Source organism: Lissotriton vulgaris, chromosome 11 (genome assembly GCF_964263255.1).
Source record: "Lissotriton vulgaris chromosome 11, aLisVul1.2, whole genome shotgun sequence".
In the NCBI taxonomy this organism is placed as follows: domain Eukaryota; kingdom Metazoa; phylum Chordata; class Amphibia; order Caudata; family Salamandridae; genus Lissotriton; species Lissotriton vulgaris.
The window spans coordinates 423,357,984-423,502,162 of record NC_141699.1 but is presented as its reverse complement, the minus strand read 5'-3'; the positions used below and the strand labels follow the sequence as shown (position 1 = coordinate 423,502,162).

The 144,179-nt window shown below is 44.9% G+C and overlaps 1 protein-coding gene across 1 annotated transcript; it reads left to right on the top strand.

The window, feature by feature from the left end:
* The first annotated feature begins 41,405 nt into the window (after positions 1 to 41,405).
* On the top strand, positions 41,406 to 105,213 carry BMP10 (bone morphogenetic protein 10). The gene is made up of 2 exons (XM_086944769.1): positions 41,406 to 41,850; positions 103,081 to 105,213. The coding sequence occupies exons 1-2, from the start codon at positions 41,520 to 41,522 to the stop codon at positions 104,028 to 104,030; spliced, it is 1,281 nt and encodes a 426-aa protein (XP_086800895.1). The 5' UTR covers positions 41,406 to 41,519; the 3' UTR covers positions 104,031 to 105,213.
* The last annotated feature ends 38,966 nt before the right edge of the window (positions 105,214 to 144,179 follow it).

Below are 144,179 nucleotides of genomic sequence, written 5' to 3'. Positions count from 1 at the left end.
TGCTCGGCGCCAGCACACGATTGTTAATGTCCGCACTTTTTTTTTGTTTAAATCTTTTTATTAGGGTTTTACATTTTTTCAAATTCCCATATGGGATGTCAGACTGATCACATTTCCATCATCACATATGCAGTTGTTTCACATCAGTGACAGTTATAGAACATCATTCTCATTTAGGTTCTATTCCTCCAAGTAAGGCTATACATCATCTCTCATACATCTATTACTGGGTTGTCTCGCTATACGATGATGTATTCTGTTGTGACTAGTCCCTTGGGTTATGTGGTGGTGAGGATTGTTGTAGCTTACTCTCCCCTGTCTGTTTGTGCTACCCCTTGTTATGTGTCCTATCCTTATTACTCTGTAGGTAAGTCGGCTTCCGAACCGCCAATAGGAACATAACTGAAAACTGTGGGAAGAAACTTCTCCCAGAAAGGGAGGGGAGGAGAGGTATGAGGGGCGGGCGAGGACGAGTGGCTGTGGAGGGCAGTTTGTGAGTCAGATACTGGCCTGGGGTGTTTTGTTGAGTGTGACCCGTGGAGAAATGATTCGTCATGGGGGCAGACGACCGTCTCAGTGGCACGACCGTCCTGCCTATTCTATCCTCTCATCGGGGGCGTCACTCAGCCGGTGTTGAAGCTTGTGACCCGGGGATTTGGGAAGGGTCGCGGGGCGGGGGCTGTGTCGCCTCAGGTGTCTCTTCTGCTGTTGTATCTTGTTTGAATTGTATTAATAATTGCGCCCATTCCATAGAAATTGGGTGTTTGCGTGTACATCTCAATTCTTCCTCTCTCAAAGCCTCCTCCTCCGCTGTCCCCCATTTGTTTACTGCTCCTACCCAGGATGCCTCTGGGGGTCCTGTAGGGGCCCTCCAGTGCATGGCTATGTTTCTTTTCGCCAGGAGGATGGCTAGGGACGCGAATCGCCACTGTAGTTTTTCAGATTTCTTTTTCCAGTAAACCCCTAAGGCGCATGCCTCCTATGTGGCAATGTGTAGCAGGTTCACTGTTGCTTGAAGTGTGTGGTGTACCTTGTCCCAATATCGCGTATGGAGGGGCAGTCCCAGAACATGTGTGTAAAGTTTGCCTCTGGTGTCTGGCATCGGGGGCAGTTAAGGATACAACGGGGGACAAACTGAAACTCTGGGGAACACTCCCAACTTAGAGGACCTACTGCTCGGGGCAATACGTCCAAACTGGTTTTCATATGTTGGCCTTATTTCGTTGCTGTGGGGTGGTGGCTTTTCATCTCCCCGACCTCCGCCGGCGCGGCCGCACATTTATGAGAGACTTCGGAAATGTGCTCACTCGCGCCACATCTGTTCTTAGCTGCTCTCGCTGGGGCAGAGCAAAACTCTTTTGTGTAGTTGCTGCAATAGGTCTTGACGATCGCAGCCCTACATCTCTTTGACTGTATGGCATTTCCGTCGTGTGTGGTTCAGTTCCGGGTTGCGTTAATCTTGCTCTGCGCTCTTAGCGAATATTGGTCCATTATATCAGTGTTTTCAGCCGTTTGAGGAGTCACTATTGGAGGTTTCATTGAACCTTCTCGGGATGCGGGCACATTACTGCCCTCGTCTTCAGAGCTGAACAGATATGGGCCTCCCTCCACATCCGACCACCCCTCCGTGGGGGCCAAAGTGGCCACTGCCTGCAACGCCTTCCTGCGTTCAGCAATGATTTGCATGAGGTCCGGGGAGCCGGTACCAGTCGGGCTGGAACGCCCACTGTGCTGCGTGAGGGTGACTCTCCGGAACCGCCGCCCAACCGCCCCGTTGATCGTTCATTTTGTGTGCTTGTGGCATTCGTAGGGCGCAACGTGTGCTGTTCTACCCAGGTGTCCACATCTTTCAGATCTGTGAAGAAGTGCGTGGCACCGTCGTTGATGATTTTAGGCTTGGCAGGGAAAAGGAGGGTGTATTGTATGTTCTTTTGACTCAGGGTGTGTTTTACTGCCTGGAAGGTGGCCCTTGCTGCTGCACCGCTCTGGAATAGTCCGGGAACAGCATCGCCTGTTTATCCTCTACTTGTAGTCGCCCATGTTGATTAGCTGCTTGGAGGATGGTATCCCTGTCTTGATAGTGCAGTAGTTTCAACAAGAATGGTCGAGGTGGGAGGCCCGGCCTAGGTCTGCGTGCTGTGATCCGATGTGCCCTTTTGATAAAAAAGTAGGGGGTCAAGTCATTGGCGGGCGTAAAGGTTGCAATACAGTCTGTGATGTATCGGCCCCTTCTGCTCCCTCTGGTAAGTTCATAACTCTAATGTTGCTCCTCTGGGAACGTCCTTTCAAATCGTCCGTTTTGTGTTCCAGTCCAGAGCCTTGATACGGGATTGCAAGTCTTTTATAGCGTGGTGGTGTTGCTGCACTTGCGGTTCTATTGCCTGCATCGTCTTTTCACCCTGATTTACTTTATCCATTAGTTTCCTGTGGTTCGTCTTGAAGAATATTGAGATCAGTGGCCAGGACGTCGAATTTGTTTTCCATCGCCACTCTGGAGTGTTTTATGGCAGCATGGACTTGGTCTAGTTTTCTGGACATGGAGTCTTCCCTAGTGGGTTCCTCTCGTGATCTGGTCATCACTGGTGTCGATGGCGCTGTTTTCTGTTGTTCTGAGGTGTGGGTCGTCCCCACTGCGCGTTGGCGACCCATGATGAGGGGCTTCGCGCCTGTCCCGCATCCCCTGGTGACTGATGGCGTTGGAGTCTGTCCTTGTGCCCACAAGGGTCTACTGTGTTTCTGCGTCCACTCCGGAGCGCCCAGCCCCCTCAGAATCAGCGCAGTCTTTCTCCTCAGTGAGCTAGGGACGGGGCAGACACGCAGCGGCGATCCCAAAGGCCACCCACACCTCGGCACCCACCGCCCGCTCTCAGATGGTGGTCCGAAGACTCGTGGGACTGCGGTGTCAAGGCGGCAGAGCGGTTCTATGAGGGTGGTCCGCAGTCAGTACTGTTGGGCCTCCCCATATACTTCGGTCGCAGTGGTGGTGGAGTGCTTCCTGTAGTGGTATCGAACGGTTGCCTGCTTTGGGGGTCTACCTCTGCACTGCGAAGATGCTAGTTATACAGTCTCTTTAGTCCCCGGGTTGGGGGCACCAGGATTTCTCGTTGTCTCCTGTCTGTCTGTCAGTCGCAGCTTCCACTTCCACCCCCTCTTTCGTATCTCAAGATTCACCATGAAATAGGGGGTGGAATGAGGGCCACCATGTGTCAGGGACCGTCCACTGTGGTTTAAATGAGGCTTGGGGGCTTTGCTGTTCATCCTATCAGGGCCAGTATGGGAAGAGATCACCATATTGTGTGTGCTGGAAAGGCACAGCGACGCGTTGTCATCCCCTCATTTTCCCCTCTCTGGTATTCTCCTGGGTCACGTAGATCTTGGTACATGTACGGGGCCTAGGGGCCTCAGGAGTGGCCCCGTGCAATCAGCGTCATCGTTAGACACCGGGGTGGGATTTCCCCTCTTCTCTCGCTGATTGGGGCGCTCAGTACTGTTCTTCTCGCTGGGGCAGATGGGCGCTTCTCCCGCACAGAGGGCGCGCTCGGCCGCCACCGAGCCAGGCCCTCACTTCTCGCGCTGCGGGCAGGGCCCAGGGACTCCCGCTGCGGGTCTTAATCGCCGCGGACACCTCTCCTGCGGTGTGGATTTAAGCGTGTCTTCCGCGCTGCTCCTCCCACCATCACACATGCTTCTCAGGCAGGGAAAGGGACCCGGAGGGGGGGGGCCCCACGGCCACCGGCACGCCCCGGAACAACACAGTGGGCCCCATCTACACGGCCCACCGGGTGTCGGCCGCCCCCGGCAGTCATACAGTGGTCGCCGCCCCCTCACCTGGTGTCCTCGGCCTCTGAGTTGTCACCGCCGCTCTCCACCCACTGGGATCCGCATGTGTGTGCCGAAGTTCAGTGGGTCACATCGGCCCGCCGCTGGCCCGCCATTCTGTGTGTCTGCCTCGGGGACCTCACAGGATTGCTCCGGGCACACCACCGCCTCATGCGCCTGGGTCAGGGGCACATCGGAGCGGTCCCTACACCTTCAGGGTTTAAATTCTGCCCATTTCGTAGATTAGGGCTCGAGTGGGCCGTGATTACTGAGGTTTGTGCAGGCCGAAGGCCGGAGCCTCAGCGAGATGTGTCCGCCATCTTGGCTGGCTCGGCCACGCCCACCTTGTTAATGTCCGCTCTTATGCCAGTTTGCCACATGGTGGCGCTATCTATCTAATTTAGAGCGAGGACAACAACAGTTGTTTATTCATTCAATATATATTAACAAGCATTGGCATAGCCAATAGGTCTCTCCTTTGGGACCTTATAAGTGTTTAGTTATCCAGCAAAATATCCTTGGTGCAACAACAACAACTGTTGCATGGCTAAACACTTATAAGGTCCCAAAGGCGAGACCTATTGGCTATGCCAATGCTTGTTTTTATATTGCCCCTGTTTCTCTGGCCAAAAACATTTGTGCCTCAGAGTGGTATTTAGATCTCTGCATGGAAATCAGAAATAATGCATTTGAATGTTACATAAATTACAGAACACCATTGGTTGTTCGCAGTAAAGTTCTGGAAAATGCTGAGAGCTCTCCATCTATCTCTTCTATCTAACCTTATTTCTTGATAACCAATGTAATAGGAAAAATTTACTTTAAAGTGCACAATTTCGTTAATTATGCAACAAATACTTGGGTGAATGTAAGGATAAAACCCACCTCCATCCTATATTTAATTGGTAGCTGGCTCAGTTGCATGATGGCGCACCTTATTATTCAGTTGTGCACAGAGCCAAGGAAAGGGTGCACACACACACATTCTATTCCTGCACATGGAGAAAAATAATTAGAGGAAATATTTTTCACAAGTTGCTCTATGCTCTTTGAGTTGACTCCTTAAATAGACTTTTCTAATAAATGCAATATGATGCCATAGGAGTGCCAATGAGTTTTTGCTGACCTGGAGTGCTGCTGACGGCCGGGCTTGGCTCCGCTGTGTTTCTCTGGCCGGCCTTGGCTCCGCCGACCCCCTGTTCTCTAGTGTGGTGCTTGTGGGACGGGCTTTGCTCCGCTCGTGGTCTGGCCGGGCTTGGCTCCACCGGGCCTCTCTGCACTACATTCCCCAGCAGCCTCATTGCGGCAAGGACACCGCTGACGCGACCTGGAAGCGCCTGGAGGCGCATAAAGGCTCCCTTGGTATCGAGTCCGGGGGGAGCCGTTTTTGCTGACCTGGAGTGCTGCGGACAGCCGGGCTTGGCTCTGCTGTGTTTCCCTGGCCGGGCTTGGCTCCGCCGACCCCCTGTTTTCTGGTGTGGTGCTTGTGGGCCGGGCTTTGCTCCGCTCGTGGTCTGGCCGTGCTTGGCTCCGCTGGGCATCTCTGCACTACATTCCCCAGCAGCCTCATCGCGGCAAGGACGCCGCTGACGCGACCTGGAAGCGCCTGGAGGCACATAAATGCTCCCTTAGTTCCTCGTCCCGCTGGACACGCGCGGGCGCGCCCGGGAGAAGCCCGGGACAAGGGCGGGGCTGTCTGCGGCCGTAAGAGGCTGGGCTGGGCCAGGGACTTAGGCTCCTTTCTCCCGGATCCAACATAAACTGTGAGATAATATACCTCGTAATTTATTTTAATGTTTTTTGGTCTTTATCAATGAAATTGAATTAGAAGAACTTCCTGGGTGAGACATTATCTTTTAACAGTACTTGTGTCTGTTTGTTGAAGAGCCCTTAACATGTCGAAACTTAGATCAGCAAATCCATCGACAATGAATGAGACCAGGACAATGGATAATTATCTAGTGAAGGTGGTTAGTAAGATTAACAAAGAAAGGCGACTCTCATTAAAAAGGGTAAGCCCAATAGCCTCACCTACAAGGCCGAGTTCGCCCTTAGCTTACACAGTTCAGGCGGATAGCTGTATGAAGATCCTATTGTTATTGACACTAATGACGTATCCCCAGCAGTGTCACAGGAAGAGCGGGAAGTACTAACCGATCCTACCCTGTGTTTGACCCCGACACCCTCTCCTAGGCCCTCACCAGCACAATCGCCTGTTCAAAGAGTTGTGAGGGCATGTAGGAAGGCTCCTGTAAAGCGGGTGGGGGGCCGGAAGTCAAAAAAGACAGGGACTACATTAAATAGTTCAGGAAGCGCATCAGAATCCACAAATAACGCTGAGTTGAATAATTTGCTTCCTGCCCATATTGAGCTCTTGGCAAGTATCATCGAGTCAAAATTAGAACTCATGATTAGACCTCTTGTCGTAAAATTAGACCAGGTTACTCAAGAGGTTTCTAGATTAGGGGGCCTTCTAGAATCACACATAACCTGGACTAACACACATAAGTGTCCCACTGCTGGCAATAACGTAATAGGGGTTGCAGGTACTGCTAGCATAGGGGGAATTGGGGCCATGGTTGCCGCACAAAATCCACCAGCTACTCTACCACAGAAGGCACCATCCCACAATTCACCATCACTTCAAGCACCAGTAACACATACATCTCCAGCAAATACTGGTAGCCAGAATATTACAGCTGGGGGAAACAAGGGTGGGAGAAGTATGCCTAAGAGAAGAAATACAGTTAACCTCCCACTGGAGTGTGTCCCATACACAGTTGTATTAACAAATGTCCCTGAGGTTGATTTTTGCCTTACTGACTCTAGACTAGAAACCCATGCTGCCTTAAAAAACAAAACACTAGCGTAGTTAAATAGGAACTGCGGTTTTCCATTTGCTTTTTCAAATGACATAATTTCTACTCGAAGAGTCAGCTGGATTGGTAATGCTAGAAAGAACACTAGAGGGGACTGTATCATTGTAAATTTCAAGCAACCGCAACATGTTGCCACAGTCCTCCTTAGAGCAGCCTCCTTACCCATAGCGGATAAAATTGTATGTGCTAGGCTTCTTGGGTTTTTCTACAACCACCTTGATAATACCCAACGTCCACAACCTCATCAGCATAAGCATCCAGTTAACGGATACAGAAGGGGAGTTGCCTGTTCTGTGCCAAACGTTTATCAACATCAAAACACTGAGGATCCTTATTGTTACCAGCTGGCTAGCACTTATAACCAATTTGATCAAGCCCTACCACTATTTAATCGCTATACCCCTTTATCCTCATTGGAGGAAAATGACTGACTCCCAATTGAACCTAGGATTACAGCTCAGCCCCCCATACCCACCTTCAGAATTGTAACCTGGAATATTGCCGGTATTAAGGCCAAAGTTGGAAATGTTGTGTGGCTTAATACACTAAAAACTTTTGACATTATTGCTTTACAAGAGACATGGGACCAAGATAACAGCTTCTCTTTGGATGGTTACAGTCACTTTTGCATTCCTGCAACTAGTAGTGCTGCAGGCAGAGCCAAGGGCGGCTTACTAACTTTATTTAAAGTTGATGTAAAAGGCAAAATAACACAGTGTAATTCAGGATGTGATAATTGTCTAATTGTTGAACTTTCTACTCAGGATAAGGCCAAGATTTTATTCATACATTTTCACAATTCAAATGCTAATGAGTGTACCGGTCACAATTTGGATTTACTGGACAAATTTTCGTCAGCTTACAGTGTAAATGTAAATACTTTCGAAATAATATTTCTTGGGGATTTTAAAATTCACCCCTGCACCCTACCATGTATTAGCCGTGAGGAAGAAGGTCCGCCCCTTTCCTCGTTTATCCATCTGGAACACACTAGACGGGGGGAGTACTTAGAAAACTTCCTTGCCAGATGGAACCTATATGAGTCAGGTTGCGGGGATGTTAAAAGTAGGTCCCCTACATTTAAGGGTAAAGATGATGGCACTATTATTGATTATATTTTCATGTCTTCTTTTTTGTTGTGTAAGGTTTTAAACTACAACACAGAGGTCTCGGTTTTTAGTGATCATAATCCGGTTTTAATGGAATTAAAGCATACAGACCTACTCTCACTGAAAATGGTGACCCACAGAGGGGGACTAAATGTGTCCGTTAAAGATCAAGGACGCAGGTTAAAATGGACAAATATAGTCCCTGAAACATTCTTGCAAGAGGTACTGAATAAGGTAGAAGATGAAGTGGCAATATGCCTAGCAAATCGGACACAAAATAAAGATGTTATTCTTGCTTTCGATAACATTTGTATTGAAATAATCATAGTTTACATGCTGGTCCAAGTCAGAAGCCGCTTCAAGGTAAAAGGTGGTTTGACAGAAAAATCTCCAAAGCACATGGAGACTTACGTAAAGCTCTGAAGGCCACGCCAAAAAAACATGCGCATATAGCTAGTTTAAGGAGCTTATATAAAAAAGCCATCCTAGATAGAAAAAAGGAGTTGAAAGACGAAGCTTTGGCCCAACTACTCGACCCAGATACCCTAAAAAATAGTGGTTTATTTTGGAAAATTATAAATCAACCTTTATTTTCGGGTGAGGAGACTTCCCTTTTGAGGCAAATATTCCAGACGAGGGCTGGATACAACATTTTAGTAAAATGTATTCGGAAACTAGCAATGACTCGCAAATGGAGGTCACCACCTATATCGTTGAGGGCTCTGCTGTAACCTTTGAGGCTGCAGAAGTGGAAAGGGCAATGGATCTGACCCTGAAAAACAAGGCTCCAGGCCCTGATGGGGTCCCGGCGGATGTTTTTAAATGTGCCCCAAAATTCTGGTCAAAAATCTTGTGTAAAGTTTTCAATGTTCTAACCCATGGCAATATTCCGGCCTCGTGGAAAAAATCTATTATCATTCCGGTCTATAAAAAGGGTATCAGGCAAGACTCCTCCTGTTATAGACCCATTTCTCTAATTGACTCTTCGGTGAAAATACTGGGTCGGTTATTTTATTTAAACTGAATGAATGGGTGAGTGGAAAATTCTCCTTGATATGGGTCTGGACAGGGCTTTAGTCAATCTCCTGGCGGATTTACATTCTGGGCTATTAGCCTCCGTCAGGGTCAACTCGGATGGCCGTTGTACGAGTCATTTTAACTCCGAAATGGGTGTCAGGCAGGGGTGCATCCTGGCACCCCTCTTATTTACCATTTATATAAATGCCCTGGAACCCGCGCTAAAAGAGGCATCCCTCGACATTCCGCGTGTAGGAGAACTTGGAATTCCAGTTCTCCTATATGCGGATGATGCCGTCTTGCTTTCGCGGACCGGAGTTGGTCTACAGCGCCTTCTGGATGTATTTGAGAACTTTATGGGTTCCCTGGACCTTAAGATAAACGTCAAGAAGTCACAAATTATGATAATGGGTATGAGCATAAAGAATAAGAACTTAAAAACCTTTACCTGTGGCAAAGAAGAACTTTGTAGAGTAGCCACTTTCCCATATTTGGGGATTACTTTTGACGAGAGAGGGAACTGGGGACCACAGTTAAAAAACAGAAACATTTCCCTTGCAAGAACCTCTTCTGCTCTTCAGGGTTTCTCGAAAAAATTGGGGGCAAGGCCAATAGCAACAATAATGAAAATTTATAAAGCAAAATGCCTTGCTGTGACCACATATGGTAGTTCAATTTGGGGATATTGTTCCCCGGATAGTATACAGATTACAGAGAATACATTTTTAAGAGCTGTTCTCTCTGTGCCACAGTCTACACCAGCGGTCTTCAATCTGTGGGGCGCGACCCCCAGGGGGGTCGTGGAGTCCTGGGAAGGGGGTCGCAGATTCTGCAGAGTGCAGTTCCTGGCATTGGGCTGATCGAGGGTGCTCACAGCGGAGGCCTAATTCACACTGAGGTGTGAAAAACCTCAACGCCTCATTAACAAGTAAAAGGTCTTTTAAAGACCTGTCAGGTACTTGGGTGTGACTGTGTGTGTGTCCCTGAAGCTGTTACAGCCGGGCTCACATACACAAGCTGGGGGGAGCTGGGGGTGGGGGGGCTGGGGGAGTGGCTGTAGTGTAGCCCTTTGAGTTCAATGGATGTTGCGCACCTGGAGCTGTGGGCCCCGTGACACATCCCCCGCCCCCAGCAGGGAGGCACAGAGATGCCCTCCCATGAGTGGGAAAGAAGAAGGAAGACGATGCAGAGAGATACTGATCCCCCACCCCCATGAGAGAGGCACAGAAAAGGTGGGTGGATGAATGATGGGTGGATGGATGGATGAAAGGCTGAAGGATGGATGTATGTGTGAAAAGGTGGGTGGATGAATGATGACTGGATGGATGAATTAAAGGGTGGATGGATGAATGATGGATGTATGGATGGGAGGATGAAAGGGTGGATGGATGAAGGATGGATGTATGAATGGGAGGATGAAAGGGTGGATGGATGAAGGATGGATGTATGGATGAGAGGATGAAAGGGTGGATGGATGTATGAATGGATAAAAGGTTGCATGGATGAATGATGGATGGATGTGTGAAAAGGTGAGTGGATGAATGATGGGTGGATGGGTAAAGGATGTGTGAATGGATGGATGATGGATGTATGGATGGATGTGTAAAAAGGTGGATGGATGAATGATGAGTGGATGGATGAATGAAAGGGTGGATGGATGAATGATAGATGTATGGATGGAAGGATGAATGTATGGATGGAAGGATGAAAGGGTGGATGGATGAAGGATAGATTGGTGAAGGATAGATGTATGGATGGAAGAATGAAAGGATGGATGTATGGATGGAAGGATGAAAGGGTGGATGGATGGATGAAGGATGGATGTATGGATGGAAGGATGAAAGGGTGGATGGATGAAGGATGGATGAAGGATGGAAGGATGAAAGGGTGGATGGATGGATGTGTGAAAGTGTGGGTGGATGAATGATGGAGGGATGTGATGAGGTCTAACAGGCGCATTTATGGTTGTCAAAAGTTGATGATGAGGAGTACCATTTTCTAGAAACTTTTGTCGGAAGGGGGTCCTTACGCCTAAAAAGGTTTTACAAAGGGGTCTCGGCATCAAAAAGTTTGAAGACCTCTGGTCTACACCGTCATATACAACTCACACTGAACTTGGATTAGGTTTTATTTCAGACATGATAAAAATGGCCCCTCTACTAGCATGGCTGAAGATCTGGTTGAATCAGGAAATTCCCCTTAATCATATCATTCTGAAAGACTGCTTACAGCTAGATAGATCTAACAAAATTTTGTGGCTAGCATGCATTAAAGAGAGTTTTGACAAGTTAGGGAGACCAGAGCGTTTCTCCTCCCCAGATTCTATAACAACAAAGGACATTGCTCTGATTAATGGTGCAATGGGAGAAATGCTAAGCTTGGAGAGGGAACAAATGGAATTAAAAAAAACCTACTGTGAGGGCTAACATCATTATGAGTACCCAAGAAGACCCTGAAATGTATTTAACCATTGTGAATCAACCATATCACCAGTTCCTTTTAACTCGATTCCATTTTAACTTGATCCACTTGAACCTTGGACATTTTCCAACTTGGAGTACCCCTGAAAATGCAATGCCGTGTTCTTGTGACAACTTCTCCACCCAGAATACAATGCACTTTTTGATGTTTTGTGGTCACTAAACGGCTATAAGGGCAAAATTTCTGATCCCTATTCTAAAGTAGGCTGGGTTTATTCAAGAAAAGCCAGCACTTTTGTTTCTATAATTACTGCAGACCCCTAGGATCATGTACCATGTTGCCAGTTTCTTAGTGGGTGCTGCTAGGATTAAGAATAGGAAGATGATCAATAACTCCTATAATGTTGCTTCATAGTTGGATGAAATCGAGTACGATGTTTACATAACGGGAATGTTTACAGATTGATAATGAAATGTGGGAATCTATAATGTATGTTACTCTGTATCTTCTTTAATATGACCTCTTTTTACTGTATTTTTAATGTACTTCTAAAGGGCAGCGGCGGTTTTCCTTCAAGGGCGGCGGGGCTCAGCCCTCCCTATTGACTCGGCCGGCATAGAGCAAGCCAGGGATTTAAAATGCTAAGTAAGAATGTTACTTACCAGGCATTTTAAATCCCGAGCCGCACTGCAGTGCTGATCAAAGCCCCGGCCCGGGCCGTGACATCCTGTTGCCTGCCTGCCTGCCTGCCATCAGTTTAGGACGCACTCGAGCGAGCGTCACTGCAGCAGCAGGCAGGCCAGGCAGGAAATGGAGGCAGCGTGTGGGGTGATTTGTGACACATGCGCTTTTGCGCATGTGTCACAATTTAATGCTACAGCCTTACTGCCGGAGTGTAAACACCGGGCGCATTAGGTGCCAGCCCGGGAATATAAAGAATGGCCCTTTTGGGGCCCGCCCAGAAATGACGCAGGGCAGCATCATAAATTTAAAGCAGCCTCGGGCGGGTACAGTGTAAGCCCGAGGCTGCATTGAAGGCTGGGGATTGGGAATGATGACGAGTACACCCTCACCCGACCCTTTCATTAGTCGTCACTGGAGGGGGTGGGGATGTTTTATTTTATGCATTTTAGACACCTTTCCAGGTAGGGCAAAAAAGTCGATGCTAAGGAGTGTAATGAGGAAGAGTAGGACAACGTGTTACAAAGATTGCCAATGATTAATCCATGCGTTAATGGAGGAAGCCGATTTGCTCCTGAGACAGCCTCACAGTAAGAAATTGGTAAAATGGTTAGGGTAAAGGCGGGTGAAGTCTGCGTGTTTTTCGTCATCTTCTGTCTTTTAACTGGTCAAACAGCACATGGCTTTTGGTAGGGTTAAACTTAGTGTCTCGACCAAGGTTAAACAATCTTTCATCTTGCTCATTCGATAAAATGTGTCCCATTTAAGAGGCTAAAAGGGATAATGTTATTTGCGTGCCAATTACTTATTTTTATCGTGCACCAGCTAAATTGTCAATACTTGGTTAACGCTTTTCCTCCTTCGTCTTTTGAAGCTAAAAGTTATGAAATAACATCAAGTACTCTCTTCCCCTTATCTCGTTACCCTTCATTTCTGTCTTTTTTTCTTCCCTCCCTCACTCTTTCTCTCACTTCCCAAGTTCGCATAGATGCTGTTGAGTAGCAAAATTGCTTCCTCTCCTTGTGCTAGTCTCCTCACATCCATTGCAATTTTCCTACATGTAGGTGCCTTTTTAGTCTCATCTTGAACCACTGCACTCCCATACTGTGTCACTGCAACAAAGAAATACTCTTTTTGTACTGGAGTTGGTGGCAGGTCCTTTGCAAGGATATTTGTTGCTAAATGCAAAATAGCATTTTGCTGCTCGAGTGTTACCCATCTACAAAGAAACGGTACGTTTTCTGACAATCTCATAAATTTTGGAACCACTGAAAGGAAGCACTTTAAAGCTTGTGTGCTACCTCGCCATACATGGCAGGGTATCCACAAGGTGAAAGCCAGGCATCCCGCCGCGAGGGGCCGTTGTGGAGATTAAGCAAGCTATTGCCCAGAGTCGCAGAGTGTGAACCCGTGAGTCGAGTAGGCACCGGAGTGAGAATTATCGAGTCCGTGGAATTATTGAGCCCAACCCCCGTCGGGGCGCGGAATTGAACCCTGGTCCAGGGCCGATCTCAGCTTCCGGGTCTGCCGCCTCTAACCCCTGCGCCACACTTCTCCGGAAGCTGCCTGATAACTGGGGTAAGTGTGAAGTATTAATTATTGTTCTTTTAAATTATTTTTGCAATATTTCCATTATTTAAATATACTACTTTGTAATTATTTTAACATATAGCACACTCTAGTCTAGTATCATGACTCATGAGTGCATTTAAATAAACTTGCAAGGGTTAATGTGTCTCATGCAGTGCACTTCATGCTAAATGCTATGTAATATGCAGATGACAGATTTTTATTTTATGAAACTAGATAAGTGGGTTACTGCTTTGAATACAGAGCTCATTTGGTTATGTACAGTCCATACATTTTAATCCTTCCCATATAGCACAGTGAGCTATAAACAGCATGCAACTCTTCAACCTTGTAACGGTTACTTACTTTTGTTACACAACCTGTACATTGATTTACACTCTTCATTTAGTGTCAATATATGTGTACATGTGATCTAAAGCGCTTTGACACCATACATGTGGATGAGTAGCACTATAAAATGAAATAGAAACAAAATAGTGGTATTTAAATTTAAAATGTTTGCAAATACAAATTTAAAAGCAAGCGTCTTATGATGTGATAAGCTTTAAGCCTTTCTTTCTGCTCCATTGCTTCAAATCAATTACTATTTAAAGCAAGACTACTCACCCGTAGGGTCTCAAGGCGCTGTGTGTGGGGGGTTGAGGGGAGGGGATCTGCGATTGATTTGACGAGCCAAGTCTTGAGGTCCTTCCTTAATTGCGGACGTGATGGTGATTGCCTGAGGTGCAGAGGCAGGACATTCCAGAAGTTTAGACAAGGATCTTTCTCCAGCACTGGTCTACAGATGTGTGATGGTGGCCTGCGCCAGTTGGGCGGAGTGGAGATGTCAGGGGAGAGTGTAGAAGCAGAAGTGGTGGTTGAGCTATGTATGTCTGGCGTTGTGGAGGGATTTGTAGGCATGCTAGAGGCGCTTGAGCTAAGGTAATTCTTTTGTTGAAAGATAGCAAGTGAAGGTCTCTCAGGGAATATATGACGTTATATCGCATGGCAACACAAAGAATGCCATTATAATATGGTTGTAACAACACAAGTGCTGTTACAACACATTACCATTGCAAAGCACACTTTTACCATGCATATGCCTTTACCACGCATGCCATTATGTGTGTATATATATATATATATATATATATATATATATATATATATATATATATATATATATATATTAATACCCCCAGGCAACCCCAAAATTACCCTTTGTACCAGTGCCAATAGCCCTACCCCCTTAAAATTCTAAAATTACCCTTACCACCCTAATACCCATACCCCCTAAACCCTAAAATTACCCTTACCACCCCAAAACCAAAACCAACCCTAAACCCTAAAATTACCCTTACAACCCCAAACCCTAAAACTTTAAATTACCCTTGGCACCACAAAATCCAAATTTGTCCGAGTCCTAAAATTACCCTGTGCACCCTAAAATCCAAACCCACCCTGAATCCTAAAATGAACCTTGGCACCCCAAAACATATACCCATCCTGAACCCTGGAATTAACCTTGGTAACCCAAACCTATACCCCTAGACCTCAAAACCCAAACCCACCCTAAACCCTATACTTACCTTATACTTACATGTAAAACACATATGCTTTTACCATGCTTGCCTATACAAAGAAATTCATGTAAAGGCATGTGTGGTAAAAGTATATGCATTATAATGCTTTACATTGTAATGCTATGCATTGTAATAGCATTGCGATATAATGGTACTTGCGTTGTGTTGGCATGCGTTGTATTGGATATTTCCCTTCTCAGGTGGCCGGTGATGTGGCTGCAGCGTGGGATGTTCAGGATGAGTTTGGCGGAGGTGTTCTTGATGTTCAGCAGTTTCTTATGGAGTTTCTGGGTGGTGCTGGATAGAGTGCTGACAAGCTCATGGGTGACAGAGTTGTTGTACTCACTGGGGGCAAACTGGAAGATTTCATGAAGTAGATAGAGCATGTGGAAATAGGAGGAATAAACAACATTGATTTGGTGGTTTATTGAGAGAGAGAAGTCCAGGAGGTTGCCAAGGTTTCGCACGTAGTCAGTGGGCGTGTGGGGGAGGGGGGGTTCCAAGTGCCGCAGACCCCCTCTTCCTGGGCCACCAAGAGTCAACCAAGGCAGAGGGAGTGGCAACACTTGGGGGTGGATACCAGGTTGAGGCCTTAGGTCTTGTTTGAGTTAGTTAAGCTTGAGGCAGCTGTCCTTCATCCTGGTGGAGACTGCATTTATCCTGTTGTGGAAGTTGCTCTTGGCAGCTGTGGGTTCTTCTGTGAGGTAGAGAATCAGCTGGGTGTTATCGGCGTAGGAGACAATGTTGAGTCTGTGGTTCTTGACGATGGCTGCAAATGGGGCCTGAAGAGCTTGGGGCTCAGGGAGGAGCCTTGAGACCCTTTGCAGCTGATCTCTGTGGGTTTTCAGTTGAATGGTGGAAGTCGTACTCTCTGTGTTCGGCCGGTGAGGAAGGAGCAGATCCATCCAGGGCTTTGTTCCGGATGCTGGCATCGTGGAATCTTGTGCAGAGGGTGTGGTGGGAAACGGTGTTGAAGGCGGCTGAGAGGTCCAGCATGAAGAGGGAAGCTGTTTCCCATTGGTCGAGGCATTTGCTTTTAGGTTTGAGGCTCCAGATATCTCCTTGGCCCTTTAACTTCGGCTTTGTTATGGGCCCAGGTGAAATCTGATAAGCTGCTGCCTCCTCCACTTGCACATTGCAGCTCGGAATGATAGCAGGCAACGTGCAGCAGCAGGCGCTGCTGAATGTGTCAGTTACAAATGTGGTTTTTGTTTGGCTAAGGTATACACCTAAGCCAAGCAGTACCCACCACCACTCAGGTTAATTCAGATGCAAGATTACCTGTGCTCCTCGTCTGGTAGCTTGGCGCAGAGGAGGCTTATAAAAGAGGCAATGTGTAAAGTATTTCTGCAACGCATAGTAAAGTAACAGTGAAAGACAAAGCAAAACACTCCACACTAGTTCTAGAAAAATAGACCATCTTTATGTAATTAAAACCAGGCCTAAAGGACAGCAATTCAATAGTCTATCAAGAGTTATGCCAGTACTAGTAACGTTAATAGCTCATCACAGTGCTCAGGAACCTTTAAGGGAGTTACAGTAATCCTCAAATGAGCCCACCGGCCTCCTCCGCCTCGAAAAGGTTTTCAATGCAATAGGGGTTGAAGTTAGCCTGCACAGGCCTTCGGGACAGTACCTGGGGCTTGGAGTCACTGCTCTCGTTGTCGTCGGTCTCGCACACGGGGTCCACGTGGTAGGAAGAGGAGTTGGGCTCTGGCTTGGCCGCTGGAGCACAGGCAGGTCTGTGGCCCCATACTGCTGTGTTGGTGGGCCTCACACATGGAGCTCGTGTTGGTAAGAGGTACAGAGGCAGGCAGGACTGGTGTTCAGCCGCAGTAGATGCAGTCTTGTGAATCTTCGGCCCAAAGAGCCTGGAGAGAGCGAGCTCAGATCGTTGTGTTGCTGGGCAACCAGAATGCGCTCACGCCACTCGGTGCTCCCGGCACTGACTGAGGGTAAAGGTCTACACCGCTACGGTATCTTCAGAAACAGCAGTGTCGAGTACGACTACTAGCAAAAGGTGACTGAGTGCCAACACAGCAGGCGCTAGACAATGTGAGTGTGTCTGGTGGCTGTAACGACCGGATTCTCGAACCAGATGGGATCAGCTCCTTAGAGCACCTCCAACCCAGTCGGAACGTAATCACCTCCCTCCTTAGAACGTATTTACAATAGGTATGTACATATATATATTTATATCTCGTACCTAAGGATGGGGAAATAGCTATACACACACATAGGTTTTCTACAATATCCCACTCATACCAGCTAGTCTCACGGCAACTTAGGCCCAGACTAATCTACCCTGGGGCAGTTCTGATTATTTACCATTACACACTGATCACCATCAGTGCTCACTCGACACGCAATCCGCCGTGCCTTACGCACTAGGCTGCAGCCCTAGTGCTCTCTTCCTTCCAATCCGGTCCACAATCCGGAGGCCCTAGACACTGGTATCCACCCCAGTGTTCTCTCACTCGCAGCCCGATCCGCAATCCGGCGGATCTACACACCAGTGTCCCCCCTGGTGCTCTCATTAACGCTGCTTACCAACGACGATCACTCTCCTATGAATACCTTTGGAAGGAATCTCTCATTGGCTACTCGGGGTGATACTACAATAACAGGAATTAGCACAACTTGCCAAATTGAATCCTGTACCTTCTGCTCTCAGCATCGAATGGTCCCTCTCTCCCTCATTATTCAGTCAGCTCTTACCTGACCGGGATTTACATCCGTTCATGAAAATGATGTCTGACTAGAAGACCAGGTTACCCTGATTGAACAAGAATACAAGGCACATGTTGGTTCACTAAGAACTGGGGTATTTTATTACAATGATTATAAACACAGCACTATACTATAACATATATCCTGCAAAGAAAAGTGAAAGGTTAGAATGTACACACTATGCAAAGTGGGGCAGAGGTCACCTTATGAGCACAAAGTCGGGGTTCGACAGTCATTTAGGTTCCCTTCTCGTCTGTGCCTTGGCTCGTCTCAGAATCACACCTCAGCAGTCACGAGTACACGTCTGCACCGCTATGCTCGGTCTCCTCCGCTTCTCTCCAAGTCACTGGAACCTTCCTCTTTATTAGCTGCTGTCTCTCTCTGTCTCCGATCGCTCCGCACTACTCCTCTCTCCTCTTCAATCTTTCTCAGAGAGTATTAGCCTCATGATCTTTCTCGGACTTCAAAATGGCGACTGTCTGCCTGGAAATAATTAATGGCATTGATGCTAACGGCTAGCTGCCGCCTACAGACTGACTGACTCATCACAGCCTAACGCTTTCGCTAATATGGAAGCTTGTCCTTTCATGGAAAGTTAAGGCCAGTAACCTGCCGCCCACCAAATTTTTGTACCTCCCCGTACCAAGGACACGTTCCCAGCCGGCCGGCCTGATGTTGTGTCTTCAGAGTGGAGAAAAATACAGTCTTTCGATAAGGGCCAGCCTGAGCCAGTTCTCTCCAAGCGAACAACACTTCGAAACTAAAACATTACACTTGACCTAGAAGCATCTCAAGCTGCCGGGGCAGAAAGCAAGATGGAGTCTCTCCCGTTTGAGGCCTACAAGGCCCGAAATAAGCATAACTCCATAGAAGGTATACTAACACTCTTGCAAAAGGACGGATTATAACTAATACTAATGAATCTATCCCCTAGCTTAAGTTTATAAGCCCTGATCTAAGCAAAAGGGTACGAAAGTGCATTACTGTGCCTTATGAATAGGCCCTGTTTATAGTTCTAATCCCTGCACTAGAAGGATAATGGGCTGGAGTCACCTCCAATCATTCTCCCTCAAAGGAGGGCCGAAAAAGTCGGTCAGAAAAGTGGCCCAATAACATACAAATAGCCCTGATTCTTCCATAACAGGAGGAAAGCTAACAAGTTCTTGGGAACTTGTAGGATATAGAGGCCCAGTTGTCCCTCATTGCAGAGGTAGCAGGGAGCAGGCCAACATAGCTGAGCAGAGTGCATAGGCAGTACAGCAAAGCAAGTGACAAAGGGGCAGTCCTTCCTAGCAGCGTTGTACATCATAGTTGCAGAGTCTCCTCCAGACCCCAAAGTGAACCAATTTGGGGATGTCACAGCGAGGTCCAGTACTAATACCAAAATGTGTCTTTGAAGTGTGGGAGACAACAAAAGACAGCTGTCTTTGATCCTCAAAAGGACCCTGCCCTTTCTTCTCTGGCTCCAGGCACACTACAGGCGGTTATATAGCTATTTGTGTTGGAATAGGCATAGCCCTATTCAGGTGGAGGTGTCAGCCGCTCCCTCCTTCTATGTTTAATAAAGTCTTAGTGCAGGGCTATATTTTGACTTGATAATGTCAAAGCTTTCAAATGTTAAAAAGATACATTTTTTAAAAATTTGAAGAGCGTTCACTTTCACATTTGTAGTCCTGTCAAGTACCACTCATTAGTGGTCATACTAGTGCTGGTGTCCGCATCACCACACTAGAATGTACATTTATTTATTTCCATAATTTCTTTTTGTTTAACTTTTTCTGCTGTGCTGGCTGAAGGGCACAAGGACCTGAGAGTGGCATTCAAACAATTTGCATAGTATTATTTAAAATAATTTTGTTTGTGTTTACAAATATCATATTGGTTTTGAAGGGATATTTCTTAAAATATACATTTATTTATTTTCATATTTTATTTTTATGTAGCCATTTTCTACTATACTGACTGCCACAAGGGCTTGAGGGTGGCATGCAAAGTATTTAAAAATAAAGTAAAACATTCTTACCTAGCCTGCTTCTGCAAATAACGTTTTTGTTCTTTCTTAAATAAATGAAAGATTTTTAATTGATATTTCTTATATTATAATCAATGCATATTACACTCATTTCCTAACTTATTTGTATTTAGTGGTTTTCTTAAATACTGATAGACCCAAGGGCTTCAGAGAGCTATATGAACTATTTTAAATACAATATTTACTTAATTATTTTGCAAAATTGCCTTGCTCAAAATCAAAGCTTTTGCTGACTTCCTAAAAATTAAATGTTTGTTTCAAATTGATATTTCTTATACATTTAGCTATTTAATATGTCATAATGATTACTGGGCAATCAACGACGTTGAATAGCTGATGCAGAAAAGGAAATGGCCAGCCGTCATTTTTGGTAGGAACAAAATTACAAGTGTGTTTCTTTGTGGATGTGCAACCTGGCTTAGTACCCTGGCCCTCTTCAGAAGTCAGTCTTGCTTGGCAACACAGAAATTCTCTGAAATAATGTATGAGTTTTCTTTTATGAATGCCTAGAAGAACTGATTTTTCAGTCCATTTATCACAGAAATAGTGCGGAAAATTGCACCAAAAAATGGCAATTTTTAAAAATTTTCTTCGCGGGGGGAGAACCCCCCCACACCCCCCTTATTGCCGTCGGGCTCGCTCGCTTCGCTCCCTCGCTCCCGTTCGTTGATGCCTACTTCAATAGCCCCACCAGGTTCAAATTCCACCAGCCGCCACTGCTAAAGGGTAATTTTTTTAAAACTTGTGTACATATTTCTTACTGTGTATATTAATTGTGATTTTACCTTGTATAACTTATGCATTTCAGTATATGTAAATTTTGTATAGTGCTATTGTCTTTTTATGATATTGATTGAAATAAAGTATTTTGACTGACTGACTGAGTATATCTCCTAGTAAATCACCAACAACTTGTCTAGAGAACCTGCCCTGTTCACTTAAAAGCTGATGTATTGACCTGCACGTATTCATTTGTGGTGTAGACTCGGTGTCTACAGTGTTACAGTGGTAGTAAAAACAGAAGGTTCTGTTGGACCTGTTAACATTGGTTTGATGCCTTGCGTAAGGACTTCACCGCTTGTGGTTAGAATACATTCACATGCTTCTGTTGCTAGTATTAGTATGGTAAAGTCTTCCTGCTCTGAAGTTAGTTCCTCGTTCTACGCTTGGGATATCTGGGTAGGAAGCACCTGTTAGAGAAGACATTATATGGAAATTTGAGATCACAGTCATCGATTGGAAGGTAACTTTTTATATGTTAAAATAATGCATATATAAATTAAAACATATTGTTATAATATGTGACATTTAAAAAAATAAATGTACCCTTTTCAGCATAACAAAATTGTTTTTTTGAATTGTACTTTGTAGTTTTTTATTTAACTAATTTGGCAAAAAAATGTGGGAGCTTCCCAAAACACTATTACTTGGCTGATTCAGTATATTTTCTCAGATCACTAGTCCGCATTATTGTGCACACGCCCAAAGGCATCAGTGGCCATCTACAATTTTTTATATTTTTATAAAAACAAAAAATCAAAGATGGTTGTTAATGCGTGTACACGTGCATGCTTCGGCGTATTCTTTGAATATTGTTTACTCTTATAAAATGCCTACAGAGACGTGGCCCATGCAAGCACATGCGTGCTCACTCAAGGGCAGCCATTTTTTATTTGTTTTTGTACTAACATGTTCCAAAAGCCATTTTGAAATACGTTAAACATTGTAAAATGCTGGCAGGCAGAGCACGAGGTATTGGGCTTTGTTAATGCTGGTGTTTTTCTTTATTTACAGTTGGTACACAATCTTGCTGTCACTAACACCGTTTGCTAATGGAAAATAGTATAACAGCGAACAGAACCCCACCTGATGGACAGGAAAACTGCCTAAAAAAACATTAAAATACGTACACACAGGCGCTTATTTTGAAATCAGATCTAGTACCGGGTGATGTATATACAATTTTTCTATAAACATTAAACCCTTATTTTTGAACTATGATGTTCATCATGGATTATTGTTGAACCAACCCTACTTTTTAACAAGGCCATTCTTTGTGGCAGGGCGCAATGACCCAGCCTGCGCCAAGTGCACCAGGTGAAGGTGCACCTATTACATACCAGGGAAGTGCACCACTGCGGTAATATGGGCCCAAATATCTAGAGCACAATATATTCCACCACAGCTGTGCCTGAAATCCAGAATCAAAGACCTACAGTGCTTCTGATTTCAGTGTTGATGCGCATATCGATTCAGGTGCCGCTAGTTTCAAGCTCAGTGCATAAAGAGCCTATCTGCAATGCTATGCATAATCCTTCCAATGGGATGCAGGCAACTGCCCTGCATTTGTTGTATTGTGTTATGTTTATAACACCAAAACCCCCTTAGTGGACCCTCCCTAACTATAACACTTTGGGTGCAAGTGAATGTGACAAAGAGACATAGAAGGGCATTAGGAGTGTGATGGATATGGGACAGCCTCTTGAAATCAGTGGATGCCCCATTCGCCAAACCTGGGTTCCTCAGCCTCGTTTACAAGTAGCAGAACTACTTGGTTTCGACAGCAGAGCCCAGCTTCTTCCTCGTTCAGACACTTTTAGCTGGTGGCCCCATCATCTCAGAGCTATTGGCTTAAAAATACTGAACGGACTGCCTTCCTTAGGATCGGCCTCCAGATACTGAATAGTAGGCCCCTATTCCAAACATAAATACCAAAACAGGGCCGGTTCTAGGATTTTTGGTGCCCAAGTTGAAGGGGAATGTGCGAGGCTCCTCTAATTTACAAATGTGACAACTTCAGGGCTCCAGAACTTGGTGCCCATACTGCCAATGATTACGCTGGCCCTGCATCAAAACATCTCCTGGGCACACATTGAGAAATCTTCCTTGACGCCTGGGACATTTGTATCTAGTTTTTCAGAAACGGTCCCCTGCCTGGTCATTTGTTTCTGAAAAACAAAAAAAACACATGCTGAGTAGGCATCAATCACATGGTGGCCTGCCCGACATTTATTTTTCCAAAAACACTCCCGTTTTATAGCGGAAATACTCTGGGTGAAAATGAGCACAGTCAATAACAAGTGGGATCCCCAAATCCTAGACCAGACTAGCTAAACTAGTGCAGCCAGTGTTTGCTTTGAGCCGTTGGTTTTCGGTAGTCAGCACCAGCACTTAATCATCAACACAGCTCTTTTCATGAGCACCAGTTAAGGACACGTTAATTTAGGGGAGGTTAAGTGATGTGCCCAGAATCACAGGATGCTGAGCAGATGCCGAGACTCGAATCCGGATCCCCAGCTCGAAGTTGGCAGCTCTGGCCATTATGGCACATCCTCTCCCCACTTTCACGGTATGTAGTTAGTTCTGTTTTAGGCAGTGCTAACAGGAGAAATGGGTTGGTGCAAGCTGCCCCGGAGGAGAGCCCCAGCAACTGTTGTTTTACAACTTAACCACTGGTGGAGCTTCTGCCGCCTCAGGAGGCTGTCAGGACACCCACCAAATTGAAAATATGCCTGGGAGTGTTTACCAAATCACTGGTGAAACTTCAGATTTCTGGATCAGCACTTCCATAAATCAAGGTGAAGCAGTAGCCTTAAGGCCCCAACTGGTGTAAAATTACGACAACCGGTTTGACAACTGCCTTTTGGGGTGTTGTTGCGATGAGAAATGCTTCTTACAGTGAAGCATTACATTCAATAAATGCAATATGTAGCAGGTGTGTGGAGAGCTCCATGAGACAACACTTTATTTAGCCTTTGGCTTTGCAAAGCTTTGTTTGTGTTGGTTCACACTCTATCTAGTAGAACATCACAGTCTGAAAGAGTTCAGTTCTCCACTTTTGCTTAGAAGAAGGAGTATGGGGTGGGACCAGCCAGCAACGACCTAGCTTTTCGCCACACTATAAATACCCTTGTGCTACCCCTATGCACCCACCCAGGTCCCATACAAGGTTTTTCAAAGTACCAAGCAAAATCATTTTTTTCCGTTATAGAGTTCCTTATTCCCTTGGCACTAGGCCTGTTTGAGCCTTTATTTATAATCTGGTAGCCCCTTGTTGTTCCGTCCCTGGTATCGGCTTAAAGTGGCATCGGAATTGCATAACCAATAAATATTTTTATGTGGGTTGGGTAGGGCTGGGCGTGCTCTTGGGTGTGCATGCTGTGGGAATCTGTGAAGTTAATAGGGCAATTGAAGTCATAAATGAGCATCAATTTACCCCCAGTCACCGGGACCCCAGTGCAAGCGGTCCCTTTTGAGTGAAATATGCACCGTTTCAATGCATGCCTGAGAGAAGCAGATCTGTCACTAAAGCTAACAGAGAAAAAATTATTTCAAAACGTTACATTTAAGAAAAACCTTTAAAATGTAACAGCAGTTAGACAGATGAAAGGTGTGTGGGGGCCTGCAGAAACCTAATAGTAAACAAGGGCTCAGGACACTCTGAGCCACCTGATAGGCTCAGGCAGTCTTGGCACTTGGTGGAGGATGGGAATGACAAACAGATAAATGCAAATATCTCTCAGTTCTAATGAACTGGGCTGTTTGTCTAACCACGGGCCTCACAGATTTTCAGTAATTGTGAAACAGTGCCTACAAATACGCGCACACATGTGTATAGGATATATACTTCACTGGTACACGCAGCAATCCCGAAAACGTATTATCATCTAACGCCCAAATGAAATACACCACACTTCCTTTATTCTAATCTAGGGGAGAGTGGGGGTTTAGAGGCTGTAAGCATTTCCCAGTGACCCAGCACCAATGGGTAGCAAAACATGGTCACTTACTGGTGAAACGTAGTCGACAAAGGAGAGAAACACACACTGTTTGATGCACGAGTCCAGGTGCTACAGATAGCGGAAGCGATTCCTCTGCAGCACCTAACTCTGAGTATGGCTGCCCCAAGGTCAAAATGTGAGGGAGGGACTGTGAAAAAATATCACAAGCTAAAACTCTGGAAACGACGACAGTGCCCTTCCCCCGTCCCCCAACAACCAAATGGTGGTTACGTTTAATGAGGCACAGTCAGGAGGGTGAAAAAGAGCGGAGCCGCTGCTTGCTTCCGAGTCGCCGGGTTGTGAGAGTCCACGGGGCTGCTGAGATTGAGTCCCGCTCCAGGGCAGTGGGCACTATTGCTTGCCTGGATGCTTCTAGTCGAGCACCGGCAGTCTCTCAGCCGGAAGCACTCACAAAAGAAGTACCGTATTTTCCGGCTTATAAGACGACCCGGCGTATAAGACGACCCCCGACTTTGGCAGAAAAATTTTAGGTTTAGTGCTATACTCGCCGTATAAGATGACCCCCCACTTCCAGCGCAGCATAGCCATTCCGAGTATGTACCGGTATTTTGAACTTACCGTATTAGTCTAGTCCTCCTCCCTGTGGGTGAGCAGTAAGGCTTTATCAGTGGGCAGTGGGTACCTATAAGCGTTTATTTTACAAACTGAAAGACTGAACGCAAAGAAATTGGTTGTAGAAACAATCTTGCTTTACTCGGAAACATTTTATTTAAAACCATATCAAAAACTGTCACTTCTGAATAACGGCAAACATAAATAACGTAGTGCATGAAACAGTGCAAGTGCATTAAACGTTCCATAACTTCCCATAAATCCAAGCGATTTCTACAGGATTTATAACGTTCCCTTTAAAAACCTTCAAAATCCTCCTCTTCGTCATCTGATCTCATAAGTAAGTCTATGAGATCTTGTGGTACATCTGTAAGGCAGTCATCGTATGGATCTTGTACCAATTCCGTATCAGATGATGTGGTCTCTTCTTCGGCATCCTCTTCACCTTCCCACAGATAGTCGTCCTCCATACCATCTAATGAGTTCGATATGCCACACTTCTTGAAAGACTTTATGACTGTTTCTGCATCGATGTCGTTCCAGGCCTTTATGACAAAGTTGCACAAAACATCCAACTGTGGCGCACGCATGTTTCCTCCTTTTGTGAATGTTTTTTCACCGCTAACCATCCACTCATTCCACTGTTCTCGGATGCGATCTTTAAATGGCTTGTTTAGGCACACATCCAGTGGCTGCACCAACGATGTCAGTCCTCCAGGTATAACAGCAGCATCCGTTTTCAGTCTTGCCAGCCTTTGCTTGGTGCTGGGAGTTAAATGAGCCCTGAACATATCCCACACCAGTAGACTACGCCTTTGTAGAAGTCCACCTGGTTGCCTGCTCCATACGTTATCAAGCCATAGCTTTACCCCTTCTTCATCCATCCATCCTTTCTCATTAACATGCACAAAACAACCAGCAGGAAACTTGAGTTTCGGCATTGTTTTCCTTTTAAAAATAACCATTGGCCTCAGTTTGCCACCATCAGCTGTGCATGCAAGTACCACAGTGAAACTGGACTTCTCATGTCCTGTTGTTTTTATTAAAATTGTCTTTTCGCCTTTTTGATGGACAGTTTTGTTGGCGATCATATCAAAATTCATCGGAGTTTCATCCATGTTTCCGATGCTACTTAGCGCATACACATGTTCATTGCGCAGCCTAATGACGTAGCGATGGAAGCTATGCATTTTGGCATCAAGATCCGCTGGTAATTTCTGGGCAATTTTTGTCTTTTGCCGCAATACCAGATTATGCCTTCCCAAGAATCTGGTACACCAGGACACAGTGGCCTTAAATCTGTGGCTGAGATCGGGATTAGATTTGGCCCACTGAAGTGCAACCAAGCGGATTTTATTTCGGGTCACGACATACCCGCTTTGCCGATGCTCGGCCACCATGTCTGCTACATGCTTTTCCAGTTCTGGCCAATGTGGGGTGCCTCTTCTTAGTGCACACTTGCCCCTTGGCATACTCCGCAATGCTTGCTCATTTGCTCTCCAGGCCCGAACCATCTTCTCTGTCACTCCATATTGCCTAGCAGCAGCACAGTTATTATGTTCCGTGGCAAAAGCCACAACTTTGAGTTTGTAGCTGGCTTCATATTTTCTTCTCCTTGCCACTGCTGGAGCCTTGCTGAGTTCTAGACTGCCAGCCATTTGCTCTGGATGCGCTGCTGGAGCCTTGCCGGGTTCTTCGCTGTCTGCCATTTGCACGGAATGTGCTGCTGGAGCCTTGCCGGGTTCTTGACTGTCAGCCATTTGCACTCGATGTACGGTACTGGTGCTGTACAGAATGGACAGGTGCAGAGACTGTCTTCAACACCACACGTACGGTACGGCAAATACGCTATCTGGTCACGAGACTGTTTTTCCTCTTAGCAACAACCAGCCAATCACGGCAAGTGCTCTACTGCCTTCGGGAACATTTGGGAACATTGTACAGTCCCCTTTCTATGCCACGCCCATGCCAAGGGGAGAGGTGAGCGTGCCAAAACGTGCCAAACGTGCCAAACGTGTCAACACACCGGGCGCTGCCATCTTCGGCGTTGGCTGCCCATTACCATGTACCGTGTTTCGGACGTCCTGCTGCCTCGTCCTGCTGCCTCGTCTGCCTGGGGATGTGCAAGCGGTTGGAGGCGCGTGTACAGCGGCAGCGGCAGTCGAGGTAAGACTCATGGCGCCATTTGCTCGCTTGTGAAGCGGTTTGACACCTTCGAGTGAAGTCCTTGCCATGACAAAAACGCTCGCTTTCGATACTTCATGGCGCGGGGCCTGGGTGTGGACGTTGCCAGGGTCGGTGGCTGTATTTTTTGACATAAGGTGTGTTGTTTCTGGTTATTTCCTATTGTGAAGCGGTCTGACACCTTCGAGTGAAGTCCTCGCTATGACAAAAACACGCTCGCTTTCGATACTTGCACAATTCATGGCGCGGGGCCTGGGTGTGGACGTTGCCAGGGTCGGTGGCTGTATTTTTGGACGTTGCCAGGGTCGGTGGCTGTATTTTTTAACATAAGGTGTGTTGTTTCTTGTTATTTCGTATTGTGAAGCGGTCTGACACCTTCGAGTGAAGTCCTCGCTATGAAAAAGCGCATGAAAAAATACCATAAAATTTTGTACCCGGCGTATAAGACGACCCCCGACTTTCCAGAAAATTTTAAGGGGTTAAAAGGTCGTCTTATACGCCGGAAAATACGGTAATAAATATTTTTCCCTCTGCGAAACGCTTGTTCTGTTCATATGATGTGTCGAGAAGCAATGTTGTAATGAGTCAGGTAGTCTAACAGGATGAGAACTATTGTGAGCAGGGTTTTTACCAGGCAGCGTCCTTCAGTGGCTCAGAATCAGAATCAGCAGTAATAAACAAACGCGGCGCTGCGTGGGAAAAAAGCGCAGCCACGGTAATTAACAAGCATTGGCCATGAAAGTCATCGCGATGACGATCGCTGTGAAAGCGAAAGTGATCACGATGACGCGCTAAAAAATGGAAGGGATACACGCGCAAGTGCGCATGATTGTTGCGCGTTCTAGCAAGCTGGTCGCCGCTTTGGGAGCCCTTCCCAAAGCAGCTACTAAATGTCTCTCCGAGCAGCGCATGCGCGCTGATTCAGCAAGACCTAAAATGCTGCCTAAAACATTCTTATAGCTTTGGGTGCCTGGAATAGTGAGTTGTCGCACTTGTAGGAGGGTGGTGGTTAGTACTTTTGTAGATCTGTCATTGGCAACGCTGACAGGGGCAGTGGGTGGTGCAAGATGCAGTAGCCTCCTGACGAGGGCCCTGGTACTTATTTTTTTGGGGGGGGACAAATTAAGCACTTCTGAAAAACAGACATGAAAAAATTATAATCATGACTACAACCCCAAATCAACAATTTTTTAATACTTTTGTTTAGAAGGGTGCCAATTAGATGCAAAACACTCACTTTATGTATTCAAAAGGATCTCTACTTTTATGATTTAAAATTTTTTGGGCACATTGTTCGGATACAAATCTAGAGGAAAATGATACTGCTTCATCAACTTCTTATTCAGTGGTATCCAAAGTAAATACACGAGTGGAAAGGGGCGACCACTCGGTCCCCCCGAACGTATGGTTGGGGACCCAGATCCTCCCGGGAAACCATTTTTGGGCGGGGGGCGTGTCCCGGCTGGTATGCCCAAAGCGGCGTAGCCGGGGCGCGCCTTTTCCCGCCCAAGAGGGGTTGTCCTAGACACCTACACCGATGGCCACGCCCAGTAGGCGTACCGGCGGAGGGTTCACGCCCTCCCGACGAGGAATAAAGAGAGCGGGAATCCAAGGAAGCATCCTCTTGTTCCTGTGCTTGGAAGCTGCACCCACTCGTTGCTTGTGAGCCCTCGACGGAACAAGGAGCAATTTTGAGAATTTGTAATTCTTGTGTTTCTCTTTCAGCGACTTCAAGGCTAAGAGACCTAGGACCGTTTCAGATCAGCTTAGAGTGAATACTCGAAGAGAATGTCTGGCAAGAAGGCAGGAAAGAAGTCCGAGACTGACCAGATGCTTCGAATGTTGGTTAACAGAATGACGAAGATGGAACGAAACGTAGGACGAGATATGGCGAATATGAAGAAGCAGATGGCTGCGATGAACAATAGGGGTAAACCAAAGAAGGTAATAGGCCCGGCATTGCCGGGTGTTGTCCCGGAGGGTAGGGGGAAGCGGGTCAGGAATAGGGCCCCAGGGGGGGAGGTCCCCGTCCCCGAGGTACCCCCGGTGAGCCCTGCCATTCCGGTCGAGGCCCCGGTACTCCCAGACGCGGGTCAGCCGATACCGGTTGTGATTACACCCGCTAGCGAGGAGGACATGCCGCCTGAATTGGCCGCCCAGTTGGCCGCATGGCTCGGCAAGAAAACAGGGGGTGCTACGGCACCTGGAGACACGGCCGCAGAGGCCAGGTTACTAATGCAGCAGTTGCGGCAGTCGCGAGATGCCGCGAAGGCGAATCTCCCTCTTGTCCTCCCACAGGTAGCCTCGGAAGGATCGGCAGCTGGCGTGGAAAAAACACCAGGAACGTCAACCGAACCGGGTAAGCAGGCATTGCCACTTGCGGGGGGGGGGCTCACTGCCCTCAAGACGGGAGAAAGGGGTTCAACATATCCCGTTGGCCACGAAAGAGTTAATTTGGGCAGACAAGTATGTTAATATGTTTTCTCTGTTAACCGACCATCGCGAGATGGAGTATGCTAAAACGCAGAAAGATTTGTGGCACCCGAGTGTCTGGCGAGCCAAGATGGCGGGATTCAGGGTGGATGAAACAATAACAAATTGGGCCAAGGCCTTTGCGATGTTTACTGCAATAATTGGGGAACGTAAGCCCGAGGTTTTGCCTGAATTGTCTTGCTACCAGGCACGAATAATGGATTTTTATGAAACATATGAAGGTAATGAATGGATGGGTTACGACATGAAGTTCCGTAAAGCCAAGGAGTTCGATTCATCTCTGACGTGGGATTGTCTCGACTCGATTTCTTGGCAGAAGCAGCTCCTGCCGGGCGCGACGAAGACGTCCTCGCCAGGTGGGAATGGGTCGGGGTTTTCCCGCCAACAGCCCGCGGTGCCCTTTCGAGCGGGCGCCGGTGGCGATCACCAAACAAGGTCCGGGGGGAATGGGGGAAAGCGGGGGTCTGTTGGAGCTTTAAGAGGGGCAACTGCTCCAGACCGCAAGGGACATGTAAGTTCAGGCATGCATGTGCGGGTTGTGGGAATTCCTCGCACCCACAAAGTTTGTGCAGATCCAAAAATGGCGGGTCGGGAGGTAAGGGAGGGTCCAAACAAGACTGAGGAGGGTCACCGTGTACCGTTACCTACCCCCGTCGATATCATGGCAATAACCCCCTGGCTAAACGAATACCCTGATCATGTCTCCGCTGGGGTGCTGAGGAACGGATTCTTATATGGTTTCCGCATCCCGGCGGGGGATTTTCGTGGGGAATCATTTTGTAGAAACCAATTATCGGCTCGGCATAATCCAGCGGTGGTAAAGAAGAAGATTGGAAAAGAGGTTTTACTAGGCCGGGTGGCGGGCCCATATCTGCACCCTCCAGTGGCAAATTTTATCTGTTCCCCGTTGGGAGTAGTCCCCAAAAAAGACCCAGGGGAGTTTAGGATGATCCATAACTTGTCAGCACCGAAGGGTCTCTCGGTGAACGAAGCGATTGACCCAGAAGTTTGTTCGGTGCGGTACGCATCCTTCGATGATGCCGTCACCATGTTGAATCGCCTGGAGCCCGGAGCGCTGATGGCGAAATCGGATATCGAGTCGGCGTTCCGGTTGCTCCCGGTACACCCACAGGACCAGCGTCTGTTAGGCTTTGTGTTCCAAGGACGTTACTACATGGATAGATGCATGCCAATGGGTTGCTCCATCTCTTGTGCCTATTTTGAGAAATTCAGCTGTTTTTTGGAGTGGGCGTTCACTGAGGACACTGGGCATAGCCATGTTATGCATTACTTAGATGATTTTCTGTTCTTGGGGGCAGCCGGCGACACAACATGTGCACAGGTGCTACAGGAGTTTTGCATCCTCATGAGGGAATTTGGGGTGCCATTGGCACCAGGTAAGACGGTGGGACCATCTACTTCACTCGAGTTTCTGGGAATTGAGCTCGACTCTGTGGAGGGATGTTTCCGTTTGCCGGTAGGGAAAATAGCGAAATTTAGGGCTTCCCTGGAACTGTGCCTTAGTAAGGAGAAAGTGACCCTGCATCAGTTACAACAGGCAGTGGGTCAGCTTAACTTTGCCCTGAGGGTGATACCAATGGCCCGCCCCTTTTCACGCTCTATTGCACAGGCTATGGTCGGTCTCAAAGAAGGACACCACCGCACGAGACTGTCTGCAGAGGTTCGCCAGGACATGCGCATTTGGTTAGCATTCCTGGCGGACTTCAACGGTCGAGTAGTATGGAACAAGCCGCCAGCGTCTTCGGACGAGCTAGGTTTGTGGACTGACTCAGCGGGGAGCGTGGGATTTGGCGCCATTTTCGGCAATCGATGGTCGGCGCAAACATGGCCGACATGGTGGCACACCAGCGGCCTCACAAGTAACATTGGTTTCCTCGAGCTATTCCCTATATTTGTGGCTCTGAGGGCATGGCCGGACGAGTTCAGAGATCGCTCGGTGGTATTTTGGTCTGACAATATGACTGTTGTTGAATGTATAAATAATCAGGCAGCACGCTGCAAGTGGATATTGAGATTGCTGAAAGAAATTGTACTAATTTGCATGAGACTAAATGTACAATTCAGGGCAAAGCATGTGCCGGGGATACTGAATCATGCTGCTGATGCACTCTCTCGTTCACATATGCAGGCGTTCAGGGGTTATCTACCTTCTGCGGACCTAGCGGCGGCACCATTCCCCGAAGTACTCTGGCTACTCGGTGCCCTGGATTACAAGACCTCGTGGCAGCAAGCCTAGCCCCCAGGACAAGGAAGGCATACGAAGGAGCGTTTCGTTCCTATTGTGCGTTTTTGGGTCCGGCAGGGGAACAGACATGGGGTCAGGAGGATTGCTTCTTGAGGTTTATGGTAGCATTACATAGGGAGGGCCGAACAGTGGCAACGGCCAATAGTCACCGGGCGGCCATTTCATTCATGGCGCAGGTGCATGGCGTCAAGGACCCGACATCTTCCTTTTTGGCAAAGAAAGCCCTTCGGGGCTGGCAGCGCCTTGAGGGTCGGAGAGTAGACGAGAGGCGCCCGATTGGGTTAGAGAGGTTGTCCCTGCTTATGGCGATACTACCCACGACATGTTCCTCCCAATTCGAGGCAGTTCTGTTCCGGGCCGCTTTTGCATTAGCATTCCATGGGGCTATGCGGGTGAGCGAACTGGTGGCAAAGAATAAGAACGATGTGGAGGGAGGTCTGTGTAGGAATCACATCCTGATTAGGGGTGATTCAATGGTGGTTACAATAGCTAAGTCCAAGACTGACCAGACAGCTATGGGAGACAGTGTTGTGGTCCAGCACATGCAAGGGTCCCCCATGTGCCCAGTAAAGTGCATTGAGGAATATCTGGCGCTGAGGGCGGATACATGGGGTGGGAGTCTGTTGAGGCACATCGATGCCACCCCACTGACGAGGTTTCAGTTTCAGAGGGTGCTAACATTGGCAATCGCAGCGGCGGGCTTGGACCCGGGTGATTTTGGGACCCACTCCTTCAGGATAGGGGCTGCTACTGAGGCTACAGCCAGGGGTCAGAGTGCTGAGGAGGTGAAACTGTTGGGACGATGGTCCTCGAATTGTTTCAAAAGGTTTGTGCGGTTGCACATGTTGTGAAGTCAAGTTACATGCACTCACGCTTCTTGTCTTCTGTTTGATTTACAGTTTCGCGAGCATGTTATGCGGGGCGGAATTTGCAGTCGACCCGGCACCTGGGGACCAGCGGTCAGAGATCACCGGCTGAGGAGAGAGTGGTGTGGGTCGTGGGCCACTCATACGTGAGGCGGGCCGGGGACGTATTCAAAGCAGGTGACGCGACTCACGCAGCTGGGGAATACGGGTACAGAGTGACCTTCCACGGAAGGGGCGGGCTCTGTATTGACCAGTTCGAATCTTTTGTCGAGGGACTCTTAGGGCGGCAGAGGTCACCGCCATCTGTAATCATAGTACACCTGGGGGGCAACGACATGGTGACACTCGGTAGGCGAGTATTACTCGAGCGAGTTTTGTCCACTGCTAGCTGGCTGGCGAAAAGGATCCCGGGGTGCACGATTGCATGGTCCCATATGATTCCCAGGAAAGTATGGCGGGGGGGCCTTTCGGTGTCAGCACTGAACCATTCAGTAAAGAAGGTCAACAACAAAATTGGTAGGTTGTTTCGCTCAGCGCAGTTGCACAGTATTCCGCATGGGTGTATTCGGGGTGATCACATGTATCTCGAGGATGGGGTTCACTTTTCCCGGGAGGGGATTGTCTTACTCATAGGAGACTTCATAGCATGGCTAAGGGGTTTAAGAAAGCATGACCTTTAGGAGGAGTTTGTAGGGGGGCCGGATAGCCGGTCAACTATCCGGCCTGTGGCGGTAAGGTCATGATCGGTGAGCAGTAATTTCAAGGTCCCTAGAGGGGGGCGCCACCCATTATGGATGGGAGCGCCTGAAGGGAGGCGGCCATTGGCCCCTCCCACGGGGAGGCGGCACCCACTAAGTATGGGTCGCCTAGGGGAAGACGGCCATAGACCCCTTCCAGGGGAGGAGGCGGCTATATGCTCCTCCTACGAATTTCCCGGGGCCCGGATATCCGCGACGGCGGATGTGATACACAGTGTGGGGTGGGAGGGGGAGTCCACGCTGCCTTCTTACAGACACCTCACACAGGTCCTCGGACGACCTTTAAGATGGCGTCGAGTTTAAATGGGGGGCCCCCAACAAGACAAGGGAAATTGGAGTTGGCACAGAGGGTACAGTCCTCTGCGCATGCGCCACTCACACCGTGAGGGTGAGAGTTTTGGTAGTAGGGATCTGACACCGGTTGCGACCTTGCCGTTGGCCCGTAATGCTAGGATGTACAATTTTAATTTAGAAAGTATGCATTTGCAGGATGGTAGACTCGGCTAGGAAAACCTTTGTATTAGAGATTTGTTAAGGTTAGCCAATGAACATGTCTTCATCGAAATGTAATAAATGAAAATTGTACATGATATGAAACTTTTATTTAATGTTTTAATTTTGTTTCATATTTTAATAAATACGGCCGGGAGGGTAACTCCCTCCCGCCTTCCAAAAGTTCAGAACTGCGTTCGTCTCCCATCATTGGGGATTGTGTTGGGAGGGGGTGACGGGTATCCCAGCCATATGGAAAGGGGCGACCACTCGGTCCCCCCGAACGTATGGTTGGGGACCCAGATCCTCCTGGGAAACCTTTTTTGGGCAGGGGGCGTGTCCCGGCTGGTATGCCCAAAGCGGCGTAGCCGGGGCGCGCCTTTTCCCGCCCAAGAGGGGTTGTCCTAGACACCTACACCGATGGCCACGCCCAGTAGGCGTACCGGCGGGGGGTTCACGCCCTCCCGACGAGGAATAAAGAGAGCGGGAATCCAAGGAAGCATCCTCTTGTTCCTGTGCTTGGAAGCTGCACCCACTCGTTGCTTGTGAGCCCTCGACAGAACAAGGAGCAATTTTGACCCACCCACCAGCCCCTTATGGCAATGTTTTTCTGCAATAAAGTCTTTTTCCCTCAGGTGTTGTGATGTATGAAGATCGAGTTTAATGATATAATTTCTGTCTGAAGGTACTAATTTTCTTGTAGCATAGAAAAAACATGCAAGTAGACAAGATGATGTTTTTTCCCTTAGTACGTAATCAATGTCGTATTTATTTTTTGGTCGGGCGGTAAGGTCATGATCGGTGAGCAGTAATTTCAAGGTCCCTAGAGGGGGGCGCCACCCATTATGGATGGGAGCGCCTGGGGGGAGGCGGCCATTGGCCCCTCCCACGGGGAGGCGGCACCCACTAAGTATGAGTCGCCTAGGGGAAGACGGCCATAGACCCCTTCCAGGGGAGGAGGCGGCTATATGCTCCTCCTACGAATTTCCCGGGGCCCGGATATCCGCGACGGCGGATGTGATAGACAGTGTAGGGTGGGAGGGGGAGTCCACGCTGCCTTCTTACAGACACCTCACACGGGTCCTCGGACGACCTTTAAGATGGCGTCGAGTTTAAATGGGGGGCCCCCAACAAGACAAGGGAAATTGGAGTTGGCACAGAGGGTACAGTCCTCTGCGCATGCGCCACTCACACCGTGAGGGCGAGAGTTTTGGTAGTAGGGATCTGACACCGGTTGCGACCTTGCCGTTGGCCCGTAATGCTAGGATGTACAATTTTAATTTAGAAAGTATGCATTTGCAGGATGTTAGACTCGGCTAGGAAAACCTTTGTATTAGAGATTTGTTAAGGTTAGCCAATGAACATGTCTTCATCGAAATGTAATAAATGAAAATTGTACATGATATGAAACTTTTATTTAATGTTTTAATTTTGTTTCATATTTTAATAAATACGGCCGGGAGGGTAACTCCCTCCCACCTTCCAAAAGTTCAGAACTGCGTTTGTCTCCCATCATTGGGGATTGTGTTGGGAGGGGGTGACGGGTATCCCGGCCATATGAGGTATTCAACATTAACACAAACTGTAAAGTATTTGCATATAGGCTACCTGCATTAAAATACATCTAATGTGGATTTCCTGCACATCTGACAGAAATCTGGTCTCCAGGACCTATGTTGAAGAGGCCTGATCTAAAAAGGCAATACACAAATAAATAAATGGACTAAGGACACCCAATTGTCCGACAAATCTCATCAGAGTTTAAAAAACACAACTCAGACTGAACAAATTATGTTTACTGTAAAGCCCTGCAGGGCAGGACTGGGAACGCAAACTGGCCTGGCAATTGAGTCGGTCCGGCCGCAGGGGTGCGTGTGGAAAACACTGCAGCTGCTTTTGTTACATGTGGCAGATATTGCAGCTATGCTGCAAAACCGGCCCCCAGTAACAAAAAAGGGATCCCAGGGGACTAAAAGCAGCCCCCACCCCGCCGGCCCACCGGGGAAAAGCCTGGTGCCCGCTACAGCCAGTCCAGCCCTGAAGTCGTGGGTGGGAGACAGAAAAGAATGGTTAAAACCAACACCAGAAAGCTGAGATCCATACTAATGAACAGTAAATCAAAAGAGACCTCTAAGAATAGAGAAGGAACCCCCAAAATTAGAGCCAAACAGGGATTGCATACCTGACGGCAGTGAAGAGTGTTGGCGCAGATCGATACATGCTGGAGGAGTGGTTAGCTGCATAATCTGAAAGTTTATAAACTAATTTCTGCCCCTCAAAGGCGTATTTGGTTGGAGCAGAAAAAGTCACATGTCCGGCTTGACTCTCACCTTGCTGAATCATTGGCCTGGTGGAAATGGGTGGCAGGGTATGCTCAGACATGAGTCCCTTGCTCACTTTGCCACTGGATTCAAGCAAGCCGGGCTGAAGACGGCTGGAATGCCAGAAACCGGTCCTTGGAAGCTTGTTTCCGGTCCAGGGAAGACATGGCTTGGCAGTTCGGGCTGGACTGTTCCCATGAGGCACAGGGTCAGACTGATTTGCATATAGCCATGTCTGAACTGGGATGGCAAAGTGAGCTAAAGAACGGTGATGGATTAAACCCAGATCTTTTGACTGGGTGTGAGTGTTTGATTGATTCAGATGCTCCGTCCATCACCACCCCTTTTTGTACCGAAAGTTCCAGCACGGCATGGACAGTGACATCCATGCCATCCTGGAACTGGGGGTACTACAGACAGGGGGGCACATTTTGCGCCCCCCTGGATGTATCCCCATGGCAGGGAGGACATGGGGGCCCGGTAGGGCACCCTCTGTTCCTGCACCACCAGCCTCCTCATGCTAGGGTCCGCCACAGAAAAGCTGGTGGTCCAGGAACTCTAGATATGCTGAGTGAGACTCTGCCAGTCCCTGCTCAGCATAATGCGTTGTGGCGCTCCTGAGCCACCGCCAGGGTATAACTGTTTCCTGGCGCAGCCGGCAGTCCCCCGCTGATACGATTTTCAAAGTCTTAATCAGCAAAACAGTTGAGCGCCACTCCTGCACCACTCCGAGTCTGCCGGTCGAAAAACCACCAGACACGTGACCAGGCCAATAGACACCACAGGTCTAGACCACAGACTTCAGTTTTCCCACTCTAGGGCCATTATAATTGTCTTCATTCTGTAATTTCACGGTTTGGATCATCGAAAACATTAGCAGGACGAAGTTCAGATCTCATTGGCTGCCAAACAGGTAGCGGTGCATTCGAGGAGTAATGTTAGATTTTCTCAAATAAGTAAATATGTGTGAAGTTACCTCTATGCACATTTCATGAGCATACGGTCAATGTTATATCACAATAGGTTGGCAGACTTTTGAGCCTTAGGCGCTTGGTGATGCGTTACTCGTTGTGGTGGGGTCATTTTGGCTCAGTTTTCCATTCTTCTAAAATAGATACATTCTTATGAAATCTGTTTGGAATAAGCACCTCTAAAGCCTTTCATGACGAAACCCACACTCTTATCGTCCGCGAACAGGTCCTAACACAATTAAATGAATAGCGAATCAGAAAAAAGTTAATAAACAGTTGCCCTATGAGAGTTAAAGAGCGCGCAGTGCAATTCCTTAACATTCTTACATAAATCATAGGCTTCAAGTGGGGCAGGTACTATTAATTCGATGAGGTATGGGCCTCAGGGGCGGCTGGTGATATTTGGAGGTGGTGAGGCGTGGAGGTCCGGGTTGAGTGCCTGGTGGTGGGAGGGGGAGGGTGTGCTCGGGTGTGTTCTGATGATGTGGCTGTGAATTTGCAGTGGTGTACTGCATGCATTTGTCGTTTGTGGTCAGGGTTAGCAGTGGTGTCAGGGAGCAGGGGCACAACAGTGAGCACCAGCCAGTGGCGGCAGCGGAGCGCAAGTCAATCAGGCCTGCATTTGACGGCGCTGCGGCTCCTGTGATCTTGTCTAGAGTTTTATGCCCATTGTATGGCGGTTTCGTTTCGCTGCATTCTGGCGACCAAAACATTGATGTGGGTGGGACAGATGCACGCAGGGACAGCATCGGGGTCAGACTGGCAAACACAAAGTAGATGGGCTCCAATCAATCGATCAGAGTACTTGTAAAGCGCGCTACTTACCCGTGAGGGCCTCAAGGCGCTGAGGGGAGGGGGTGCTGCTACTGCTCGAAGAGCCAGGTCTTGAGGAGTCTTCTGAAGGCGAGCAGGTCCTGGGTCTGCCGTAGGTGGGTAGGGAGGGTGTTCCAGGTCTCGGCGGCGAGGTAGGAGAAGGATCTGCCACCAGAGGTTGTTCATTGGATGCGGGGGCGAGGCTGGGGGAGTGGAGCTGGCGGGTGGGGGTGTAGAAGCTGAGTCTGCTGTTAAGGTAGGCTGGTCCAGCGTTGTGGAGTGCTTTGTGTGCGTGGGTGAGGAGCTTGAAGGTGATCCTCTTGTCGACGGGGAGCCAGTGTAGGTCTCTCAGGTGGGAGGTGATGTGGCTGCGGCGGGGGACGTTGACGATCAGTCGGGCGGAGGCGTTTTGGATGCTTTGTAGTCATCATAGGTGTTTGGCTGGGATTCCTGTGTAGAGTGCGTTGCCGTAGTCCAGTCTGCTGCTGACGAGGGCCTGTGTCACCGTTCTTCTTGTTTCGGTCGGGATCCACTTGTAGATCCTGCAGAGCATGCGGAGGGTGTTGTAGCAGGAGGAGGAGACGGCGCCGACCTGTTTAGACATGGAGAGGGAGGAATCAAGGATGAATCCCAGGTTGCGTGCATGGTCGGTGGGTGTCGGTGCTGTTCCCAGTGTGGTCGGCCGCCAGGAGTTGTCCCAGGCTGAGGGGGTGGGTCAGAGGATTAGTACCTCCGTCATGTCCGAGTTCCGCTTCATATGGCTGTTCCTCATCCAGTCGGCGACGGCCTTCATTCCCTCGTGGAGGTTGGTTTTGGCGGTGTGCGGGTCCTTGGTGAGGGAGACAATGAGCTGGGTGTCGTCGGCGTAGGAGATGATGTTGAGGTCGTGCTGGTGGGCCACTTGTGCGACAGGGGCCATGTAGACGTTGAACACCTGAGCATGTCGGACAGTACACCAAAATGGAATTGCACTTGCCTGTTGTTGCACCCCAGCCTGTCGGTAGTCTTCTCCTGCAGTGCTGTGCTGTGACTGCGGCCGTCCTGAGCAATGCACAGCCAGCAGCACATGGAGTGCAGCGCACCTGCTGGGTCCCGATCAGTCATCGGTGCTGGAGTCAGAGCTGCGTGGCAGTCGGGGGCTCTTCCTCAGCCCACTCCCTCAGCTCCTCCCATTGTCCAATCAGGAAGCCTGGGACTAGCGCGAAGGCAAGGGAGTGCTCCAGTTGTTGCCACCCACTGCTGTGTCTTGAGTGGGGCTGGCCCTGCCCCTTGCTATTCATTTCAGTGACGCACTGCAGCGGTGCCCCATTTGAAACCAGATATTTTGCGCTTTCTCTGGCCACTCCCTTCAGGATGGCATCACTCGTCTTGCATGTGCTTCGAGGGCAAGCAATAGTCCTTGCCCCGGTCAGAACATGCGCAGGAAAACTCTGATCTGTGACCTCGTCCCTTCTGGGCCTTCCCTTCCTAGAAAAATAGCAAACAGAATTCGATTTGTGTTCGTCATGGGGCAGTGAGCACTTCATTTGAGGCTGCTGCATTGCGTGTGGTGTCTCTATTGTCTCCCCCCCCGATCCTCGTCCAGAGGCTAGTGAGGCAACGCCACTTTCACCCCTATGCACCAGCCGCCACTGTTGGGCCTCCTCTCCTCGCGCAAAGAAACGACTTTGAGTTATCAGGGCGCTCTACAACTTTCAAATCAAATCAAACCTTTCTATGAAACGGAAGCTCAGTTATCTACACCTAGTGCTTATGGAAGGCACTTGTGCCTGTTTTCCCAAAATTGGGGGCAGATTTACCAGCCCCCTGCGCCACTAGTTCATCACTTTTTGAGACGTACTGGATGCGCATTTCACTTCTCCATATTTACAAGGAGAGGAAAAGCCACCCTGCGTGACTTTTCCTCTCCTTGTAAATATGACCCCTTCACACGCAGCACTTTGCATGGAACGGGCATTCCATGGGTGTTGCTGTGGGTGTTCCCATGCAACACCCATGGAACAAGACACCTTTCCAGGTTTACGAGGAATCATAAATCTGGAAATGCGTTTCAATGAGGCGTAGCGCGGCGCAACAAGGAGAAATGTTTTCATTTCTCTGTGTTTTTTCCTCTTTCAAAGCATGCTGCATTCTACAGTACGCATTGAAAGAGGAAAATGCCTGTAGTGATTGTTTTTGCGCAGGAAGGTGCCCCTTCCAGCACTTAAACAATCTCCCCATGACGCAGGCATCCTTGCACCATGGTGCAAGGGTGCCTGTGCCGACGCATGGCAGCAGTTTGTGCGCCAGCGCAGGGGAGAGCACAGGAATGCAACATATTATTATAAATATGTTGTATTCCTGTGCTTCGGAAGTGCCGCAGCGTGGCGCAACCAAAGGGTTTGCGTTGCTGCACGGCGGCACTTCTTTGTAGATCTACCCCTATGTTTCAGATTGGTGGTCTGTTGCAGGAACACACTCTCCTGCAGCCCAAGACCCACAGTGCGGCCCCCTGCAGAGGTGTCACGTGGCTCCTTTGTCCTTTGTCAACAAGTAGAACTTCCGCAGTGAGGATGGGCCTTTTCTTGAGCAATCCTTCACAGAGCTTCTATTTCGAGCTGCGCGGGGAGGCCATTCACTCTCTGCGCACGGTCAGGTCATACTGTATGCTGGTGGCATTCCATGTCAGCCTGTGAAACAGCTTTGCAGAGAGCCTTCAGTGGTCAATCTCAAAGGGAAGTTGGCTGCGAAAAAACAAAACCGGACAAAGCCTTCGTTTTCTGTGACAGGAAAACGACCTATCTCATCGCCAGTGTCAGAATGTGCAAATGTTTACAAAATGCTCATTAAGAGAGGGAGGATTTCGAGATAACAACAGAATCTGCCGAACAGCCTACATTGTCCAGATAAGAGCGTCAAGGAAGCCTTAGGAAGCCATGTTGTCTCATTAATAGAAACTGTTCTTTTGAGGGGAGGGGAGAGTTAGCGATAGGGAGGGGGTGGGAGAGGGAGAGAGAGAGTGAGGATGGTCACAGGCAACAAATCGAGGGCTCTCCAAACTTGTCAACTTCAGATGACACGAGCTGTGCATTCCCCAGTGGATAAAACAGCCTAGGAGGGCGCAGAGTGAAAGCCATTTGAGATAAGTCGGTCGAGGACAGGAAGGAAAGGGGGAAAAAACAATGGATTCTATGGCTCTGTGTTTTTTTGCTGGTCTGTGTGTGCTGGTGGAATTGGGAGCCTGCAGCCCCATCATGAGCCTGGAGGATTCGCTAACTGACGAGCGTCCACTGTTCGACGAGGTCCTGACGGAGCAGGGCGGCTTGGATTTCGACACCCTGCTTGAGAGCATGAAGGATGAGTTCTTGAAGACCCTCAACCTCTCGGGGATCCCGGGGCACTCGCTGGTTAAGGTGGACCCACCAGAATACATGCTTGAGCTGTACAACAGGTTTGCCACGGACAAGACCTCTATGCCATCGGCCAACATCGTTCGAAGTTTCAACAATGAAGGTAAGTCGGTGCACCTTAATGATTCCTCGACAAAGGTTCGCTAGCTTCACAAAATACATTTTACTCAATACTTTTTTAGCCTCATGGAATTTACCTTCTGTTTACCTTTCGGGTCAAGAGAATGATCAACCTCAACGGTATTGCAAGGTTGGTGGATCCGCCACACGTGAGTCTTCTCTGAACTCACAATGAAACTCTGAGGAGCACAGTTGGATGGTGGGCGATGGAGCAGGAGAGACTTGCAAAATAAGACATAGATCTCTCTACTTAGGGAAAACCCAAGGGACCCAAAATCTAAGGTGGGACGCGTACGTCTATCAGGGAACTCTGCAGATGCTCCACCGAGTCTATGGAGTAACGGTGGAGCTTTACTTCTATGGAATGGTGTGGTGTAGAGGGCAACTCATTATTTACAAGACTGTTTAATTGCACTGAGTTTACTTCACAGAGTGAGACAAGTAATGCACTGGTTCGCATCACAGAGCAATCTTACCTTTAAAAAGAGGTGCACTTCTGGTGCAAGGTTATTCTTGTCTTCGCAAACAAATTGGCATACACTCATTTTAATGCACTTTCTTCAGTTGTGTAAAATAGGTCCCTGAAGCCCTGCAAGTGTGGAGGAGCACTAATTATTAAAGGGTGCTTGCTCGCCCATGATCTTTGTCTATACGGGACTCTGATTTCCTTAGCAAACATGTTAACACAAAGAAGTCGTGCAAATATAGTTCTGCATTCATGGCTGTCACAACAATGTAGACTGACGTGTGTGAGTTGACTTGAAGGCATGGTACATGTCTGCCTAAGGCCCACCTTTGATATCCATGGATAGGCTTTTCTGAAGAAAACATGAAACTCTAAAATATATACATTCTGATCTTTGGTTAGTTCAGTAAATGTACCCTTTGTTTATGCAGAGTTACAACCGCCACCATGGAAGTGATTGGAAATCAGTTACACTTAGCGTTGTGTGCCAGGGTGGCAGAGCCAACAATATCAAAGTGGCTGTATGCCCATGGGAGGTTCAATTTCGGAGGAGAAACGTTTAAGTGGAAAATCCACCACCATCTGTCCATGCTGGTGGAAATTCCACCCGCAAATATGGGTATTGGGACTGCATCTCAAGTGGGGCACAATTTCAGTGTCCCTAACACTTAACAGGCCTGGTTTCTGTCCCTGCATACTGGGGACACTATTTTCACGAAAATTCACCAGCTTGCATGGAGTTATCGCTGTTAGATAATGTGGCGGGACAGTTATTGTTGAATGCTCCCAACCACCAAGCTGCTAAAGGGGGAAGCCATAGCGCTGCTAGTGCGGACAGGGTTTCTGGTGGTTTTTGGGAGTGTCTCCATTACCACCCACAGAACATTAGGCATCTGCCTAATTAGAATGACTCTTGCCCCATCCACCCTGGGGGTGACAGAGGTCTGGCCTTCTGAATGTCAGCCATAGCTTCTGTCTGCTTGCATCAGGGCTGCATTCTGGTCAAGGAAACTAAGAAAAAGGTGCATAAAGTAGATTGTTAAAAAGGAGGGCGGAGATGCCCTCCAAATATCCGCTTGTTGAATATTTATAAATGCTTTTCGATAGCACATACATTTCTGAAATAGTCTATTCGACTCGCTTTTTCTACAATCGGTTGACAGGCGAAACCAGCACCCCAGAGGTAAATGTTATCTTTTTTTCTGAATATTTTAATAAGCTGTCATCATGTCACTTCTTGCACATCGGAGCCAGTTGTCAGTGGGAGATTTGAGAAGGGGCGAGGATTATCTTTTAATGTTACTGATGACATTTCAAAAGACAAATAAAAAAATAACACAAAATACAGGAAAAAAAACACCTTCATAAAAGGAAGAAAGCTGTTTTATAATCTATGATTGTTATTAAATATTTCTCTTCCGAACTAATGTTGATGTTTTCTTGAGAAAGTGGCTACAGGGCCCTCTCGGACCCAGAGGCAGGGGCTACCAGTAAGTAACAGTGGTTACTGGCGAAGGGCACCAACACTGATTTTGGGCACTGAGACTTATTGTACATCATCAAAGTGAGAAAGAAGGAGGAAGCGAGAGAGAGCTTAGAAAACAGAGCCGGACTGGGAAAGAGCATTAAAAAGTGAGATATGAAAACAGGAAGTTTAAAGTGGTGAAAGAGAAGCAAGAGATGGAATCAAGAAGAGGCAAATCTGGTGTCCAGGAGTTCCTGCATTTGGGAGCATCATCTCTAGGAAAAGGTTTGTCCAGCTTCACTTCTTTGTGGTAAAAGTTGAATATAAACCGCAGAGCAATATAAAGGAACAACCGCCTACAAGAGGAAATAAGATGCAGTGGGCGTGCACTCTGCGACATTTTGTAGGCAGAGGTAAGACAGGATAGAATAAGGGTGCAGTATGCGAGTGGGTTTTGTTTGTGTGGTACATACTTCAAACGAAATCGACTGCAAGGCTGTTTGTAGTTCGAGAATGGGAGTGAGTGCATGAGCTAGGATACTTGTCTTTTTTTACAAATAAAACTTCTTACATTTCTATGGAAAACCTTGCAAACTTCCCAAAATCGCAAAGTTCTGCGCTTTGCAACATTAGATTAAAAAAGCAACACTTATGCAACAACATGCTGCAAAAAGTAAATTTGCAGAGAAAAATAAGTAGCACACGTGCCACTGTGCAAAGAAAAACACTGGCAAAGATAAACGTGTAGAGAAAACTCTAGCACACAGTTCCCATCTTGACTAGGTTTGATTAGAGTGAAAATAAACGCACAATTCCGTGAAACTTTTGGTGCAACGTGCAGAAAGACGTTACATGGCCAAAGGTGAACTTAGACAGAGAATTTTAGCAACCTTTACAAAGTGCAAAAATCAGGATCTTCTCAAGCTTTGCCATATAATAACGCCTTTGCACTTTCTAGGCAGAAGTCCCTACAATGACAGAAAATGTGGAACTGGTCACCAGAAGCAACTAAGAAGGCCTCTCAAATGTCATGCTCTTTCAGTCTGTGGACTCTCTTGAGGGACTGTCACCAATGATAATGGTCACATCAGTCAGCTACTTCAGAGGACTGTATGCCACCTGCAGGGATTCGTCTATCTATAACATCTGCATACAACAAGCAACATTGGCTCATCTTTTGAGTATTTTATTCGGTTGTAATTGTTAAAATAAGTACAAGTGAGCTAGACAATATTAGCATCTGTGATAAAGCACCAAGAGTAGTTTCGTGTGTAATATAAAAATTGTCGGCATAACAACATTTTTGCGGTTTTGTGTGAAGAAAACTGCCATCCCTGGGAAAGTGGATAGAGGTGCCGAGTCATTGCACATTGCCTACTGAGAAATATTCTGAGTGACCCTGGACCGATTGAAACCTGTACCACACATTTGAGCTATCACAACAAAGTACACACTAGTACATTTAAGTAATTTGCCATCTCCTGCATGACTACCAGTCTAGCTTAGGTTTGTTGCATGCTTGAAAACCTCTCTTGTCTCTTGTCATCTTCAACCTTTACATGAAGCCACTTGATGGTGTGCTCACAGACAACAACATCAAGAGTCATCAATGCAGAACTCTACTTAAAAGTCTCACCTGCCTTAGACATTCAACACCTCAAACACTGCTTGCACATCACCCAGTGCCTACCTGAAGCTCACCCAATAATTACAAGCCCCTATTGCCACCTGAGCATCACTTTTTTGACGCTCTGGGGGCATAGCACCATTTTCCATATGGCTTAACACCACCTTGTAAATATGCCCCTTTCTGTCAAAGTCTCCTGCTGAAAGGGGCTTGAAATGGGTGTTGCTCTGGGCGTTCCATCGCAATACCCATTGCTTTTTGATGCTGCCCCAGATTTACAAGGCTGAGGCAGCACAAAAAATTAACGCCATGGTATACCAGGTGTTAGAATGGCGATACAAGGAGAAATTATTAATTTCTACTTGTTTTTGGCTCTTTCCATGTGTGCTGCATTCTGCAGCACACATAGAAGGTGTAAATCACCATTATTGATTGTTTATATGAGGAAGGTGTCCATTGCTGCACATAAACAATCGTCACTGCATTGCAGGCACCCTTGCCACATGGTGGTACGGTACCTGAGCTGGCGCTCACAGCTTTTTTTTGTGCCAGCGCAAGGGGAAACACAGGGGTGCTGTATGCTTGTGGCTATTGCACATTCCTGCATTTTCAAAATGTCGGAGTGTGGCGTTGCCAAATTTGGCACAGCTCCACACTCCGATATTTCTTTGTAAATATGCCTCTATGTCTATTATTTGCAAAGAACAACCAACAAGATTCGGTACAAACCTAGCTCAATGATGTGAAACTTGATGGCATCGAAACCCACCTTTCCCAAAATACCAAGTCACTTGGATTTATCCTGGAAACCATCCTCACCCTCAAGGAACACATTGCAAAAAACATAAACTGTTTGGTACACGTTCTCTGGTACCAGAAAACCAATCTGTTTATTCCATAAAGTGAATTTAGAACTGCTGTTCAAGCCAGCATACCCTCACATATGGTTGTAGTAATGCTTTACTCCGTGGCCTCCCAGGCTCCTCACTGGCACCCCTTAGAGGCATCCTATATGCCACAGCACGTCTCATCCAGGGACGGAAGAAATATGATCACCTCATCTCCATTTTGATGGAATTCCATATGCTCCCTTTGCAGTCTGATCCATCTTTAAAACGAGCTGTATCATTTACAAAGCCATCATGACCAGTATCACAGGTTATCTTACAGACACGCTCACTATCTCTGGTGGTTCTTTCCACACTCGCAGCCAAGACACCATCAGACTGCAGTCTAAGGAGTGAGAAAACAAGGCAGCAGTCATTTTCCATATATGTACTCGGGATCTGACAGAGTATCCCTGTATCCACCAGGATTATTTCCCCAATGCTTCTCCAATTTGGGAAATAGCTGAAGACTCACAAAGGAACACTTTCACTATGCACATCAGTCTACTGCCTAGTGGCTAGGTTTGCGCTCTAAAAATAGCGCATACACACAGAGGTTTAAAGACAAACTTCAAGATCACTGATATGGCAGCCATTGCTGTGGTTTCCCTATTGTGGTGATGGTTGCAGGCCTCTTTATTTAAAAAATGTGTCAACCGGATTTCCTAATCATCCCATCACATCTACTTTCTGTGCTTTGTACCTGATACTTCGTGGTTCCTCTTCAAAGGATTTCCATACTCCTTTAAGCACACCAAGGCCACTATGTTGGACCAGCAATAACATTGTGATATCTGGGCACCATTTCCCCAACTCCTTTCTCTGTTTCCCACTACCTGCTGTCTCTTTTAAAAGCTCATCTGATCTACAACAACTTGCAGTCTCTGCATAGGTTGGACCTACCCCTTATTGCATATTGAGGCTGCCATATTGGATCAGCTGCCACAGGTTGTTTTACGAAGGGGATTTTAAACCCTCATCCTTTAAAGCATACTGTGCTCCCTCATGGTCTCTTTCACTCTTCTCCCACCTTCGCAGGCCATTGGCAGGAGGTGTGCTTCCACAAATCCCGTCAGCAGAATCCTCTATGGTTATGGAACTCCTCTGTCAGTTGCAATACCCTTATAATATATGGTAGGGGGCATTTAATCCCTCATGTAAAACCGAGGTGCCTGCAATCAATGGAAACAATCCAGTCTTCAATGTTCCTATCACTGGTGACTTGTGACATCTATAGTTGTCTGTATTAAAGAAAGGACTTATCTGATCAATGGTAATAGCTCATAGTTGAGTTCGACATCAAACTGCTTTACCTTCTCGCAAGTTTTTCTAGATGAACAATGAGAAGCAGAAAGGACGTATTTATAGCCACATATTAATACTGAGTATGAGTTTTCCTTGGGGTTCAGCCTTATTCCACTTGGTAGTCCTGGAACTCCTCTGAGGCAAGCAATCTCTTTATAATGAATGGCAGGGGGTCCCTTATCCCATTTCTAACAGATACTTCAACAAAGACACCCCCAAGAGCACAAGAAGCTACAGCAACACAGAACCCACTGCATCACGATTAGGCCTATGTTCTTAGTTCTGAGGTGCATGATTAATTGCCTATGTGGGAATGAGTCCACATGTTTTCCTATGTTCTTGACGGCTGGATATTTTCATCGGGTAGCCCACGAATGTGTTGCATTGTATGTAGGATTTTAACTAGCATCTGTATAGATTTGGTGATGGAAATGGCAAATGGTTAGTTGGATATAGTATTGCTTTTGCTTTTCATGTCTCCTTAGCATTCCCCGTAGATCCTTGATGTCTCTGTTTCTTTGTATTTTAAACACTGCTCTCTGGAAAATTCTCTCTGGATAAATTGTAGGGCGCCTACAAATTTTCTGTCTGGCAAAGTGCCGTGTAGTAGAAAAGAAGCATTTGGTGAAGTGGTTTTGCTGGTCCTGTGTCTTGTGATCCAAGAATTCTCATAGGTAAGAAATTGACAGAAAATCAGATATTGATCTGTCTGGTCAGTTATATGATGTAAAGTGTGGATTATTTTTAAATTGTGGCTTTATCTAGGATTCCATATTTAAAAGTAGTCACAATGGTGTCTAGGAAATGAACATGCACTTATTCACCCTAAGCACCAGCACTACATGGCATCATACATAAAGAAAGCACTCCTGCACTCAACCCTCATAGTGCCAAGACTACACCAATGGCAAAGTATTCTAATTCAACACCATATACATTATTTACAACAATACAAACAACAGCCCCCCCTATCATGTAGTAAACAATGGCAAAGCAGAGCTTTTTAACACCTCACAACCAGCAAACCCGTCTGGCGCAACTTATTTAGAGTCAACTGCCTTGCTAGCCTGGAACACACCATCCCTTCTACAGCACTCGCCTAACCTTAAACACCCATGACGCATGCCTTTCTGCAATCAGACTCTGATATGCATGTTCCAGAGAGTTGTGCATCGGTGCACAACCCACATAGCCTATGACAGTGCAGTATAACCAGACAGATCATAGGAGGCAAACTCATACGAGACAAACACCAACGCCAACACAAAATATCTGTTCAAGTAGATATAGTATAATTGGAGGAAGTCAAGGCTGCAAGAGAGTGACTGAGAGTAAGCAAAATTTAGAAACCTGGGATTTGGCGGAGAATAGGAAGTCTCTATTTCCATCAAGAATTGTGTCGCGGGTGGTTGCACAGTGGCAAATACGTATCTACAGTTGCCGACTGGATATTTTATAATTGAAGATTAGCTTAACTGAGCGACAGAAGTAGCATGATCATGGAGTAGCGAAACAATGGTATTGTGCGTGTGGTGAGTAGGAGGATTTGTTTGTAGTAGAGGAGTCTGTCCAGTGTGTTGTCTGGAGGGTCAAATTAATGCGGCAGCTGCAGTAGTAGGTGGTATGGAGAGAGATCAAGAGGCGAGCACGACAGCACCCTACAATAATGAGTGACTGGGAGTCCACCAGTGAAGCAGTCGCGAGGCAAATCTGCATCTTTCAGAGGTGGAGAAAACATACAATGACAGTGAAAAGCATGTTGGTAAACCTCTGCAGGTTAGATTCAGATCAAATAATAACAGTTGGCCCTTGTTCAAAGGCATAAGTGCAGACATCTTAATTTGTAGACACCCGTACTGGCTGACAATAGGTTTTTATATATAGTTGACAATCCTCAAGGCTAAGCAGACAGCCTGAAATATCATGCTGCCTGGCAGTCTTTCTGGTCATTATAAAATGTACACTCTGTGATCGGTCGCCATGTATTTATGTGCCTTTGATGTTTTTTACTGAATAGGGATCCATAGGTTGGCATGCCCATATTTTATGATGAATATTGATCCATAGATTGGTAGGTGTGCCCCTAATTTCGAATGTATGTTGGTCCACATATTGCTAAATATGTCTGGGTTTCGAAATGTGCAAGAAAGAAATGTCTAGTCCGAATTCAGTCAGACAGAATTTTTTACCCAGTTTTTCTCATAACATAATGCCTGGGTTACCCATTTTCTGGAGAATAGTCAAAAGATTAACTTTGATAATGAAAAAATGAAATAAAGCACACTATTTTTAGAGACAAAATCAACGTGCAGAGGTATTCACACAGGTAGATTTGTGCCTACACCTCAGTGGACATCTCCACCACATCAAGTGTGGTGGAGGAATCTTTTATGATAGGGGAAGCCTCGCCTGCCAAAATTAATTTAGCGTTTGGCCTTAGGAGACAGTTTATAAATAGATTGGGAGCACATTTTAAAATTCTGCTCTAAGCTATAGAATGATCCAAGATCTGCGATAAGCACAATTGTGTGGGAACCGATAAGTAAGAAATACTGCAGCACATGATTATTTTTACTTGGCCCCAATCACTTTGAAGTTGAGGTGCTCTGGGCCTCACCCAATTCTCAATCTACATTCAATAGAGTTATAAAAGGATCAGGCAAAAAAATGTCAACCCTAAGTGATAAAGTTGTGCTGTCTAAAAGAGCCAATGCATGGATGGTTTCAGGTTCATATGGCCCCTAAAATTTAAATCATACTTATGGGGTTTTGAATGGTCTAAACCCAAAAGTAAAGCTGCCGCATTACCAACTTGGATTTGCAAACTGGTTTCAATGCACCCATCTGGAGGAAATTGTTTGAAGAGTCACAGTCGTCTTTGTAACTATTTTGAGGAAGACATTTGCCATATTGTCTGTAACCGCCCAGCTCTGTGGGCGGAGCACAAAGGACTGTTGAGACAATGTTTTATTAGAAATACTATACAAACATGTCAGGAAGCAGTTGAAGTCTATCTCCAAGGGGGTGATTTGATATTTTTTGGGAAATTTCTAAGGTTTGTGTCTATTGCTGAGTCAAAACTATCAAAGTTTGAGTTATAACGGTAAATGTCAGTGGTACTTGTAGCATGCAGGAGATGCCTGATTGCCTATTTACATTGTGTTTACAAATGATATGATTTGGTGACTTAATTGAATTCTAATAGTTTTACTTTTAAGCCTGAATGCTATAGTTATGTATGTTTGATCATGCTAAAATAGGAAGTTTTTATTTGTAGTTCTGCTATCATTAGAATAGTTTTATTATGAAGAAGAAAATTCAAGAAATGGCACGTAGCACTTTGTTTTGACTATTTTGCACAAGGTAGACATTCATGGTTCCAGAATTGACTGCTGGGACATTTTAAATGCAATTTTATTAAACTGGAATAACAAGGTGTATGCTCTCTAATACTGAAACATTAAATCACTCTTTCTCCAACACTTAACTGGGCAAAGTAAGTAGGATTACATTTCATATTTGGTGGTTTAAAGTGGTGGATCATTATTATGTGACATATGACTCAGTTTAACAGTTTCTCCTTTGAGGTTTATTGAAGTAAATCTTGGGTATTCCAAATAATTGATGACGGATTTTATGATGTTATTTATTGATGATCTTTTATCTGGTGATCATGTTATGAGGTCTGGTGAGTTTTAATTAACTGAGCAATAAAGTCTTTCTTATTTTGGAATAAAGAAGTTACTATCAGTAACTTTAGTTTTGGGTTTCTACCATGCCCTGAGATCTGCTTCAAGATTGTACTACTTAATATTAACACTAACAATATTGTGGCATACTAATGTCAAGGACAGTATATTGAGGGACTGAACATCGAAAGGTAAGTGCATATAGGGAAATATAGAGTTACTATTCCTAACTCCATATCCACCTACCTTGTATATATATGTATTCTGTCCTATCAATACTTTCGATTCAATATTCAAGTAAAACACCATTATGGAAGGGAATAGCCAAACACCATACACATAACCCACATTACACACAGCAGACACAAATTAACCTTGCAATAAAAAAAATGCATACCACAGACTAGCCTTGGTTCCCTTTCTCTTGGACTGCCTCACTAAAAGGGCACCACACAATTCCAACAGATTCCAAGATGCAGCCAGCACCTCTTCAGAGGTAGATCTTCATTGACGAGGAGACAGACCTTATAGTTACATTTGTAGTGGATCAGTGCAAGAAATAGCATGGTTTACTCCATACACCCTGAGTGAAGCAGAGAAGGTGGTCATGTGGTAGAAGCTGACAGACTAAGGGCCCGATTATGAGTTTGGCAGTTTTGGAGCGGGCCGCCACACCTAGCCCCACTCCAAGACCACCAAACCAATAGTCTGGTCGCCTGCTGTATTGCAATTGGAATACACTTCGGGTGGTCCTGCAACTGTGGTCCCACGGCGGTGCTTTTCAAAGGCTCATATGCAAGACTTTAAAAGGTAGCCCGTGTAACTGCCACTCTGAATCCTTGCTGGGCTGGAAAAGGGGGTACATAATAATAATAATAATAATCCACATTTGTAAAGCGTGAACAATCACCCGTAAGGGTCTCTAGGCGCTAGGGGCTGCCGGGAAGATTAAGCAAGCTATTGCCCAGAGTCACATGGTGCTGGGCTAATCTGCCACCGGCGCCGGGGATCAAACCGTGATCCCCAGATTCCAGAGTCAGTCACCCTGGCCACGGCGCCACACCTCTTCACCTCAACAGACAGGGGAGCACACCATGTGCCCCCCTGCATGCATCTGCTGGCCCAGAGGCAATAGGGGGCCCTGTAGGGTTCCCTTAGTTTCCTCACCGTCATACTTTTCAAGACAGATTCACTGCCATGAAAACTGTAACTGTGAGGAAACTCGTAAAATGCTTGGCAGTTCCACAATGGTACTGGCAGCGTATTGTGAGCCTCAGACCACTGCAAGACTGCTAGGGATGGCGGATCCCTGGCGGTAGCATCGATCCTATTGCATTGCGACAGCCCAACTCGAAAAATGGCGCTCTGACCGCTGGTGCGGTGGTAGCCACTCCGCCACCACGGTATGGAATCAGGCCCTAAGTCAATGCATTGGTGGTAGAAGCACACACCGGAGGGACTTCAAGAAAATGTACCAGTACAGGAGGAGACTTGTGAGGGAGAACTTTTTCAGGCTGCATGTGGCAAATGCTCTTTCTGGAGGCAGAGTAGACCCTATCTGTTACTCATCCCCCTTGAGGAGCATGTCCTCACCGTCATGCATCCTGACCTTTTCAATGGCTTACTTGTTCCAGTGAACCCAGTCGTAAGATCAGGTAAGAACTTCCTTTCTCACAAATAGTTCTGGTTTCACCAATAATGCCCCCATCTTTCACAAATAGACTGATATCACACACATATCCCATATACACACCATATAGCACCTCTCCTTTCCAAAGAGTAAACTGTCACAAGTTTTCTCAACACACTCTGCATTTAGGACATACAGTTCCCCTATGTAGTGCCTTGTTAGCCACAGACTAACAGGTGTTCTCAGCTATTGATGTAACTCAGTATTTATTACAAACATCACGATTAGCCTGTGAGTTGACCATTGTGTATCCAATGACCCTCTAGAGAAATCCATTGTCCAGGTAGGTGAGTTCAGCCATTTTTTGACATAGGCAGGTATGGCCTGGAATGGGCATGGCGGATTTCCCACTGTTCACTCACACCCACTCTTAGAGTAGCGAGTGTGTTGCATGTGTTTGAAGCTTTGTTGCACTCTGTGCTTATTTTAGTTGAAGTTATAAATTAATGTTGTTTTTATCAACATTTTTTACAAATATAGCTCAACAAAAATATTTCTCAGACATTTTAAAATATTTTCCACACCACTGATTAGCCATGTGTGGTACTGAGCGTGTCCTGTCTGTTGTACGCTTGTAGTAACGTCTGTACATAACAAATGTCTTACTCTTTCGTAGGTGTGTTTTAGAATTTGCAAGACACTGCCTAAACCCTTCCTTAAATTTTCGTTAATCCCAACCTTTTAGCAGTAAATATTCCTTATTTTCCAGCTTCTTCCACTTCTCCCTCCCACATTTTCGATAAATATGTTTGCATCCATGTACATAGATCTCCACACCCATGGTGGGTATCTCTGCACATAAGAGGTAGGGCTAGCTCAGGTGGAGACCCTGGGCATGAGATTTGTGATAGCTTTTGTGAGTATGCAAATTAGTACTACGAGAGTACTTTATCTTGTGCTCAAAAGGCTGTCATGAATTGGCCCTAAGACTATCTTTTTGAATAAAAGTTTATAAAAAACTTGAATACTACAAGATTGTGTCAAGCAGAGCGCAAAAGGAGAATCGATTCTATATATAACAAAAATAATGGTTGAACTTGTGTGTTTCTACAAAGGCGCTAGTCTGAGTGAATAAAGATTTATATTCTAATTATATATTTCAGCCAAAGCAGGAACTGAGTTGAGAGTCAGAAAATTGCTCGGTGGGAGAAAACGAGGTGTAGGGGAAATCCTAATAGCAGCAGACCAGAGTTTTTACTGTTTAAACACTTCAGAGAATGTACGAGTGGTTCATCATTAAGATAATGGACATTTGGAATTCATAGATGTTGATTCACAAAGGTATGTCAGAGTACAAAAAAAGAGTACTCCTGTAGAACCTCTAAAATGTGAATAAAATGTGAATAACATAGAAATATATACATACAGTTGTTACAGATTGAAAGTACTGTGCCTTCTTTGCACTTTGGACATTTTAGTGTCGTTTCACAAATGGATGTAAAAAAAGTACTGCTTCCTGTACTCCTGAATGCTTTTTTTGGATTGCCCCTTAAGGTCAATAGCACTACTGTATCTAGGATGTGAGCGTTTCTGTTCAAGAATCAGCATCGGTGGGGATTCACATTTAGAGTCTCACTTTTTGTATACAGAGGTGTCACTCAAATTAAGTGGTTTCAATGACGGCAGAGAATTGCTTATCTACAGTAGAGATTAGCTTCTGTCTGTCTGACAGTGAAGCTAATCTCTACCGCCGACAGACGAGTAATGTATTCTGGGCAGTAAGAGACACGGAAGCTAGTAGGCAGCACCTTGGGCGCAGGATGGGAGTTCTGAGTTGGGGCTTTTTGAGCTTTATGATAGTTTGATGCACAGTTCAATCCTCTCTGCCTTTTCCAGTAACATATGGGAACATATGTATGCATATGTGGTTGAAAAGCTTCTGCACCTTTGTTAGGAAAAATCCATGTGCAGTTGTTTCAGGAATGTGCTCAGACCCTCTCACTTCAAGATCCCCGTGACCTTCAGTCAAATCCATGCACTTGGTAAGGTTTGCTGTTACATTTATTGTTTAAGGTATAACTGACATTACTTGAAAACATAACTTGGAATCATTATTTCGGCTGGATATTGACTTGTTCCTCTCATGCCCCCCTTATTACGATGATGTCATTTTTTTAAGAAGTCATTTGTCTAAACAAAAATGTAACACATCTGCATACAGGTCCTATAAACGATTTGCTCTTATTGGCTTGAGTGTGATGATCCCTCAAAACAAGAGATTGACACGCGCTCAAGGGAGGTGTTTGAGGTGTTGCACCCCCGAATAAATGTATTTTCTGGGTGGATTCAGTTGGGTATTTTTGAAATGTCAGTCGGAGTTCAGCAGGAATGTTTACATTCATACAGACAAAAACACACACATTCTCTCACTCTCTACTTTGAAAACTCTCAAAAATATTGGCTATTTTACATTTTTTTTAAATTTCTTTAGTACTCCTACCAATCTGCATTCCTCTCCCTTCTTAGGCCCCTCTCATGCACCTTACTTGTCGTATAATGTAATTAAACATTATATACCAGCCTGATTGTCAGATAATCTGAAGCTCCCATTCTTACTGAACAAGCTACGCTCCTGGATTTAGGCACTCTTCACATAGTCACCTGGTGAAGTGCAGATATCACACAGTGAACAACGGGTGAGCTGGAAACACCTACACAAAGTGAATGTTCTGATTCTGCCTGGAACCTGCAAACTTACATTTGATTTTCATGTTTTACAACCACTCCAGGACACACAAAGCAGTGTTTTCGGTGAATAGTAGTTGAAGTTGGTGGTAATTTGCGATTCCTTAAGTCCAAATTGCACTTTTTCTGTGCTTCTTATATTGCATTTAAGGAATCACAATTTGAAATTCCTTAAATGCAATCGCAAAATAGGGAATCGCAAAATTTGCGATTACTTATTTTGCGAGCGGTGTTTTGTGCCATACATTGGACACTGCTGATTTGCGATCGCAAAAGCGGAAATTCTGCGATTTTCGGCATTTGCGATCGCAAAATTGCCTACATACATATGGCCCTAAGTTCTTTGGACTCCAGACTTCTGCTTTGCACCTATGCTTTCCACTACAGCATGCACCCCCCTTTTTGCTTCACTCCCATTTGCACCCTCAATGTCTCACTCTACATCATGACATACCCACTTGAAGTTGTGCTCTCCCTTTGTAGCTTGCACTGCTCCTCATCCTGCCAATCTTTTTTATGGGGTGGCTTGACAGCACAGCTGTCACCAGAAAATTATGTGAGCATTACTAGAGAGGGGCTTCAGCTCCGCCCACATGTTGGGAGCCAGTACATGTTTTGATTGTGCAGGCGTTTTGCACTTCCACAAAAAAAGTGCTAGCCCTCAACGTAGCTGTGATCATTTTTGTTTATTTATCAAGCAGCCTGAGGTTGAACTTTGAGGGGCACACACTTGACGTGTCTTAAATAGCAACATAATTGTGTTGTTTTTCTCTGGCAGGAGCACAGATGGGAGGAGGGCGGTCGTGATTAACCTACATGTTTTTATAGGTTTGGCTTGACAATGCAACTGTCACCTGACCTTGTTACTTACACCAATATTATTCTACAGTTCTATGCTTACACACAACTACATATTCATTCCCATGCTATTTACTTGTACTGCTTTACACTGACATACAGCATTGTTGTAAAGAAAAACATATTGGCATTGCCACTGCTTGCATTATTTAGTGATAACATGTTTACCAAAGTTCATTGCCATCAAGTTATAGAAAGAGCAGAAATAATCCCTAATACAAAGAAGAGTTTCAATACAGATGGCAACAGGATAGTCTTCAGTTCTCGAACACCTACATTCACACAGCTGAGCATGCATACAAAGGCACAAACTCCAGGCTTAACATAAGCTGTGCCAGAACCCCTGTGACTGGGAAACCTCCCCTCTGCTACTGCCGCCCATGTGCGACCTCCCCTGTGTATTATTCAAGCCTACAAGCATATTTTCTAAATAAAAAGCGACTATAGTTGGAATTGCCAATACATTTTCTACTCCTTTCTAAGCAGAAGAAATACTTTCCCTGTAAAATGTGGAAAGCAAATATGGTTTTGGCTTTACAGGGGCTTACTACCTGAAATGAGCCAAGTGGATAGTTCAAAAAATAGATTTTTTGGAAAAGCAAGTTTTATCATAAACTGGTCTGGGTAATGAAAATGTAACTTTAGGCAAAAGTAAATAAAAACTTTAAAATTAATGGTTACACTTCTTAAATCTATTTTGTAGGAAACAGACCAGTAGGTCGAGATGCTTGCACTCTTTTTACTGAATCATATCATATATGTACTACACAATAAAATACATTATGTCAATCATTTTTTGCAAACCTCAGAGAATCGAAATATTCCAATACCTAGTTTCATAATATTTAATGGACCCTATAGTAAGACATAGGCAGCCATAAGCCATACGCAAGAAGATAATCAACGCACATTCAAACTTTAAAAGAAAAATGCACAATCCATAGAAATTGAGCTTTTCTGTACGTCACCTCTATGTTTTTGTGCTACGAAACGTTTCCAAGATAAATACACATTTTATTGTAATTCAAGTTAAAATGTATGCAGTTTAGTCAGTGGAACCTGACTGTGGAACCGATGCATAGGTGCAGTTTTGGACTGAACTACGTGCCTAACATGATTTAGCTTATTCTGGTTTTGCATGAGACATGTAAATGATTAAGTTTTTCCCAAAAATTGTTGAACGCTTTGAGAGATATCCTCGCCACTGAAGATGTCTATTTGACCGTTGTCTATTAAACATTTACGAGACTGTAGCACACAGATATTTTCCACTCCAATGGACTTCGAAAAAGTTTTTCATATATAGTTATATGGGACTGAATCAATGCGTTGAATTTACCTCACCAGTTCCAATGCTACTTTAACTTATCTTTAAATACATGACACCCTCTCTGTATATTCAAAACAACATTTCTAAGTCACCCTCTTAAAAGTTATTTCTGCAAAATGTGGGAAACTCTGATTGTTAAAAAGCACATGGGTCAACGCCATGAAAGCTCTTCATATTCAATGTATGCTCACGAGAGAATTATTTGTTCATAACTGCTTGCATAAAGGAACATGATTCAATATGTTGTATGTGTCAAAAGGAATGAGTGGACACAACGTTGAACTTCCTCAATTCAGTCTTCCACAACCAGCTGATGTTACATTCTGGTGCCCTGACTGTTTTGACTTTTAAACTCTGCCTGCCTCTGCGGTCCAAAATGTAGGAGCCTGGTTAAAGGTCTAACTTCTCTGCAAAGCATATTTCCCCCCGTGAATTAAATCAAGCAAGTACCACTTTCTCCCATAGACAACTCTATACCATTCATATCCTTTCAAAGCGTCCTTGGTTAGATCGGTTCGGTCTATTTCTAGAAGTCTACCTTTACCATGTTCTGCCTATTCCTCTGCCCAACGAACTCCAAATCAATCAAAAGTAGATATCAATATTTATTTTCATTTGGGAATAATAATAATCCACATTTGTAAAGCGCAAACAATCACCCGTAAGGGTCTCTAGGCACTGGGGGCCGTCAAGAAGATTACGCAAGCTATTGCCCAGAGTCACATGGTGCTGGGCTAATCTGCCACCGGCACCAAGGATCGAACCGTGATCCCCAGATTCCAGCATCAGTCGCCCTGGCCTCGGTGCCACACCTCTCCCAACAGATCTCAAAGAGCTACAATGACTGCCTATGGAAGTCCATATAGAAATATAGGGCCAGATGTAGGGGAAATAAATTTACTGATTTTAAATTACCGAATTTTACCGATTCGGTAATTTAAAATCAGTAAATCTATGGGACGACATGTAGGTATTCCAGATGTGCTGGAATACCGAATTGGATGAATTCGGTATTTACCGATTCGGTAAATACCGAATCGGTAATGCCCATTCATTCCTATGGGCTTTGAAGCCCATAGGAATGAATGGGCATTACCGATTCGGTATTTACCGAATCGGTAAATACAGATTTTCACAAGGGTGCAGGGGGTGTCACTTCGACACCCTCTGGCACTCCCAAAACAGGCTTGGGTGCCATGTGGCAGGCATACATGCCCTAAGGGCAGGTCTGCCTGTCACATGGCATAGGTGTGCATGCACACATGTGCATGCACACCGGAATCGGTATTTTACCATCAAATTGGATTTGATGGTAAAATACCGATTCGGTAAGGCTCCTGGGACTCTGAAGAGTCCCATCTACATATGGGTGGCTCAGATTCGGTAAATTTACCGATTTTTTATTTTACCGAATCGGTAAAATTACCGAATCGGTAATTTTACCGATTCGGTAAAATAATGCCCCCTACATGCCAATCACCTATTTACCGATCGGTAACGGCCGAAAATACCGATTTGCGCCCGTTACCGACCGACCTACATCGGGCCCATAATCCCTTGTGACAAAAGTCCTTTATACTTAAAATCCAGCACCACCAAAATCTTACAGTGTAGAACTCAAAGGTCAGCAGACACCAACTTCCAGCAAGACTTTCAACTCTGCCGGCAGAGACGAGGTGGACGAGCCTTCTCATTCTTGGCTTTTCATTACAGACCTCTCTACCTGCTTCAATGCGAGATGGGCTTTTGAATTCTAGGACTCGACAAAAACCGCAAGAAGGATGTGGTTGTATGAGGCTCTTATGCTGGGATGCAACTGCTTTTCCAAACTATCGCTGATCGATCTATAATATAATAATAATATAATATAAGTTTTCTACATCTAATTCCGGATAAGTATAACTGTCTTAAGAATCCTTTCATCTACGCTGCTTTTGTTTATTTTAGTACAGCATTTGATCATATAGATAGAGCTAGACTGGATACCTTTGGAATTTTAGCTGGTTTATTGAAACTGTAGATAGCAGTCCACACACATACTTGGACCAGAGCCTTACACCATGTATTGAAACACATATTGGGCTTTTACAAAATTCCCTGTTGACACATTTGCTTTTCTCTCTATGTGTACATGATTTTCCCTAGATCATTAAGAGGTTATAAAAAGTCTTCCATCTAAAGAGAAGCATTCGCTTTACACACCTGGAGCCATATTTATGAAAATTGGGGTGCAGGGCAGGATAGCAAGGCCAATACATTCATTCCTGTCCTTTCCTCTCGCACTGATGACGTTTTGGCAGCCTAGCACCAACGCAGGCCTTGCATCATGGTGCAAGGGTGCGTCTGTTGATACCTTCCTGCACAAAAACAATCCTGATTTTTTTTTCCTCTTTCTATGTGTGGTGCATCATGCATAGAAAGAGGAATAAATGAGGAGAAATAAAGATATTTCTCCTTATTACACCTCAACGGGGGAAGCGAAAGATTTTAGCACATTCCCAGGTCTACTGTCCTTGTAAATCTGGAAATGCATAAAAAACCATGAGAGTTGCATGGGAACACCCATTGCAATGCCCATGGAATGCCTCCCTTGCACAGAATAAGGCAACATGCTGATTTGCACTGCATTGCCTTTTTACAGGGTTTTGAAGCCATTCAAAGTCACGCATAGTGGCTTTGTGCCCTTTAAAGATCTGACTTAGAGGTTTGTGTCATGCATGCACCATGCAAAGCTCTCATACTTATGCACCCTGGTTCTTGTTGTTAGTATCACTGACATAACCCCAACTGGGCTGCAGAGTGGCCTAATTGACTAGAAGGTTTTGTGAGTAGTCATTCCTAAGTAATCAATGTGGTGAATAGTAAAATAATTATGTTTTCAAAGTTCCAGAAGTCAATGAGATTTAAGAAGAAAGTGAATAGCTTTCAATGATAGCAAGCGAAGCTGCATACATAGTTAACAATTATATTTATGCAGAAAAACTAATTTACCACTCACCCTCAATAGTGAACGAGTAGAGCAGTAGGCCAAGGGGGTAACCAGCACTTAGAAAATTCTACCTGGCAATCGGTAAGAGGCATTTTGTCCATTTAATGAGGGTTCTCAAAAAAGTCTTGTTATCTTTACTGTTTGCCACAATTACTAAGGTAAAATATACTACAATTTGTAGATGAAAATTGAAGGAATATGATGTAATGGTTGTTGGAGTTGAAGAAATGTTCAAGTTATTCAGATGAAAACAGTGTTAACTGGACTATATTTAAAGGACAATTGTGAAATGTAGCATTAGAATGTATAATTCCAATTCCAGAAATGTTATTTGCCAAGAATTAGCCCTGGATTTAAATAATCTCATAACATTTTGTTTCAACAAGTTGTAATCCTAATAGGGCACATTGAACATTTGAAGAATTATGTACTTTCTCTGAAATTTCTAAAAAGATACAACCATACCCTTTGTTTCTCAATCACGTCTCATGTTCAGAAGTTGGAATCTACCTCTGAAAGAATATGCGGGTATATGGGAAAGAAAAAGACTTAAAAGATTGTCTTTGTTCCTAATCTCATCAGCGATACAAGATTTAAACCATGGTAATCTAGAATGGTCTAAATTGAGGCAAGGTTGCTTGCGCTATCTCAGGTGGATGTTTGTTAAAAATAAAGTTGGATATATAATAGATCCGACTGGATAATCTTCATTTATAAAATTCCATACAGCGCAGAAGATTCATAGGTCTAAATTAGCTTTAGTCATTGAATACAGATGTTGCCAGGTGCTGCCGGGACAGGCCAGTCAAAGCACCAAACTGCTGCTTGGAAAGAAAGAAAACAAGCATTTGCGAGGTGAATAGGCTTAGCTATCATGTGGTAAAGCATGCAAACACAGGCACGCACAAATGTTTTGGTGGTGGTCATAATGTTAATGGTGGTGGTAATGGTAGTGGTTGTAATGGCGGTGGTTGCAGTTATGGTATTGGTGGCAATAATCGCAATCATACGCTCTTGTATAGCGCCTTATCATCGTAAGGTCTCAAGGCGATTGCTTTGGGAACCCATCCTGGTCTTTCCCTGCGAGATTGCCCCTACTGGGCATCCCCAAGGTGAAGACCAGGCATCCCATCACGGTAGGGCCGTAGTGGAGATTAAGCAAGCTATTGCCCAGAGCTGCAGAGTCTGAACCCACGATTCGAGTAGGCACCGAGGTGAGAATTATCAAGTCCGTGGACATTATGAGCTCAAGACCCTGCCGCATTGGGAATTGAACCATGGTCCCAGGTCTGACCTCTGCATCAGGGTCTGCCTTCTCTAACCGTTGAGCCACACTTCTCCACAGCCACACTTCTCCACAGTGATAATAGTGATAGGAATGACAGTGTCTGGGAAAGTTTGGAAGCTGCTCTGCAGAGCAACAACTGTGTTAACAAGGAAGGCAGGATTGAGCTGTGGTCAGGATCTTGTGAAATTAGATGACGATTTTGGGGTAAGGTTGTCCCAAAGACAAAAATTATTAGGCAGACATCCCAGGTACAGCTTTCCACTTTAGTCATGACAAAGATGATATGAAAATAACGTACTGTAGTAAAAAATACAAAAAGGATTTTTTGTTGTATAGAACGCATACATGAGGTAATTAATTGAATGTTTGAATATTGAGTGTATTTTCGAGATGGAATATAGTTCTTCATGCATTGCAATAGAAGTGCTCTGTGGGGGTTGTATGATACACTAAACAGCCAAAAACCTGACAGACAAATAAAACTAACAAGCCAGAAATAACAAACGTGATACAGGAGGCAAAGGGTACCCTTATATACAAATTAACAGAGAGTCTGCATTGGATTCAAGGTTCCTCATTATTGGGTGAATTTTAGGAGTGTGATTGGCAGCCCAGGAGCTTGGGACATTACCTAGAAGCCAATGTTCTTGCTTTGATAGGGACTCAAGACATCCATGTAATGCGATTGGGCCGCACTGTCTTGATTTGGGAGAAAGCAGTTTCACTGAATAGAAAAAAAAAACTGGAAATGAGGGCAAACCCAATGGTTTTATCCCTGTGCAATGAGCAGGGGCGTTGAAAGTTGATCCCCGGTTGGAATTTAATTTCCAAATGCAGCTGATTTGAATGCAAAAAAGGCACAAATTGCCTTTCTTGATGGGCTACACAGGACGACTCACAGAATTAAAGCCTCTGCAGCAGCTGTGGAGGTAGGCATGTCAGAAGTTTATTTGGTGGCCACTTTGAATGTTTGTTGAAGGGCTTTACATAATCTGAGTACCTGTAGTTAAGGTAGAAAATAACCCTCATGGAAAGAAAAAAGGCAAAGCAGCTCAAGCATCTGGTGGGTAGTGGTGTATGCTGCCAGATCATCAATAAACAATGTAAAAGCAAATTTTTCAGCATGAGTGTGGGGACCTGAAAACGCATAGATCTGTGGAATAATGATCCCTGTCTCCTCCTTCTGACGGCTGTATATGGACGGAATATTTGAAGCTCTGATCCTCCATGTACAACATACAAAGCTGTTGATGGTCATACGGATCACAGCTTTTAGGAAACAACGGGGACCAGGGGACCACATCCTTGTTCAGGGAATGCATGCGTGAGGTGAGCACCTGGATGGCCGAAAACTGTCTTAAGTTGAACTCAGCGAAGATGGAAATCCTGCTATTTGGGGCCAAAGACAACTTTTGGTCCCCAAGATGGTGGCCGGATGAAATGGGGTCACCGCCCTCTCCAGTTACGAAGGTGAAAAATCTTGGGGTTCTGATGGATGACACACTCTCCTTCAGGCCCCAAGTCAATGCTCTGTCCTTATCCATCCATTATATCCTGAAAACCATACGTAAGGTGCTGCCCTTTATCCCTGAAGTATTCAGAAATACCGTAGTAACAGGATTGGCAATATCCTGTCTAGACTATTGCAACAGCCTGCTTCTAAATGCCCAACAGGGGCTACTAAACAAACTACAAATCTTACAAAATGCAGCGGCCCGTCTGATTACGGGAACGTCTAAATTCTCCTCGGTAGCACAAGATCTGGTAAAGCTTCACTGGCTACCAGTGCGAAAAAGAATAGCATTTAAGACGCTTTGTGTAGTTTTCAAAGCATTGAAGGGTGTGGGCCCTCACTGCATGTCCGCACTCTTTCAATGGTACAAGCCGACAAGGACGCTTAGGTCCTCTGACCAAGGACTGATCCTAGTCCCTAGAGTCAGGAAGGCTCGCTGGGGGGGAAGGAGTTTCTCCCTGGGGGCAGCTAGGGCCTGGAACGCTCTCCCACTGGCCCTTAGACAGATATCCGACCTGCTGCCCTTCAGAAGGGCCCTGAAAACCTGGCTATTCATACACTAATCCACTTTGTTATGCACTCTAGCGGTCAACTAGCGCCAGGACACCTTCTCTGTAACAGTGCGCTTAATAAATGTGTAAAATAAATAAATAAATAAGAGAGCGATTACATGGCAGTAATACGGAGCATGTGTTATACACAATCCAGGTGCCAAAATGGAGAGGATGGAGATGCAAGAATAGGTGGAAATGTCTCGATTATGAAACAACCCACGTTCGAGAAAGACCAGGGGCCCTATTATGTTATGTATTCCTGTTTGCGCTCGTGTATATATCAAAAGAGGTGCGCCGGGCACAAATAGGGAAAGTGCTCCCTATTTCATAGAATGCGCTGCCCTCAGGGCAGCCGCAAACTTGTGCTGCCCTGGGAGTAGCACATTCAAGTGAAATACAGAGATGCTTTTAAGGCAGCCGCTCTGAGTTTCACTGTGCAGGCGGCAACCCACCTGCACTGCTAAAGGGTATTTGAGATCCCCATGCGGGTGGGTTCAGCCAGTAACTGCGCCCGTCTGCAAGGGGATGTCTGGGTGGGGTCCATGGTACCCCCTTTCACCCCTCCAAAGGGCTTCTCTCAGGGGGCGCATTGACAGTGTGTCACCTTTTAGGTGGCGTACTGTCAGTGTGCTTCCTGGGAGTTTCTTTGGCTCTGCGCCCACCTCTGTAATGCGACGCAGGCAAAGAGGCAAAGTGATTCTCTCATTTGCATGGGGCCACACCGCCATGCAAATGAGGGAACACCCTCATGAGAAAGCGCTGGCACTCTTCTGTAACACCAAAGTCCCCAGGCGCATGCAAAGCGGGCGTAAACACCTTTCACGCCCCCGGAGGCACCTTAATATTTAGGTTTTCTTTACTGCGTTAGACGCTAAACTCTGAGGATGAACCCTAAGAGCTCTGTGCATATTAAAAAGCCCTAATGAAGAGTCACAAATAAGAGTATATTGGAAGAGATAATGGAAACTGTCCGGTGGCTCTGGGCAACCCTGTGGAAAAAGTGGCAGTGCTGAGGGAGGATGGAGAGTTGAAAGGGCTATTGTTGGGCAATAGTCAGCAGCTGTACCTTGACGTCTATCAGGAGATGAAGCAAAGAAAAACAATCTTCGGAATGTTTGAGAATCAAACTGTTTGTAAGTCTGTCTATGCAGGTATCTTTCTCCATCGCCATTAAGACTTCTGAGTCAGGATAAATACATTATTTTATTCAAGGAGATATTGATTAGGCATTCCTCGAAAATTGTAAAAATGGAAATCGCCAACCCGTCAGCGTGTTTACTGTATGCTAGTTAAAACTTAGATGTATCCTTTCTTTCTAAACAAAAATTAAATTCTGATAGGCAATGAATATTGTGCTCCTATCACTTAAATTGTAGATTAAGGAGCCGCAAGGATTATTAGGGATTTAGTATTTTTTCTTGACTGTTACAGAAAAGAATGCAACATATGTATAAAATTCTTAACAATACCATGAAAATAAATTCAGGAAGTTATCTTAAATATTTCTGTTACTAATAGTATTCCTACCTTTGTCTTCAGCTAGTACTTCCACCTTCACCTGCTCTTTGCTGCATTTAGCCAACTAAACGATATTTCAAGATTGAGGAGATGATTAGAAAGCTTCTGATTTATTGTCAAAGTGATGATTCAATCAGAAATGCAATTTTTCAAACTTCATGGGCACTGGATAGTGGCAAGAGAGGGGGGTGAAGAGGTGATCACGTGCGCCACCAGAGAACACCAAACTGTAATTACAAGAAGCAACACTTCAGCAAGTGACGTCACTGGAAGTTACATTACATGAAATGCAACACTGAAGGAAACAAATATTCCGATAGAAGGGAGGAAGCGGGGGTACATTGTTTATTTTAGCTTGCACAAGACTTAGCTCCGGATGTAGAATTTTTGAAGACAAAACAAGGACAACCCTATATGCCAAAGGGGATTAGCGTAAATGAGTATACAGTTGTCCCGTGGGGCTCATCTAAGTGATCACCTCATGTGTTCCTCCTAGGTAATCTAATCAATCATATGCCTTCCTTTGGTGTGTCTAGATGATCATACAATACAAGATTTCATTCTAGAATGGAATAAATAAGAATGGTCTTTGCTTAGTTTCTGATACATTTATTCATTTTAAGAAGATCCAAGTGTAGAAAATACAGTCAAGCAACAGTACAGATGACACAGTGCTAAAGACGTGATCATATGTAAAAGAATATACATAGAGCCCGAAACTCAAAGCTGTATAACTACTATTATGAAGCTATACGAAATAATCAACATAAGTTAAACAATGAGATAGCCGAGGAGCAGGGGTGTCAGCGTTTCTACCCAAGATTATTTGTCTAGTCTCATTAGGACATAGTCATCTGTCTCAGGCACCTAAAACATAAGCATTATTTTGTGGGCGCTATGGCACTACGGCATTGAACAGTTAAGTTTGTAAATGATTCCCACACCAGGGGTCAATCAATTATATCTGCTCTTCCTTTGTATTTTGAGATTGCGATTCTAATTGCAATTCGTAGTTAAGCGTGTGAACCTACTGTAGCACCTGCTCCACATTTTAGTAGCTCATCTAGCATCAATTAGACTTCTACTCAAGCAAAGACCTAGATTAGGCACATGGCAGTCCACTAGGTCTCCATTCATGTGGATTAGTGCATCGTTAAGTTCAGTCCTACTGGACCACTCAGGCGCCTTCAACACTGTCTCCCACTGCAGCGCTATCGTCGGAAGCCACAGACTCAACATTGTCTCCTACGCTTATGACACCCAGCTAATCCTCTCCCTTACCAATGAACCCACTACTGGCAGAATCAGCTTTTACAGCAAAATGAAGGCCGTTGCTACATGGATGAAAGACAGCTGCCTTAAGCTCAGCTTGGACAAGACCGAAGTACTCACCCTGGGACCCACCCCCTCAGCCTGGGATGAATCCTGGTGACCTGCCGCACTAGGAGCCCTTCCTACCCCTACGGGCCACACACACAACCTTAGCATCATACTGGACTCCTCGCTCACAATCAACTGCCAAATCAATACAGTATCCTCATCCTGCATCCACATGCTCCACCTGCTCCGAAAGACATTCAGATGGATCCACACATAATCCAAAAAGACTGTCACCCATGCACTCATCACCAGCAGACTTGACAACGGCAACGCACTCTATGCCTGTGCCACCCAGAAACAGCCCAGGAAACTACAGAACCTCTAAAATGCCGCAGCCGGACTGGTCCTCAACATCCCCCGCCGCAGCCACATAGCACAACACCTCAGTCAACTCTGCTGGCTCCCAATCAACAAGACAATCACCTTCAAGCTCCTCACACATGCCTACAAATCTTTCCATGATGCAGTATCAGAATATCTGAACCATCGCCTCACATTCCACACACTCGCCCAATAACTCTGCTCCACCCAACTTGCCCTGGCCTCCGTCCCACAGATCCACAAGACCAGAGCTGGAGGAAGATCCTATTCCTTCCTCACCACCAAGACCTGGAACACTCAGCTCTCCATCTCAGGCAAACCGCGCATCAACCCAATTCAGGAAGAACCTCAAGAACTGGCTCTTTGACTGAAACTCCACACCAGTCAGTAGCCCTCCCCCCCAGCACCTTGAGACCTTCACTGCTGAGTAGCTGCGCTATATAAGCTCCTGATTGATTGATTGAATTGTGTGTTCCCAAAATGGGATTGATAAACAAAAATCAAAGTTCAAGCTGCAGAACATAGTCTGTGCATGTAGTTTAGTCTTTCATGTGTGAGGACTAGTTACCTGCTCATGATACTGCTGTCATGTTTTGCTGGCAGTCATTCTCATGGCTGGTGCTTTTAGGCAAGCTTCTAAGTACTAGGCAGACCTTCACCTTCCCCAGAAAGTTATTCAGACTTCAGGTAATGTACACTCATGTCTGTCACTCTGGCTATCTTGGAAACACCAACACTGGACACACAGCAGTCCTTTAAGCACTCTGTGGAACACTCCCTTTCTTGGTCATGAAGAACTTTGAACTGAAGCAAAGTGGGGTTGTTTGGGTCCCACTTTTGTACAGATTTTCCAGATAAGAGATATGAATCCACTGTCTTGGTTTTCAGAAGTGGTTTGTGGTGGTTTTCTTTCAAATGTAATTTTCTGGCTTCTCATCAGGCACAGCGCATGTGCAAGGTGATGGTTCTCTTAGCAGTTAACCACAGGTCTGGTTTCAAGTAGGAGAATCCAAAACAAGAGCACTATGAAATATGAGATCTGCATCTAGCTGTCATAGCCTTCCTGAAGCACTAATCAGGGGCAGACAAAAGGGTAAGCCCTGCGTAGAAACGTTGTCACCTTGTCGCACTCCTTACCCATATCATCAAACACATGGAAGTGCTCAGGAAGAACTAATCAGCAGTCTTTTGCTAATAAGGTCCTCATTGATTTCTAACAACAGTCAAATGCCCATCCTCCATCACTTCAGTGCTCGGATGTCCACACTCAAACCACAGGAATGCAATCAATACATTTCCACTGACTGGGCAAACTGTGTCCACCCTATTGCTTGTGTCATGATAAACCAGTGGGTATCTAAAAATGGATCCCACTGGTTACAGTGCTCAGACTAATACCAAAGAGTTCTATCTACTACAATACAGGTGCAACATACTGACTGCACACATATGTACTCAACACACTCACAGAATGTCAGTGCAAGGTTCACATACAATGGAACTTTACCTGAAAGGGATCAGTTGGCTCTCCTCTTCCTGACACAGAAGAAAGGATATGGCCATACTACTGATTCACTGACTCTCTGTTACTATGCCACCACTGCTTTAAGTGATTTACCCAATGCATTGCCAGAAGGCTACTCCCATCATGAGGCCACCCTTTAAACAATGCATTGCAAGAAGGCTACTCCCATTATGAGGCCACCCTTTTTGTACCCCTCCAAGCCACAGAGCAGGGTTTGGGCTTCAAATTATTTGTGACAAGCCTGGGCCTCTGCATACAAACGAGAATAGTGTGGTGCCAGGGCCAAAATAAAAAGTTGGCATACCAGTTTCACACAGAGTTGGAAACTCAGTGTAATGGTACACACACATTTCCCAAAAGTAGCTTTATGCAATCTTTCATTTCCATTAAAATGTTCCATTAAAAGTTACATTTATACAATTATCATAGGTACGGTTTAATAGCTTACCCTCCCTTTTGATTTTGGACTCCTTGTCTGCAGTGGTAATACTCACTTTACTTCAGTTGACTTGGAAAACAAAATGATGAATGTGGAAGAATTGCCACATACTGGGGCAATGTGTCCTGAGCTTCAACAGGCATTCATATTCTTGCAATTCTATAGACCTTCCTGAGATTTCGTAGGGCATTTGTAAAATATGTGTGCTGTATCATTGCTAATGCACACCACAAAAGTGTATTGTCCACTGCCCTGTCATGTAATTTGTGCTCACACCTCTTCTTTTGTAATTGGCTTAGGATGCCTGAATAATTATATTTATTAGTACTAATCTTTGCACACATTTCTGAATGGAAATTCTTCTTACAAAACCACACAATTTATTAACCAACTCTTAACAGCCATTTCCATTAAAATGTTCCATTAAAAGTTACATTTATACAATTATCATAGGTACGGTTTAATAGCTTACCCTCCCTTTTGATTTTGGACTCCTTGTCTGCAGTGGTAATACTCACTTTACTTCAGTTGACTTGGAAAACAAAATGATGAATGTGGAAGAATTGCCACATACTGGGGCAATGTGTCCTGAGCTTCAACAGGCATTCATATTCTTGCAATTCTATAGACCTTCCTGAGATTTCGTAGGGCATTTGTAAAATATGTGTGCTGTATCATTGCTAATGCACACCACAAAAGTGTATTGTCCACTGCCCTGTCATGTAATTTGTGCTCACACCTCTTCTTTTGTAATTGGCTTAGGATGCCTGAATAATTATATTTATTAGTACTAATCTTTGCACACATTTCTGAATGGAAATTCTTCTTACAAAACCACACAATTTATTAACCAACTCTTAACAGCCATCACTGACTTGAAGTAAAATAGTGTCATTCCACAAGGATTCTTCAGCTTTTTTGAATTATGCTTTTCTATTTTGTGAACCGGACTAATTACTTGCTTGCCAGTAACCTCTGCCTATTCAGTACTCACCTTATCCACCAATAATTTAGTTAAGCAGCCTCAAATGAAATGTCTTAAGTTCTCTAATTTGTTAGCTCACCTTGAAAGCTCTGTCTGCTTTTAATTTAAAGAAAACATGTTGAGGGAGGCCATGCAGGAATTGGAGGAGGATCTCTCTTTGGAGGAGGTGGGGGCTGCTGTAAGGCGCTTGACAGGTACAAGGCTCCTGACAGCGGCGGGTTCCAAGCGGAATTCTATCACACCTACTCTTCCATTCTCATGGAAAACTACTGGAGGTCTGTCTGGAGGTGAAGGAAAAAATTCTTCTCCCACCGACTATGCGAGAGGGGATAGTGTGTGTGATGCTGAAGCCTGGGGGAGACTCTGCTGACCCCTCTGCATAGAGGCTCCTCATTATGCTCAAATCATATCTTAAGGTGTTTTCAAAATATTGGCAACCAGATTATGGGGAGTGATCTGGGAATTGGTCCATGCACCAATGTGGCTTCTTGCTGGTACATAGTCCCACTGATAACCTCCGCAGATTGGCCCATGTACTATATGCACTTTGGATTGAGAGGGGGAGATGACTCTGGTCTCCCTTTATCTTGAAAAGGCATTTGATACTGGGGAATGGGCCTTTCTAATTCCAGTATTGAGGGGCATGGGATTTGGCCCACATTGTTGAGCCTGGATACAACTTCTGTATACTGAACCTTCTATACATATCAGGGTGGTTGGTGAGCTTTCTGAAGCCTGGCCGATGGGTAGGGGTACTTGTCAGGGGTGCTCCCGTTTGCCCCTTCTATTTGCATTAGCAATCACACCCCTTGCACTGTTATGCACAGAACAGGAACCCTGGGGGATCAGGGTGGGGGATTCTACCCATATCATTATCTCATTCTGTGTGGATCACGCACTGGTGTATAAGCGATCACCCGTGAAGTCTGTTCCACTTCTACTGCAATCTCTGGTGTCCTTCGTTAAGGACTCAGGTCTTAGGATCAATGTCTGTAAATTGCTCTTGGGCAACTAACTTATTTGCAAAGCTGTTGCACCAACTGCTGGAAGTGGGTCTCCTGTGGGAATTGGAGAGTTTTCAGTAACTGGGGATTTTGGTTACACATACAGAGGCCTGTTAGATCTGGCATCATTGGCATGAGTCTTTCTTCCATTTTGACAGATTGGCTCCTCTGTTTTTTATATGTTTTTGCTGGTTATATGCTTTGGGCACTGTGCCACTGCTAATCAGTGCCACGGTGCAAGTGCTCCCTTATTTTAAATTGATGATCTAATTAGTGACTCCATTATTGGGTTATTTAATTTACTTGTCAGACCCAGTACGGTGCACGATGTGTGCCCAGGGCTTGTAAATCAGATGCTGCTAGTGGGCTTGCAGCACTGGTTGTGCTCCCCACAGAAGCAGCTTGTAAAATGTGTCTCAGGCCTGCCATTGCAAGGCCTGTGTGCAGTCTAGTACAGCCATGTCGACTTGGCCAAGTGATCCCACTTGCCAGTCCCTAAACCTTCCCTTTGCTTCACATCAGTCACCCCTGTGGTAGGCCCAAGGGCAGGGTGCATTGTAAGTATAAGGTAGGACATGCTCTGGTGTTTGTGGAATGCCCTAATAGGGAATTACAGCCATTTACGTTTTTCACTATTGGAAGGCTACCTGTTCTCCATAGGCTACAATGGGCAGTTAGATTATTACATTCTTATAATCCTAACTGACTCAGGGAACATGGTAGAAATTCGAATTTAGTATGCCTGAAATACACCTTTAGTAAAGTTGGTTTTAGCATTCTGTGATTGAAAATACCACTTTTAGAAAGTAGGTATTTTCTTGCCTAACTGTCCAGGCCTGCCTCTGCTAGGTTGTGTATTCCTTGTCTGGAGTTTGTGAGTGACAGGGCTGGGGGATTCCAGGAGACAGGTTGGGACAGCCCAGTGGTGAATAGAGAGATCTGCATCTAGATGGGAGGGAGGAGTTGCACCTTGGACCTCAATAGGGCTGGGCCTTCCCTCTACAATGTTGGCTCCACCTCCTGTGGTGTGTCTGATGACTTTGCCCTGCACTGTGAAAGGAGAGAAGGAATCATGTCAACAAAGTGCTTCAGGGCTGTGCCTTCCCTCCCGTGTGCTGGCTCCCCCTCCTGTGGGGCGGCTGATGTCTCTGCCCTGCACAGTGAAAGGAAGGAAGGAGTCATGCAAACAAAGTGCCCAGGAACTGGTTTGGACTAGCCAGAGGCCTCTGCCTTCAGAGAACAAAGGATTTTGCGGTATAAATATTGGGACCCACTCCCAAGAACTTTTGATCACTTCTGGGAACAAGAAACCTTTTGCCAAGGAGAAGAACCAAGGAAGCTGCAGGAGTTTGACTGCCCCTCTGCCAGTGTGCTGTTTGCTGGGTTGGCCTGCAGTGGTTGCTTCATTGCCAAGGAAAGGAGAAGGAACTGTTGAAGGACTTTCATTATCTACAGAATATTCTCCAAGGGCTTGAACTGTGCTTGCCTCCAGACATTTGTGTTTTGCTGGGAGCTGGGAGCTGCATGTCACCGTCGCAGCTGAAATGGTCACATCGCCGGAGAAGCGAGCCTTCACCGCATCTCCCTGGAAGCATGTCATCATCAAAGCTGCCTGCTGTCGCATCACCGGAGAAGCGTGACGCCATTGAGAGAGTCACCATCGCATCACTAGAGAAGCATGTCGCAGGGCCTGTCGCTGCTCCAAAATACAGAGTCGTCACAAGACTGCCAGGGCGCCTACGCATCATTATTGCAGCGTCATCGCATCGTCGCATCAAGGTCGCCTTCTTCTTGCATCGCAACCGGATCATCGCATTGCGGCACCATCTTGCGCATCGCAACGTGCCCGCAGGCCGAGAGTGTACGCATCATCCCGCACCGGTAAGGATCACGAGGCATACCCTACTCTGCGCAAGCATTGAGGCACAGAGAATCCTTTCACCCGGATCACGGAACAGACGTATCTCCCCTTTTGCGAGCCTTTTGTTCACTTTGCGTTACGCATCCAGGTACTTTGTCGAGAACTTTGTCGCATTTATCATCAACTTGAACTAAGCAACTTTTATCATATTTAAGTCATCTTTAAGTATAGTATTGTGGATATCTGTTGTTTGTGGTCTTGTGTTAAGTCTATATAAAGAATACTTATTTTTAATAAAACCTGTGTTGTGTCCATTTGTAGTGTTTTTACGGTATTACTGTGTATATTCACAAATGCTTAACACACTACCTCTGACATAAGCCTGTCTGCTCGTGCCAAACTACCAAGGGGGTGAGCAGGGGTTATTTAGGAGTGTAATCCCCTTATCCTGACTTAGAAGCAAGGGTCCCTATTTGGATAAAGGTAAATACCATTCCAACTAGAGTCCCCCAGATCTAACAAGGCCCAACACCAATATGAAAACGTGGATAGGGTGAGGACGGGTCAAGAGAACTCCATTCAATTTTGGACTAGGCTTCCTCTCTCAGTGAGGGGAAGGGTGGCCATGGCTAAAATGTTTTTCTTCTGTGCTGCCTGTACCTTGTTTAAAATTCTCTGTTCCCACTGAGGGACTGGTACTTCCACAGCCTAGTTATCCTGTTGGTGAATCTCCTATGGGCGGGCAGGCGCAGCAGGGTGTCACTGGCAAATCTCAGGAGGGATTTCAAGGATGGGGGATGGGTGATCCTGGACATAGAGATCTACTATTATGCTGCACACTTGCAACATGCCGCTTGATGGCTCAAAGAGTCTGATAATTGGGAGAAACGGCTCCTGGGGACCGAGTTAGGAAGTGACACTTTGCCAGAGTGTCGGGTTCCGTATCTTATTAAAATCACAGCTGAACTTTGGGAGAAGGTAGTCCAAAATGTTCTCCGTAGGGCCCCCTTCAGTAGGATGTTGGGGTTGTGGGATCTGACTTTCTTTCAGAATAGAGACACAGACATGTCCATGGAACACTGGAAAGGGGGGGGGTATGTGGTAGCCATTCAGATATACCCTGGAGATGCCTTCATTGCTTCCCAGGATGCTCAGGACACTTTTGGGATTGGAGCAGCCTATTTCTTACATTATGCTAAATTGGAAATAGTAGTGAAGGATCCCTGGACGGATTTCCTTGTGATGCCGTGAGCCTCAGGGGTGCTTGATGGACTTATTGGGTGGAAAGAGAGATGGCACTTAATTACCCTCTTCCACAAAGCCCTTAGAAATGACATGCAACTTCAACAATTTTCAGCACGGGGTGCCTGGGAGAGAGATTTAGGAACGCCCGTCTCAGATTCAGATTGGGTGAGTGCATCAGGCCTGATGCGAACTGTGTCCTGTAATAACAGATTTAAGCGACTGCGTTTTCATTTTTTGCATTGCACCCATGTCACTCCAAATAGTGAAATAAAATAGATCCCACTGAAGGACCTAACTGTGCACACTGTGGGGAGATTGGGACCACTTTCATACGCCTAGCGTGGGAATGCATGAAGGTCCAGGATTATTGGGGAGAAGTAATATGACACCTAGAGACGGCCACTGGGATTAGAATACAGCTGAGACTGGTAGCTTGATTGTTGGAAGTGGTGGCCTGACCTAAGGGGGGGGGGAATCCCTTAAAGACTTGCCCAGTTGGCAGTATTATTGGCAAAGCAGCGGGTGACCATTGGGTGGATGGGCACAGGAGTCCGACTGTTGGACCATTGGTTGCGAGACCTATTGGAATGAGGAGTGGCAGAAGAACACCACATAAGAGTGTTGCATACAGATGAAGGGCAGCTGATGCAATCATGTTGTGGGCTCAATTGCTGGATATGTTCCAGGATGACAGAGATTCGAGCGGCGAGAGTGGTTCTGAGACAGAGGACTGACTGGGTACAGGGCTTATACTCATGACACTTTACTCAGGAACAAGTGTGTAATGGTGCTTCTTTGTATAGTAACTGACTTATAGGCTCAGCTCCACAAACTGCTTTGAATGTTGTTGCGCTGATAGATGTTCCCTCTTCAGAATACTGTATAATGTTTGTCTGTAGCTGCCATTGATATGCCATTGTCATGAGAATATGTTTGGCAATGTAAACTCGCAATGCATGTTCTTTTGTTCCTTAAATTCAATTGAAATCAATAAAATACAGTGTGAAAAAAAGAATTACCAGCTTGTGAAGATTTACTGGTGTAATTCCAGTATCCAAGAAAGGTTTTCAGTGGACTAACAGCACACTATCGCCTCATGGAGTAATATCTGAATGCTCTTTTAATATTCAAATTGCAGTATTTTCACACAAGATATACAGTGTAGATTACGTTTTATCATATCAAATCTTAGTGTGAAATTTTATGTTGGCTGTCCGGTCATTAGAACAACATTGACAGCATGATAAAAAAATATATAAAATTACCAGTGAATAAATGTCACCTCTGTATGGTGAATAAATTGGTTTTATATGCGAGATTGCAAACATTTCACGTTTACTCCTATGCGTAAGCATTTACACATGTGTAACTGCAAAAGTTGTGCGTTTGCGTCTGTGCAAGTGGTTTGCAAATTTGTACGTGATAAGTTTGTTTTCTCCACTGGAGAAATATTCCAAGACGTCTGCTACAATTTGGTGGTGTTACCAGCCGCAGTACGTGCAGGTAAGAGCGGTGGGGCGGGGTTGAGGGAGGGGGGATTTCGACAGATAACGGTGAGGGAAAATTATTCATTTATTTAAATTTCCCTTGCGGTCATCTGTCGAATCCCCATCCCCAACCCCGCCATTCTTACCTGCACGTGCCACGGCTGGGTGTTACATACCTACTTCCAAGTCAAATCGAATCTTACTCCTGTAATTGTCAGTGAGAAATCTCCAAACGTATCCATGATGGGAATGTGCCTTTATAAAGTTGTTTAATACTAGCAAGTTTGAATTTTAGAGTCTGTTCACCTGCTTCCCAAGGTCCTCTTGCAATGAAAATCCCACTCCATAAGCCAGTGAGTATATGTGCTCACGGTGGTTGAGGAGGCAAGATGGCGACCGTGTGAGACGGTCGAGAAGCAGCTCGGGTGAGGAGGAGCGCTATGGAGGATTAAGATCCCGTATTTTTCCCCACAAAATCGGAATTCGATGAAACGAAGTGAAGCGTGAGTCTGCTATAACGTTAGACAGAGGAGAGCGGGCGAAAAAGAAGAATTATTAGAGCGAGCGCGGCTGGATGAAACTGACCTGTAGTCTGCCGCTGAAGCGGCTGCTCCTGGAGATCGCTCAGCTGATACGGCGGCTCAGAGGCGGAGCTGTCATCCGACCACAAGCGGTGGCTGCGGAGTTTGCGGAGTTCGCGGAGCTGGCATTCAGCCTGGAAGCATCGCGGAGTTTGGCTTGGAGACGGCGAACTCGGCAGAGAAGGAAGCTCTACGAGCAACAGGGGAAGGCGGCTGCAAACTTCCCGTGTGGCGGAAAGGAGCAGACAAGGAACGCTCTGGAGGGCGTCGGAGCTCAGCAGATTGAGACAGAGACTGCCGAAAGCGGTGATTCCCCAACCGGTAAGGAGACATTTGGGCCAGAGGAGAGGCGGAGGGAAATCATGGCTCCTAAGCCAAGCGCCAGTGCGAAGGCGGCTGCTAGGAGGAAGGCAGCAGCGGAGTTAGCGGAGGCATCGGACATTGATGGCAGTAAGGGGAAAAAACAAGGTTCCCCTCAAGTCAAAAAACCAGTACAGCAGGGCGCCAGTAAGGGAAACCCGGATAATTCGGGTACTATCCCAATATCGGATATTTTTCAAAAGATGAATAAGACTAAGGACTTAAAAGAGCAAAAGGAGGATAACATACAGACCGCCCCTGCTGCCCCTGCTGCCCCTGCTGCCCCTGGTGCCCCTGTTGCGGGTAATGAGGGTAATGAGGAGGCATCTCCGGGCAATACAGTGGAGGAGCTCGCCGACCAATTGAATACAGTAATAATGGGGGAAGGTGAACAACAATTGGAGACGATAGCAGTAGCTCAGTTGGGGGATAGTAATTCACTTCACCCTGGCTTAGAAAAAATTCTGGAAGACAACACAGGGGGGAGTAGCTGCAGTAAAAAGGAGACACTGAGTGAGGCATTTTTTTCGGTATCTGAAGGCGGTGAATGGTCGGAGGATGGAGAGGATAGTTTGGGACAGGAAACCAGCGATCTAGAGACCGGTAGCGACTTGGAACCCGAGGAAAGTAGTCCCCCAAATACAGCAGTTAAAATGGTGGTGAGAGCGAAAGTATCTAATCAAAGAAAAGATTTATCACAACCGAATGCCTCAACAGACAGCCCAGAAGGAGACTCAGCACAAATGTCACTCTTGGAGGTTATTCACCAGGAGATACTGGCTCACAGAGAAGAATCACGGCAAGAGAGTCGGAGATCACAGGCGGCGGTTAGGAAAATGCAAGGGGTGGTGAGGAAACTTACTAAGGCCTGTGTGAACCTCGGGGAACGAGTGACCAATTTGGAAGATAGAGTGGTATCCACAGAAGCTGATGCTGCAGCAGCAGTTGATAAAGTTGACACTCAAGCAAAAAATCTTACGGACATCCAATGGAAATTGGAGTCGTTAGAGAACAGATCGAGGCAAAATAATCTGCGTGTCCTGGGAATTCCGGAGGGGGCTGAGGGGACAGACATGAAAGCATTCATTGTCAAACTGTTTGTGTCCGCCTTCGAAGAATTGAAAGATTGGGATTTCGATAGGGAGATTCAGAGAGCGCATCGCACTCCAGCCAATATCTATAAAAAGGCTAAAGAGGGAGATAAACCCAGGGCAATATTAATTTTCTTGGGCAATTTCAACTTAAGACAAGCGATCTCTGAGAGGGCAAGGCCGGACAAAAAAAAGACAGTAGATGAATATACCTTTTTTGTCCGTCCGGACTTTTGCCATATTACAGTTGAGAGGCGTTGGAGGTTGCGGCAAATGATAAAACCTTTTCAGGACAAGGGCCTGCAGGCATATTTGATTAATCCTGCCCAGCTGAAAGTAATCCAGGGCGGAAAAGCATTTTATTTCTCTTCAGAGATTAAAGCCAAAGAGTTCCTGCAGTCATAGATGGAGCACCGGGAGTGCCAAAATGTACTAGCAAATTACTAAATGGACTGCGGAAATATTCTTAGGGGGAGTGTTTAATTTTTGGGTGAGGTGGTTTCACCGAGGGAGTCTTAGGGGGGGGAAAGGAAAAAAAAAAAAAAAGGGGGAAGTTAAAAAAAAAAAAAATGGTAAGGAAAACAAAAGAAGATGAGGGGTCTAGATAAAGAGTAAAAAGGTTGAAGGGCGATCTCTTCTCCTCACACCAAGCTGCAACCATCACGTGCACAGACCCGAGGTCTGAGCGCCTCTAGTCAAGCGGGGGGGGGTGAGGGGAGGCCCCAATCTGGAGCCTAGGAGGGGGAGGGTGAGAGTGCAGAGGGAGGAGTGGGTGGGGGTGGGGAGGGAAGGGGGGGTGAAAATAATGAAAAAAAAATATGAGATGGAAAGGAATAGTCTTCAGGCTGATATCAGGTATCTGGATATGAGATATTGTGGGAAAGGTAAACTCGCAAAATATGCCAGACATTAGAATATGTAGTATAAATGCAGGGGGGTTAAATGACTAGAAGAAACGGCAGAGATTGAGTCATCTGGTGAGAGCGAATAATATTGACATACTTTGTGTTCAGGAAACCCATATCCCCTGGAATAAAAGGAAGGTTTTGGAACTGTACGGGTATTCCATGATTGGTTGTTCCACCCAGACATCAATGATAAGAGGAGTGGCGATATTAGCCAAGAATCATCTGGGCGGTGCTAAACGCATAAAAACGGATGGCTCGGGTAGATGGATTTTAGCGGAAATGAGTATGGGGTTTACATTATGTGTAATATATGGTCCAAATGAGGATGATCCTATGATGTTCGACAAATTAGAAGAAGAATTGGCCAACTGGACAGCCCCAATGATAGTATGTGGGGACATGAATATCTCTGTAGATTGGCAACAGGGGACTAATTTCACAGGCCGCAAACGTAAAGTTAATACAGCAATCAGTTCCATGATGCAATCCCATGGCCTGCTAGATGTATGGGGAGAAAAGATGCCAGGTGATCGTGGTTACACGTACTTCTCTCATCCAGCACAAAAGTATTCCAAGCTGGATTATTTTTTTATTACACAAGGGGAGATAGGTAAAGTGAATATTCAGAAATTACCTAGAGTAATTTCTGATCACAACCCACTGATACTTTCTTATAAAGCTCCCAGTGTACTTAGGAAAATATCCAGATGGACTTTTGAAAGAAAGCTATTAAATGATGAAAGGTTCTTAAGGCATATGAAAAGATGGACCAAAGAATTCTTTGATTGCAATAGATATAGTGCCTCCAGGAATGGGGTTTGGGAGTCGTTTAAAGCCGCATTAAGGGGGGAAACGATTAGCTGTTCATCAAGAATTAGGAAAGAGGATAAAATCAAGATAGATAAACTTACAGCAGATTTGGCAGAAAGAGAGAGATACCACATTGAGGAAATAATAACTGGTAAGGACAGCAGAGAGACCACAAGAAATATGGCCAGGATTAAGGGGGACCTCTTAAAACTAATTACCCAAAAGGAGATTTGTGAATATCAGACGCAAAGAGCTAGGCGCTACGAGACAGGGGAGCAAGCTGGGAGAGCACTAGCATTGCGCATAAGACAGGATCTGAATAGAAATAAAATTAGTAAGATGAAATTTAATGGGAGAGAGTATAACGACCCAAAATCCATAGTACAGGTGTTTCAAGAGTTTTATCAAAAGCTGTACGATCAGGAGCCGGGGGTGGTATCCCATATACAAGATCAATTTCCTATAACACCTAGGGTGGGGGAGGATGATAGAGACCGATTGGAAGCGAGTATAACAAGTGAGGAGATATTGATTGCTTTAAGTGAACTGGCATTGGGCAAAGCAGCTGGCCCAGATGGGATCCCAATCGAGGTCTACAGGGCTTTGAGTGAGGAAATTCTCCCAATTCTTGAGGATCTTTTTAATGGAGTTATATGTTCAGGGGTTATCCCTGATACGTGGAAGCAGACTAATATTGTGGTATTTCACAAAAAGGGGAAGCCAGAGGATAATCCCGGGTCATATAGGCCAATATCATTAATAAATACAGACGCGAAATTATACTCAAAAGTTTGGGCTAAGAGATTAGGAGGGATTATAGGTCATCTAGTGTCACCCTGGCAGCATGGGTTTGTCCCAGGGCGAGGTACCACCGAACATACAGCTAGGGCTATTACATTATTCGATGCTGTTACGGCTGCCGGGAGTGACATGGCCATGATCTTATTGGATGCCGAGAAGGCGTTCGATCGGGTTGTATGGAATTTTATGTGGGAGGTGTTGGAGAAAAGGGGTTTCGGAGAAAAATGTAGAAAAGGTATTAGAGCTATGTATGTGAACCCGGTGGCCAGAATTACCACCATGGGGCTCCAGTCAGAGGTGATATCGATTAAAAGGGGCACACGTCAGGGTTGCCCGTGTTCACCCATCTTGTTTGCCTTATATATAGACCCTCTGATCAGGAAAATTGTGGCGACAGAGAGAATTTCCCCTGTTATATCTCACGGTCATACTACTAAGATCTTAGCATATGCTGATGATCTAGCAATAGTTACAAACAAACCGGATACTGCAATACAAGAATTAAACAACCTGGCTCAGCATTTTGGTATATATTCAGGATACAAACTTAACACTGATAAAACTATAATAATCTGTACAAAGAATATTCCGAAGAGAGATCAAAGATATGTTGATGCTGCGATTTATTTAGGAATCAAAATCAATGCTGATGTGGGTAAAATAATTCAGGAAAATTATCTGCCAGTATTAGCGATGATTGAGAAAGAGCTAAGGAGGATTGACGTATTACATCTCTCCCTGATTGGACGAGTTAATGTACTCAAAATGACAATGTTTCCGAAATTGTTGTATTTATTCCGGGCTATCCCATTGCTAATTGATGAATCCTTGATGAAAAAAATGGACTCAGTTTTTTCACAGTTTCTCTGGCAATATGGGAAAATTAGAAGGTCATTAGCTAAATTGTCATTACCAATAGAGAGAGGAGGGTTAGCAGCTCCCAATCTAAGGCTATACCATTGGGTATGTTTAATGTTACATATGAAACACCTACTATGCTTTAATATTTCTGATGATTCCCCTAGGGTCCCTACAATACATGAATTAGTAGTCGGTGAAAAAGCCAATGGAATTTTAACCCGGGAAGTGAGTGTTCAATTTTTCAAGAGGAGCAAAAGTAAGGTGATGCTAGGTGCATGGGGGGTTTGGAAGATAATGCTGAAATTTCTTAAAATCCCCAAGATTAATGGAATTACAGACCTGTGGGATTCATCCCCATTCATACATCTGGGACAAAATAGAAATAGTGTTTTCTGGAAAAGGCTGGGTATACGGTGTTTGGGGGATGTTATGAATAAGGAAGAGATGCTGGAATTTGAGACCCTACAACAAAGATACGGTATTTCAGCGAATCACTGGATGTTGTATAACCAGGTAGAACAATCGGTGAAATCCATAAGACCCAGGATCTCTATTCAGGAGGTTAACCCGATTGTTCAGTATATAAGGAATGGAGGTAGGAAGATTAAAATAGGATATGGTTTCCTGTTACAGGCTTTGGAAGAGGATGTTGTACAGGTGGAAAATGCTTGGGCTCTTAAAATCGGGGATCCAAATCTAGATGTGGACTATGCATTGGCATTGAATAAGAAAATTTTAAGAGCAACTAACCTAAAAGCTCAACATTATAAGATGATTTTCAATTTATACTACACACCCGCGAAACTGTTTCAATGGGGTAAAAGAGATACGGACAGATGTCCAAGATGCGACCAAGGCCCAGCAGATTTAATCCATATGTTTTACTCTTGTCCAAATTTGAAACCGGTTTTAACTGAAATGGAGAAGTTTTTATCGGGGCTGCTAGAGGTCCAAATCCTTCTATCACCAACAACTGTTTTAATTGGCAGGGACGAGAATCTTAATATTACTCAGGAAGCGGAAGCCTTTGTATTTTTGTGTGTTGCAGTATTAAGAATTTTAATAGCGGCAGCCTGGAAAGATCCTATAGCACCTTCATTCCAGATATGGTTAACTAGATTGCTTGGGATTCATATTATCGAGGATTGTTTATATAACTTTAAGGGACCCAAGAAGAAAGATTTTGGGAAAAAAATGTGGGCACCCCTTAGTAAATGGAGGGAATCAAGAATATGAATTGGTTGAATCTATGCAGGTTTGTAAAAATCTGTTTAGATAAAGGTTTGATTCTGCCTTTTTGTAAGATATGAGATACTTTACTAGTACTGGAGTATGTGTAAACATAAAAATAAGAAGCTAGTGTGTAGCTAGAATTTGACCTTTTTTAACCTCCGTGCATATTTCTATGTTTTATCCAGCTGATAATCTATATTTATGTATGTATGTTTTCTGTTTTCTTTTTTGTATTCTAATCCATCTCATTAATAAAAAAAATAAAAAAATAAATAAAAAAAAACAATATTAGCGAACTGGAAGAACACAGGTAAGGCGACCTTTAGGAGCTGGATCAACTGGGTAACCTTCCTCAGATCCGCCAATCCTGCGGTGATGCCTATTGTAGCCACGAAGGCGCTTGTATCTCACCTGTATTGCCCCTCGCATTACCACTGTACTGTATTATAAAAGGTCTTCAATAAAACTCTTTGAAATAAAAAATAAAATAAAAATTAAGTTGTTCGATATAGTTACATTGTACATTTTAAAAAAAAAAAAATAAAAAAAAAATAAAAGAGTATATGTGCTCACTGGGAAGCATGGTTCTTTTTTCTGGGGGGAAAAAGAAAATACTGTGTTCCAATTGTGACAGTAGGGTTTGTTTACACATGGTGCCCCACTCCTATAGTACTATTGGTCCTCAAACTGAATTACGAAGTACTGCCCTTTTACGTCTGACTCTCAACGACAACAAAGCGGAGCAGTCCATGACTTATTCAAGTAAGTGATAAAGTTAGACTCTGAGAACAAAATAGCCCTCAGCAGATGACTCAATATCCAAACAGTGTTTTGCTTTATAAAAGAGTACTTTAAAACACATTCCACTATACTGTACATGAAATGAGGTTTAACAAGGAGAGCCACAACTCTCCAAGTCATTCCTAGCTAGAGAACTGACCCAGCATGCTGTTATAGGTCTTGCACCTCTAGGGCCTCATTTATGAGAAATTACGCATCGCTGCGTGAAAGCAGCGATGCGTCACTTCTCAGTGCGCACTCCTTGCGACATTCCTGATGCGTCATATTTAATGTATGACGCATCATGTTGCAAGGAGTTACAGATACGTCAGTATTTCTGACGTATCTGTAAGCGCAAAAGTGACCCATTGCTGGAGTGTGTCACAAAAGTGACGCAACTCCAGCAATGCGTCCTTTCACATGGGTCAAGCCCCATGTGAAAGGGCCTGCATCAGTCTTACGCCTGCTGTGAGGCAGGCACAAGATTTTGACGCAACGGCATCCTAAAAGTGACGCAGTGAAATCTCATAGATTTCACTGCGTCACTTCTCCGACCCTTACTTGGGTCAATACGCCCCCCTTGCATACATTATACCTGGCCCAGGTATAATGTGACGCAGGGGTTTACAAAGTGACGCATCTACCTAGATGCATCACTTTGTAAATATGGCGCAACAAGGCGCGTTTTTTACGCCACTGGTGCGTCACAAAAAGTGACACACCGGCGGCATAAAAGTGACGCACAGCCTCATAAATGAGGCCCCTAGTTTCTTGCAACGTTGGAGTCTAAGGTCAATGTTAGCCGATGGAGATTTTCACAACCATCAGCCTGACTTCCTGTGTGCAGAAATCAGGCTTACAGGCAGCACACCATTCACATCAGTGTTGGCAAAGATACAAGCATATATATGAGTTCAGGTCTCTAAAGTCAGCAAAGTTGTTCCCGAAACTCAAATAGTAGCTGGTTTGCAACCTTGTAAATTATGAATTTCAACGGAGTAATAGATTACAGCACTATTCTTCAAAGTAAAATGTATTTCCGGTTTGCATGCCACAGATTTGTTTTTCAGGTGAAGGTGGAGGCATATTTATGAAGTCCTGTTCTACCTGCCCCAAAACCACCCAATCCCAAATTGATTCTCGCAAACCACTCAAAATTGCCAGAGCAACAACACAAGCCTGGTAATGGCAATGCCCAGTGCCAGCTACCAGCCATTTGTGCACGGTCCAGGGTAGTCCAAGAGCCCAGGGGCTACTTGAAGTTGACTGCATCTGTATAGCTGTACTAGGTCAAAGAATGGTCCAAAGCAGTGCTTTAATTGGGGATATACTGTCAGGTACTGAATTCTTAAATTTTAGACAGAGAGAACTGCATTTTTCGGCACTCCTGCAATACATTTAATGAGAGAGTAGAGACACTTCTCAGGAGCAGAGATGTACTCTGAATAGTGAATACTTGCACTTCTATATCTACATTTAAAGCTCTTTTTTTGGACTCTGGTCAAATGTCTGAAGTGCTTAAGACTTTATACATAGAGGAACAATTAATAATTCAGTGGGGTGGTTTTTCTTTGATGTATGATTCCTCTGCCTCTTCCTAAAATAAGATGTCCCTTCACTGTAGATCACGCTGCTAACACTGCCTGACCCACAAAGCCTGGGTACAGAGGGCAATTGCCACTCTCTGAAGAAGGGGTGGTTTTTGGGTGCCTCCACAGTCCCAGAGTACATCTCTGGGATAACAGTCTGGTAACTAGGAAGATTCCTCGATAAGCCTGCATGAGTGTTGAGCACACTGGGGAACAATGATAAAAACACTTTACAGGAAACAACACAAGACAGAGCAACAAAGCTCTAAAGATCTCCATCGCCATGTGGGGGACTTTTCCTCCCAACGTTTGTACACAAAATTGTACATTACAGGATATTACATGTGGCAGGCACAGTTAGGTGCTGTGCCAGTCAATTACGGCCGGTATGACTCGCGGGTGGGGAGGCGGGGGCTAGTGCAGGGAGGGGGTTGCGCAGGAGGAGGTTTAATTTTAAATAAAAATAAATCAAAAGTTAACTTACGTTCATCGGCCCGGTCCTGCAGCGTCGGTCCTGCATCAACTTCTCTGGAACAGGAAGCAGGCAGCCTCCCTCCCCTCCCCAAAGCCAATCACAACACTGCAATGGTAGCGTTGTGATTGGCCATGACAGCGCCCAGCCAGGCGTCTATGGGGAGGCAATTTTCTCCATATAGGGTGCATGCAGCCTACATGGAGAAAAGGCAGAGTGCGCATGACTGGTTTGGTCAGCCCCAGAGGGCCGACCAAACAGTCAGCGCCCTCAGCAGTGGGCAAGCCACTCCTCCCCTACCCTAGAGCAGGACCGCCCGTACCAAACACTTCTGCTTTCTCACAGTGCGAGAAGCAGAAACATAAAATGGTATTTCTAATACCAATTTATGTTTCTGCTTGTCGCACTGCGAGAAAGCAGTGAGGCAACGCTCCTCCGCCCACATGGAGAAGCTGCCCCTGGTGCCAGTTTACATTAAGGAACGGCTGGCGCACTATGTGCCTGGTCGATGCCTATGTTCCTCTGAGGCAATCTTACTGACCTGCCCATGCTTTAATTAAACAACTTTGGGCAGCCAGGCAATTTCAGTTCTGATACCACAGATCTGGAACGGGCGGCCGGACAGCCTGAGGAGAGAAACCAAGCTTCTCCGATTTTGGATAAGACTGAGAACTCATTTATGTAAACCTTCAGATAAGCCCCAAGAGACCAATGGTATTTGCGCGCTACATGAATGTTATTAACTTAACATAACTTCTGTAAGTGTACCTTCATATTTAAAGAATATAAAACATGACTTTACATTTGCAACAGAGCCGGATTTAGTGCTGATGGCGCCCTGTGTGACAATTTCTTTGGTGCTCCTCAAATTCATCTCTTTCTCCATCACTACCAAGTGCCCCTCATCTCTCTATAGCCCCTCTCTGAACACTTCATGTGTTTTAAAATGCTGTTTTGGGGGTGGCTTAACTAACTACCCAAACATACCCTTGTCAGCACCATTAGGAATAGATAATGAAACACTGGTGGAAAAAACATAGCGTTCTAACCTCTACCATGCAATTTGCATGCAGTTATTTGATGACAGTTCATAAATCACTGTGCTATATTAGGATTGCAACTTATGAACTGCAAGTAACAAATTAATCTTTGTGACAGAAGCATTAGCCCACTGAGCTACAAACATAGAATACAGTCCTTCAGGAAAATTTGCATTATTAGGTCTGTTAGATCTTCAAAGAAATGTGGGGGCATATTACCAACAACTAGCGAAAATTATCGCTAAATAGGCTTAGCGACAACTGTTCTTTCGCCAAGCATCGCCGGATTTTATCACTGAGATAACGTGCTATTAGCAACGTTTATCTCAAAAGTGATAAAATACCTGGCGATAGCGGCGAAATCCGTGAATATCGCTGAGAATACAGCGATATTCAAGCAATATCGCTAACAGGGTCTTAGCCATTATATCCACCTCCCATTGGATATAATGGCTAAGAACTGGTCTGAGCAGGTGTTAGTTTTTGGAGATATTCGTGCTTAGCGCGAATATTTCCAACGTTACGCCTGTGTTGGTAATAGGCGATAGCGAGGTTAGTGACTGCTTTCAGTCGCTAACAGGTTGGGAACCCCCACTTTGCATGTCATTAGCGATAAATATCGCTGACATGCAAAGCGGGCCCTAAACCGCTCGCTATCGCCTAAAAGCTGTCGCTAACTGCTGTTAGTGACAGCTTGCTAATAGGGCAATAGAATTTTCTCCTCTTAGCCGCTGAAAACGGCCACTAAAGCGGCGAAAATTGCCTATCGCCCCCCTTGATAATATGCCCTGCGGTTCTTCACCTGGTTGATGATAGATGATGTAATGAGCAGTGTGGAAATGTTTTTGGCATTTTGTGTATCATAGCTAATCCACCACCAATATGACCTTTACGGTCGCAGTGCGTGATTGAGAAACCTGGTGGGGTTAGAAGATCAAGAATGGTGAATGAGTAGTCGTTCAGCCAGGATTCAGTCAGAAAACAAATTTCAATATTATGTAGTAGGATGGTTACTGTTATTTCAGTGGCATGCTTGGCTGCTGAGCGACAGTTTAATAGCATGCAGTGTAATGTAGGTAATGTTCTTGGTTCCGATTGATTGGGTTGGATGGTAGATGTTAGACCATTTGCCTTCTTACTCCTCTTTTTATGGACTCTTTTTGTTGATCTTCAGATTCTGAGTACTTTACCACTATTTACCAGTCCTAAAGAGCATGTGCTTCTCCCGTAAACATGGTAACATGGGTATATACATAACTGGCATATTTAATTTACTTATAAGTCCATTGTAAAGTGGGATATCATATACCCAGGGCCTGTAAATTAGATGCTACTAGTGGGACTGTAGCACTGATTGTGCCACTCACACAAATAGCCTTTCAAACCAGTCTCTGGCCTGCCACTGCATGGCTTGTGTGTGCAGCTTACTGACACTTTGACTTAGCAATTCAAACCTTTGCCAAGCCTTCAACTCTCCTTTTATTACACCCAAAGCACCCATAAGGTAGGTCCTAGACAGCCCATAGGGCTGGGTGCTGAGCAGGTAAAAGGTAGGACATGTATTTTTAAGTTTTGCATGTCCTGGTAGTGACAAGCACCCACATTCTTTATTCACTACTGTGAGGCATACTTCTCCCATAAGCTAACATTGGGAATTCTTTAATACACCTTTAAGCTGTAATTCCTTGTTAGAAAGTAGTAGCTTTGTCATGTTTTATATCTTTGGAATGGTAATGATAAATCCTCTTTACAGGTAAAGTTGGAATTAACATTACTATTTTAGAAATGCCACTTTGAGAAAGTGGACATTTTACTGTTCTGACTGCTGTGTGTGCCTGCAGCCCGACTTCAAAACACCTCTGAGGTCGGTGACAGCTTCACTTAGTGCATTCCCTCTAGACAGTACCTAGCATTGGAATGCTGGGTGTATCTGAGCACTCATTTGCATTCTGATGGCCCTTCCTGGTCAGGAAAGGAGGGTGGAGCTGACACTAGCACTTGAATAAGTAGTGTTGTGTCCCCAAACAAAGGGCTGATTACCCCCTACTGCTAGAAATGAGCCATGGCTGGGAAGAAAGGGCTTCTGTGCACTTCAAAGAACCTTCTTTGAAGTTACCCTCACTTCAAAGGCACAACTGGGTATAAGTACTGAGGCTCTGGCCCCACCAAATCAGACACTTCTGGACCTACAACTGATCTCTGTCAGAAGAACTGCTGTGCTGTATCAAGGACTGACACTCTTCCGAACTGCTGACCTGGAAGGCCTGCTTTTCACTTGTGCTTCCCTGCTGCCTGCTGCTCTCTGACCTTTTTGAGGAGAGCTGGACTCTGCCTTGCACTAAAGTTTTCTCCAAGGGCTCTTTGGCTTGCCTTCTGTTTCTTGAGACTCAGTCATATCAAAGTCTCTACCCCTACTCCTGTGACTGGTTCACTAGAAGTGGATCCAGATACTTGCACCAAAGAAATCGACTCATCTCCACCCTGTGTGTAGCAGAACCCACACATCAACCCTATTGCAGTAGTAGAATCTGTGCATCGCATTCGGAACGCCGGCATCGCAGCCGAAACTGCAGCCACGGAACCAATGCATTGCTGCCACTGCATGGAGAAGATCAATGATCGCCATTTCAGCGTGGATTAACCTGGTGCATCACCTTTAGAATCACCACACTCAGAACTGACACTTTGCTCAATGAGCCCAACGCATCTCCGCCACTACTTGAAGAAATCTACACATCACCTCAACTGTGGGCTCAACATCGATGCATCACTAGTCTGCACCCCACATCACTCTGTTGTGACCTTGAAGAAGGTACTCTGTTCACCATGCCTGAGTGGCCCTAGTCCCTGGTCTGCGCTCCTTCGAAGTCAGCTTGTACTGTTGACTTCGCCCCAGTTCAGAGTGACCAGATAACCCCCATTGGTGCTTGTTACTTCCAAGCGCAAGAACGCTTTTTATTCTTTAAAAATTCACATTTCAAACTCTACTTATTGGATTTTGGTCTTGATTTATTTATAAAAGTATTGTCTATTTTTCTAAACCAGTGTGGGGTATTTTTGTAGTGTTCTCATTGTTTTACTGTGTGTTGTGTTGCACAAATACTTTACACATTGCCTCTTTAAATAAGTCTGACTGCTCTGTGCCAAGCTGCCAGAGGGTGAGCAGAGGCTATCTTTCAGCATGTATCTAGCTTACCGTGACTAGAGTGGTGGTCCCTACTTGAACAGGGTGCATACCTCTGCCAACTAGAGTCCCCATTTCTAACAGTAGTTAGTTGGACAGGCGGACTAGAGGTGATTATTATAAGGGATTCTACTAGTACCAAGGAAGACCGGAATCTTGTGGTAGCAGGGTTGGCTGTGAACATTGCCCTAAGTGTTGATCAGTATTTCAACTTCCAATGACTGAGAAAAGACACCCGAATTATGCCCAAGTGGGGCAAATTAAAATATATTCCCACAAATATATGCATGTTAAATTAAAGATAATCAAAAATGAATATGAAAAAAATAATGTACACTAATGTGGGTCATTACGATGTTGGGCAGACTTACTTCCGCCTGACACCGTATTGGTCATGGGACCGACTGCCACCCGGTCGGCGGTCCTGACTGCCCCATTAGGATGCGACCGTAAACCAGCCATAATGTATGCTCCCATCGTAAAATGGAGGTGCAGTTCATCCCTGCAACTCATGGCAGGCACCTCAAGGTGCCTGCTATAAAGTGCAGGGATCAACAGGGGGACACCATAGGTGCTCCCTTGGCCTCCAATCAGAGGCCATGCACCAAATAGGGCCCTGCTGGAGGCCCCCGAACATGCATGTATGTAAGAAAGTTTATTGTTTCAGTTAATTAAAACCATAACAATACATTTTATAACATCAAGTACCACAAATGAAGCTCTTGATATTGGTCTACATTCTGTTTCCCTAGATCCTAAAAGATTCTGTTTCTAGTGCAAATATATATATATATTTTTTAAATATAGACGTTTTAGTGTACACAATATGCAAGTTAAAAATCGATCAAAAGACATTTGTTGGACCCTGTAAAATATGACTCCCAAGATTCTGTAACTATTCCTTGTTGAGTTCGGGAGAGCCCTCTGCCGCAGGGTCAGCCATCCTATTACCCTATTCTAGGCAGGGTACCAGGTTACATTTCAACGCTTGAGCATGAGCCAAAAGGAACTTTATTAATAGGCAGTTCAAACGAGTATCTGTTGGGGTTAGGGTTGCCATAATCGCCGATCTGCACGTTCTTATGCCTCGATCATTCATGGCCTTTTTTATGAAGATGGCTCGAGCATGGGCTAAGTTCGGGCAGATGCAAACAAGATGTATAAGGTCCTCCTTGCTGTTCCCACATAGTCTACAAAATTTGGGACCGTCGTGAATCCATATTGGTTGGTCCATGGTGGAAGGGAATTTTCCCAGTCGTAGCGCCATTAGCTGTTGTTTTCTATAGATCAGGAATGTGATTGTTAGATATGGGGCTGCAGTGAGTGTTTTGTATTTGGATATAACCATCCAGGCATGTTTTCTTGTGCTGAAAATGGGTTTGTCAGTTAAAAGTGAATGGAATTTTGCTGACTTATTTATGGCTTGCTTGAAGGCCGGGTAAGGCAGATTGGTTTCCCAGAGGTTTCTTGTACAGGTGTCTGTTAAGGCCTTCTCGAGGAATTGATTGTATGGGGACTTTGCATCAGTTTTTATTTCGTCCCACAGTGCTTTGTGCAATTCTGAAGCTGCTGTATTCTGTTTCAAGCTATACCAATGCTTGATAGTTGCATACTTCCTTCCCAGTGTTTCATTTAGTACTCCAAATCCTAATCTGGTCTGAGCTGGTGAAGCTCCCTGATGAATTTGGAAGGTTGATTTTTAGATAGCCATCTATACTTTATTCAGCAAGTCTGCATCTTTCCCATGGAGGGCTAGGCTTCCGTATGACAGCGTCGGGAGCACCTTAGCTTTTATTGTTGCCAGTAGAGGTTTGTATGATGGCCCCTTGAGCTTTTTTGTTAGAGACCTGAAGGCAAACAAGAGCGCGTTTGCTCTCTGGACAATATAGGTGTTTTGCTACTGGTGGTTGTGTCTGTTGTCAAAGTAAAAGCCCAAGTACGTATAGTTGGGCACAGCTTCTATCTTTTTTCCCTCCAGTTGGACGTGTTTATTGAGTATCCGTCGTCTGGTGATGAGCATTGTTTTGCTTTTTGTTGTGTTTATCTCCAAGTTGTTAATGGTTATAAATTCCGCCAGCCCCTCAAGTGACCTTTGAAGGCCAATCTTAGTTAAGCTCATCAGTACGACATCATCCGCATAAGATAAATGAGTTAGAGATAGGGAGCCTAGTTTGGGTGGGTGGGATGAGATCTTATTAAGGCTTGATGCTAGGTCTGCCATAAAAAGATTGAAGAGATGCGGAGCCAGAACACAGCCTTGCTTAAGGCCTTTGCTGGTGTGGATTTTTCTTGAGAGCTGTGTTCCGTTTCCCAGTTTTACTTCCATCCATGTGTTGGAATAAAGGAGAAGAATTCCTCTGAGTGCTTTTTCCAGAATATTCCAGCTGCGCAGTTTCCTCCATAGGATATTGCGATCTACGCTATTGAAGGTCGCCTTTAGGTCAATGAAACAGAGATGGAGCTGCTGTTTCCTACGTAGGTATTTGTCGGCTAGCACTGAGAGCCAGCGACGGCCCGTGGAGGGAGTTACGGTGGGGCAGGAGGGCGGGGAGGGGGAGGGGCAGGGCGGAGGTTGCTAAAAACCGGCATATGGATAATTGCAGGTAAGTAAACAATTTAATTAATAAAACGAATTTCGTAGTGTGCCTTGCATCGCAAAATGCAATGCAGTGCGAGCTACGAAATTCGTTTTATTAATTAAATTGTTTACTTACCTGCAATTATCCATATGCCGGTTTTTAGCAACCTCCACCCTGCCCCTCCCCCTCCCCGCCCTCCTGCCCCACCGTAACTCCCTCCACGGGCCGTCGCTGCTGAGAGGGACAGGACGTTTGTCATTGTCCCGCTCCCCTTCCTAAAGCCTTTTTGATTCTGCGGGATTCTCTTTGTGGCGTCGGACCAGCTTATCAGATCTTCAAGGAGTAAGGATGCATAGTACTTCGCGTCCACATCCAGGAGAGCAATCAGTCTATAGTTTGCTGGAGATGTTCGGTCTCCTCCTTTGAAAATAGGTGAAATTATTGAACCTTGCCCGTTTGATGGGATTTGATTTTCAATTTCTACCTCATCAAATAGTTTTTTTAAACTTCCACTCCAGAAGTCTGGGTCAGCTTTAAAAACTATTGGGGGAATTCCGTTCGGGCCTGGAGCACCACTGCCGCGGCTCTTCCTTAGTATTCTTCTTATGGCCCCCGAACATGCTTTCCGACATGGTTTCCAAGTCGGACAGACCGGCATGGAAATCATGTTGGAAAGCGAACCTTGTAATCTCAAGGGTGGAAATAGCCCCCCTTGAAATTACAGACCACGTTCTGACTGGCGGGTGGGCTCTCCAAGCCCGTCGGAAGCCAGTCGGAATGACCAACCGGTTTCCTTTCTGACCGTCTCCATCGTAATGAGGCTGTCGGAAAGGAAACCGAATGGCCCACTACGATGCGGCTGTAAAGGCTCCAGCCATATGTCTGAGCCTTTACACACTGCATCTTAATCGCCCCTTAACTTGTCTCTATTTTTCATGCTTAAAAAGTTATTAAACTCGACTCTAAGATTGAAGGCCCACTTTGGCATAATTCTAGTGTCTTTTCACAGTGCCATTTAATATAATGAATTTCACAGTGTGTACTTTTAGCATGTGAATTAATTGTGGTATGTCAATTCTCAAAATAGTTTGCATTTCATTTTCTGTCTATACACGAAGTCTTAATGCACGTTTTTGTATATATACCACCACTAAGATGGTGCTCTGGCGTGTGACCAAGGCTGTGAGAGTGGTTGAAACGCATTATGGTGGTGATCGCCAATAAATTAATTTCGCTGCATGCTAGCAGCATTGGAGTGGTTCTTTGGGAATTTGGCATGTACATGCATTGTTAACAGAGTTGTGGCACCCAAAATTCTGACATGCCCCCTCATTCAGGTCACTCCATGGCAGCCATCGGAAATGGCAGATGTCTTGTAAATAAAATAAAATCTATATATAAATATATATATATCTATATATAAATACATATATATCTATATTGTAATTGTCATTATTCTGTTTAAAAATAAACCATAAAAGCATGTACATTTTTATAACAATCAGATAAAATTAAAATGCATACAAGCATAACTTGTATTATTAAATTGCATTTAGCAACTAGAATCAAGTCTCTCATGATCCATGGCCTGCGCACGTATTCAACTAGACACAAAATATATGTTGTAGAGAATAATTCTTAATAAAACATGCAATTACATCAATCAATCAGGTTTCTTGTAGAGTGTGACTACTCACCTGCTGGGGTCTCAAGGAGCTGTGGGGGGGAGGGAATCTGTGGTTCAGTCAAACAGCCAGGTCTTGAGATCCTTCGTGAATGGGGGCAGGGATGGTGATTGCCTGAGATGTAGAGGCAGGGACTTCTAGGTCTTCCCTTTGAGGTAAGAGGAGGATCTTCCTCCAGCTGAGGTCTTGCAGATCCGTGAGATGGTGGCATGGGTAGTTGGGTGGAGCGGAGATGTCTGGTGGGCGTGTAGAAGAGAGGCAGTGGTTGAGGTATGCAGGTCCGGCGTTGTGGAGGGCTGTGTTGGCTTGCATGAGAAGCTTGAAGGTGATTCTTTTGTTGAGTGGGAGCCAGTAGAAGTCGCCCAGGTGCCCAGTGATGTGGCTGCAACTGGAGGTGTTCAGGAGGAGTCTGGTGGAGGCATTCTGGATCTTCTGCAGTTTTTTAAAGAGTTTTTGGGTGGTGCCAGCAAAGAGTGCATTGGCGGAGTCGAGTCTGCAGCTGATGAGCGCACAGGTGACTGTTTTCCTGCACTTGGTGGGGATCCACTTGAAATTTTCTGAAGCAGGCAGGGCGTGTGGAAGCAGGAGGATGATACGAGGTTGATTTGGCAGTTCATTGTGAGCCAGGAGTCCAGGATGATGCTGAGGTTTTATGCATGGTCTTTGGATGTGGAAGGGGTTCTTAGCACTGTTGGCTAACAGGAGTCATCCCAGGCGGTGGAGTGGAGCCCAAGATGAGGACTTCAGTCTTGTCTGAGTTGAGCTTGAGGCAGCTGTCCTTTATTCAGATGGCAACTGCCTTCATCCCATTGTGAAAGTTGCTCTTGGCAGCTGTGGGTTCGTTGGTGAGGGAGAGAATCAGCTGGGTATCATCAGCGTAGGAGAGGATGTTGAGTCTGTGGTTTCTGGCTATGGCTGCAAGCGGGGCCACATAGATGTGGAAGAGGGTGGGGCATCAGTAGTCCATACTCAGTTTAATGAGACTAGTGGCCCTGTCACAAATACTTGCTTAGTATTAGTTTGTATATATATGTCCACTTTACTGTTTCTAACACTATAAGTAGGTGATGAAAGTGTGAATCAAACATGCTTGTGCATGAAAATATCAACGATCAGAGCAGCCAAATCTTGTTGAGAATGACCAGTATACACTAACAACAGCCCTTAACATTTATATTAAAACAACAATTTTATTTATTAGACAATAAGGTGCATTTAACAACAAAGTGCCAAATATACATATATATGTATAGATATATATATAATATATAATATATTTCATAAATAATTATGTTATTAAACAATGTGATAATAAAGTAACTGTATGGTTGTCAGAGGCATAACCTATGTCAGCTTATCAGAATTATTTTAATACTATCTTGGTAAAGCTTGATAAATGTATCCTGGACAATTGTTCTTATGAAGCGTAACACCATGTAAATCCTGGTCACTGGGTCTTGTGTATTTCAAATATTTTCCTTCATTGTTTTTCAATTTATACTCTTATAATTTTTGGGGATAATTTTCACTCATGGAAGTCTAGTCTGAGCAGAAAATGTACTGCAGGAACTAAGAATTTACATGTATACCTGGGCTACATGTACTGCACATGAACTGCACTGGCAATGTTCACAGAAAATTGCATGAAAAATAAATTGAGCAGCAATTTTAGATTCTGGAGCATAACTCACTTACATTTTTCTTGCAGATATTAAACATTTTATTTTTGTATTTTAAACAAACAGCATGCATAGTTTGCATTGAGAAATGTTTGCAAATTCATCCAGTCCTATTGATCAGAGCCATTAATGTTGCATAATTATGCAAAATTCCAGCAAGATTAAGGGTGATTATGTGGAATTATGTGAGGAGTGTAAACCAGCATTTTGTGCTCTTTTCTTGGCGCAAAATGCATCCTTGCATCGAAACAGAAAAATATTAGCGCTAAATGCAACAGAATACGAACAGCAGCAGTCAGCAGCAGTTTGTGCTCACCAAGGGGCTGATTATGATGGTGGACGGACTTCAGTCCATCCGCCATCGTATCAGGGATTGGGAACGCCCGACATGCTGTTGGCAGTCCCATAGTAGGCATTACAATGCGACCACCACCACGGCGGTCGCAATTCCTATATTTTACATTGCGCCTGGTGCTGCTGGCTGCAGCACCTGCTGCAATGTAAAAACGGGACATGTTACATATCAGTGCCCTACATGGCAGGCACCATGGTACAGGGATATATAGGGGGGGCCATAGGTACGCTCCAACACCCACAACCAAGGGGAAGGGGGCCCACTACGGGCCTCTAATGTCCCTTTCTGCCAGCCTTTTCATGGCGGATGACCCGCCATGAAATGGCTGGACGGAAAGGGACATTATAAACCCTATGGAGGTACCGGACAGGCACCACCAGCATTGTAGGGACTACGAGCCCCTCCACTGCACTGGAGGGCTCAAGGAGCCTGTCAGCTGCATGGCAGTCAGTCTTTATGACCGCCACACGTCGGCCCGCCATCATAATATGGCGGACGGTAAAGTTGGTTACGATGGCGGGGAGACCGCCACCAACAGCCTGTCGGTGGCGGTGTCCCTGTAATTGTAATCAGCCACTACGCTTGTAGTTGATGTGCTCCTGTGGTAGAATGTCTATGCCATATTATGCATAAATACACTAACTGGCATAATTACATAATTTTTGTGTCAAAAGAGTTAATGAAAATTAACAAAATTACTCCAATTAATCCTCCATATTCCAAATTTCACCCAGCACTTCTACCAATGGGTCAATTAAGTCCTCGGAGTTAATAAAAGGGGCAAAGAACATAGGGCCAATACGGAGGGATATTGGGTATAATTTTGCAAATAATTATGACCTTGGTAGTAAGTAATGAGGAGTTCGGCGAGCAAACATTTCCGAACACATTTTGCATGTCTTATTACCACTTGCACATGCTTTTGAAGTGACAGTTCCCATCAAGTGAAGCCCAGACTGGTGATAACAGCATGTCCAAATACCTAACCATGATAACATTGTAGTTTACTCAGGAAATTTGACCTTGCCAATGTGAGGAAAGTTTCCCAATTTCACTTGATATGACATACTTAAACCTGCCCAGCCTCTTAGACAACTGGATTGCCTGGTGGAAGGTGTTCCATTAGCAGGACATCCCGCAACTTGGAATACGAAAGTCAGCTGCTACAAGCCCTGTGTGCTCAGGTAGGTGATGCCCAGTGGGGGATTTGGACATTGTAGGGAGCAGTAGTGGGGGATACAGCTTGAGTGCGGAAAGATCTCATTAGGGCTGGCAGGGAAATGAGTCAGTGCTGAAAAGAGAACATTTAGTGAGCGCTAGTGGCTGCTGATTATGTTCTGTTGCATTTAGCATTATTTGCATGCTTACATCAATTTTGGGTGAGAAACTAGCACTAAATTCTGGGAGTAAGTGGGAAAAATCATACTCCAAGTGTACATTTAAAAAAGAGACTATGCCCACGTGCATGATTAAAAGTAATTTGAGGGGGAAAAATCCTATTGCAAGAGTGCATTTAGCAAGCAAGTGAATGCCCGCTATTCATGTTCTGTTGCATTTAGCTCTATTTCTTAGTGCAAAATGCATCTTGTGTCCATTTTGGACTCAAGGAAGCATTTTTGCTCCAAGAAAATAGCGCTAAATGCTGAATTACTCTTCTATCTTAATTCTGCGTAATCTTGCTTAATTTGGGGATTAATTATGCATGATTCTGCTGCAGGGAATTACATGAGTTATACCTAGCCCTAGCCAAACTTTCCGGGTGTTGTAAATACCTAACCCATATCCGGCCAACTCATTACCTAGGACTACATGAACACCAGCATCTACTTCTAACCCTACTGTAACTCTGGTTCAAATGACTCAATCCTTAGAAATATTCAAGATACAACAAGCATTAAACAGGTTTATGCACAGGGGAGTCCACCATGGAATTAAATTAAACTCCTGCTCTTCCTCCTGCGGTATTTAGCTTTCATGTGTAATTACACTCCAGAGGGTGATCTTTGCTAATCTGAAAAGTAACAATCATGGCATCAATCCAAATGTAAACCACAAACTAAATGACAAAACATTTAGCATGTGACTAAAGTGGTCACTCACACAAAGTTTTGAGGATTGCTCGTCATGAGGTAGTCTTGGGGCTTGAAGGGGTTTGCCATATCTGTGTATAGCGTGCACCATAGTTCTTTGAGGAACCGATTCATTTGTATGCCCCCGGTTGTGTGTAGGTCAATAGAGGTTGGTGAGTGACTTAGCATAGACTCAGAATGTAATGTTTATACCCAGTCTGTGCAGGGCTGTGAGGTGCATGGGTGCATGTATGCCTTATAGCAATCTATGGATTTGTAACTACAAAGCACCCGACAGTGGATCCCTGTAAAAGGCAGCACCTAACTTACTATCCCTCCATTATTTTAACCTCATCTATACTCATGAGGAACTGTGTGCACACTGTATTTACACCCACTGTCACAATGTTATTCCTTACGGAACTCATAATTTTAAAACAAAAGCCCAGTTGCACCACGTCTCAAATAAACAGTGAAAGAAAATATACAATCAATTTCCCAATTACAATGGTCTACAAAGGTTTCCTTTATTCAGATAGCAAACAAGTTCTATAAAATACAAAGTCATAAACATCACTTGTTGAAAGTGGCACAGCCGACGCGTTTCGTCCTTGAAGCAGACTTCTTCAGGGCTGTTAATGCCAAAACACATAAACATAAATGTCAATACATATAACTCAACATAAATACGACACACATTTACTTTTATTAATCCTGCACATAAAAACAGTTTAGAAATCGACATGGACTCATTTTATGGTCCAAACGTTATATCCAAAAATCCATGTATTATACACCTAATCAAAAAACTAAAAAAGACAGACTTCTTGTGATATGATAGAAAATTAATCAAACTTCCAAACCTAATATCAAAATTTGCATTTAAGACCTGTCAACAAAAACAGTCAAGCAAGTTTATGTCCATATGAATCAATAATAGTAAATACAAGAGGGCAAAAAAAAAAAGTTTTAAAAAGAGTGAAAAAAATTAAATAAAATGACAACAGATGGGAAAAAAGAAATAGAAAGAAAACAGGCAGCCGTCAGGATACCTCAAATACTTATCACTGTCTAAAGGCAGTCAGTCTATGAATTGTTTCAATGTAACTTGTTTCAATGTAACTTAGATTTATGAAAAATACCACGTATGGGCCTACCCCATACAGATGGCTTTAAGACGAACCCACCTTACAAACGGGTGGCATGCTACAAGAGTCACAGACTAGAAAATAAAGCCAAAGTAACTCGATGGAGGTATGGGTTGTAGATTACATTGTAAGCCTTTTTAAGCCTTTTTCAACATGCAACGACAAAAACCAAAAACCAAAACATTAACGTTGTGATGCTATAGGAAAGGGAACGACCACTTCATTCATTAGTATGGACCCAAAGCAACCCAGTCCACTTACCGATAAATTCACCCCTTTATCCCTTAGGGTGACTGTTTTATAAAAAAGATGTCTTGATCCAAATGTAAGAGGCAATGATTCAAGCATCAAGTTTCCAATGGACAATGATCCACAAAGTGATCAGCTGTAGAGCTATATCTAATATTGCCTAATCATAGTTCCCGATGCAATATCTCATCCGATGAGCACTTCCTTTCACAAATTTTAATTCTTACTTCTTCAATAACACTCAACAATATGAGTGAAATCCCCATGTATGCTCAGCCTGAAAAAATGATAGTATATCTTAAATATGGGCTACTAAAAAGTAATAACCCTTCAATGATGTGAAATACCAATAGCATGGCGTAAATATAGAGAGCCATGGGATGGGCCTGCCCCAGCACTTTTAGAGTACCATGCTTACTTAAACGACAACCCCTACAATGTTGAGCTTACAATCAACTACAGTAGGGAGGAAATTGATTTTTTGGATGTCAATTTTTCCATACATGACAACCATATTCAGAGCCATACCTACAGGAAAAATACTGCCTGTAATATTACTTTACATTTCCAGAGTGCTCATCCCCGTCATGTGGTCAATAATATCCCCTACCGGGAAATGATCCGAATGAGACGGAATTGTAGTACGGAAGATACCTTCCTTAAGAACGTCAGGACTAAACAAAGCACAAAAGAAAGTCATGTCAGTCACTAGGATCAATACCTTGACCCCCAATCCAAGTAAAAAGTCCAAACAGGCCCCTATCTCTTTTAACACCCAATTCAATTATGATAGTAATAGGGTCTATAATGTCCTGCGTAAACACTGGCATTTACTAATGGAGATACCAAGCCTGAAAGGAACTCTATCAGTGAGACCTAAGGTCACATACAGGAAAGGATGGAATTTACGCAATCTATTTTGTCCTAGTTATGTGACTACATCCAAGCCTAACATGTGGCTATCGACATCTATTAAGGGCTTTTACACATGCAATGACTGCAATGTATGTAAATTTGGCAGAAATAAGACGAAAACTTTCTGCTATAACACCAAACGTACACATACGATTAACCATCTTAATTGTAAATCTAAATTTGTGAGATATGTATTGGGCTGCCCATGTGACAAAATCTACGTGGGCAGTACCAAAAGACCCCTAAAGATAAGGATTCAGGCGCACTTACGCGCTCTTCGGAATGGAGATCTACGTTATCCTTTGACGTTTCACAAGCAGGAAAAACATGAAGGAACTGATATGATCTGGTTTATGTGAATAGATTATACCCCAGCCCATCCAATAGGGAGCAATAGGGAACTGTCTATCAAGGTCTCACGATTTTCTTGTCACCTCACCACATAGGAATCACAGAGGTGCCATTGCAGCCAGTCTGTTTAACACACACATTATGCCCCATTGTGAACAGCACCTACTTATGTCGGTGGGTGCTCCAGGAGGATAATACCTCTTAGGGTTGCAAAGCTGCTGAAGCTGTCTACAACTGTAGGCTTTAGGAAGTGACTCACTTTCTGTTGCTTTCCCTGCCCACCAAGCCCAAAAATAGGTGGGTTCCTCCTGACCTGGACCAAGGATGATTGTTACCTCCACTGAAGAGCATGGGTGTGAGGGGAAGACTGTATATGCGTGTGCTCTGTAGTGACTAGCCTTTCCCCCAAGGAAGACCTAGGCAGATTGAATGGGTGGAGATTTTCTGTATTTATTACTATTCACATTTGCAAGTAAAGATGGCTCAATTCATAGGGGTAGGTTTATCCAGAGACTATTGCTTATGTTATCGAACTGAACCCTCTAGTGGAAAATCCTAGTGCCAGAACCATCTGTCACCAAGGGGTCCCTTAATTACTACATCAACAGCCTCCAGCGGTACACCATTGTGTCCTTAGTCTGGGTCATTGCAGCTCCTCAATTTGTTCTACAAGTCTTTACCGAACTTTATCTTTACTACAGGGCCCAAGATTACCATCCACTTGAATCCACGTTTTACTTAGAAAATCTAATTGTTCCTGTGAGAGTTTTCATTTTTCCAAACCTCACAAAATTAAAAGAAAATACAAAAATATGCGAGATGCTTGACTTTGCAACTTTGGCACCCTAAACATGGAGATTCCAATCTTTCACTGCTCAGCCAAGTTCATCTAAGGACCTGAGGAGTTTGCACAACACCTCTGGATATCATCCAATTGTACCCCACACTCTGACAGCCTTAAAAAGGATGCATCAACTCATGGTGAAACAAGAAGGATACACAGAGACTAAGAGTCATCTACTGTAGCTGGTAAAGGGAATAACGTAATGCCTTTATCTGCCCAGCAAGGTTTCCACCCCCTCCTTTTGTTTGTTGGTAAGCACAGTTTGATTGGTTGGAAAGAATCTGGGACTACATTGAGACTTTCAGGGAATAAAGCCTCAGATAAAGGGGATAAATACTATGGGCAGACTGAAGTATGAGGAAAGTATGTCCGCGGTACAAGGCTGGCTTTAGCTTTGGAGGCACTCAGTGAAACAATCTTTGTTTGCATACCTCCACTCCTCCAAAAAATGGTGAGTTCTATGGTTTCATATTAAAGATATAGAGTATAACATAAAAGTATAAAGGATATTCTCAAATATCATCTAAATTGAATATGGAATACATATGAGGAATGGATATTAAAAAAACATCAGTCAATCATAACTTTAAAAAAAATACACATATTTTGTTTACATAATTATTCACCTGTACTAAATGTATTCATTTTGTAAAATAGAATGAGCAGAATGTAAGTAAATTTAGCTATACAGTCTTTCATTATTGCCAGGTTTTGGCATTGGGCTCCGGAAGCATCAATTTGGGCACTCTGACGGACCCACTTAATGCCATCTGATTCTCGCCTTGAGTCATTGTCGCACATTTCCTCTACTTCCTGTGCAAGTGCTTGGAAGTGGAAATCAAATATGGCTGCAAACTTCTGACATTCACTACTCCACCCACCTAATCTGTGAAGACAGTTAAACTCTGGGCCAAATACAAGGCTGCAAGTGCTTGGTATAACCACGAGCACAGTTGTCTGTCTTTCATTTCCATAATGACCCTTGTTGTGCAAATGACAGACAGACAACAAAGCACTATGCTCATTTGTATATAAAACTTTAATCTTGACCTCCTGAGTTTGGTGGCTGTGGCTTACTGGCGCAGTGATGCCGGTATCACCAGCATAAAGCGGGCGCTGCCAGGTTACCCAAAGCCAACTGACAGAATTCGTTTGAAAGTGACTCATCTGTATTTATCTTGAAATTATGAGCATGGTGGATGTGCACAGCATTCTAAGCTTTCTATTGCAACTTTTGTATTGTGCAAGTGTTAAAATGTAACAATTTGTTTTACAAAATTAGGCATTCATGGAATTTAGTGCAAACTAAATGTTTAGTTTGTGGTAAAGCTATGATACAGGCAAAGGCCAGGCAGAAATATGTTGCTCGTGAGTTAATTTTGCCAGGCATCGTATTTCAATATTGTTATGTTGGCTGTGTCTCGAATCCAGGCTTTTAGGATCACTGTAATTGTATATACACTGTCATGCAAAATGTCAAAGATTTAAGCTGATTTGTGTTGATTTTCCACTTTTTAGATCAATCTGCACAGACTGGAGATGTGACAAGAGTGAGAACATATCCCCTCCTTTTTAATGTCTCGATTCCCCACCATGAAGAGATCACTATGGCAGAATTGAGGCTCTATACCTTGGTAGAGCGGGATCGCATGATGTACGAAGGAGTGGATAGAAAAGTAACAATTTATGAAGTCCATGGATATGAAGATGTGGATCAAGGCGGCATTGGGAGAAAACTGGTGCAATTGGCCTCACGGCAGGTCTACGAGACCAGTAGTGACTGGGAAACCTTTGACATGACCGAGGCTATTCGGCGCTGGCATCGGTCAGGCACCACCACCCACAGACTTGAAGTCCACATGGAGACTGTGGATGATGTAATTGAGTCCCCTGGCGATGGGCAAATGACCATTGATACAAAACCAGAGACCAAGCATGTTCCCCTCTTGATCGTCTTCTCTAATGACCAGAGCAATGACAAGAAAGAGGAGAAGAAGGAGCTAAATGAGATGATCGATCATGAACAGCTCCTAGATTTGGAGATCTTGGAGGCGAACAACCTGAACGACGGCCCCAGTGAGGAAGCATTGCTCCAGATGCGGTCTAACATCATCTATGACTCCACCTCCCGCATCAGGAGAAATGCCAAAGGGAACTATTGCAAGAAGGCTCCTCTCTATATCGATTTTAAGGAGATTGGTTGGGATTCCTGGATCATAGCACCAGCAGGGTACGAGGCATATGAGTGCCGTGGGGTGTGCTCCTATCCCCTGACAGAGCATGTTACCCCAACAAAGCATGCCATTGTCCAGACTTTGGTGCATCTGAAGAATGCTCATAAGGCATCGAAAGCCTGTTGTGTACCTACGAAGCTTGATCCTATCTCCATCCTCTACCTAGATGCAGGGGTTGTCACGTACAAGTTCAAGTATGATGGCATGGTGGTAGCTGAGTGTGGATGCAGATAGGAAAGAAGATCGAGCATGTATATTTCTTGGGGCAATATTTAATGAAGACAACCTGTAAATTTGTACAGTTTTGATTTAATATTTAAAACGTTTATTTAATGATGTGTGTACAGATTGTATGTAAGCAAATTTCACGTGTTTCCAACAGGCCCACTAGATGTAAAGTTTTGAAGACCCACATGACGGTCTGATATGTTCTCCTATGTTCTTTGGTCACAAAAATATAAATATTTATATATGTATATCTGCTTGAAAAACTCTATACATATTTATATGTATGCGTAATGTGAACTTTTTCTACATTTTATAGGAAAACATTGCTCTATATTTCTCTCAGGGAGTGCCACTTTTTCTCTTATTTTTAGCACCTATTGCTAATTTTTCACTATGTAGTGGTGCCAATTTACTGTTGTTGCATGGGTTTCCACTGCCCATGGGACAGAGAGCTGTAGTGGTAATTCCCATATACTTGTTGATAATCTATCTGTTCTATGCCGCAGAAATGCAGAGTGTGTTCTGCGTTCAATGCAAAACAAGTGGTTTCAAGCAGTGTGCGACCCGTCCAGCGAAACGTATCTTCGTTATCCTGGTGTTGTTCACTGCAGGGCAGGAAAAGAACAAATGCAGCATCCGCAGATATTAGCTGCAGGGTACCGCCCTTGCTTATGGTGCCAAATAACCAAAACTACCCTAAAAGGGCATTGTCAGTTTGTCACCTCACACTGAAGTACAAATATAAGTAACGAAGGGACTGCCTGAGAAAATAAAAGGGAATGTTTTCCAGTAATACCTAGAAACAATGTTATAATGTAATTAAAATAAGTATTTAAAGGAGGTCTCGATGTGCCAGGTATGCAAAGAGCAGTTAAAACTGGTGAACTATAACAAAACACTTTTTTATTATAATTGTAATTGAGTAAAGTGAAAACTCGAGGTATTGTCATATTTCACACTGCAAAATACTGATTTGATAGCAGGGTCGGACTGGGACATTATAGAGACCCCGGCAGCAAAATTAAAGTGCCTCAAATTAGCAAATCAGATAGCTAAAAATGTGGTTCACATTTGCACATAGGGGCAGTTTTGAACTTGGAAAGGCATGCTGTGAAGGTTTCTTGCAACATTTGGGAGACTGCATAGGAGGTTAGGTTCAAGCAAAGTTTGTGGTAGTATCGGCGAAATTAACAGTAAAAACAGGCTCATTAGACCATAAAAAAAGTCAAAAAGCACAGCCCACACAATGACCTGTCTGACCAGCGCTTCTGGCACTGCCAAATTGCTCTGTGCCCTAGTCCGACCCTGTTTATAGTAAAAGCTGCTGACATTGCTACATTTAAGCCTAAAAATGTGAACAACACTCCAGAAAGCACTTCCGCCTGCAGTGACCTACTGCAGTGGCTTTACCTCTTTCAGGAAACCACAGCATCTCCTTAAAATAATGAACATCCATCAGACTATTCGGATTTATAAATTTGTTTCCTGTCTTTTTTCTGTGGTAGGTAACTTGCCAGGAACAGAATGCACAGGTGAGTCAGGAAGGGTGGTGCGATAATTGTAATCTCCCGTTAGTGAACTGACTGTCGGAAAAGTTAGTTTCAGGGTAGTAAGCACACATACAGTATATACAGTAAACATATCTCTAAAAGCACTGCCGGCTGTTGCCAAGCTACTGTAAGACTGATAACCCTCCCTCCTCTATCGTCCCTCACCTTCAGTCGCTGACAGAGCTAACCCCCCAAAAGCCGGTTTCCCATCATCGCCAGCACAGGAAGCACTCTAACCAGATAAAGCGGGTGGAATGCCCCTGCGCAAATAGTCTTGCGCCAAGGTCTGGAAATAACACAGTAAGGACATGAGAATACATCAAATCAAAGGAATGCGCCTGGTGTAGACAATCAGTGTGGTGAGACTGCAGGATTTTGTTTCTATGAACGACCCGAGAGGTGGTAAGAGAAGTGAGAGGCAACTGTGAGTCAAAGTGTAGGGATAATTTATTGGTCAAGGGTAAGAGTGGTTCTTGGACTGAAAGTTATGATTTGCAGAATAGATATTTCAAGCGAGAATTTAAAGGCAATGTGGTACATGCTTGAGTGGGTGACACTAGTGCAGTTTTCTTTATGGCGGATCATTTCTAGCTGATATAACCGTTTTTAAGAAAGCGAAAGAATAGACACACTACAGATCTACTCTAGGCAAGACATTGATCTACTTTTTGGATGAATGGGACATGCAACTAGATTTTTCAATGAGGTGCACGCTATGGGGCGTGTGTAGGTCATTTAGTTGGGAGAATGGGCATAGAGAATGGGGAGTTAAGCTAATGCCATATTTTACGGAGTGAACTCGTTGGCAGTTTTTGCAAAACTTACTGACCCCATTTTCTGCGGAAATAACCTTATGCCAGTTTCTGGTCTCCATCCCTCCATGTCTCCAGTATGGTGGTTAATGAGAGCCTGTGTGCAGTGAAGTGAACTTAATACAGAAAGTGGAAAGAGGGTTATCTAGAAGATGAGTGAGCAAGTCTTGGGAAAGTAGAGATAAAGTGAGTGGTGAAGAATATGAAGTAGACACTGGAAGTGGAAAAACTAGAGTAGAAGAACAGGTCGAAATGATAACAGGGATGAGGTGGAAAGAAAGTTACGAAGGAAAGAAGAGATAAAAGAAAAGCAGAATTTGGTCAGATGGCTGAGTGAGTTTCATGTTTGCAATTGACATTTCCGTGATCTGAAGCCACGAGTTTGAATCATGGCATGATCAACTTAGCCTTTGATCCACTGCACATAGTAAATTGAGTACCATGTACTGTATAGGTGTAATTGGAACACCTATTTTGATAGCACTTAGAAACAGCACTATATAAAAAAAATATTTTCAAAGCAGTTATTAAGGAGTAACACTACCACAGACCAATAATTAGAGACAGGACAAGGAAACACTAGTGCACTATATCACTGTTTTTAATATACTCTCAATAAAGTACAAGTAAGACCAAGCCCAGTATATCTGATCCTTGTGAGAGGTTGGGAACATGAATATCAACGCCACAATCAAAAAACATAGTAAACACAGATGAAAGACAGAGAGACCGGGATAAGACGCTTTGATTTCCTACAAATTGCATAAGAGAAATTCATGAGTTTGAGAAATACAATCTCTCATCGCCATAACGGGGGGGAAAGGTACAATGGTTCCGATCATGTCTTCCATGCAGTTACTCCCTCTGTTCCCATATTGCCGTATTCGCTACTATTATTGGTCCCTGATATTGATGCTGCTCTGTCAGCTTTTCTTAGTGTTCCTTAACCCCTACCTCTATGGAGAATAGGAAATAACAAACTCAGATTATGGAATGTGTCTGCTGCCACCGACATTGTTGATACTGCTGACTAACATTCACATTATACAGTGTTTTTATTCTCCAATGAACCTGGGACATTTCCAATGTCCCCAAAACATCATTCGTCCCAGTATTTGTTCATTAAAATGGAGTCAGTTGCATATCAGAATACCCGATACAGAAAAATTGTCTTACTAAAATATTGTGAACCTTATATAATCAGAAAAAAGATGGTCCCGTTAGGTGTACATTTTCTATTATTCACTCCAATGGGGGGCATATGTTTGTTGATATTTAAGACAACATTTTTACATTAGACGATAGTCCACCAAATATATTCTTATAATGCACCAATGAGGTAGAATACGCGGCAAGCAGGGGCGTAGCTTATATTGGTGCAGTAAGGGGGGGGCACTTCCTTCCTTAGATTAGGGCCCATGACACACTAACCACAAATTGTTTAAAAAGAACCACAATGGTAAAGTCTGATAACATGAAAAATGTTCAATTGTAAGAAAGTGGGTGTTTTTTAAGGTCATCCCTCACGCTGACACCTTTGAGAATTTTAGTCAAGGAAAGAACCTCATTGCCAAAGGACATGCTTAAAGAGATGACATTTTCCTCAGGGAAAAAAGTGTGAAAAATTATGCAAACTGAGGGAAAATGGGCTTATCTACTGCAAAAAAAAACGAGTTTTACTTGTAAAATGTATGGCAGTGCTCTGTGCTTTTCTCCAACCAATGAGTTCCTTTGAGAACGTCTCTGTGATGACAGCCTTTGCATGTCCTTGAGTTTACCAAGAACACGAGCAAAGGCAGAAAAAGAGCAGAGCTCTCCTGGACTTGAATGTGGAACATGTACATTTGAAAAGAGGAGGCTTCGAGCTACACTGTCACATGCCTTGTTTCCGCCACTTTCCTGCTGCAAATCGGGGCGATGATAAGGAGGTGTCCGTGTCGAAAAACAATGGGCCCGTCACGTTATTTTTACAGAGCTGCGCATTGACCGGATTCCTGGCGGGAGTGCAGCTGACGCGGGTCCGTTCTGGCTTGGGCCAGTTCCTACTGTACACCCCCACCCTCCCCCAGCCATCTGTCCTACGCTTTTAAGGCAACACCCTTCTCAATGCACATGATAAGAAGGGTTGTCTGCGGAGGAATCAGCTGGACACTTCAGTGGGTGGGATCGAGGCAGCCTGACTGAAGAGGGGAAAAAAGACTTGTTATCACGCGCCAACTCCAGTCAGCACCAGCTGCGTTCGCGCAACCCGCCCGCGCGCTCCCTTATTTATTACACTATTTATTGACTTGCTGGTGTTTGTAACATAATGTACAGTATGTTAAAAAAAGATTTATTTTTGTGCTTCGATGTAACCTCCACTCAGACTTTTTGAACAGTGTGTAGAATCTTATGAATTGTACAAATGAGTGTAAATACAAACTTGCCAAATGTTTCCTCTGAGTTTCTCTGTATGTCTTTTTTTTTTATTTTAGAATACCTGTTTGAGATGACGTATTTTCAAGGGTATGGAATCTTCAAATGTGAGTGTGATCTCAGGAGGATGTGAGGGCATCGAAACAAGAGCACTGAGGTTGGACTGACCCAATTGCAGGAACTTCAACCATAACACTGAACACACACGACCTTTATGTAACTTAACACATGATATAAGGTGCATCACAGAGAGGAGGGGTTAAAACGGCCGACACTTTCTATCTTTATTCCTACTCAGGAATTTAGGAGAGACACTCAGTTTTTTTCGAATTTAAATTAATAATCTCATTAATTTCTCTCAATCTACTTATTACTTGAAGGAATGTGGCCCCTAATTACATATTTTTCCATAGTAAGCTTTACTTATGAAAGCAAAGCAATATTCCCCACCTGAAGAAAGGGTTGCACAAAATGTCTTATTTTATTAATAGCACACCACCAACGAGACCCTGCCTAAAGGTTGTACTGTGTGCTTTAAAACTGTCACTCCCCGTACAATGTGGGTACTCAGGGCCCTGAATAAAGGTGACTCATAAAACCGCCCAAAACCGGCTTCCAAATAGGTCATGATGCATCCAAGTGACAAGCTTGTAGAGTAGTGTGACCACCTGGTATGGCGCCAAATTCTGTGCAGGACTGTAAAAATTAAGGACAAAAGGTCAAAATTCAGGACAAAATATCAATTTTACGGTCAAATCAGGGAAGAAGGCCATACTCCACTACTTTATCTGTGCATTTATTTACTATTTTATATGTTACTCTATTTATTCACAGTATTATGTATGTGATTGCCTAAAGGCATGGTACATTCAAGGGGAACATTAGGTCCTTGTTCAATAGAAAACTGATGCTCTTGAGCACAAGGTGAAGAACATAACTCACACTAAAATCTACCTAATTGTTTTGGGAGAGAAAGTAACAGCAGCATTTTGATTATGTTTCTAAACATTTAAACCCAATGGCAAACCGTTCTGAAAACATGAAAATAAGAGACTTCAAACATAAAAAAATAGACAAGGGATAGAAAAGTCGCACATACAAGTTTGAAAAATCCAAGGAGTACTCATTGCGATTGAGTACTCCATGATCATATCAGTGATAGGCCAAGCAGTACATCACCATGTGCTGTTCAGCAGACAATTGCCCACAGTGTAGCATGCCCCTACCAATGGCATAGGGCATCATCACTATTGGCTCAGGCACCACCACTTGCAGCACAGTGCACCATTCCCCACTGTGTAGTGTTCATTAGTGCTCTTATGGAGCCAGTTAGGGCTAGACCAGGCAGAGTTTAGTCTTACATCTGGCACCTAGCCTCACTCACAGGTGCCACACACACATGCCAACCTGGAGTGCGGAGCAGGATCCTGGAGGTTCCTGGAGAGGACTGAACTGGAAGAGGTTTCCAAAAAATGGTAATATAGTTAAAAGGTTTTAGGAGTACAAAACAAGCTGCCCTAAGCTTCCTCCTCCAGAGCGAGAGACAGTAAGGTAACTCACATTGTCAAGCATGAAAAAGGTGCATATATGGGAAAGTGAAGGGTGTCAAAGAAATATAATATAAAAGGTCTTTCTGTTCAGAAGAGTAGTCAAAGCTGCTTGACAGACAGTGAGGAGATGGGCCTGCATAATGGTTTTGAAATAGATATAAAACCGAAGAGACCATATGTTTCTTTCCGTAGTTGTGATATGAGCCATCGAGCAAAATATTGGCATTTTCTCTCTATGATATTCCACTTAGGACAGTGATGTTCTGCAGTGTGACAGTGCTAGGTGAAATGCTTGGTAGTAGTGGGGATTGTGATGTGGGATGGCCAGTGGCTTTACTGAAGGGAGTTAGTGCTCATATAGACCACCAGGTAGGTCGCTCCCCCTCTGCATAGCACCGCCTGTGTGTCCCTGCCCCAGCTGCTACTGCTGAGGAAGTTGGAGGCCCTCCACCACCCGCAGGCTACCACCTGGGCCTCATCCCTGGTGGCCAGTGGTAGGCCTTAGGTTTGCTCATCTTCCGCTTCATTGTTTTATTGTATTGCCTGTATTTCATTGTTGGGTCTGTGACTGCTGTTTTTCAGTCTTCCCCGCTGCCTGTTCGTGGTCCATGCCCGTTTTCCTCCCTCTGTTCCCCTCGCTGTCCCCGTGTCTCTCAGCCCTTTTTTTCCTTCTGTACCCCTAGCTGCCCTGTGTCTCTGCCCGTTTTTTCCTTCTCTACCCCTCGCTGCCCCGTGTCTCTGCCCGGTTTTTCCTACTGTACCCCTCGCTGCCCCCGTGTCCCTCAGCCCGGTTTTCCCTTCTGTTCCCCTCGCTGCCCCCGTGCCTCTCTGCCGGTTTTTGCCTTCTGTTTCTCAGCTGCCCCTGTATTCTTGTGCCCTTTTTGCCTTCTGTGCCACTCGTTTTCCCCCTGTATTTCTGTGCCCTCTTGCCCTCTTTGACACTCGTTTTTCCTGTATTTCTGTGCCCTTTTTGCCTTCTGTGCCACTCGTTTTTCCCCTGTATTTCCTTGCCTTCTTGCCTTCTGTGACACTCGTTTTCCCTCGATTTCCCTAGTTTTTTGTGCCCTTTTGCCTTCTGTTCCCTTCATCATCCCTCACCGCCCCCGCCGCTGCGTCCCCTGCGACCTGGCCTCCTAACTGCCCACTGCCCATTCGCTGCCCCCGTCTCCCAGCTGCTCCCCCTCCCACCACTCCATATAGGCCGGCCGCTGCGCGGTGAGGAGAGCGACCCTTGACCCCACCAGGTAGGTCACTCCCCCTCTGCACAGCACCTCTTGTGTGTCCCCTGCCCCAGCTGCCACTGCTGAGGAAGTTCGATTCCCTACACCACCGCTGGCTACCACCTGTGCCTCATCCCTGGCAGCCAGTGGTAGGCCATAGGTTTTTTCATCTTCCGCTTTATTGTTTTATTGTATTGCTTGTATTTCATTGTTGTGTCTGTGACTGCTGTTGTTCTGTCTTCCCCTGCTGCCTGTTCGTGGTCTGTGTCCGTTTTCCTCCCTCTGTTCCCCTCGCTGTCCCCATGTCTCTCAGCCCGTTTTTTCCTTCTGTACCCCTCGCTGCCCCGTGTCCCTGCCCGTTTTTTCCTTCTCTACCCCTCGCTGCCCTGTGTTCTGCCCGGTTTTTCCTTCTGTACCCCTCACTGCTCCAGTGTCTCTCAGCCCGGTTTTCCCTTCTGTTCCCCTTGCTGCCCTGTGCCTCTCTGCCTGTTTTTGCCTTCTGTTTCTCAGCTACCTCTATATTCTTGTGCCCTTTTTGCCTTTTGTTTTTTACTTGTATTTCTGTGCCCTATTGCCTTCTGTGGCACTAGTTTCTCCTGTATTCTGTGCCCTTTTTGCCTTCTGTGCCACTTGTTTTTTCCTTGTATTTCTGTGCCCTCTTGCCTTCTCTGACACTCGTTTTACCTTGGTTTTTTGTGCCCTTTTGCCTTCTGTTCGCTTCATCGTCCCTCCACGCCCCCGCCGCGGTGTCCCCTGTGGCCCCACCCCCCTGACTGCCCACTCGCTGCCCCTGCCTCCCACCTCCCAGCTGCTCCTCCCTCTCACCTCCCCATTTTTGCCGGGCGCTGCGAGCGGCACACTTAAGGCAAGCCCGTCTGCCCCCATCCGCGCCTGGACCGCACCCAGCGCCAGAACCCCTGGCCCCCTCACCCGCCACGACGACCGCCGCCACTACGATGCCAGCACTCTGCAAGCTCTCAACTCCGGACAGACCCACACCTGCTTCAAGGCCGCCCCAAAACGCACACACGGTCCCTTCACCTGCCAGAACTGCAGCTACACCAGCCTTAGAGCTGACGAACCACCCGCCAAGAAAAACCCCAACCACCTCTGATGCATACTACTGAACACCTGCTCCTCATGCAAGCACGCAGTCGAGCTCTGGGACCTGCTCGACACAACATCCCCAGACGTCGCCTTCCTGACAGAGACCTGGTTGAACGACTCCTCTGCACTCGACATCACCATAGTCATCCCAGACGGCTACCAGATCACCCGCAGAGACCGCACCAACGGAGTTGGAGGAGGAATCACCATCGCCCACAAGAACAGCATCAGGGTCTCGACTAGCACCCACGACACACTCAGCACCGCTGAACACATGCACTTCTAGATCCACACAGACCCTAACTCAATCCTCAGAGGCACCTTCATCTACCGACCCCCCCAGACCCCGTCCCCAGTTCAGTGACTCCATCACCGCCTTCATCAGCACGCACGCCCTGACCTCCACCGACTACATCGTCCTCGGAGACCTAAACTTTCACCTTGAGAACAACAACGACAACAACTCCACAACTCTGATCGATAACCTCGCCAACCTCGGACTGAAGCAACTCGTCACAATGCCCACCCTCTCCGCCGGCCACACACTCGACCCTGTCTTCTCCTCAAGCCTGCACGTCTCCGTCAGCCACGCCACCGAACTCCTCTGGACCGACCACTGCTGCATCCACTTTGCCTTCCAGAAATCCACCCAAAAACACTGCACCCAACAGATCCCCCGCCGCTGCTGGAGAAAAATCACCAAAGACCAACTACATGCAAACCTCGCTCTCAGCCCACCCACTGAACCCTCCAACACCAACGACGCTGCCCACAGCCTCAGATGCTGGATTGAGGACTGCACCAACACCCTCCCCCCACTGAAGAAACCCCCCCACAGAGACACTAGAAAGAGGGCCAGCTGGTTCACCCCAGAACTCCTTGCCTTCAAGCAAGTCTGCCGGAAACTAGGGAAGGAATGGCACAGTGAACAAACTCCGGACAGCCACACAGCACACAAGGACGCCATCCACAACCACCACCACCTCATCAGAACGGCCAAGAGGACCTCCTTCAAAGACCGCCTTGACAACAATGCACACAATAGAAAGGAGCTCTCCAACATCGTGACGGAACTCTCCAACCCCAGCCCCAACACCTACGACATCCCGCCGTCGCAAGCCCTGTGCAACTCCCTCGCCACCTTCTTCCACCACATTATAGCAGACATCCACGACAGCTTCAACACCCAGACAGCCCCAACAGACAGCAACACAAAGACCCTCCGCACACCATCGACCACGATCCCCTGCTAGCCTGGGCCAGCATGAGCGTCAATGACATCAAGACCATGAGCACAATCCACTCCGGCTCTCCATCAGACTCATTCCCGCATCACGTCTTTACCAAAGCAAGTAGCTCCATCGCACCCCACCTGCACAACATCTTCAATCTCTCCCTCGAGACCGCAACCTTCCCAAAGAGCTGGAAATATGCAGAGATCAATGCCCTACTCAAAAAACCGTCAACAGACAGCTAACCTGATACCTCGAAGAAAACAGAATCCTGGACAATTCCCAGTCAGGGTGCCGCAGCAACCCCAGCACCGGTGTGCTCTCCAGTGATGACTAAACACAATACGGCTCCCTTGAGCTTTTTGCCAATGGGCTCTTGGAAGATGCACCTGCGTGCCGGTTCTGGCATCGAGGCCTTTGACTGTTGTGTGGCGGCCTTCTCTTCCACCCCTAACGATCTTTCTCTACTGATGAGGGAAGTTATCCCGAAACCCGAGCCATGTCTCGGGCGATATCCTAAAACCTGGGACATGTATCGGGTGTAGAGATTCATCAGTCCTACAAGTACCGACTTGCACCCACCTGGGTGATCCACTAAAGAACTGCAAGTACCAGAGTCCCGAGGGGCGATCCAGAGGAGGGGCTAGCGGTGTGCTCTCCAGTGATGACTAAACACAATACGGCTCCCTTGAGCTTTGGGCAGACGGGCTCTTGGAAGATGCACCTGCGTGCCGGTTCTGGCATCGAGGCCTTTGACTGTTGTGTGGCGGCCTTCTCTTCCACCCCTAACAATCTTTCTCTACTGATGAGGGAAGTTATCCCGAAACCCGAGACATGTCTCGGGCGATATCCTAAAACCCGGGACATGTATCGGGTCTAGAGATTCATCAGTCCTACAAGTACCGACTTGCACCCACCTGGGTGATCCTCTAAAGAACTGCAAGTACCAGAGTCCTGAGGGGCGATCCGGAGGAGGGGCTAGCGGTGTGCTCTCCAGTGATGACTAACCACAGCACCGAGACTGCCCTCATTGCCACCACCGACGACATCAGGACCCTGCTGGACAACGGTGAGACCGCAGCACTCATCCTCCTAGACCTCTCCGCCTCCTACGACACCGTCTGCCAACGCACTCTACCCGCATGCCTCCAAGCCGCAGGGATCTGAGACAAGTCTCTTGAATGGACCACCTCCTTCATTTCCTGCAGAACCCAGAGGGTCCGCCTCCCTCCATTCTGTTCCAAAGCCTCCGAGATCATGTTGCGGCATACCCCAGGGATCCTCCCTCAGCCCAACACTGTTCAACATGTACATGGCCCCGTTCGCACACGTCTCCCGACAGCACGACCTCAACATAATCTCCTAAGCCAACGACACTCAACTGATCCACTCCTTCACCAAGGACCCCATCAACTTCAAAGACAACTTCCACAAAGGAATGAAGGACATCGCCGGCTGGATGAAGATCAGCCGTCTGAAGCTGAACTCGGACAAGACGGAGGTCCTCATCCTCGGCTCCAACCCTTCAGCCTGGGACGACTCTTGGTGGTCGACGGCACTGGGGCAGCCCCGACACCCACCGACCACGCACGCAACCTGGGAATCATCCTCGACTCAACGCTCTCAATGACCAAGCAAGTCAATGCTGTCTCCTCCTCCTGCTTCAACACCCTCCGCATGCTCCGTAAGATCTACAGATGGATCCCGACAGATACAAGAAAGACAGTCACCCAGGCCCTCGTCAGCAGCAGACTTGAATACGGAAACGCCCTCTACGCAGGGGCCCCGACCAAGCTAATTAAATTACTACAACGCATCCAAAACGCCTCGGCACGACTGATCCTTGACATACCACGACACGGCCACATCACCCCCCACTTGAGAAACCTGCACTGGCTCATCACCAACAAGAGGATATCCTTCGAGCTCCTCATCCAAGCACACAAAGCACTCCACAAAACCGGCCCAGCCTACCTCAACAGACGGATCTCCTTCTACATCCCCAACCGCCAGCTACGCTCCACCGACCTCTCACTCGCCGCCGTCCCTCTCATCCGAAGAACATCCACCGGCGGGAGATCCTTCTCCCTCCTCGCTGCCAAGACATGGAACACCCTCCCACTGAGCCTACGACAGACCCAAGACCTGCTGACCTTCAGGAGGATACTCAAGACCTGGCTTCTTGATCAGTAGCGCCCCCCTCCCCAGCGCCTTGAGACCCTTGCGGGTATGTAGTGCGCTTTACAAATGATTGATTGATTAGAATATAAAACTTACTCAGCCCTTTTTTCTCTCCAGGATGATAAAATCAATGGTTCTGGGTTTTGTAATAATGACTTCAAGCAGTCAGTCGTGCGTGTTCTACATAAAAGGCCAGTATGATGGCAGTGCATTATTTTCCACTCTGAAATTTTACTGACAAAAAGGACAATTTATTGGACTGGGTTTATTCCTTGCATGTTACAAGGATGAGATCCTTTGCCCTCAGTGCCCAACTGCATGTATATTTGGTATCCTGACTTCTTATTTTGGCCCTGGCGTCATACTAATTAAAGAGTGTTCACAGAGGCCTAGGCCTGGCACTGACCCTTAGACTTCAAGACTGAGAGCATTGAACTCTGAGTAGAAAATCACTAAACTGGACCCTGATTCAAGCTACTACTGATTACTCTTCATGTGGGAACCCAGAACCAGGGAATGGCCAGGTGAGGGTAGAGAGAGAGAGTGAGGGAGTGTCAGTCAGAATATCTTTATTCAATTTGCAAAAACAATCATAAAAGTACAATAAAACAGTTTAAAATCATCAATGAGAGAGAGGGAGTGAGGCGGATGTAGTGCCAACACAAGCTAGCACCCAGGATCACAGATTCACACGTGTGTTAATTAAGCATGGGCGGAAAATCCGTTTCGCTCGCGGATTTTGCGGATTTTCGGTAAATTCGCAATCCGCGAGATTCGCGAATCTCCCGCAAAATCCGCAAATCCGCGAGCAGCGGATTTTGCTCGCACTGCTCGCACTGTTCGCGTGAGTTCGCGGCTTCCCAGTACAACTTCGCGCCCCGCGAATAAGTGCAAAATTGCAGAAATACGATCTTAGCAAAACTGAAACTACTTACCAGGTTCAAAAGTTCAGGCTCATCATTAGTAGCCATTTCCTGTAGTGCTTCCTGAGGGGCCCCTCCAGAGTTCAGTTGCCAGTTGCAACTATTATGTGACCCTGCTCTGAACCTCAGAATAGTTACACATATGCCACAAAGGTCCTGAATTACAGCTAAGGGAGACAAGCAGGAGCCAGGCTGGAAGTTCAAATCCATTAATCAGCCCCTAATTCATTATTGTCAGTTGGGGCAGGGCAGGTGTTGTAACTAATTTTGCAACAATGAAAGCACTTAGCAAGTACAAAAGATCACTAATCAGGAAGCACTAAGGAAGCAGGTGCCAGCTAAAAAAATATTCTGTGACACATTAATCAGCCCCAAATTAATTCAGGTCACTTGAGGCAGGGAAGGTGTGCTTGCGTTGCCACAATAATGTACACTGACTGGACAACCAGAGGGTGCTGTGATGAAACAGAGGGTGGCATGGGTGGGCCAGAGGGTGGCATGAGTAGTCAGAGAGTGGCAGTGGTGACAGAGAGTGGCAGTGATGAAGAAGAGTGTCCCAAACAGGCTGGACACGTAGAAACAACAAGTTCGTGAAACTTGCGACCCGACAGGTAAGTTCGCAATTTGCGAAAGTGTACAAAACCCTCGCGAACTGGCAGAAACCCACGCAAACACACAAAAAAAAATCCGCAAATTCGCGAGAATTCGCGGATTTTGCGGATTGCGAGTTCGCAAATCCGCAAAATTCGCGAACGCGAGATTCGCAAAATTCGCCCATGCTTAGTGTTAATTGAATCATGAACTATTTAGTACAACTGTGTGACTACAGTACTTGTATTCACGTAAAGATAAGCACTGTGCTGAGAATGAATTTTAATTTGTCTCTTGGTGAATTGCTGAGTGTTGATATGCCTGCCTGAGGAGCCTGTGCCTACTCTCCCTCGCTACCCTGAGAGTCAGTTGCAGAAGGTGCTGTACTTGGCCTGAGACTTTAGGGCCCAATGACGATGTGTACATATTTCAGGTAAAGGACGGTAAGAGAAGGCAGGACACAGTTTGTATATAGACATAGTGATTCGACACGTCAAAGGCAAATTACATATATTAATCTTGTGCTGGAAAATAGCATTATAGAAAAGCAAACAAAATTTGCTTCCGTACCTACCAACTCATTTGAAGCTAAAAGTCAAAATCACAGGCCCCAGACACACCCCTGGAGTCGACAGCCTACCACTCTGCATGCACTGACAGAGCTGGTTCTCATTCAAATAAACTCAAGCTGAGGACAATCTCAAGAAGAGACAGCTCAAGATCAGTATCATCTTAAGGATTTTGGGGGCCCTGGGCAAGACATACTTTGGGGGCTCATGTACAGAACAAATGTAAATTTTATTGCCATTTCCTGCTAATTCCACCTGGCATGCTGCCAAAAAGTACTGAATTGTATCTTAAACTTTAATAGGCTCACAAAAGACAGTTCAAATCTGTCTTGGTTGGGACCCCTACACTCCTTATGAAGAGACTGGGTCAAGAGATAGAGTCACAAGTGGGCACAGTGCTTAATTTGAACTGGTGGTTTCCAGTGCTCAGCCCCAGCACTTAATCATCAGCACTGCTGCTTTTCATGAGCACCCATTAAGGACACACTCATTTACATGGAGATCAAGGGGGTCATTAGGATGGCGGGCGGCATCCTATTGGTTATTGGGACCGCCCGCCATAAGGGAGGGGGTCCCGTGGGGGTATTAGGATGAGCCCGCCACAGTGGCGGGTGCATCCTGTATTTTTAGCATTGTGGAGGGCGGTGCTCTAAGCACCGCCCGCCACAATGCTAAAAATGCACGTATGCATTTGCATAAACAAAGCGGCAGGCACTGCGCGGTGCCTGCCGCTTTGTGTATGCAAATGCAGGGGGTGTACCACAGGTACCCTCCGTGTGCACCCCCCACCTCTCCATCACTCTGGGGGCCCACAGGGGGCCCCCAAAGTGAAGACCGCATGCCTTTCCATGGCGGCATCTAAAAAAGTCCATGTTAATATGGCTGGCGGTGTCTATCTGACACCCCCACCATATTGGACCTTTTCCGCCCCTGTCGCAAGGCGACCGGGGCGGAAAAGCGGCAGACCGTCTTTCCGTCCGCCGCGGTCCCCCCGCCATCCTAATATGGCGGGGGAGGCATTTAGGTGAGGATGGCGGGCGGATTGCCCCAGCCAGGCCGGCGGTGGCTACCGCCAGCCTGGCGGGGGCAATCAGCCCGCCATCCTAATGGGCCCCTAAGTGTTTTGCCCAGAATCACAAGATGTGGAGCTGAAGCAGAGACTTGATCCTGGTTCTCCAGCTCCAAAGTCCTCTGCTCTGGCCATTACTCCACATCCTCTTCACACTTTCATGGTTGGTAGTTGGTTCTGTTTTAGGCGGCACTAACAGGAGAAATTGGCTGGTGCAAGCTGCCTCCTGATGAGAGCCACAGCACTTATATTTTTTACAAATTAACCACTGTCAGTACACAGAGTGGAAGAGGGGTTTAGACACACACATAGAATAGACAGAAGTATAATAGAGAGAAAATTCACTTTCCCAGGGTCCCCTTAGAAGATAGGGGCCCTGGGCAGTTGCCCACTTTGCCTATGCCTTACAAATCTCTGCTTGAAAGCACAAAGCTGTCAGAAATTACAGACAAAGGATGTCCATGAAACATCAATAGGAGACATTAGTCTGTGCAAATTAAGATGAGTGGGTCACTCTATGGTAGAGCCTACCCTACCTTCTTGAGACAACAAAGTAAACCGATGAACACAAAGCTCATTTAGTGGCCGAGAGGAAGTTTTTGCATCTCACTGGCATGTGCATTGGCTAAGAAGAGGACTGGTGCAGGGTGTCCCTTTGCAATATAGAAGTTTTGGGCAACACTTGTGAAAACATGTGACATGAACCCTGCAGCCCTGCACTGATGCATTAAGTGAGCATATCACTGCCATGCTGTCACCCAAACTGGGTTGGGTATCAAGAGGTTCCCTCTACTACTGTGACTGCCAACCCACAACAGTTCCCCTGGAGTGTTTATGTCTCATCTACAGGCCGCTGGTCATCATGATGACATAGGGCAGACTGGTGCGGTGTGGGCTTATATCTTCCAAAGTTGTATGACCAAGAATCAAGACAGTATGCACACACAAACCGTATTTTAACCTGTAACTCGTGATAAAAAGGATGCGACCTAGTGACTGAGTTTTAACAGCTGCAACCAACCTTATATATTCTAACTTGGGAGTTTAGGGCCTAGTTTATTATTTGGGGAACAGACTTTTTTCCACCAGGGCAATGCAGCAAATTACTCTGTCTCCATGATGAAGGAACCGCCCGCCAAATTTATAAATGAGCATGAGGTCATTTATAATGCATTGGCATGAACCACGGTCAAGGCAGTTCCTGCCACTGCATTTCACTTTTTGGTGCTGGGCTGCACAAGCATGCTGCAGCCCTGCACCAAACAGTTGAATTTTTTTCTTTTCAAAAAGAAAATCCCGAAACTGTTTTTATTTTTATAAATAAAAAATGTAATGCTCCCTTCGCCATAGGAATCATCTCCCATGTCGGGAAGAGTATTATTAGCATTTTACTGCCCCTCATCACCAGGGTTTGCCAGGCAGTGACAGACAGTAAAAACAATGGCTATATGTCTGCTCATCCTGATTGGATTGGTGGACACATAGCCATTTCTCGCGGACCTTTACTCCGTCAAGCCTACTGAGAGGTTTGGTTATGGAGGTGAAGAAGTAATCAGGAAAAACAAGGGGGAGAGCAAGGAATAGTGTCCACCCGTGGTGGACGGAGAATACTCCTGTTCCCCTGGTCAAGGATGTAGAAAACAAATGGAGGAGTATCACCCGAAGTTGAGCTGAAGGTTTTCCAAGAGGAGGAATAATTATTCCTTTTGTAAGAAACCCCTCACTCACCACCTAGTGGTGACATGCTTCATCATCGGGGTCCACCCTGGTGGCCTAGCGTCACCAGTGTGTGCTTCGACACCTGTGGTACAGTGGAGCAGGTTGTGAATGTGGGTGCAGAAAAATAAATGTTAAAAATTGTCCTGGTTTAACTTGAAAAAATGAGTTTTATTTAAAAGCAATTGGACAATGTTAAAAATAAGGGGCGAGATACTGGGAGGGGAGTTACGACCTGAGTATCTCTATATGTGTAATGGTGAGTTGGTCAACATGTTTCTACCATATGGGTAAGTACCCGGTATTCGTCAGGACCAAGGAGATGGACGGTATGAGCCCCCTAAAAGGCACACCCTATCCTAAATCTTTTCTGTACCTCTTGGCAAAGTAGCCAAAGGTAGTATGCTCAAAAAATAGAGAGCATGAGTCGAAAGAAGCAATAAACTTATTGTAGTTCTTTCAAGTGCTTCGGCGGGCAGGGGGTAGGCTCATCTTGCGGTACAACATATTAGTTTACCGGCGAGGAGGGTGGCCAATAACCTACTACTACCTTCCGCTGCTCGGCTAGGCTTAGTTCTAGCCGAGCAGCGGAAGGTAGTAGTAGGTTATTGGCCACCCTCCTCGCCGGTAAACTAATATGTTGTACCGCGAGATGAGCCTACCCCCTGCCCGCCGAAGCACTTGAAAGAACTACAATAATGTTTTTTGCTTCTTTCGACTCATGCTCTCTATTTTTTGAGCATACTACCTTTGGCTACTTTGCCAAGAGGTACAGAAAGGATTTAGGATAGGGTGTGCCTTTTAGGGGGCTCACACCGTCCATCTCCTTGGTCCTGACGAATACCGGGTACTTACCCATATGGTAGAAACATGTTGACCAACTCACCATTTCACATATAGAGATACTCAGGTCGTAACTCCCCTCCCAGTATCTCACCCCTTATTTTTAACATTGTCCAGCTGCTTTTAAATAAAACTCATTTTTTCAAGTTAAACCAGGACAATTTTTAACATTTATTTTTCTGCACCCATATTCACAACCTGCTCCACTGTACCACAGGTGTCGAAGCACACCCTGGTGACGCTAGGCCACCAGGGTGGACCCCGATGATGAAGCATGTCACCACTAGGTGGTGAGTGAGGGGTTTCTTACAAAAGGAAGAAGTAATCAGCCCTGTAGCCAAACCTATGGTCTGCCCTCACTTAAATTGGGTGGGCGGATGGTTAGGTTGGTGGTAAGGATACTCTGTTGCCATTGCTTTGGAGTGTCTTTACCACCAACATATAAATAAGGCCCTAAATACTGATAATTATAGAACCTGGTTTCAATATAGTTTATCTATCTGAATTTCTGTATTACTGGAGCCTAGTTGTGAAACACCCAGGGAGATGAGGTGATAGGTCTTCTTTGTGCATACATTGCTTTATTTTAGCAATAATACCTTGCCCGCATGGAGCTGCATAGTGGCTGTCCTATTCTTCAGCCATCACTCCCCACATAGAATATGAAACCGTAAGCCTCTGAAAGTGGACTCTGCCAGTAACAACTTCCAAATAATACCTGATGCCCCAGATGACAAATTGGTACAACATCAGCCAAATAGTGCAATCAGCTATCATACTGACATTTGGTGACACAGGTCATGCTTTCTCACCCCAGCCGAAAACAGCCTTTCTCTAAAAAACATAGGGAAGAGAGAAATTCCTCTTAGATCCCAAATAGTGGTCAAACCTTCAGTAGCCATGGCTGATTCTATTAATGCCTTGCAATTCCCATTTTGATACAGTCATATGGGCGGATACAGAGTTTGGTGGAGTGAGTTCTCCCCCACAATGGCAACTGAGTACTCTCTCAGCCAAACTGATGTTTAGCTGCATGATTTACAGATGTGTGGACTTTAACTATGTCAGTGAGGATGCAAAATGCAAAAGCAATGCAAAAGGTTAGGAAGGAAATGTAGACTGAACTATTGTATTGAGGCCAAAGCTGCCCTTGAAAAGGCCCAAAAATCCTATTACCCAAGCACAAGCTAAATGCTCGCACCATGCCAAACGTATCGCCCTATCTGGAAACAATGCTAGAGAACTTTTTAACATTGTACAAAGTTATGTGACACCTAAAGCCATGACTAATGCCCATACTCCATCTCTCTCATGGAGGGAAGAACTCTCAATTTGTTTCATCAATAAAGTTAGAGCACTTCAATCTCATTTTTGCAAATTGGGCACACGGGCCATTACAGTGCCCCTTGTCCAACAAACCTCTTCTCCTTCCCGAGGACACCCTCTCCACTTTTGACGTAATCCCACTGGCGGACTCCCTGGCCGCTCTGTCCACTCTCAAATCGGGTACCCCTAATGATCCGTGCCCTGCCAAACATTTGGTTAGCGCAGCCACTGTAATCAAGCCTCTCCTGAATCAGTTGATTAACACCTCTCTGGCATCGGCCAATGTCCCTTCCGCCTGGAAGCAGGCATTAAGCATTCCCTTTATTAAGAAGGTATCCCTCGATCCCAATCTCCCAGCCAGCTAACGACTGATCTCGCTTCTCCCAACCATTGCTTAGGTCTGTGAGAACTTGGTTAACAAGCAATTGAGCACCTTTGTCGAACAGCACAGCCTTTTCCACCCGGTCCAATCGTCCAATCCGGTTTAGTGCCTCGTACAGCACGGAATCAGCACTGGTAGAAATTGCTAAAGCCATACGCAAAACTTTGGATATGGGGGGGGGGGGGCAGGGCAGCACTGGTCCTGTTGGACCAATCAGCTGCTTTCAATACTGTCCCCCACTCACTTCTCCTGGCCCGCTTGCAACAGCTGGGTATCTCGTGTTCCACTAGCAAGTGGGTCAAATCCTTTTTGGAAGGCAGAACTCAGTGAGTTTAGACCCCCCCTTTTACGTCCACTACTCAAGAACTTTGCACTGGGGTCCCTCAGGGGTCCGTGTTAAGCCCGCTTCTGTTTAACATTTATATGTCTCCTCTCATTCAGCTGGCGGAGGAACTAGGTGCTAAAGTTGTCGCTTATGCTGACGACATTTAACTTTTGTTCACCTGGAAGAAGCATGAGTCAGTCTTCTACTGCTCATGTTAAAACTTTTCTTGCAGCTGGGATCAATTGGCTCACCTCAGCCCAGCTCAAATGCAATTCAGATAAAACTAAGATTTTATTCTTCGGCGACTTCCCCCTTTGTTTTGGCACAATTTTTGGCCGGATGAGTCCCCGAAGCATTCGCCCCTGGGCCTCCTTGTCAAAAATCTTGGGATTTGGTTTGATGAAAAGCTTAGCTTCGGCAGCCAAATCAGTCAATTGTGAGCTACCTGTTTTGGTATACTGAAGCTACTCAAAAAGTTTCTGCCTCTTCTCCCCTTAGCAGCAAAAGTAACAGTTACTCATGCGCTTGTCACCTCCCGTATTGACAATGCCAATGCACTCTATGTAGGTCTCCCTAGTTACCACCTGGACAGAGTACAGGTGGTCCAGAATGCCGCTGTCAGAATGCTCCTCAGTCAAATGAACTAGTGTCAGGCAGCATCTACGTAACCTTTACTGGCTCCCTGTGAGAGTAAGGGTCTAGTTCAAGGCACTAGTAATGGCTCATGCTGCTCTTTATGATTATGGACCTGTCTTTCTTAGGAAGCGATTTCAGTTATACGTCCCCAGTATGCACCTGTGCTCCTCTAATATGCTAAGGGCAATTACACCCAGATTCTGCCTGAAAAGGAACTCTCTCCCCTTTGACCTATGCAGCCTGCGGGATCCTATCCAATTTAGAAAGAAACGGAAAACTTTCCTTTTCAACTGACATGTTTCTCCTCTGTCTTTGCCTTTCTTCTCTCTGCTTTGCTCTTGGGCTCGCACCAGGACACTCTTTGAGTAGCTGTGCGCGTTATAAACTCTGTTAACATAACATAACATAACATGACTACTTAGTTTCCATCTCTGACATACTCCTGTGATGGCCTGACAGAGTAAGGGCCATCGGAGGTTTGTCATTGGACTGCCTGTCAGATTTAAAGTGAGCGGTCGAATGGCTAGTTTTCACTGTTTCTCACCGCTGGGTAAAACTGCAAAATGAGCCACACTCAGTGGGAGACAACCCCAAGGATGTGAGGGTCATTTGTTTTTGTATAAAAAACATGTTAAATGTGTGCCGGACTGTCATGTTGACGGAGCAGTCCATCAAGCGTTTAATAGATAGACAAAAAACATACACATTTGGTGTGCAGCGGAGCCTTGGTATGGCTGGAGTAAAATACTCCTTCATACTGACAGATTTATCTCTGTCTGCCAAAGTATAAAACAGGCCCTTTAACTAATCCCTAAATAATGCTGTGTGCCAATCACCCATCCTGTACCAACCAGTTCTGTTTTGTTCTGATTACCATGATTACAGCTAATTCTGGGTATCTAAATTGAAGCCATCTGTGGTTTTTATCAGTCAACATACTGCTTTCGCTGTCATCTGTAGTACCCCCTGAATGTCCATCGCCATGGACGTCAATTCGCTAAAGTGCCTGGGGTAGCAGCAGTGACATCATCACAACATTCAGCCGCTGATGACATCACAGGAAGTGACATCTCATGACCTTTTGACGCTGATGACATTGGATAAAGTGTTGTCACATTACTTTTTACATACTGCCATTAAGGTAGTCACACCACTGAATTCAAGATACCAACAGCAAACGAAAGCGTAAACATTAAAGCAAGATCAATAAAATAATGGCCAGGCTTCTAAAGAACTTGCTAATCTATTCTTGTATCACACCTCTATATTAATTTTCGTTGTGCCATGATATTCTACGAAAGTATCCATTATATGCCAGGAGAGCTGCCTTGATATGTCAGGTTTCCTGCGGTAATCTTCCCAGATACACCTGACTTGGACACATACCCACATGCCCATGCACACCGCCACATGCCAAGACACAGCTGCAAACGCCCACCCAAGCCAAGGGCCAAAGCCATCACCCACTGTCCAGACACTGTCTTCTGCTCTTTCACACAGCCTCAAATGAATGGCTCAACCATTATTTCAGGTGTCCATTATACATCAAGTATCAATCGCATGGCCGGCAGCAGAACGGAGACAGTCATCCAACTGGCGGACTATAGGGCAGACTGATGCAGCTATATCCTGCAAGGTGATTCCTAGGATTTGTTTTCTTCTCTCTTCTCCTGAAGGGAGAGGTCCTGAAAAGGAACATGAAAAGCTCAGCAGCAGCAGAGAAAGTGAAAAGAGTTCTGCTTCTGTTGGAGGACCTGCAATTAAATGAGGCTTTTGTGATATGTCTGCAGAAAATCAACTTTTGCAAAATAAAAACATTCTGAAGTGGGAAACAAACTCTAAGGAATAAAATATCCCTTTTCTTCTCGTGCAACAGTAGGAAAACAGGGCTCAAGCGAGCCCTGTTTTCTTTCTGTTTGAGCCACTGCCTTTGAGACCTCTCAGGCCAGGGGTCGCAAGGGAGTGCCATAGGTCTATGAGGTCCATGCCATTTCCCCATCGCTCGTCCCACCTGTGCCATCTAATGCTGAGTCCAGTGTCCCGGATATCCATAATTCAGCCCCTTTAGTATGCCCCTGTAAGAAACGTTTTAGCGCCACCAGCTTTACAGAGTTGCTGGGTGGGAGAATACACGGCTTGATTGCAACTTCTACCCAATATCTGCCTACTTTAGCCTTTGTGAAATACAATTGAGCCTGGCATACCCAGCCACAGGTTACTGACAAGCTTTTGTATTCATTATGTCGATGTCCAGGCAGGCTATTCCCTCAGTCTTAGACATCTTGCAATGTCTTATGCAAAATGAAGAAATCATTACAGACACCTGCCAGTGCATGACCTCTCCCTTCAGTAACTCAATAACTAAGGAATCCAAATAACTTAGGGGACCCACAACTTATTCTCCCTGACCAACACCTTTGTTTCCCACAGCAACCTTATCTTCTTAATCTTATTCCCCATTACCTTACCCCCAGCAGGATCACCTGTCTATCGAGGACTGCTTAGTCAACCTGTAACTTCAATATAAAACACTATACCTGCTTCTGAAAGACACAACCAGTGTCTACTAATTATTGCCTAACTCCCTTCACTTATATCATTATGGGCCAGCCTTTAGCTTCAAATATACAGACGTCGCAAAAAAGTGTTATAAATTTCATAATCAGAGCATCCCCACAGATCTGCTTCAGTATATGGTCTCATCCTTAGAAAGTGTTGAGAATGATATACTCCAGACTGCACTATTTTGTTTGTAAACGATTGTCTTTTCCAGTATTCCACTTATTGAATTCCGTAGGAAACTGTCATTCACTTATTGATCCATACGTTCACTCTCAGGAAGGATGATGACATCAGTGATGTCATCATTGATGTCATTTGAGATGCCATCAGTGATGTCCTGAGTGATGTCACTGACCATGTCATGAGTGATGTAATATGTGACGTCATCAGCAGTGCATTGCGGGCGCACGAGTTATAGTTAGCTGAACTAACTATAACGGGGGAATTTCAATGGTTTTGTATGGGTGAAATGTCCAGCTAACTATAACATGTGTGAAACCTATGGTTTTTTTTAGTGACTTTCTAAGGTTTTTTAAATGCTAAATCCTAACTATAACGTGGCTGAAACCTAGGGTTTTTTCAGTGGGTAAGGTAAGGTAATATTTTATTTGTACACGATTAATAAAAATCTTTAGAAAAATATAAAACACGGATAAAAACATTTAAATCACTTTGTAGTTAAGATTAAAAAGATCAAAGTTCGCAATGGTCAGATCAAAGTTGACCTGAGATGCTAAGGAAGAAGTTCAAATGGTATCAAGTCTTTTTCTTATTGAGTCAAAGAACTTCACGGCCTGACAGTTGAATTTTGTGTCGCTAGAGTTGAAGCATAGCTTGACTGCCTGCCGGCAGCTCCGAACAGCAGTTTTTTCAGTGAATTTCAAAGGGTTTGTAAATGATAATTTTTAAACGTATTAATTGTTATATTTTTTATACTGATTTACTACATTGTTTTAAAGTATATATTTTTAGATATTTTATTTTTTAAATTACATTACATATTTTTAATATAAATTGAATTTTTTTTAAAAAAAATATTGAAATTGTAATATATATTTTTTTATTTTATATTTTTTCAATTTATATATATATATATATTATATAGCAGGCAATGATATCCTATGGAAGGAAATTCAAGATACTGGTAAGTACGGTTAAAATTACTTCTCAGGAACAGTAGTGAGCTGAAAGATGCAGCACTGAGGTCTCTCCTGATCACAGGTGAGTAAATCGGAATTCGTAGTTTGACTGATTTTAGAGGATTTTTTTAAAGTTCCAAAACTCCACACTTAAAAGAATTTCCAAGTGAAACTAGTCAATGTTAGCCTATTGAAGGAAATTCAAGTCACTGTAAGTATGGTTAGAATTACTTTTCAGGATCAGTAGTGGGCTGAAAGATGCAGCACTGAGGTCTCTCCTGATAACAGGTGAGTAAATCAGAATTCGTAGTTCGACTGATTTTTGAGGAATATTTGTACGTTTCAAAATAGACACAACAATAGATTCCTATGGAAGGAAATACAAGTTACTGGTAAGTACGCTTAGATTTACTTTTCAGGGTCCGTACTGGACTTAAAGATGCAGCACTGACGTCTCTCGTGATAACAGGTGAGTAAATCGGAATTCGTAGTTCGGCTGATTTTAGAGGAATATTTTGCTCAATAGTGAAGGAAGGGGGCGGGGCCTAAGGTGACATGTGTGCAAACACGCCCTGTGGCACGTTTTAGGTTGGGAAATTAATTCCTCTTCAATCCTGAGGTCCCCTAGTGCCAACTAGCCCACCAGGAACCTCCAGTATGCGCCAGGGGGCTGCGTTGCAGAGAGGTGTAATGAGGCCACGCTCCTTTTTACACCTCTCTGCAATACTACCCCTTGGCCCATACTGGAGGATCCTGGTGGGCTAGTTGGCCCCCAGGGACCCCCAGTATGCAAGGGGAATTAGTTCCCCCTCTTTAAACACGCCAGGGGGCGCGTTTGCAGAGAGGTGCAGGGAGGGAGCGTGGCCTGCTCCCGATCCAGTTTTTTTTTTAAATTTACTTTTAAGAAGGGGGGCTGTGTAACCCCCCTTCTTTTCTTTTTTTTGGGCCCTGGGGCCTGCCCCCAATTTTTAATTTTTTTTTTGTTTTAAATCGGGAAGGGGGCCCCCTGCCCCCTCTCCCAAGGCCATACTATGCCCCGGGGACCCTATCCCCTGGGGCATGGGCCTTTAAAAAAAAATAATAATAATTAGGAGGGGGGCTGCTTTGCCCCCCTCCTTTGTCTACTTTTGACCTCGGGGACCCCATCCCCGGGGCCGGCTATTTTTTTTTTTAATTAGGAGGGGGGCTGCTTTGCCCCCCTCCCGGGCCACTTCTGGCCCTCCTCGTTGGGGGCTGTGGGGGGGTCCCCAATCCTCCCACAGTCCCTGCCGGCTCCCCGCATCCTGCGGGAGCTGGCATTGCTTTTCTGTTTTGGCAGCAGCTAACATGCTTCTCCCCATGCAGAAAAGCAATCCGCTTTTATTTTTGAAAGAGAGAGCAGGTTATGGGAGGGGAGCCCTCCCATAGCAAACAGCAGTTTCCCGGGGGTAGGCACCCCGGGACACTACAGGAGCCGACCCTGGGGGGTGGCCGACCCCAGGACTCCAGGAGTGGGCCGTGCCCTCCCAACAGCTAAAAGCCCCTGGGTGTGATGGTCCCTGGGGCTAGAGGGTCCATAACGAACTCCCCTATTTTGAATCACCCTGCATCGCCGCCATGAGGCATTTTAGCCCCACCTGGGCCATGATCACATGACATGTTGCTTTTGCTTCAACCCACATTTAAAGTGCCAATGCAAGTACAAAAGTGAGAGCAGCTGTTACCACAATAAACAGTGAAAACATACTATAAATATGTTATACATTCCATATTCAACATGCTTAATTACAAAATTAAATGCAAAGACGGAAGGTGCTATAGATCCAGTAATTTCATTACTGCTTAAATGCAAATACGGGACACATGTATATAAATATTATACAAAAAGATATATACAGAGCAAGGTGTTCATATATACAGGTAAAACTGATGGCATTAAACATTTATAAAAACATTTAAATAAATGTAAAAAAGCTAAGAATGCCAAAAACACCTGAATAAATACTCCAATAGTATAAATACATTATCAGTATCAATCTATGTACATGATTTATTTGAACCCTTTATATGGAATTAGGTATGGAATTGTACGGATATAATTATGTAAAACATGGAGAGAAGAAAGAAATATGGCCAAAGTGGGCATGTTGTTATCTCCTTTATATGGTACATAGCCCTCATGTTTAAGATAAACAGAACTTGGTATTGATCTCTTGAACCAGCCGGGTCAGACAAAGTGCTACTGTGCTTAAAAATTCATGCTACTACAAGAAAAACAGTTATTGTTCACCATACAAACAACCATCATAAAATGCATTATAAATAAAACTTACATTATTTCATTTTTGAACGAGAAACTCTAAAAGGGGCAGAATTACAGTTTTTGTTTGGAGGAGCATTGTGTTAGAGGATTGGTTCAGTACACAAATGCCATTAACTAATGGAGTCACAGTTTGCGGTGTTATCAGAGACAGGTGTGTAAATTGTCAATGGCGTTAAGTCCCATCGGGGATTTAGTATTAAGCTCCAGTATGTAACGTGTTTCTAACAGACGGAGCATGCCTTCACGATTTCCCCTCTCTTCTAAGTGGTCATCAGTGATGTCATTTGAGATGTCATCAGTGATGAAATGAGTGATGTCACTGACCATGTCATGAGTGATGTAATATGTGACGTCATCAGCAGTGCATTGCGGGCGCGCGAGTTATAGTTAGCTGAACTAACTATAATGGAGGAATGTCAATGGTTTTGTATGAGAGAAATGTCCAGCTAACTATAACATGAATGAAACCTATGGTTTTTTCAGTGAATTCTAAGGTTTTTTAAATGCTAATTCCTAACTATAACATGCCTGAAACCTATGTTTTTTCTGTGAATTTCAAAGGTTTTGTAAATAATAATTTATAAAACTTAATTAATATGTCTTTCTTTTTATACAAATTTCTTATATTTTTAATATAAATATTTATATTTATTTTATTTTTTAGATTATATTTCATATTCTTATTATAAAATACTAACAAAACTAAATTGCAAAATATTTTTTGGATTAATTATTGCTTAACTTCGGTTGCAAGCATAACACAAATCCAGCAATGCTCTCGGGGCCGTATGCTCACAATGCTGTATCAATCCTTACAACTGCTTCAAGCATATGCAAGGTTTTGACGCAGCATAAGCTCAAAAGTAACTGAATGAAATGTTATACATATCACTCAGTCACTTTTAGGAGGTGTTGCTGCAACCCCTCCTGCACAGGAAAGCCTCCTTCTGACACAGGGCTTTACAATGTAATGCACCCTCCAGATGCATCACATTCTTAATACAACACACCATGGCACATCTTTTGCACCACCGCTGTGTCACAAAAGTGATGCAACGGCTGTGTAAAAGATGCACAAGGGGATTGTAAATCCACCCCTCACACATACAAATTCACAAAGACAGTTTCACCAGCAGCGCAAATTGAAGCACAGACTTGTAACATATTTATGTACATATGTTACATTCAAGTGCTTCGGACATACTACAGTATACTATAGGTAAACACCTTATAGATTTATGCTGTAGCACTTCCTTATAGTTCTGCACTTTCACATTCTCCATACACTAGTAATATATTCATTCATTCATTTATAAAATACACATTCATTCTGTCAAACTTATAGACACTAACATAGAAATATAGTTCTTTCTTTGACCAGTGAAGTTAGTTCTAAAAATAACAATTTTTTTGTGTTTTTACTTTTCAATTTTTTTTGTGTTTTGTCAACAAGTTTTTTTTTAAACTAAAAAAAAATTGAACTGGAACCCAAAAAGTATCAAACAGGAACAAAAGAATAAAAAAAAAAAAATAATGTCGAGGACAGCGACGCTCCTACATCCTGTGTTTCATCAGCTCAATAGACTGCTCCCTATAACACAAAAGTCTATTGCAATGAATGCATACAATTTTAACGTCAGCAAAATCAGGATCAATTTGTGGGTGTGGACTGCTTGCTGAAAATTCTGCTGCAGCTCGAGCAAAGTTATTGGGGGTGCACATTTTTCACATGTCGCACCATATTTGCTGTGCCAAAGGAGTATTTTTTAGATGGATCACCCCTGGAAAGAGTTGTTTGGCAAATTTTACAGGTTACTTTTGGAGCATTAACCTTTTTTTGCCCTTCTGGAAAAGTAAAAAATTGCCAAATTAGAGCTTCTTTCCTCTTCTTTGAAGGTTCTTCAGGAATGAAACCTCCCTCTGAAGAACTGCTGGAAGATGAGTCCATTGCTCTTATAATGATCTTCCTTCTATTTGAAAAAATTCTCAGAAGAAATGATTCTTCTTAAAAAGTCAGTCGAATGATTATTATAGGACGGAACTTTCAACAGTTGCAATAGGAAAATTTATGAACCAATCAAATCTCTCCTTTTAAAGTCACATGACTTTACGTACGCTTATGATGCGCTTACGCAGCTGTTTCGATACCAGTATGCATGATGTTCTACCGCGATTTGTGTAATTGTTTTTAAAAGCAATATATGATTGTTAAAACTGTAAAAAAAATGTTCATAGTTATCCCAAATAATATCTTCCCTTAGTATGTACATTAAATACATAAATATATGTTTTTAACCATGTAGAAACATTGGCACCTTTCGCATACAGGGCGCCGGTTATGATGTCACACGTAACCTTTGATGCGACGCATAACGTCAAACCATACTCCTGTATGCGCGGGTACACGCTGAGTACGATAGCAGTAAATGTATGGTGCGATCACCCTCTCAGTGACAAATCAGAGCACAGGGCGCGCTAACGAGAATGATTAGAAGTGGTCACTCTTTGGAGATCCGATTCTGGGCCTGCCTCTGCACACATTATAACACTGCCCCCATCTCCCTCTGTTGTTAATTGTTGGCTCACACACTCACAGTTGCACATGCGCGGTGCACGCCCGCCCACACTCCACATATGCCACCACCTAGCATGCTTGCTATCACTTAGCCTGGAAACCAATACATTAGCCAATGTGATGTCCCCCAAGGCCATCACTCTTATAGACTGCAAAAACGCTACCAATGATGCTCCTGGGCTTGGTTTGCTCAGCCCCCGCGGTTCCCATATAATCCGAACACTGACGTGAGTACGCTCTCTTTTGCCTGCTTGTGCTGCAGTGACAGACAGAGTGTTGTCATCGATTTTTTTATTTTATTTTTTTATTTATTTATTCTGACCAGCAGACACATATCCGTCATCATCGTGCATGACACTTCGCAATGTACATCATACATCTGTAGAATAACAACTTATAGTACATAAAGTTCGACAGACTGAATCACACATATTGGAACATGTATCAATGATTGATTTACCTCTCCTTCCCATTACCCTCTCCTGGGCCCGTCCATATCCCTCCGCCTCCTCTCAGCTCAGTTGTTTTACATATAGCTACCCACTCCACAGTTTGTGACATGATTACCAATCTTGTATTGTGTCTAATTAGAAATGTCCTGCAAGTACAGTGTCAGCGGCTCCCAGAAATCCCTGGGTCTTGACGCTACTGGTATTTCTTCTGCATGGGTCTCCAGGGTCGACTTGCAGTATGTCATATCAGTAATCCATTCTTTAAGCCTGGGCAGCCGTTTGTTGCCCCATCTGATCGCTATTCTACGTTTCGCAAGGAGCAGCGCCACTGCCAGAAACTTCCTAAGTCTAACCTCCTTAAGTTTCTTGATTCCCAATAGACACGTCTGTTGTATATTTGAAATATGCTCCCCAAGCATGGTCTGCAATGCCCCCGTGACCGCTTGCCAGTAGGCCTGTACACCCGGGCAGGCCCATGCCACATGCAGAAAGTCTGCGCTAGGTGCACCGCAGCGATGACAGGCATCGTTATCTCTAAGTCCCAGCCTGTGTAGTTTTGCAGGCGTGTAATACACCTGAAGTATAAATTTGAAATGAATGATACGTAAATTACAGTTAGAGGTAAGGAGTGTAAGCTGTGTGCAGCTGTACTGCCATTCTTGGTCAGCAATTGGTGTGCCTATTGACCTTTCCCATCTGCACTTAGACAACATAGTTTCTGTGGCATTTTCCTGTTGCACTGCGGTATATAGTCAGTCAGTCAGTCAAATACATATTATTCGATTTGTTAAAAATCATAAAAGGCATAAAATTCACATAAAAGGCATAAAATTCACATACATGGTTAAAATAGACAATTCATAAATGTGCAAAATCGTTGCTAACCGCAGGTAAGCAGGTACACTACAAGTTACACGAAATAGCATCAATATGGGAAATACCGTAAGTTAGTATAATGCATTTGGTGGCGCGTGTTTAATTTTAATTCTAAATGCTGCCACTAAAAAACTTGCCACACAATAAATAACGCGGGTGTTACTCAACATCTGGAGGTAAATTAATGCAGGCCTGACTTGAGTAAAACCGGCCTCCCTCAAGATAGGTAACAAGTATTTTTTCCTTATACCCGAATAAAACCCACAAAACATAATACAATGCATGGTATCTTGATTGGAAAATTTGTCACAGTTACAGGGAGGAGCCCCTTCCGGTTTGGCCCATGATTGATAACTGCCCAGAGAAAAATGGATCAAATTAAATCTAAACTTTGTCAGAAAAAATCTATGTAGGGGTTTGGTGATGATTTTAAGATAAGGCTCGAGTAAAGGGGAGGTAGTTAACATAAAATGAGATCTTACTGAAGGTTTCACTAATTCCCGCTCCTCTCTAACCAAATGTGCCCTCTCTAAGAAATGACTTGTGATCCATTTGACATCCTCTCTCCTGATGTTAGAATGTAACAGGAAGAGTTCTGGATGCCCTAGCTGTGTAAAAGTGTTTCTCAGATATTCAAACCAGGGTATTTTCATGGCATGGTCCAAAGACATGACATCCGTCAGAATGGCATGGTTCAGGGTTAATTCTGAGTTAAGCCATGTCTTTGCCCAAAAGACTAGAGGGGCCAATTTCAATCTATCCGTTATGTAGACAGTGTCCACCTCTGAGTGAATTGAAAAGGTGGGGGAGGACTTGGGGACAGACAGAAGATGTCTTAAGAGCCCATTTTCTACCCTTTGGATCTTATCTTGGGTAACATAGCCCCACATGGCTGACCCATATGTGGCGATTGGGATGCATTTGCTGTTGTAAACTTTCATGAGGGCCTCCATCGGCCTGGCCCCCAACCTTTTTGAGAAACCCATCAGGGCAGAGGTGGAACGGGCCAGAGATAAGCTCTTGGCCTTAATCTGGGGAGCCCACGACCCCCTCTCATCGAACAGGACCCCCAAATAAGGGAAGACGATGACCCTTGAAACCACCTCACCCTTACAAACAAAGGTTTTAGTTTTAGACTTACTTCTCTGTTTGCCAACCACCATCGAATGGGATTTTTTTGCGTTGACCCTTAGGTCAAGACGCTCCATAAAGGTCCCAAATAGATCCAACAGTATCTGGAGTCCATTACCAGTGCGCGCTATTAGGACTGCGTCGTCCGGGTATAGGAGAGCCAGTATTGTGGCTCCTCCTACACACGGAACATCCGCCCGCCTCTAGATGTTTTCCCAGCCGTTTAATGTAAATGGTAAACAGAAGAGGGGCCAGGATACAGCCCTGGCGAACCCCTTTCTTTGATTTAAATCTAGTCGTGCACCTGCCTTACTTGGAGACCCTAACGTGGCAAATAACTCCTGATGGAGAGAAGCCATAAATGTAACCAGTGATGGATCGATTGCAATCTCCAATAGAATGGACCACAATTTGGACCTATTTACTCAATCGAAAGCCGAGGAGAGGTCCATAAAGGCCAAAAAAAGGGACCCCTCCTTGGCTACCGTGTATTTTGAGATTAGGAGGTGCAGGTTAGAACATTGGTCCAGAGTGCCCCTTTTCTCCCTAAACCCATATTGTAAGTTCGAGAGTCCCCCGCAGCCCTCTAAGTGGACCCTTAGCTTAGACAAGAGAACTCTGCCTAGGATCTTAATAGCAGAGTCTAAAAGGGAGATGGGTCTGAAGCATGCTGGATCATCACGCTGCCCCTTTTAAAAAATTGGCACAATGATTGAGGTTGTCCAGGTGGTGGGGAATGTATTGTCGTTGGCGGCACGAAAGACATTTATTAACACCTCTGCCCAGAGTTTCGGGGAATGTCTGTATAGGTCTGCCGGTACACCATCTGGCCCCGGCGCCTTATTTTTTGAGGTCTCTAAGATGACTTTCTCCACTTCGTCATAACCCAAGACTAAGGGGGTGGGATCAAAAGCTGCCGGTGGGCCGTAAAAACCCACACAATCAGGGTCACTGTAAACTTCTTTGAAGTGAAGGAGCCACCTGTCATCAGGAATAACGCAGTCGGTGACTGCGTTATCTGAATCTGCGAAGAAGGGCTGATTTATTGTGGCCCAGAATTGGCTGCTATCTCGCAATACATCTATTGATAGAAGCTTGTCCCAAGCATCCCTTTTAATGGCGTTTTTCCTACCATTGATAGTGCTTTTATATTCCCTCCGCAAGTTGGTAATAAGAACCTTGTCTCTCGGGGTGGATGTCAGTGCTTGTTTAAGTGGCATATGGGCATTCAAGCAGTTGGCATCAAACCATTTATGAGGCTTATCCCTTCGTTGACCCAAATTTGACATCAGATCCTTCTAAATTTGTGCACATACCTGCTCAAAGGCCCCTATAATTTCTGAATTGGGAGCTTTTTGGTCCAGACAAGTCACTATATAACCCTCAATTTTGGGGAGTAGGTTAGCGGTGAAACCTTCGGGAACCCCCTTTCCCCACTTGATCCTTCTGCCCTGGTCTGTAGGTACCAAGGTAGACCCTGACTGGGGGGGACAGGCCTGTTTACTTGTGGGATCACCCAAAGCACCTCAAGCAACAATGGGTTGTGGTCACTATGAATCGAAACAATTACTTAATACGTCGTGACCTTAGCTAACATTCCTGGAGTCAAAAAGATGTAATTTATAACAGAACCATGATCCGTGCCCTTGTATGAACATAATCTCTCGCCCCCCCTGAATGGGTTGGTTAAAATATATTGAAGTTAGCCAGTAACTTTTCAAGGGCTTCTCCTGACCTTGTGTGCTCAAAGTGATGGACCATCACACCTGGGGGACCCTTGTACTCTCCCGTGTTACAAGGGTTGCAACAAAGTTGAATGTTAAAATCGCCCATTATGATGAGCTCGAAATTAGTGTAGTTAATTAGACTGAGATTACCTAAAAAAAATTCCAGGGAGGCATTCCAGGAATTATAAAAATTATAAAAATGAATCAAAATAAATGTACTGGCGGGAGCAACTGCCCATTCCACAATTAAAAGGTTTGGGGAACCTGACTCAAGCAGCTTAAATGAACCAGTAAGTTTTAGTGAAAAGACGAAGAGAAGACCCCCCTTGGCTCTGCCTGCAGTACTAGGGGTGGCCGGGACGGCAAAGCTAGTAAAGCCATCCAGCCAAAAGCTGGCAGAAGTGTCCTGTGATTCCTGTATGGCTATAACATCATGACTGGTGACAAAGTCAATCCGGGCTGTGTCTGTCCTTTTTGCTCTAATGCCCGCTATATTCCAGCTGATGAATTTGCACACTGCTATCCCCTCTACAATCGGGGTGCCATTCCTAGGAAACGACATTGGGACTAGTCGTCAGTCAATTTCCTCTAAATCTGCTAGTGAGGAAAAACTGTTGGTCAGAACAGGACCGGGACCCACACTAGATATATGATTTGTTTGAGAAGTGGCAGCCCTCGAGACTCTTGGTCCCCTATGTGTGGGATGTGAACGTGTGTGCCTACCCCATCTGCCCCCATTCGTTACTGCTCTCCAGCCACAGCCTAGCGTGCCTGGCTGACATGCCCTTGGATATGAATCTAGGGGTAAGTGTTGTGTAACCGGCGGCGGATAAAAGAGACCCAAAGGAACCGGTCTCATATTCCCTGTATCTAGGATCTCTGAGCCATCCCAAAACAAACTATCCACCAAGTTGGGACTATCACAATTTACTATAACACAATCACCTTCACATGTTTGGTACGATGTCCAACCCAGCCCACCCTTCTGGCCATATTGATCCAGTTGGAAATGTTTGTCCCTCCACTACTGGTGTCTGCACACCATTGTCTGGCCTTTTGTATTATGTCCGCTACGGTTCTCACTCTCCATTTACTAGCGGGGGAACCCCTATGAATGTGGCAACTAAGGGAGCGGCATCCGGGGCAGATCTAAGTTTAAATGGCACCCCATCGCCCTTGTACTGATAGCTGTGCGATGAGTCTCGTGTGAGCTATCTATATGGCCTGAGGTGGGCAGAGTGATATCTGGCCTACTTGGTGTTTTACAAGGAACCCGAGTCCTAGGGTTGTCTACAGTCCCCCCTTCACAAGATGTCATTGGGTCCATGGATCTTACTACATCGCATGAACTAATGTCTGTGGGATCCATGGCCACCCTAAGGGGTTCCTGAGCAGGGTCCAGTTTCTTAACCAAAGTGTTGATACGGGCACATTTCTTTAGATGGCCAGTGAGGCAAGTATTCAAAGTGTCAACAATGTCTTTCGCAATGCCCACAAGCAAGGGTTCAATACGAGCAACAAATAGCGCCTCAAGGTGGTCACCAAGGTTCTCCTTAGTCAGGGGTTCGATGGGGTTAACACTCTCAGCCTTTTTCCTCCTTTTTGTATTGGCTTTTTTATCTTGACCGGGCCTCTGGGGCTGATTTGACAGGTGCGGAGCAGGGGAGCGGGCTGGGGCTGGACAAACGGTGACAGTGCTAGGGTTGGAAATCAGCACAACCACTTCAGGCTCTAGAGGAATACTCAGAGCTGGGATAATGTCCGAGTTGGTAGACTGAATAATTTGTGAGGGTGATAACAGGCCCAACTCCTGTTGTGCTTTTGCTATTTCCTTTGACAAAGCCCCCACAGCAGATGTAAGGTAGGAGATGATTGTCTCTGAGTGTCTCGGTACTTTAGCCTTCTTTCCTCCCTCCTCTGCATTTGTATTGATCTTACGCTTACCCATGTTAGGTTGTTAGAGGGGAAGCCCGGCCCGGCCTACTTCGTCCTCCGACGGCCACAGACGGCCCGCCCTTTGCCCGGGATTAGCCCGGCGACGCCCGCGCACGTCCCGCAAAGTGGGAGGATCTGCTGGTATTATCCGGTAGGGGGTGGGCGGGGCTGGCTAGCGCTGATGTATCCTGGGATGGCAAGACCCTTGCACTGGTCCCGCTGCCCTGCCTTGCTGCCTTGGTCCCCCGGTAACCTCTCTCGTTTCCGTTTCTGTTGTGCGCTGTAGCTGTGCGCTGCGTCTCCTGCGAAGCGGGAGACGCGAGGTCTTTTAATGCTGCCCGGTAGGGGTGGGCGGGGCTTACTAGCGCTGATGTATCCTAGGAAGGCAAGTCCCTCGCGCTGTTCCCGCTGCCCTGCCTTGCTGCCTTGGTCCCCTGGTAACCTCTCTCGTTTCCGTTTCTGTTGTGCGCTGTAGCTGTGCGCTGCGTCAGTATATAGTCTTGTTACTAGATGTGTGCGTGACGGGGCCACCAGCAGCACCTGTAGCGTCGCCAGCTGATCAGGTTCATTAGGGAACGAGGTGTACAGCGACTGTACTGCCGCTCAAAAACGCAAATATGCAAAATTTTTCATCGGGATTTGGTGTGCACACAAAGCGGGATCTGAAATCTGATAAATGTGTTATGTGGGAATGCCTGACCCATAGTGTCAAGGCCCATTTCCTCCAGCAACGCCTGCATATTAGGTTCCTTTGTCACTGATAATTTGAGATGTCGAGCTGTTGGTAGAGCCCATGCGTATACAGGTATTTTATTCGCTCTTTGCGCCAGTGCATGCCACGCCCTCAAGGTGTTTTTTGCTGTGTTAATCGTGTCTTTTGGTGCATAAGATATGGGTTCCACCAGCAGCACCCGTAGCGGCTTCGGGAATTTGCTGTCATGTTCCACCACTACGTGTGGTATAAATGCAAGTGGTCGCGTCCAGTAGTGTGCGTGTTGTGCTTGTGCGCAGATATAGTACAATTGGAAGTTGGGTGCTTCAAATCCCCCCATGTAGTAGGGTTGGGTGAAGACTTTCCAGCACACTCTGGCTTGTTTACCGGCCCATGTCAGCCTCTGGAGCACAGAGCGCAATTTGTCAATGAAAGCGTTTGTTAGCCATATGGGAACATTCCAGAACAAATATAAAAATCTAGGTAGTATAATCATCTTCTGAAGGGCTATTCTGTCCGCCATGGAGAGAGACAGTTTTATCCATCTCTCCACTTGTTCTTCCAGTTTGGTCATTGCCGTCCCATAGATTTCTCTTAGAAGTGTCTCAGGGTCTCTGTGGATCCATATCCCCAGATATTTGACTGGGTCTATGCTCCACTTTAAGGGAAAGTCTAGTTCTGGTTCCTCAGTAGCGGTAGTCAAAGGGATTACCACGGATTTGTCCCAGTTAATACTGAGGCCAGCATATTGTTCATATAGTACATATTCCCTTATGAGCAGGTTCAGGTGTCTGTCCGGATGTGTAGTATAAATTACCATGTCATCTGCGTATAATGAAATGCTAATTGGTCTAAGAGTGAACTGCAGGGCCGTGTCAGAGTGTTGCTGTCGAATTTTACAGGCTAATGGTTCCAGTATTAAAGCGTAGAGCATGGGCGACAAAGGAAAACCCTGTCTCGTGCCCCTGTTAATTAAGATGGGGTCGGACGTTAAGCCATTAACGCGCACTCGTGCTTTTGGTGTATTGTATAGAAGGGAAATCCACTTCAAAAAGTGTTCCGGGAACCCCATTTTGCGTAGCGTTACGAACATGAACATCCACTCCAAGGAATCAAACGCCTTTGCAGCGTCTAGCCGGGCCGCAGTCACCGGCACCTCTGGATATAGTTGGTGATAAAGGGAAAAGTTTGTGCACAGGTTCTGAGCAGTAGATCACTTTGGCATAAAGCCAGCTTGATCTTGCAGTACTAAGTTACAAAGAAGGGGATGTATTCTATTTGCAATTACTTTAGCTAATATCTTTGCATCTATGTTGATCAGTGATAGAGGCCTATAGGAGTCGCATTTCAGGGGATCTTTAACCGGCTTCGGGAGTGTTATCAGCAAGGCTTCTGTGAGAGTGACTGATAGCACACCCTCTTCATATGCTTCCCAAGCATGTCGGCAAAGTGAGGCATTAATAAATCCCGATATTCCTCATAGAATTCCTTAGGGAGTCCGTCTAGTCCTGGGGCTTTGTTATTTGGTAGTGATTTGAAAGCCTCTACCAATTCTTCTTTGGATATTGGGAGACAGAAATATTTCCTATGTGTGTCAGATAACCAGGCTAAGCCTATGTCATCTAAATATTGCCATATATCCGGATCAAAAGACACATTACGGGCCGTATATAGTTGTGTGTAGATGTAAGTAAATCTATTTAACATAGATGGTGTATCGTATATAGATCTCATTCGACTCTGACCTTAATTCAGTGATCTTCGATGTTGTTTGGGCAGGCTTAATTTTGAAAGACAACGCTCTGCCTAACCTCCCTCCCTCGCCAAAGTTCCGTGCTATGTATCTGCGGGGGTATACAGACAAAATATGGAATAAAAAATATAGAATAGCACTAATATCGAAGTGAAAATATAGAATGGGCAAAATATCGAGTGGACAGAATATAGTCAACAAAAATATCGAATTTAAGGTAATTCATTTAATATCGATTTTCATAAATATAGAAAGTCAAAATATCGAAGTATATAATATAGGTATTAAATATATCGAATTTTTAATAATATCGAATTTTTTAAAGTGTTTTGTATGTTAGTATATGCGTGAAAAGTGTATATTTATTTTATAATTTATTTTAAGTAATTAATTTTATGTTATTTATTTTTTGTTTAATTTAAATCTGTGGCGAATTGTGGGTTTGTAGGGGAATAGGGTAGGAAGTAATTGAATTATAATTAATTAAATATTTAAATTTATTTATTGGTATTTATTTTGAATTACTTGTTAATTAATTTTTAATTGGTAATTAATTCAATTTAAATTGCCAATTAATTTTACTTAATTGATTAATTGATAATGATGTTAATTTTATTAATTTATTTTCCGTAGCGGGTTGTGGGTTTATAGGGGAATAGGGTGGGAAATAATTTAATTATAATTAATTAAATATTTTAATGTATTTATTGGCATTTATCTTGAATTAATTGTAAATAATTTTTAATTGGTAATTAATACAATTTTAATTGGTAATTCATTTTTATTCATTGATTAATTGATAAATATGTTAATTTTATATATGTATTTCCAATAGCGGGTTGTGGGTTCATAGGGGAATAGGGTGGGAAGTAATTTAATTGTAATTAATTAAATATTTCTATTTATTTATTGAGATTTATTTTGAATTAATTGTTAATTAATTTTTAATTGCTAATTAATTATTTGTTAATTGGTAATTCATTTGTATTAATAGGTAATGAATTTTAATAATGTTATTTTTATTTTTTATTGATTAATTATATTATATTAAATTGGTAATTACTTTAAATTAATTTTTTATTGGTATTAATATTCAATTTATTTTCATTAATATATGAAGTATTTACTTTCCCTACTGTTGCACTCACTGGAGTGGGAATAGTAATGTTTACACCTACGCTATCCAACGCTTTCCCTACTGTTGCACTCTCTGGAGTGGGAATAGTAATTTTTACCCCTACGCTATCCAACGCTTTCCCTACTCTTGCACCCTCTGGAGTGGAAATAGTAATTTTTCCCCTACGCTATCCAACGCTTTCCCTACTGTTGCACCCTCTGGAGTGGGAATAGTAATTTTTACCCTCCCGTTATCCAATGCTTTCCTTACTGTTGCACTCTCTGGAGTGGGAATAGTAATTTTTACCCTTACACTATCCAACGCTTTCCCTACTGTTGAACTCTCTGGAGTCGGAATAGTAATTTTTACCCCTACGCTATCCAACGCTTTCGATACTGTTACACTCTCTAGAGTGGGAATAGCAATTTTTACCCCTACGCTATCCAACGCTTTCCGTCCTGTTCCACTCGCTAGAGTGGGAATAGTAATTTTTACCCCTATGCTATCTAACGCTTTCCCTACTGTTGCACTCACTGGAGTGGGAATAGTAATTTTTACCCCTACGCTATCCAACGTTTTCCCTACTGTTGCACTCACTGGAGTGGGAAAAGTAATTTTTAACCCTACGCTATCCAACGTTTACCCTACTGTTGCAGTTGCTGGAGTGGTAATAGTAAATTTTACCCTCCCGCTATCCTACAGTAAAAATATTGTATATTATTAATCAATATTATGTTAATATATATATATATGTGTTAAAAAATGTAATTGTTTATTTTTTTAGATTAAATTAATTATTTAATACTTTTAAAGTTATTTAAGTATTTTTAATTATGTTTTAGTTAATTATAGTTATTATTTCATTAATTTTAAATTACTTTTAAGACATTTAAAAAAAATCGATATTTTGACTAACTATATATTTTTTTTGATATTTTTGATTCGATTTTTTTGTACTTACCTGTTTGTAGCTAGGACTTCGATATTTTTGCTTTCTATATTTTTACTTCAATATTTTTAGTATTCTATAATTTTGTATTCTATATTTTTTCAGTGATCCATCTGCGGGATATGTATTTCACATCTGCAGCGAAGTCGTCGTATTTGTCTATTCGTTTTCTTATCTCAGCCATTATGGAGGCAGAGGGGTGTTTTACATATTGTTTTTCTAAAGTCTAAGGGGTCAATTAGGACGGCGGGCGGGCTTTGGCCGCCCGCCACCCTAACGGAGAAGTGGACCGCCCGCTAACAGTGCGGGGGTCCCGACATAGGCATTAGGATGCGCCCGCCATGCAGGCGGGCGCATCCTATATGTTTACCATTGCAGTGGGCGGAGCAGAATTCTCCGCCCGCCGCAATGGTAAAAGTGCATGTTGTGCTTTTCAAAGGGCAACATGACAGGCACCGCGCGGTGCCTGCCATGTTGC

Bases quoted from the DNA above. Each gene is read 5' to 3' on its own strand.
- BMP10 (XM_086944769.1), top strand. From the start codon at position 41,520: ATGGATTCTATGGCTCTGTGTTTTTTTGCTGGTCTGTGTGTGCTGGTG. The intron at 41,851-103,080 runs GTAAGTCGGTGC...TCCACTTTTTAG, and splicing joins TCGAAGTTTCAACAATGAAG to ATCAATCTGCACAGACTGGA.